At 40.2% G+C, this 144,179-nt stretch overlaps 1 protein-coding gene across 1 annotated transcript; it reads left to right on the forward strand.

Moving 5' to 3' along the window:
• The first annotated feature begins 2,571 nt into the window (after nucleotides 1-2,571).
• Nucleotides 2,572-86,316, forward strand: Spred1 (sprouty related EVH1 domain containing 1). Its single transcript, XM_004660766.2, has 7 exons — nucleotides 2,572-2,822; nucleotides 42,944-43,118; nucleotides 56,931-57,099; nucleotides 59,280-59,326; nucleotides 70,364-70,522; nucleotides 78,315-78,416; nucleotides 80,632-86,316. Exons 1-7 carry the CDS (start codon nucleotides 2,791-2,793, stop codon nucleotides 81,277-81,279), a joined length of 1,332 nt encoding a protein of 443 aa, XP_004660823.1. The 5' UTR covers nucleotides 2,572-2,790; the 3' UTR covers nucleotides 81,280-86,316.
• The last annotated feature ends 57,863 nt before the right edge of the window (nucleotides 86,317-144,179 follow it).

The following is a 144,179-nucleotide window of genomic DNA, read 5'->3' on the forward strand; positions in this document are numbered from 1 at the left end:
CACCGGCTGGTTAGCTCTTCCATTCCTTCTTCAAACACTGGTTAAGACCCTCTATGTGCTCCACGCTGTCAACAGGGTACAGCGTGCTATCCTGAGAACAGCACTTGTGAAGCTTGCTGGAAACCCTGGCCGAAGAAGAAAGTGTGGGTTTGTTTGGGAGCGTCTCTCACTTTCTCCTACCTCGGGGAATGCTCTCAAGGTGGTTAGGGGTAGCAGCCTTCACTCTCCGGTCACACCAGCCTGAGAACGAAGTGAAAAGCTTGCGCAGCACGCCCGAGGAGATGCGCGCGGCAGGACCTTGGGAGTGGAGCTCTGGGGATTCAGTCCCCCAGGCCATATGTATCAGGCTGACTTTGTAGATGGAGAAGAGATAATAGGATTCGCCAAAGCTAAGGAGTTCCTAGCCTCTGGTCAGAATGATCCCAGGCTCCAGCTCGCAATCCTGAAAACCTTTTGAAATTAATGCACGAGCAATCCTCTAACAAAGCAAACGTGACAGCTGCCTATCCTACAATTTGTTCGTGCCACACAGGCATCTCCTGCGCTATAGTTATGCAACCTCACTCGCAGCGGGAGTTATTTCCTGTGCTTCTGGATGCGCCAGATTCATGTAACACGCCTACTCTGGGCTTCAATGGAAGTCGTTCTCCATTAACAACCATTCCGTCTCTCAGACATGAATGCCTGCATAGCAAGCAGTGTGCGCAGTAAGAATCACGCAGCGAGGTATTAAAGACGAACTCTTCGGTCTCTGGCACACAAGCGCGCACACACACACACACAGACACACTCCCGTTGTGCAAGCAGCCGGACTGCAGCAATGCAAGGCGAGGGACGGCAGGAGGAGCTGTCTTTGCAATCGCTGCCTCTAACCCCCATTAAGTAACGATGAACTCATGCCAGTTCCATTCTTTGCAAGGAAAACACACACCAGACTGGCGCGCACACACACACACACACACACACACACACAGAGACACGGCGGAACGGAGCGGCCCCAGATCTCCCCTCCATATCCCCCGACCCCCTCCAAGTCCCCGGGCCGCCTGCTCGCTCGGGCGATGCGGACAATCCACGCCGAGGGGAGCGGGAGTTCGGCGTCCCAACAATGCAAGCCCGGGAGCAGAGGCGCCCCTCGCAGCGCCCACCCCCGCCCCTCTCCGGCGTGCCAAGAGTTTGGAGCGCGCGCACGCACGAGAGCGCGGTGCCGCGTATCCCTCCGCCGGCTTCACCCCCCCCCCCCCCCACACACACTCCCAGCTCCCGGGCCGACGATTTGGGAAATGAAGGGAGGAGGGGGGAACTACTTTCCTCAAACTTGCTATGCTGCACACGCTTTTCCACTGGCCGTGATTCGCCCGGGGCTGGGGAGCGCGCGCGCGCGCGTGTGTGTGTGTGTGTGTGTGTGTGTGTGTGTGTGTGTTGGGGGTGTTCCAGGGCACCTAGTCCTTCCTGCCCTCTCTGCACCCCATCCGCCGCCGGCCCCCGGGACACCTAGTCCCGCAGCGGCCCACCCCGCCGTGCACTCACTCCCCGTCGGAGGGCGGGGGTGGGGACGGGAAGGCCGGCGGCCCGGGGAAGTCGCGAGGGACTACTTTGCCTCCCTCTCCCGCGGGCGCCCCCGGTTGGGGCGGCGGAAGGAGCGGGCGGCGTGAGCGCTTCCGCCGCGCCCCCCCCTTTCCCTCTCTCGTCTCCCCTCTCGCGGGGCGTGAGGAGCTGGCCCGCCGAGCTGCTGCCGCTGCCGCTGGGCACGGCCGGCGAGAGAGAGGGAGAGAGAGAGAGAGACAGGGGGGCGGGCAGAGAACCTGCGGCCGCTGCTGCCCGGTGTCCGCCGCCGCCGCCGCCGCCGCTGCTCGGGACGCCGCTCTCCACCTCCCCTCCACCCCGCCCCGGGTGGCCGCCAGCTCTCTCCTCGGCTCGTGCAAGGCGCGCTCGCCGGTGCTCTCTCTCCCCGCCATCCTCTCCCCCCCCACCCCGGCCCCAACCCCCAACTCTCCACCCCGCCAAGCAGCCGGAGGCGTCCCGGCCGGAGCGGAGCGTGTCTGGAGGAATCCGCCGCCGCGGGGGGCTCCCCCACCCCCACCCCACCCCCCGTTCCCGAGGGCCGCGACGAGCGCGCGGAGCCCGGCGGCCGGGCGGGACATGGTGGCGTGCGCTTCGGCGGGACCGCGCCGCCGCCGCCCGCAGCCTGGGCTCGGTCCCCTCCCGCCGGCCCCCACCGAGCGCGGCGCCGCTTCCTCCTCCTCCTCCTCCTCCTCCTCCTCCTCCTCCTCCTCCCCGTCGTCGTCGTCGTCGTCGTCCTCGCCGCCGCATCCCTGAGCGGAGAAGCGTTGGCCGGTGCTCCCGGGCGCCTCCGCCTCGCCCGTGCCCGCGTCCCGGCCGGAGCCCGCCGCGCGCTTCCAAGCCCCGGCGGCCGCGGCAGGAGCAGCTTCCCCCGGCTAGCGTGGGCCGGGGCCGCCGTCCCCGCACCGAGCCTGCAGCGCCGCGTCGTCCTCTTCCTCTCCCCCTCCACCGCCGCCCAGCCCCCCTCCCCGGGCTCCCTCGGAGGACGCGGCCTGGGGGTCGTCGCCACGGCGGAGGCTGCTGCCGCCACCCCCCTGCGGGGGTGGCCGGGGGTCCCGGCTCGGGGGATACCGTTCCAGCTGAGGCGTCCACCATGGTGAGACCCCTGAGCCGCTGTGCCCGCGCCCCCACGGCCACCGCCGCCCGCCGCCCCTCGGAGCCGCTGCCGCTTCCCCGCCTGCTGCCGTCGCTCCTCCATCTCCAGGTCGGATCACCGTGAGGGAAAAGATGAGCGAGGAGACGGCGACTTCTGACAACGAGTAAGACTCCCTCCCTCCCCCAGGCCTCGGCGCCCCTGGCCCCGGAGCGCCCCCCACCCCCACCCGCCCTCCCCGGCTCCCTGGGCCCGGCTAGCTGGCCGCCCGCGAGCGGCCGGGTTGCTGGGCTGTTTTATTTAAATGGCAGCGCCCTTCTCCATCCTTACATTCGCTCCCCGGGTTGGAAGCGCAGAGGTGGGAGAGCAGTTGGAACGTCTCGGAGATGGACTGATGGGTCTGGAGGAGACACGACCCCTGGCCCTCCTAGACCCCTCCCTGGCTTGTCCTTCATTCACTCTACCATACATACCTACCACCACACCTTCATCATGCATGCATGCATGCATGCATCCATCCATCCATCCTGCTTCCTTTAGAGACATTTTACTCATGTGTGGGAGCACCTCCTGCAGACACCGCTCCTGAATCTTAATTCGGATGACTCAGTGACTCTTAAATACCGATTAAGCCTTCGTGCCCCCTCCTCCCTTTTTAAACTTATGACCTGCACGATTCGATTCTTGTTAAAAAAAAAAAAAGGGAGGGGGTTGTTAGGGGAACATTTTAAGAATTTTCGTAGGATTAAGGACACTTGGGAGTGCAGGGAATGGTGAGCTATTATGTTTACCTTTGCTAATATTGGTCGTGCCTTCGTCAGGAACTCAGTAGTTAAGAATTTCGAATGCTAAGTTTTAGCTTTGGGCTATATTAAAACACCATGCACATTGCTGAATGTGTTGGTGACTTCTTTGAGCTCAAGAGCATTCCGATTTTAAGTTCTTGCTTATTTGGGCTGTCCTAAGTTTTAAAAGGCAATACTGCGCCTTTAAATGTTTTTGCTTTAACGTAGAGAAATAATTTATGGTGTCGTCACGGTTTCTTATTGAGTAAATAGAGGTTTAATTCCATGCTCAATATTAGCTTCCGTTTCTCGTAATTAGCTTCAACTTTTTTGTTTGTAGTTGGAGGTGTGCAAAGAGTTAACTGAGTTAGGACCAGTCCTTAGTATGCATTCCTTTAAATAAAGTGCATTCTTCAAGTCAGACCTTTTCGTGAAAGCTGTAAAGTCGATTGGCAAGGCCTGCTGAACGGAAAATAGCTAGAAAAATACCAAGGAGCGCCCCCCCCCCTTGAAAAGCACCCTGAGGAGTGGGTGTGGAGGGAGGCAGGTTGCAGCGGGCAGCGCCGACTAAAAGCAGAAGCGGCCGCCATGTTCTCTCTTTTTGTGAATCGCCCTCATTTGCATAGCACACTCTTCATTCATAAAAAAATAATTAACATCCATCACCTTGGACATCTTGAAAGAGTTTCCCAAGAAAAAAAATGTGACAGTTCGTGTAGATTTTTTATTCTTTTAGTTCAAGGAGTAAGGAGAATTTGAAGTTTCAGATTAAATTTAAAAACATCCGGACCAACAACTACCCCAGTTCTCAGAATGTTGACACAGTTATGTGGGAAATATCAGTTCGGGGAGGTGCTGGAATCACGTGATCGCCTCCATTCATAAAATACCTGGCTGTCCATTCACAGTGCAGTACACTGTCACTGCCTTCCGCAGACTAGACCTACTTTGAGAGAGAGCAAGAAGTGTGTTTCAGAGAGCGCTGGCTTAGGAGAAAAACGGCTAAAATGCTGAAGGGAATGACGGGAACTTCTACTGGTACCGGTCAGGGGAACAGCTGAGATCAAAATCTAAAAATCTGTTTTATAGATGGAAAGATGAGTTATCAGTTTAACATATTTTAAAATTAATATGTGCTTGCTGCCGCTGGTAATTCACATTTCATTACTTGTTTTGTTAACATACAGATAAAATAGACTGTTTCTAAGTCATCCCTTTTTGTATATTCAACGTGAATAGAAAGTGCAAGTGTGTGTGGGGGGAGGTGATATCTGTGCATTGTACCGCTGTTACACAAAAGAGAAAATATTCCCAGTGGCTTAATTTTCGAGATATTGATGCTTTGAACCAGAACTTCATTGGGAGAATTGCCCCTCCCCCATCCTAAATGTACCTCTTAGGGAGCAACTTAAAATTACTTTATCCATCCAGAATTTTAAAATAATGTTTTCACAAATATAGCATTTCTTATTAATAAAGTATTCTTTAGACACTTTAGAATAATATTAGTTTAATTTGAGAAAGAATAATCTATTTTAGCATATGTTGTCTTATGAGAGTTTAATCCTTCATAGTGCTACAAACCCTGGTGTTTATTTTTTAAAAAAGTTAGAAAACTACCTAGTAATCAGTTTTGCTAGACCTGATATTGTTTACTTATGCGTTAGCTCAACCACAAAGTGAATTTTTGGGGATAGAGCTTTTTAAAAAAAATTTATTATTTATTTTAGAGAGAGACACAGGGAGAGACAGACAGAGAATGAGAATGGGCATGCCTGGGCCTTCAGCCACGGCAAAAGAACTCCAGACACATGTGCCACCTTGTGCATCTGGCTAACGTGGGTCCTGGGGAATCCAACCGAGGTCCTTAGGCTTTGTGGGTAAGCGCCTTAGCCGCTAAGCCATCACTCCAGCCTGGGGATAGAGCTTTTAATCTCATAGTTTCTCTTTAATATATGAAGCAGTGTATTGAACTGTAAATCCATTATTTCTAATCATATGCATTGTGCATTATGAAGAGGCACAAGCTATGATGGAAGCCCTTAAAACCTTAGGATCTTTTTTTTCCTTCAAGGTAGGGTCTCTTATTAGCCCAGGCTGACCTGGAATTCACTATGTAGTCTCTGGGTGGCCTCGAACTAACAGCTAGCCTCTGCCTCCCAGTGCTGGGATTAAAGGCAAGTGCCACCACGCCTGGCTTGTTTTTAAAAAGCCTTGTAGTGTGTGTTTTATTTGGGTTTTAACACATGTTTTTCCTTTTTCTCTTTTTATAAAGCCATAGTTCATAGAGATTTAATTACTACAGAGAGACTATTAACACTTTCCATTGTGTCTTGTTCCCAACTTTTTAAAAATGTGAAAATCAATTTTTTTGGGAGATGGTTGAATATATCTAGACAGCCACTGTGAGGCAATAGTTCTCATTCTGAAATCTGTTGAATTTGGAATGATTGGTAACTCAGCAGGATTGTGAATATGTATTTAACCAAGAATTAGTGAAGGATCAATTATGTGTAAGGGTTTGTCTTAAACAGTGACAAACCTAATGAGGAAGAAAGGAAGTAGAATAGGATATGACAGTAGACTGTTTTGAATTGGTGTTTAAAATCTGATTGTATAAAAGGCAGTCAATGAATTACTCAAGTGCAAAATGCTTTGTGTAATAGAGGAACTTGCACATGTAATGTTTTTGTAGGTAATTTTTCATTTTACAGAAATTGATCAATTTTTTATAAGATTTTCAATAGTTTATGCCATATTGTACATGCTGAATTTGTCAACTAAAATTTTGAGTACTTAAAGGCATATTATGCAATACTTACAGGCCTTTGTACTTTGCTATTGAGTGAACTATAGCATTGTGAGACCTGTGCCAGAGCACTTGGAGAAGTGAAACAGCTGGTATATTTAGCATTTTATTCATTATGCTGACATCAGCAGGAACATGTGCCATGGCAGACTCCCACTTTCCAGTAGCAGGTTGGGATTAGATTATATTTTAGAATTAGGTTAAATAGAGTTAAGTAAATTGGGGTTAAATTTAGTGTGGTGTAATCTGGGTTAGAATATTTTTTCCCAAGTCAAAAGAAAACTTTTGTGATGATGTCATTTAGTGCTACACCAAAAATATACCTCATGGAGGGTTATTCTAAGAGCGAGAGAGTTTTCTGTCATAAAAGTTACATCTTATGTAGGTGTGTATATATGCATACATTATTTGTATATGTTATTGAAAAGCTGTGTTACAGTAGTGGTGGTCATAATATGCTTATAAAGATACACATACACATAAGGTAAAAATTTACTTGGGATTCAGTTGATCATGTAAATTTTTGCTCATTGACTGCCCACTTGCTTAGCACCATTCCCCCTCTTTGATTTAAAGCTTTATTGGCTTTTGTTTGTTTGTTTGTTTTGTTTTTTTTGGTGTTTTGAGGTAGGATTTTGCTCTAGCCTGGAATTCTCAGTACTAGTAGTAGTAGTTTCAGGCTGGCCTTGAACTCAGAGTGATCCTCCTACTTCAGCCTCCTAAGTGTTGGGATTAAAGGTTTATGCCACCATGCCAGGCTTGAATTGTGTTATTTATGTATTTGCAAGGAGAGGGAGAGAGAGAGAGAAAATATCAGTGGGCTCGCCAGGGCCTATAGCCACTGCAAATGAACTCCAGATGCATGTGCTACCATACATGGATACTGGGGAATTGAACCCAGGCTTTGTAGTTACTTGCCTTAACTGCTGAGCCATCTCCCAAGCCCAAATTGTATTTTTGAACACTTATTTGCTAGCATGACTAAAACAATCTTCTTTCCCAACACACCTTTCTTTGAAATTGTCATCTTTTCTCCCCTGAAGACTTTCTTATGTTATATTCCTCCTCCAACATTTTTTCCTTTTGTGTCACTCTGTACTTGTTACATATTAATATTTGGGATGCTAAAAGTCACATAGTAATTATTTGCTTATTTCTATGTCCCTTTCCAAGTGTATCCTATTTCATTTGGCCAAGCACAATGCTTGATGATAGATCATTAATAAATGTGGTTGAATTTATTCTCTCATTACTTTATCTTTTTTGTGACTTTCTGTATTTGCTAGAAAATAGGTTGAAAGTTAAGTTGTTACGATGTCTTTTAAATGATTATGTTGTTTTAGAAGACCAAAAATGGTTTCATTTTAGCATTATGTATAGTTCCTCAAGTTTGGGAAATAATAACTTGGGTCAAACCTAAAACTATCCTAGGCCCTCTTGAGGTATTTGTATGAGCTATGTCAACAACAAACAAGTAGTCATTTGGTTGTTCACCACTTTTCAAGTTCTTTAAATCTTCCTCCCTTCTTGGGTCCTCCAATTGATAGAAACTAGCTTAGAATAAAGATAAGGAGATTGATCAGAAAAGGATGAAAGCTACTGGTTCCATAATTTGACGCTGCCGCTGTTGCTGACTGATGAGTGTCTAAGGGAAACAGCCTAGCTCTTCTCTGAAGTTAGTGTGAATTTAGTAAGCGTGGGGAAGTATTGGCAGAGAAGTCTGCTTTTCATCTCCAAAGTACATTAGGAGCTGAAATTGCATGAAAACTGCCAATTTAAAAAACAGTTTACCTCACATAAGAGTAGTAACTAGTTCAGATAATACACAAAATAATTTCTAAAGTGAGTGAATAATCTGTTGTGCTCATGTTTTGATATGCAGTTGTACTTTTTCCTTTGCTATTGATTGACTTACTGATTGGATTTTTTTCCACTTATGGGAAGTAGCGTGGTGAATGCTTTACTCAAGTACCACATGGTTTATGTGCATACATTGGTATTCCCATTGGAACAGAGTTGAACATATTGTGGATACTTTGCTGTGGATTAAATATAGGGTATGAAACTTCATGGCTACATTACATTCAGTGTATGACCTACTTAATTTTTTATCAGTCTACTATGTTTGGACAATACTTCATTTGATTTTGAGTTCTTTCTTCATCTAAATCTGTTGTTTTTCTTTCTTGACAGTGTAGGAATGAAATTAAAAGAAATGCGCATCTTAATATTTTTTTCTTGCTAAATTGTCCTCCACTAAAGAAAAATTTATTATATGAGAGAGTACTTAGGCTTTGAAAAATGTCTATTTGTGTTTGAAGTTATTTTGCCAATTTTGAATGTACAGAGTGAGATCTTAATCCTTTTAGGTAATTAAGATTTTTTAAATACTCTATTACAAAGTCATTTACATATCATCTACTTAGCTCTCTATAATGCACTGTGGTATACTGCAAAAACCATTAAGCTCAAACTAGGAGGCACACTTTTCTTCTGCTTCTAATTAATTCTGTGATCATGGGCAAATAATAGCATTTGTAGGCCTCATTTTGCTCGTATGTGAGTGAAGGAATTTGACTTAAGTGTCTTTATAGGCCTTTCCCATATTGGTGATATATGATCTGTTGTAATCAGTTGGTAGATACATGTATATATGTCACACAATTTTGTTAATTTTATTACATTGTTATTTTTGGCATTTTTAAGCAACTGAAAGTAGTGATCTGGTAGGATGATAAAGTAACATGAATTTTGAACAACCAATGTATAACGATAGAAACAATTGATATGTACATTTATAACCTGGTGAAGACTTTCTACATTGGGCTTAGTAGCCATTTTGTTGCTGCTGTTGTTTTGAGGTGGGGGTCTCACTATATTATCCAACCTTTTCTTAAATTCCTGAGCTTAAATAATCCCTCTGCCACCACTTCTCAAAGTCGTTTGTGCCTAAAGGGGAATACTACCCTACCTGGCTAGCATGTGTCTGTAATGACATACAGTATACATCAAAGATGGATAACTTTGCGCCAGGTGTGGTGGTGTACACCTTTAATCTCTGCACTGGAGAGGTAGCAGGATTGCTGTGAGATCAGGGCCACCCTGACACTACGTAGTGAATTTATTTGAAAGAGAGAAAGAGAACGGGTGTGTGCCAGGGCCTCTAGTCACTGCAAGTGAACTCTTCCAGCTGTACGAAACACCTTTTGCATCTGGTTTACGTGGGTTCTGGGAAATTGAATTTAAGTCCTTTGGCTTTGCAGACAAACGCCTGAACTGCTAAGCCGTCTCTCCAGCCTGCTTTTTTTTTTTTTTTTTTTAAGTACGGCGTCATCTGAATTAGATGCATAACTGAGCAAAAAGGTGTTCAATTTAAGTAATAACTTGAGTACTAATATGATAAGCATTCCAACAGTATAAGTCTCCATGCTTTATCTGACCAAGGAGCACCGCACTAAATCCTAGTTGATCGTTTATCTTAATATGACCTTTGTGCTAAGGAATCATTCTACATTTATTTAGTTTGAGAAGTTAACACAGATTGTTCTAGCATTTGGATTTAGTTCTCTATGACAAGTTTTGTATTGTGGCTACATCCCAATATCCAGAGCAAAAGTTATCACAAATCTGTAAAATTTGTGTAATACAACACCCTTAATTAATAAAGGATCTTAATGCTCATTGTGAAATGGCTGTAGACAAAGTTACCAAAGTTCACCATTTGTGGGCTTGAAATGGAATAAGTAACATCTTTACTAATCTCTTACTAAAATTTGTTTATAATAGAAGTGCTAATAGCCTTTATTTCAGGTGCTTATGACAACAAATTCTTAAGTTTGTTGTGGCTTCTGTAACAACGTAGCACAACCTATATATATATTCTTTAAAAATTAAAAAAAAAATTTTTGGTTTTTCAAGGTAGGGTCTCACTCTAGCTCAGACTGACCTGGAATCTACTATGTAGTCTCAGGGTGACCTTGAACTCACAGTAATCCTACTTCTGCCTCCCTCAGTGCATATTTTTGAGGGATAGCTTGTCACATGATACTGGGAAAAATTACGTATTTTTTTCTTCCAGGAGAAATGCTGCTCATTTATATAATTCTGAAATATTTAGTCATTACTCCCTTGAAATAAATATAGTAATTATAGTTAATAAACCCATTGCTATATCTTAAGTGTTAGTATGTAAAAGAACCTTATTATAACGGTGCATACATGTAATCCTAACACTTGGAAGGCTGAGGCAGGAGGATTTTGAGTTCAAAGTCAACCCGGGCTACTTAGCCTGTCTGTAAAGAAACAAAACAAACTAAAAACCCAGCCAAACAAAAGACTTTGGCAAGTTGCATAACCTGTCTTTGTGTTTGACTCTCCATTTGTAAAACTAGAATAATATGTCTCTACTTCAGAGCATGTTAAATTTAACCATCCTGTTCACTTAGCTTTTTTTGATTAGAGATAAGAGAATATTAAAAAGGACTTTCAGTTCTTTAGAAGAATGGCACTATGTTCATGAAATAATCAGTGCTTATTTTCATTCAGCTTGAAAGGAGATTTATTTTTTAAAGAGTATAACTGACCTGTTAGAAACATTGTATTTCAATTTAGATGCTAGAAAGCAGATCTTCAGAAAAATAAAAGCTAAAACTTACAACAAGCAGAATAGTAACATTGATCTGCATTGTGACTCTTTATGTTCTAGGTAAAACTATGAGAAGGTAGTAGGTGAAGAACTAGTGTTGGGTAGGCTTGAGAGGAAAAGGCTGAGGAAAATAATAGGTAGAGAGCTAGTGTTGAGGGGCTGGAGAGATGGTTTAGTGGTTAAGGTGTTTGCTTGCGAAGCCTAAGGACCCAGGTTCGAGTCCTCAGAGCCTATGCAAGCCAGATGCACAGGGTGGTGCATGCAAATGGAGTTATTTGCAGTGACTGGAGGTCCTGGCACGCCCATTATCATCAATCCATCCATCTGTCATCTATGTGTCTACCTCTTTCTTTCAAATGAATGAGTAAAAATATTAAAAGAGAGCTAGTGTTGGACAGGCACAAAGAACAAAGCTCTAGCTCTACTTCAATTTTATTTTATTATTTTATTTTTATTTTTATTTTTGGTTTTTCAAGGTAGGGTCTCACTTTAGCTGAGGGTGACCTGGAACTCACTATATAGTCTCAGGATGGCCTTGAACTCATAGCAATCCACCTACCTCTGCTTCCTGAGAGCTGGGATTAAAGGCGGTGTGCCACCACATCTGGCTCTTTTTCGTTTGTTTGTTCATTTTTATTTATTTGAGAATGACAGATAGATCGAGAAAGAGGGAGGGAGAGAGGGAGAGAGAGAGAGAGAGAGAGAATGGAATGGGCACGCGCCAGGGCCTCCAACCACTGCAAATGAAATCCAGACGCATGAACCCCCTTGTGCATCTGGCTAACGTGGGTCCTGGGGAATCGAGCCTCAAACCAGGGTCCTTAAGCTTTACAGGCAAGGTCTTAACCACTAAGCCATCTCTCTATCCCCAATTTTATTTTTTAATGCAGTTATTTACAAGTGTATTTTTCCATAGCTTGTTAAAATAATTTTAATTCTGCTTCTAGCCCACTGTAGAAGTTCAATTAGATTTGCTGTTTATACCTCAGTTTAGATAGAAAAAGGCATCTTACTATTTAAATGCAGTTTTCAAATATCATTTGGAGGCAAAATATCTGTTACAGGAGAGGAGGTTTTTTTTCAATTTAAATGAAGCATGAATTAGATATTAATTTTTGTGTCAGTCTCTTAACCAAATTAAGACCCTTATTAGATAGGCTAGGTCTTTTAGCTAGTTTTTTGTTCATGAGTTAATTTGTTAGAACTTCAGTTTGGGTAGTCAAGGGTATTATAGGTGCATGTTGTCAATTTTTTTTTCACGAACAAATGTAGACTTTTGATTTGTGCTGACGTCAGAAATAATTGCAGTAGACATATAAATGTGTACTTGGTTTAGGAATGAGTTTGAGGTTTATCTGTGAATTAGGATCTTGGATGAACATAAGTCCAGATTTAAAATTAGGATTAAAAAATGTACATACCAATGAGGGTGTTATTTTTCAAACTATGTAAAGGTTGAAAATAGGTAACAAATAACTTTCATAAATGTACCAAATTAGAGTTTTATACTTTTTTTTAATTGAAAGTGACAAGAAATGAACAGTGAAGTGGGCTAGCCACAGATAGCTTGAGTAAGAGGAAAAAAAAGGAATTTAACTGATGGTAAATACATAGGTAACACTGTTTCTGAGTTTGAACCTGTATGAGGTACATGCTGGGCTCTACACATATTGAATGGCAAGGATAATTTGATTCATAATTACTGGCTAACTTCAAATCACCCTGTTCTAATTACTCTGTTTCATAAAAATTCAGCCAGATAGTTCACAGAAACCACTGAAAGTAAGATGGATTCTTTCAGTGGATGTGTATTTTGAGGAGGACAAGGCCAGGAATTACTTTGAAGAAAGATGTTTTTAAAAATATTTTTTTTTTTATTTATTTGAGAGAGAGAATGAGAATGGGTATACCAGGGCCTCCAGCTACTGCAAACTCCAGCTTCATGTGCCACCTTGTACATTTTGCTTACATGGGTATTGGAGAACCAATTCTGGGTCTTTTGGCTTCATAGCAAGACCCTTAACTGCTAAGCCATCTATCTCTTCATTCCCTGAAGAAAGATTTTTTTTTTAAGCAGCTATAAAATATAATGGGGAAATTGGGGTTCTGGGGTGCTTCCAGACACCCCAAGCCCTGAGTTCATATCCACAAAGTAACCAAAGATTTGGCAATTCCAGATTCAAGAGAATGATTTTTAATTTTTTTGTTCATTTTTGTTTATTTATTTGAGAGGGACAGACAAAGAGGCAGATAGAGAAAGAGAGAATGGGCATGCCAGGGCCTCCAGCCACTGCAAACGAACTCCAGACATGTGCGCCCCCTTGTGCATCAGGCTAACGAGGATCCTGGGGAATCGAGCCTCGAACTGGGGTTCTTAGGCTTCACAGGCAAGTGCTTAACTGCTAAGCCACCTCTCCAGCCCAAGAGAATGATTTTTAAAATACCACATTTTATTCAGATTTTACAAAGGAGTGCGGAAAGGGGAAGGTTGAGAGGTAAGGGGAGATAAAATGGGAGAAGTACACCATGTGGAGCCCAAAACCCATGTGGGTCATGTAGCTCAGGAGTTCATGTGACCAGATAGGGATCTAGGGAAAAAAGAATGGAAAGAAAAGAGAGAAAAAGAAAAGTTCAAGGAGCTCCTGCCATGTGGGGAGCTGGAGGAGATTAAAAACAAACAACCCATGCAGAGAGTAAGGGCTAGGGACCCTCCCAGCTGGGCCTGGGCTAGGTCCTAGACCGAGCCCCCACTGGGGAAAACTAACACAGCTGGAAGTTTACTGATCAGAGAGCCTGACCTCCCCTTTAAAGGTATTTATAACCTTAGGGTGGTATCTTTTGGCCCAGGTGAGCCAGAGGGCCAGCTGATTGGTTAGGGCTAGGGGCTGTCTCAGAAGAGATTAACTCTGGTACAGAATTCCAGGGGTGAACTTGACCAACCACATTGTTTAAATCCTGTAAAAGACCTCCCTCCTAGCAGGGGTCCTGGCTGGAAAAACTTTCCTGACCTCTTTACACATTCAGGGGTCCAGAACCCTAACTCTGTTCCCCCCTTCATGACTTTCATATGCTTCTAATTCTCTCTACATATTTGCTTTAGTGCAAATAAGTGTACTTAATCTGACACAAAAGACCAAAAAAGCAATACAGGTATTTTTAAAATTAATTTTCATCTATTACACTTAATATAGTTGTAAACTTAAAAAAACTTTGTTTTTGTTCTTTAAATTATCACCACTAAAACATGTACATTTCATCAGGTTGTATTATAAGTTGACCCAGCTGTTTCCTCCTTGGAACACTTGAGGTTTTCAGCTCTTTATTGTTAGGAATACAGGAAGATTGCAAGAATCACAGGTTTGAGGCTAGCTTAGTCTAATAGCAAATTCCACGTCACAATGGGTGATAGGAGACCCTGTCTCAAAAACAAACAAAAAACATTGTAATGACTTCCTTTGTTCAATTAATATGTTTAGCATGTGGGGGAAGAAATAACTATCAAAGAATATAGGTTTTCTAATGTAAACATTTTTTTTCTGTTATGGATTATTTATAAATGGATTTCCTAGATTGTATATTTGATTTTTAGTGCCTGTGTTTTCATAGACAAATGAGTGATTACCAGCAGTAATTTAAAGTTACCTTACAGATTTAATCTTCATAGCAGATTAATCATCATAGCATCTTTAGCATTATAGCTGTTACTATCCCTGCTTAGAAAGATGAGGAAACTGGGCTGGAGAGATGGCTTAGCAGTTAAGTGCTTGCCTGTGAAGCCTAAGGACCCCAGTTGGAGGCTTGATTCCCCAGGACCCACATTAGCCAGATGCACAAGGGGGCGCATGCATCTGGAATTCATCTACAGTGGTTGGAAGCCCTGACATGCCCATTCATTAGGAACCTGAGACTTATATGTTAGCAAAGATTAAATCTTTGGTAAGGAAAGGTTGTTTGTTTTTTTTTTTCTTTTGAGGCAAGCTCAACAGACTGACCTTTTTCTTTATGTGAGAGCAAGCGAGAGAGAATTCGCGTGCCAGGACCTCTAGCTATTGTAATTGAATTCCAGATGCGTGTACTACCTTGTGCACATGTGCGACCTTGTGTGCCTGCATCACTTTGTGCATCTGGTTTATGTGGAATCTGAAGAGTTGAACATGGGTCCTTAGGCTTTGCAGGCAAGCGCCTTAATTGCTAAGCCATCTCTCCAGCCCCAGAAAAGGTCTTTTGACCCCAAGAGCCTGTGCCCTAAAACAAAAGCTGTGAGTGTTGGGATGTGGTTTGTGCTCCCAAGGTGCTAAGTTTTTAATTTTATATACTGTAGTAGCCACATGTGGCTGGTGACTCCCATATTGAACAGAACAAGTCTCTGGAGCATGTCCATTCTTTTATCTCAGCAGCAAACATTTGCAAACTATGTAATGTTCTCTTTGAAATATTGGCAATCTCAGTCTGGTAGACAATCCCAGTATGTTTGGCTTTTACTGTGTTAAATATTACCTGTTTAAAATTAAACACACACACACACACACACACACACACACACACACACACACACATAGGGAGCAGAGACCAGGGAATCATGGGCTTGTAAGAAAACAACAAGCTCTGGTATAAGAGACCCCAACTCAAAATAAGATGAATAGAAGAGTGATGGAGCTGGACACTCAGTGTTCTGCTCTGGCCACCAAGGCAAGCACCCCGCCCCACTGCCACAGGCAAGTGACTGGAGGCCTGCAAGGCCTCATGCAGGTGAGTACGCTGTACACGTACATATGCACATACACAGAAGCAAAAAAAAGGGGGGGAGAAAATCTGGTACAGTGGTACACTCACCTCCTGTTGTACATGTATATGCATAGTGTTTCATTGTTTTTGGACACTGTAAAAGCAATATATTTAATGCTTAATGTTTATACATTTTCAAAGTGAGCCCCCCCCCCCCCCCCGAGTTTGGGTCTCACTCTGGTCCAAGCTGACCTTGAATTAACAATGTAGTCTCAGGGTGGCCTTAAACTCATGGCAGTCCTCCTTCCTCTGCCTCCACAGTGCGGGGATTAAAGGCGTGTGCCACCTCACCCCACCACACATGGCTCAAAATGAGTTTTTACTCACTGTAGTACTTACATAATATTCCTTTTGTTACCCCCCACTCTTAAGTATTCTCATTCTGGAAGTTGACTTTTTTGTCGCCTGTCATGAGCTTTACTGCTTGACATTCTTTTTGTGTTTCTGGTACACATGTGCTAAATATTCTTTTGGTATCTATTTAAGAAAATTGGTTGTAAAAATAGGAGTGAATTTCAAACAATGCCAATTTGTGCATAGTTTCATTTATACCCCCGCTAGTTAATGTAAGAAAATGGTGGCAAAATTGAACATTATTGTTGTCTTGGTCAGTATCTTGAATATATATAATTTCACTAAACTGACCTTGCAGTGTTTACCTTGTACCAGGTACTGAAGTGATTTAGTAAATTACTAGGAAACTTCCTTAGCATAGTGGCCCTGTTTGGTGGTTAAAGTAGCATCTACTTTATGGGTGGAGGAAATTGAGACCTGTGAGGTGAAGCTAATAAATGACAGTTGGCTTGGTCAGGTCAGGTGTCCTTTCTAGGTGTTTAAGCATTCCCAGTCTCATTGCCTTTCCTCTTGCTTCCATCAGTCTCCTACCCTTACATGTGTGTGGCGAATGATGGTTGTTTTTTCTGTCCTTATAGTGTTGTGTTAAACATTGACTAATATGTAGTCTTCCTTTAAAAGACTAAATCTCAAATTTCCTAAATGATAGGATGAGTAAGATGGCTTAGGTGGTTTCTAGCGACCCTTGGTTCATTTTATAATTTGACTTAATCGTCTATATATATTCCATCATTAACTTCAAAGTATTCTTTTGTTTAATCCTTAGTGTTAAAATGTGAAACAATATAGTAGGTTTTATTCTGTTATAAATTCCTTTTGAAGTTAATTATTTATATAGGCTAATGTATAAATAATTTAGAAAATCTGAATTACGTTTGAGCCAGGCGTGGTGGTACATGCCTTTAATCCCAGCAGAGGTAGGAGGATTGCGTGAGTTTAAGGCCACCCTAAGACTACCAAATGAATTCCAGGTCAGCCTGGGCTAAAGCAAGACCCTCCCTTGAAAACCAGAAAAAAAAAAAAAAATCTATTCCATCTCACTCCTGTCAGATTGGCCACTATCATGAAAACAAATGATCATAAATGTTGGCAGGGATGTGGAAAAAGAGGAACCCTTCTACACTGCTGGTGGGAACGCAATCTGATCCAGCCATTGTGGAAATCAGTGTGGAGGTTCCTAAAACAGCTAAAGATTGATCTACCATATGACCCAGCTATAGCACTCCTAGGCATATATCCTAAGGACTCATCTCATTCCCTTAGAAGTACGTGCTCAACCATGTTTATTGCTGCTCAATTTATAATAGCTGGGAAATGGAACCAGCCTAGATGTCCCTCAACTGATGAGTGGATAATGAAGATGTGGCACATTTATACAATGGGGTACTACTCAGCGGTAAAGAAAAATGAAGTTATGAAATTTGGAGGAAAATGGATGATGGATCTGGAAAGGATTATACTAAGTGAGGTAACCCAGGCCCAGAAAGCCAAGCGCCACATGTTCTCTCATATGTGGATCCTAGCTACAAATGATTGGGCTTCTACGTGAGAAGGAAAATACTTAGTAGCAGAGGCCAGTAAGTTAAAAAGGAGATATAAAGGGAAGAGAAAGGAAGGGTGGAAGGTATTTAATAAGTTGATATTGTATATATGTAAGTGCAGTGATTGAGATGGGGGGGGTAATATGATGGAGAATGGAATTTCAAAGGGGAAAGTGTCGGGGGGGGGAGGAGGAGGGACTTACCTTGGGATATTTTTTTATAATCATGGAAAATGTTAATAAAAATTTAAAAAATAAAAAAATTCTGAAATATGCTGAGCAGATGGCTCTGAGGGTAAAGCACGTGTGTGTGTGTGTGTGTGTGTGTGTGTGTACCAACATTTATATTTCTAAAACCCACATAAAGACAAGGGCAGTTGTGTGCATCTGCATGATCCCAGTGCGTCCACAGAGAGAGAGGAGCTAGAGACAGGACAGTGCCTGGAAGCCAGTGAGGCAGCTCTGGAATCTGCAGTGGAGAATGACAGAGACCCTGTCTCAAACAAAGTGGAAGCAAAGACCAATACCCAGCATTGTCCTCTGACCTCTGCAGGTGTTTGCCTGCCCCCACACATTCATGTGTTCATGTGCGTGAGTGTGCACACACAGATTAAAAAAAACTGAAATAGTTCCACATATGTATTATTCTGTGAACATTCTTGGCAAGTATTTTTATATTAAGGTAGTCATCAGAGTGACCTGTTGGTAATTATTGTTGTTATTGGTTTGTTTTCTCTTTGTTTGATTTTACTTTTCATGCTGTTGTAAAAGTAATTATTTTGGTGGACTGGGGAAATGGCTAAGCGGTTCCAACACTGGCCTATGAAGCCTAAGGACCTGGGTTCGATTCCCTAGGACCCACATAAGCCAGATGCACAAGGGGCACATGTGTCTGGAGTTCATATGCAGTGGCTAGAGGGTCTGGCGTGCCTATTCTCTCTTTCTCATAAATAAATGAATTAAATATTTTAAAAAGTAATTATTTTAAGATGGTAATTCCAGTGGCCCAAGAATTTATTCAATTAATGAATGACAAAATGCCAAATCAAGTCATAAGTACTTATTCCTATATCATGTCAAGGTACAATAATCTAAAATCTCAAAGTATTCAGTTTCTTGTAATAAATAGTATTTAGGTCTTTTTAATTGAAAGCCATTACGTATGTGCTGTCCATTTTCAATGTCATTGAATGTTTCAATGCAAAAGGCTCAGTCACATATGAACATTGGAATGGTGGGCTGATGAGGATAGCCCAGCATTTCTTCTTAAGCAAATATAATTCATCTGCATTTCCCATGCCCACTAAAGTCGGCACACGCATAATGTTGTATAGTGTTGTAATAAGATAGCTATAGCAGACATTTCCTAAGCAGTCAGACTAGAGAAAGAGGAACTAAGATTTTGAGCTGTACTGTGGTAAGACTGTAAGTATTGGGGGTTGTGGTACTTTGACTGGATGTCCCCCAATAGATCCAGGAGTTGTATTTAAGCTTGTGATTTGAATTTCCAGCTACCTGTCTGGAAGAGTTGTCTCTGTGGGCATATCCTAGGGTGTAGCCTTAAGGTGTTTCTGGGGGTGGGTCTGGAATTCCAGTCTAAAGTATGCAGAGATCATTTTGAGTTCTGCCTGGGTTCCCTGTTGTTTGGCAGCTGGTTTTTGATCTTGCTTTTGGTGTTGGAGTTTCTCTTTTTTGCCACTATGGAACTTTTCCTGGATCTGTAAGCCTGAATAAATCCTGTTTCTCTCATAAACTTTCTGGTTTGGAGGTTCATCCCAGCCACGAGACGCTGACTGTGACAGGTATAGGTGAATGAAATTTGAGTTTTTCTCTCATGCACCCCTTAATATATTAGTACAAATAATTGTTCATAATGCAGGACTTGGAGGTAGTGATTTACTGTTAGAGGCAATATAACTTTCTCAAAGGATAAGCTGTTGGGCTGGAGAGAGAATTTAGTGGTTAAGGCACTTGCCTGCAATGCCAAAGGACTGAGGTGTGATTCCGCAGGACTCATGTAAGCCGGATGCACAAAGTGGCACATGTTTCTGAAATTAGTTTGCAGCAGCTGAAGATCCTGACATGCCCATTCTCTGTTCTTAGTTGCCTCCTTTTTTTTTAGGGAGGGTTGTTTGGTTTTTCGTGGTAGGCAGGCTGACCTGGAATTCACTCTGTAGTCTCAAGGTGGCCTCCAACTCACTGTGACCCTCCTACCTTTGCGTCCCTAGTGCTATGATTAAATAACGTGTGCCACCACACCCGGCTTTAGTGCCTCCTTTTATTTCAAATAAACTGTTGAAAGTGAAAAAACTACTTCATTTTGAAGAGAACTTTTAATGCTCTTGTATTGTTTGTAAAGCTTCAGAAAATTCTTACACTTAGTATATACTATGCATAGTGGCAGAGGGAACTCATTTTTAAATTAGACAACTTTTTTTTTTCCTTTTAAAAGTAGAAATCAGGATACCTTTTGATACCCTTGATTTAGGCCCAAGATTCTACTTGTAATACCAATTAATTATTTACTTTTGCATATCGGAAGGTCTCTGTGGGGTGACTATAACGAGCAAGAGAGTATCTTAGAGCGTCTGAGTCAGAACGGTGCTGCTCGCATTGCTCACCACTGTTGATGCGCTCTCTTCTGACTCCCAGAACAGTCCTGCGAGGTTGGTGGGAAATACAAATACATTCATTCTTTGAAGTACTGTCCCTGGGCCTGGTGAGATGGTTCAGCTGCTAAGGTGCTTGCTCTGCATGCTTGCCAACCTGATTTCAATTCCCAGCACTCATGTTAACTTGTGGGTAGTGAAATTGGGCATGTGTCTGTAATCCCATCTTGTCTACATCAATGGGAGGCACCAGTAGAATCCTGAAGCTTGTGGGCCAGCTAGACTGGCCTTCCCAGTGGCAAAAATCAATGAGGGACATCATCTCAGAGATGTGCCGAGGTTGTGCTCACACATTCACATACACAGAGCAGTCTTTTCCCCCGCCCCGAGTGTGTGTGTGTGTGTGTGTGTAATAAATGGAAGGAAGCAAAGAAGGATTGATGGGTTGATTCTTCTGAAGTATTTTAGAATTACAAAAATATACATGTACTACCTTTTAAGGCAATATTCCAAAAGGTTAATGTCTGGCATAGCAAATTAAGCAAGTAACACCTAAACAGTAGTTTTACAAACAGTTAATGTCAACTTCCACCAGTTGTCACAATTCATGTTATAGTCCATGATCATATATTTTATTAAACTGTTATGCTCATTTAGTTTGCCCTAATCTGAAGCAGCCCTTCAGTCTTTTATAATCATAAAATTTTGATTGAAAAGTACTGGCCAGATATTTTTATTTATTTATTTTCTATTTATTTTTTAAATTTTTTGTTTATTTTTATTTATTTGAAAGCGACATAGTCTAGTTCTAGCCCAGGCTGACTTAGAATTCAGTATGTGGTCTCAGGCTGGCTTCAAACTCATAGTTTCCTACCTCTTACCCCCTCCTGCCCAAGTTCTTTTTATTTAATCACTTACAGCATTCTTCACATTTGCATTTCCAGGAATTTTGCTGTTTGTCTTTCCTGGCAAGGGTAGTATATAATCTAAAATATATTCAAAAAAGTATTTCTAATAATAGGTATAGCTATTTCTCAAAGCAGAAAATAGTCATTGCAGTTCCAAAAATATTTACATGATTACCCTAAGTAAGGCTGTCTGCTAGACATTAGTGATGTTTGACTATGTGTGTATGTGATGGAGGTTGCTACTGAGAATAGTTGCTTTTTCATTGTCCCATTTCCCCCTAAGCACATACTTAGGCTAGGCAGAGATGCCTGGTATGGCAATTGTAGATTATTTCACCATCCTTACCTGCAGGGATGGTTCTCCTTTGCATTTGAGTTCATTGCTACAGTAATCAGCATTCTTCTTTCTAAGTACAGGGAGTAAATGGGGAAGACATTGTTAGATTTTCCTCTCTAAAGGAGTGTGACAGTATACTAGTGCTTTGAATCAGTGTCTTTACTAATTCCTGCCATAAGTCCATGACATGATAAACTTTTGTAAAGGCCCCATTCAGACCCTTACAGTGGCCAAGCCAGGTCTAGTTGGCAAGTAATAGTTAGGTAGCTTTTGGGTGAGAAGCTTTTATATTTTACAAAAAAACCACAATCTTTAAAGAAAAGTATAAATATAGTATGTCCTATATATCCTTATTTCCAGTTAATCACTGTTAGTATCTTTGTCTCAGCCGTTTTTTTTTAAGTGATTATTTTTGTAGGAGTGATTACAGTTGATTTAAGCTGTTAAATCTCTTTTAAAAAATATTTATTTGACAGAAAAATTGGCAGGCGGTGGGGAGAATGGGCTTATCAGAGTCTGTAGCCACTGCAAACAAATTCCAGATGCATGTGCCACTTTGTGCATCTGGCTTTACATGGGTACTGGGAAATTGAACCTGAGTCCTTAGGCTTTGAAGGCATATGCCTTAACCACTGCACCATCTTTCCAGCCCATAGCTGTCTTTCTGAAGGCATGGAAATGATGAAAAAATTATGTGATTTCAGCTTGAGGTTCCATAGTGTTTTTCAAAAAGCAAATGTACTTAAGTTATTGAGTGTATGTGTGGACCAACAAACTACATTTTCTTTCATAATAAAAAACAATTGTTTGTGAAACCAAATAATTTAGAATAAATCAGTACTAATTTAGTGTCCTACAAGTAAAACAGCTACTTTGGTTTTTGTTGTCTGTCTTTCTTTCTTTCTTTCTTTCTTTCTTTCTTTCTTTCTTTCTTTCTTTCTTTCTTTCTTTCTTTCTTTCTTTCTTTCTTTCTTTCTTTCTCAAAGTACTTTGTGAACTTTGTAACAGAAGCAAGTTTCCCCTCTTGATGAGTTTGAAGCCCATAGGTACAAGCAGAAGTTGAAGGAGGGGGAGGGAGCAAGTTGGAGGGACCTGGGGATCATTCCCAAAGCATTGCTTTCTCAGCATTGAAAGCAAGAGGCTAACATTGGACGAACTCATACTTGTTCAGACTTATCTTCCATGCAGAGAGAGAGGAACATTCTTGAGGATGCTTAATTTGAAACCTCTTTCAGACATTGCGTACTCAAAAATGGAGCATGGAAATAGCTAACGGCCAAGAATTTAGTATTACAATGAGCACAGTTCACTTCCAGGATGACTTGGCAAATGTGACTTTACTAACAATCATCTCTAGGTCACCTTGAAAATTTCTTTGCTAGGGTCTTGTCTAAAACAAAAAGTAATAAAGAATAAAAAAACAACCCAACAACTTTTGGGATAGTCTTTTTTTTTTTTAATTATTTATTTATTTATTTGAGAGCGACAGACACAGAGAGAAAGACAGATAGAGGGAGAGAGAGAGAATGGGCGCATCAGGGCTTCCAGCCTCTGCAAACGAACTCCAGATGCGTGCACCCCCTTGTGCATCTGGCTAACGTGGGACCTGGGGAACTGAGCCTCGAACCAGGGTCCTTAGGCTTCACAGGCAAGCGCTTAACCGCTAAGCCATCTCTCCAGCCCTGGGATAGTCTTAATGTAATTTAAAAGCTCTTTCTTGCAAGGTTGTGATTGTCCTGGAAAGAACTGGCCTAGGCTTCTAACAAAATGTGTAATAATCATAGAATGAATGGTGCCCAAAGAGAATGCTGTGAATTGCTTTGGTAGTGAATGAGCCTTGCCTATCACCTGGCATCTATACTACAAGTATTACTGTCTTTTCCTAACACATAGTGTAGTAAGATTTGTAGAACCCAGGTTGGTTAGGTGAGGACATTGTAGGAGCTGGTTGGAGGAGCTTTGAGTAGAGTTGATCAGTGAACTGGATCTCAGGGTTTTCTTCATCTGATGGGCATAAAATTTGACTCTTGTTCCTGAGAGCAAATGGGTCCTGTAGGTGAAAGTTAAGAGAGCAGATTTTTGTTGTGAGCAGAAGAGAACTAGCTTTGTAATATGGTTTGTCTGGTAGTGGGACACATGGTCTTGGAAAGTTTGAGTGGAGCTCATAATAAACACCATCTTCCCACCCGGACGGGATTCTTCAAGTGTGTGAGTCTCTGACTGAGGAAGTACCATGTGTTGTGTCATGTTATATTAGTCTAGATCGCTCAGGTTCATTATGATTGCTGCAAGGTCCATGATTTTTTTTTAATTTTTTTTGTTTACTTTTATTTACTTATTTGAGAGCAACAGACAGAGAGAGAAAGAGGCAGATAGAGCGAGAGAATGGGCGCGCCAGGGCCTCCAGCCACTGCAAACGAACTCCAGACGCGTGCGCCCCCTTGTGCATCTGGCTAATGTGGGTCCTGGGGAATTGAGCCTTGAACCGGGGTCCGTAGGCTTCACAGGCAAGCGCTTAACCGCTAGGCCATCTCTCCAGTCCCAGGTCCATGATTTTTAATTTTTATTCACTTAAATTAATGTACTGCTTTTTTAAAGTTTCCGTCCCTTGAAAATACATTTTTGTGTAAATATCAAACAAAATGTATAGCTTTAAATTCTTTTCTGTTTGAGATTTTTGGGAAGAAGAAAAAAGTGCTGACCTCCACTCTTCTGTAAGGAAGGCAGCATGCACATTCAGTCTGTGTTCACAGAAGTTCCTGATCATCCTAAATGTAAAGCTGACGTCCTTTGCAGTGAGCTCCTGTAGAGCAGGACTGACTAAATACTACAGAAAGTGCCCTTTGTGTGTGCCACTCGGCAATCTTCAGAGGCATAGATGCAGCCTGTGCCTGACACACACAGGGCCCTGGCTTCAACCTACTGCCAGAAAAGAGAAAGTTCTTTTTTAACGGGTATTTTTTATCTGCGGAATAAAAAGGCTTTCACTTCATATTTTCAGAAAACTTTACATTTTGTGGATTGTCGTAGTCCAGCAGGCCTCCCAGCATTACTGAGTTCTTAGTGCTCCACAATAGGCTGGAAGTGTTCCTTAAAGACATCTTTCACACTGAAGGAAGGCTTGTGCAGATGCAAAAGCCATGGGTACTGTCCTCCTCATTCCACTCCAGCTTTGTTCCATAGAAAGCTGCCGACCTAGATGTATATGTGATAATAGAATGGTTTGAGTTTGTGGGTCTTGGAAACATTTGAAATTTGTTATCTATGCTTATTTGCTGGTAGCAGTGGAAAATGTACTCTGTATGCCTTAGTGTAATCTCTAAACATTTCTAGTGATGGCTGTTTTTAATTTGCCTTTTTTTCTTCCAGTAAGGGACGTGGTCTGTAGGTATGTAAGTCCTTCCCTGTCTTGCTGTTTTGGTTTTCAACCACATTTCTCTTGCTACTTTGTATGGGAATCATGAGATTAATTTGGATGCAGATTTCCTTTGTTAAAAAGCTTCTTTGGGGGCTGGGAAGGTGGCTCAATAGTCAAAGACACTGGCTTGCAATGCCTGCCTTGGTTTAATTTCCAAGCCACCCATGTATGGAGGGTGCAAAAAGTTGCACAGGTACCTGTTGTTCATTTGCAGAGGCAAGAGGCCCTGATGTGCACATTAAAAACTTTTAGTTTATAGTGTATCCCCATGAGGTTCTGGGTAGTGGAACATTTTGGGGGATGTTGAAGGGCATAGAGACAATGTGAAGGTGAACGTACTTGTGAAGTAGAATCACAAATTCTGAGATTTGTTTCTTTGTGAAAGTTGGGGGTGATTATGGAAGTGTGTTAGTAGGTAAGTTTTTAAACCTGTAAAACTGCAAAGTGAAGTAGTGTGATGGATAGCAAGCCGTCGACACAGTGTGACCTTGCGACCTTGTGCCACTCTCGTTCTGCACTTCAGGTCTTCTCTCTGGTGGAGCTGCATCCCTCTGTAGTTTAGTATCGGTATTATGCATTATGTCGTTAAGCAGATAACCAAAACATTTAGGCTGTTGGGTTAGCATCATTTTTTATTTCTTCAAGGCAGGATCCCATTCTAGCACAGGCCTATCTGGAATTCACACTAGCCCCAGGCTGGCCTTGAACCCATGGATATCCTGCTGCCTCAACCTCCTTAGTGCTGGTACTAAAGGCATATGCCAGCATGCCCAGGTTATCACTATTAAATATTTATTATAACTTGTGTTTCATGTTAGATAATTTTACTGTTTTCTGTAGTTATAAAAGAGGAAAACAGAGGTTATCTTTACTTCTAAGAACCATAACATGTAAAATTTTCAGATTAGTTTAAGACCTTTGCTTTAAAAATTATTTCTTTAAAACTGACATCATACGATATTTTAAGGCCTGCTTTGTTTTGTGCCAACTGTGCAAAGTTTGCCTCATGATTCTTAATGGTTGAAGATTGAATTTTTAAAAAATTTATTATTAGTTTTTGAGGTAGGGTTTTATTTGAGCCCAGGCTGACCTGGAATTCACCCAGTAGTACTAGGCTGGTCTTGAACTCAGTTCACCTACCTCTGCCTCCCAACTGTTAGGAGTAAGGCATGCGCCACCACACCTGGCTCAAGATTTACGTTTAGTCTCTTACTAATGAGCACTTTCCTAGGTTTTCTTTTTACTATAATGAAGTGCTGTGATACATAGTTTAGGTATTCTGTCCTGATTGTCACTCATTTTCTTTGGAATTAATTTCTAGATGTAAAACTTCTGGCTCTCAGGTGTGTGTATGTGTGTGTAATTTTTTTTTTAATTTGTCAAGTTGCACTCCAGTCACACATAGTAGTTTGCATTCCCATAAGCTGTGTGGGAGACTGCCCTTTTCCAATACTGTCATTACCTTTATAAGTCATTTCTAGCTTTGTAGGTGAAAAATGCCATTTAATCATTATAATTTATACCTCAGTGATTACTAATGAGATTGAGTATCCTATCTTTCATTTTGTAAATTGTCTTTTTATGCTTTTCTGTTTATCTTAATTTTTCAAATTGAATATTTCAAATATTTTTCAAATATGAATTGTTTCATATTAGGATGCCAGTCTTTGCATACTTGTTTTCCCCATTTGTCACCTAATCTGTGTTTGTAGCTGCATACGCATTTCCATTTTTATGAATACATAGTATTTTTTAAGAAATAATCTTACTTTGGTAGAAATTAGAAAGGTACTGCCTACCCTTAAATCGTATTTATTTTAATAATTACATAGTTGTAATTATAATGTATAATCAAACTTTTTTTTCTCAGAAAGTATATCTTTCTTTCACTGCCATTTATTGAGTGACTATTCTGTTCTCACAGATATGTGACTTATTGTTATCACATACTGAATACTTGAGCACATGTGAATAATTTCTAGACTATTCCTGTGATTTTCAAACTATTCAGCACCACTTTGTTTGGGATTTTTTTTTGTGTGGTGGTACTTGCCTTTTTTTCATAAAATTCATATTTTTATTTTTTTCTCAATTTTTATTAACATTTTCTGTGATTATAAAAAGTATCCCATGGTAATATCCTCCCTCCCCCCTCACTTTCCCCTTTGAAATTCCATTCTCCATCATATCCTCTCCCCATCTCACTCAGTCTCTTTTTTATTTTGATGTCATGGTCTTTTCCTCCTCTTATGATGGTCTCGTGTAGGTAGTGTCAGGCCCTATGAGGTCATGGATATCCAGGCCATTTTATGTCTGGAGGGAGCATGTTGTAAGGAGTCCTACCCTTCCTTTGGCTCTTAAATTCTTCCCGCCACCACTTCCGCATTAGACCCTGAGCCTTGGAAGGTGTGATCAAGATGTTACTCAGTACTCCAGTCACTTCTTTCCAGCAGTATGAGTCATTCCAAAGTCACTGCCATCTGAAAAGAGAAGATTCTCTACCCAAAGTGAGAGTAGCGTTAATATAAGGGTATAAATGTTAAGAGAAGTGTTTACTGGGCAGTTTGATAAGCATAATATATACACTTTTGCAGACATCAGTAGATGTTACACCCCTAGGGCTCATGACTACCCCTGTTTTAAGTTTTCAGTATCAGGGATGTGTTTCCCCCCACTGTTTGGGATTTAAAAAAAAAACAAAACATGTTTATCTATATTTGAGAGAGAAAGAGGCTGAGAGAGAGAATGGGTGCCAGAGCCTTCAGCTGCTGCAAACGAATTCCAGAAGTATGTACTACCTTGTGCATCTGGCTTATGTAGGTCCTGGGGAATCGAACCTGGCTCCTTTAGATTTGCAGCCTAGTGCTTTAACCTCTAAGCCATCCCTCCAGCCCATGGGATTTTTGTTTAAAGCATATTCTTAGCTTGGTGTGGTATGGCCCATGCTTTTAATCCTGGCACTTGGGAGAGCTAAGTAGGGGATCGCTATGAGTTCAAGGCCAGCCTGAGACTACATAGTGAATTATAGATTAGCTGAGTTAGCGCAAGACCCTACCTTGGAAAACCAAAAAAAAAAAAAAAAAAAAAAAAAAGCAAAGAATGTAAAAATATATTCTTGGGTCTTGTCATTAGAAATATTGATTCAAATGTTTGAGTGAAAGTTAGGAATCAGTTATGTAATAAACATTATATTACTGTGATACATATGTTTCATGAACCATACATTAGGAAACCTTATGTTTTGTTCAGATCATACATACTGTATCTTCTTTCTCCTTCTGCTTACTGACTGACAGGATATGTTGCCCTTCTCCTCCCCTTAATTCTTTTTTTGAAATTAAAATCCTAATTCCTGAGGTTAGAATATTTTGAAAGCACAAGAGTGCAACTGAAAGATCAATTTTAGAAGCACATTGGGCAGCATAGTATATGCCTTTTTTCTACTTGATTTTTCGGATTCATTTTTCTAGTTGTCTTGTCATCTTAATTCTGTATTTCTCACCTAGATTGCATTTTCTGTTGACTTCCTCTCCCTTGTCATCTTTTCCTTCAGTTTGCAAGGTAGTGGAGATCTTAGTTCTTACATGTAGATCTTAAATATTTTCCTGCTCAGTACATATTTTTTTCTTTTTTTAAAAAAATAGTAGGCTGGAGAGATAGCTTAGTGGTTAAGGCATTTGCCTGCCAAAGCCAAAGAATCCCGGTTCCGTTCTCTAGGACCCACGTAGTAAGCCATATGCATAAGGGGGCACATGCATCTGGATGGAGTTTATTTGCAGTGACTGGAGGCCTTCTCTCTCTCTGTGCTTCTTTCTCTCTCTCTCAAATAAATAAATATAAAAAATAGTATATTAAGAAAAAGAACAGAGTCCTTATTTGTGAGCTAGTCTCTGTATCTTGAAACATGTGATTTTTTTTCAAATTCAAGTCTTGCCTTGTCTTCTATGAGGAAAATGCTTCCTGTCTCCTTTCTTAGTAACTTATTTCTGTTCTTCCTTTGGCTCATTTAGAATGCAGGTGCAACTTGTTCCTGGATAGACTTGACTCTCTGAAATCTGAGGTGGTCTGTTCTCTCTGATACATGCTGAGAAAGGTTCTTTATCATGTGGCTTCTGCCTGGATTATAAGAATAGACCTGCTTGTATCTCTGTCATTGGGGTTGTTACTGGAGTTTTATGTTTCTCCTATACTATATCAAATTAACTCTCAAATACAGGGCAAATGGTAGCTTTTAGAGGAGGGCATGGGAGAATAGGATTTGAGCTTATCAGTGTTGTGAAAAGCACACATCTGTGAGTAACTACAGTGCTTGTGTTGATGGAGGCTATGACTGTAAAGGGTTACTTAATACTCTTTCCAGCAGCTCCTTTGGAGGAATGGAAGATCAGCGTTATAAGAACACTTTCCTATTTAGAGTCTTGCAGTGTTTTATCATATTCATAGATGCCCATGGATGTGACATGTTAACTGAACTGAAGGCGGGGTATGTATGCTTTCCTTCATTTACTCAGTAATTACATATTACCTACTGTCCCAGGTGACACTCTGAGGTATAGTAGTGAGTGAAGCAGAGAAAGACCCTATTCATGTGGAGGGAAGGCCATATTAATAGGAGAGGACAACAGTATTGTATTGAGGGCTGGAGTGATGGCTTAGTGTTTAAGGCACTTGCCTGTGAAACCTAAGGACCCATGTTCAACTCTCCAGAGCCCATGTTAGCCAGATGCACAGAGGTGAGGCAAGCACAATGTTGCACATGCCCACTAGGTGGTGAAAGTACCTGGAGTTCAGTTGCTATGGCTGAGGACCTGGCATGCCAATTCTCTCTTTCTCTCTAAACTAAAATAATAATAGTAATAATAACAGTACTACTAGTAGTAATAAAACATACTTGCTGGGCATGGTGGTACACGCCTTTAATCCCAGCACTTGGGAGGCAGAGGTAGGAGGATCACCATGAGTTTGAGGCCACCCTGAGATTACAGAGTTAATTACAGGTCAGCCTGGGCCACAGTGATGAGACCTTACCTCAAAAAAACAACAAAACAAAACAAAATTATACTGAGCCTCCCCCCCCCCCTTCTTACAAGGCAACTTCTGGAATGGAATGTGAAGACCCTTTTTAGATGGTAACATCATTTGTCACCACAAGTAACAGCATTGCTGGAGGCGAGTATGACATCTCCCTTTAGATCGTCATAGTTCCCTCACTACAACTAGAGTCATGTAAAGCTGCTTTTTGCACATTTATGTTTTTGACTTCTGCTTTGAGACCTATGGTAGCTGTTAATTGATTTCTAAACAGCAGTTTGTCTACTTGAAATCACTGAGCTTAATGAAACGGTACCAGAATCTGAATGTAGAACTTTACTAATGATTCTATGCTACTTAAGAAATCAGTGTTGTACATTCATTGTGCCAATTTATTAGTAGTTTTACATTCAAATTATACTTACATTAGGATTCACTTCTGCATTGTCTGGCAATTATTAGAATTTTTATTTGAAAATTATTTTTATTTGAGACAGAGAAAGAAAGAGAGTGAATGGGCATACCAGGGCCTCTAGCCACTGCAAACGAACTCCAGATGCATGTGCCACCTTGTGCTTCTGGCTTACGAGGGACCTGGAGAATCAAACCTGGGTTCTTAGGCTTCGCAGGCAAGTCCCTTAATCGTTAAGCCATCTCCCCAGCCCTATTATAATTGTTAAAGTAACCACTCATTATCAAAAGTATCTTCACTCATGTCATTGGCTTCTCTATCACTTGAAAGAGTATTCCTCTCATAGTTTAGTCTGTCTTCTAGTTTCTTTTTTAATGCTGTATTTATTAATTTGCAAGCCAAGATATATAGAGAGACAATGAAAATGAGAATAGGCATACCAGGGCCTCTAGCCATTGCAAATGAACTCCAGACACATGTGCCATCTTGTGCATCTGGCTTTACGTGGGAACTGGGGAATTGGACCCCAGTCTCAGGCTTTTTAGGCAACCTCCTTAATCACTGAGCCATCTCTCCAGCCCTTCTATTCTAGGTTAACACATGCTTCTGACTTCCAGAGCTTCTGTTAAATGAAATGGAATAATTCCACTACAATAAAGCACTTGTTCCTCTGAACTTTGGTGGCAGCTTATAGACCTTTTTGCCCTTACTGCATTGTTCGAGGAGGTTGTGTTGTGACGACTTTGAGAAAGGAGCTCTTACTTTACTTTGGCTACTTCCTTGATGTATTGTAGTCTTGTGCATAGGTACTGACTGTTACTTGGGATCTTGATTTCTTTTAGTTACTTCCTGTGGGTATTCTTGATGTGTGTTACTCACCTTCACGTAGCTGTGACAGAATACCTAAGATTTTTTTAAAAATAAACTTATAATGATAAAGAAGTATTTATTTGGATCAATAGTTTCTGAGGTTTCAGTCTACAGTCACTTGGCCCTGTTGCTTTGGTGGGTGAAGAGTGAGCACATCGTGCCAGGAACATGCCACAGAACGACCCTGCTTGCTCACCTCCTGTAGGGGCAGGAAATGAGGGAGGTAGTTCCATTGGCCCAGTTACTCCCTTTGGGGACATGCCACAAGGAACCCCACCAGCTTCTTTCACTAGACCATCTCCCAATGACACCACAGGCTGATGACAGGTCCTTTAGCACATGGCTTTGGGAGACAGTTAAGATCTAAACCATAATACTATATTTAACAGTTCCTGAAAGCAGTTGTAATTCTAGGTTAACAAATTCATTTCTATAACATGCTGGATTTACTCCTTAACAAGCTTGTGGTCTTAGTGATTTTCTTTGACTGTTACTTTTTTTATTATTACTTTTTACTCTTACTCTGTTTGTTCTGCTTGACTTTTGTTCAAAGGAATGGATTTTTTATTCTACTCTCTTGCTCTGTGAAGACATATAAAACCTGCTGTATTCCCAGCCTCTATTATTAAAATAGTATTTGGATTCAGTTAGAATCTCCTTTGCTGTCTTTTTGTCCACTTCCTAGCTGTTCCAAGCTTTCTTGGTCCTATGTTTTAGTACAGTTATCTTTGGATACTATTTTAATCATAACTCCCCCCTCCCCACAGAAGCCAAGAATAATTCCCGTTCTTCAAATATGTAAAGCCTTCTATCAGTAGAATTTCCATCTAGTCAAACTTTTTTTGTCATTGGGGTCTTCCAAGTGGTCCATGGATAGACTACATGTATTTTGTTATATCACATCATCTTTCATGATGAGCTACTTACATTACATATTTTTTCTTTTCTGAAACCCATGCCACTGTTGTATCCTTCAGTCCCTCACTGGCCATCTGTAGTTTTAGTTTAAGCACAACTTGAATCTTTGTTAAACATTTTCTACTTCTCTCTAGGGAATTAATCACATTCTCACTTTCAGGCCTTTCCATTGTTAACCCTCCTAATGTGTTTGTTTCAGATTAGCAAATAAACCAAGTCAGACAAATCAAACAATGGGACTCAATACCGGAAAGATTTCATGAGCCTAGAGCTGATAGGGGTGGGGGGGATCAATCAGTAACCCTTAGCCAGAGTCAAATTTAAAATTAAGTTCATTTCAGTTAAAAAAATAAATAAATTTCTCTGGCTTGGAGCCTTTTTGGTATACTTCAGACAACCTGTTAGCAAGGATCATGTGAAGTTTCTCACTGGCATTTGTAGGCTGTGTCCACATGCAGGCAGGTGTGTGTCTGTGTACTTGTTTGTGCGTCAGTGAGTGCAAGGATCCTTTGCAACTTACACCAGATGACTCCCAATAGCTTGATACTAAAAGGATGAGATAAAAGAAATTGTTTCTAATTAGTGGAGTATATATAAATGTAAATAATACTTTTTATCATGACACTATATTACTTAAATGCTTGGGTGTTTTTTTTCTTGATTATTTCTGCAAAAGTTCAGAAAGGACAGACTTTTGCTTTGTTTTGATCTTTGCAGTGCTGGGGGATGAACCTCAAGGATTTTGGCATGGTAGGCAAGTGCCTTACCACTGAGCTACTCTGTCTTATACTTGAATCTTTCTCCTGCCACTTAAAGATAATCATTGTATCGTTGGGTATGGAAAAGTTGAGGACTTAAGGAAATGTAGAAAAACTCGCTCTAAGCCTTCCTTCATTACATTACCAGGAGGGCTTGCTTCTCCTTGTTTGGAGTCCGTTCTTTTGGTTCATAAGCAGTTGCCACTTTGTCCTTGGAAGGATTGATCTCAGGGAATTCTGTCCTGACTTGCCTTCTAAAACCAACCCTTGCTGACGCACAAAGGGCAGACCTTTATGATCCTTCACTTGCCCTCTGCTTTTTAATGTTTCTAAATTTTATTTTAGAGAGAAAATTGGCACCCCAGGGCCTCAGTCACTATAATTGAACTCCAAATGCATGTGCCACCTAGTGGGCATGTATGACTTTGCACTGGTGTCACTTTTGTGCATTGGGCTTATGTGGGATCTAGAGAGTTGAACATGGGCCCTTAGGCTTCATAGGCAAGCGCCTTAATCTTGAAACCATCTCTCCAGCCCACCCTCGGCTCTTTAACTCAAGCTACATATTTATTATTATTTCAAAAGATTCTATTCCAGCCCACCATCTTTTTATAATTTGGAGTGCGTGTGCGTGTGGCTGACAGTTATATTTTTTTATAATTATTTATTTATTTGAGAGCGACAGACACAGAGAGAAAGACAGATAGAGGGAGAGAGAGAGAATGGGCGCGCCAGGCCTTCCAGCCTCTGCAAACGAACTCCAGACGCGTGCGCCCCCTTGTGCATCTGGCTAACGTGGGACCTGGGGAACCGAGCCTCAAACCGGGGTCCTTAGGCTTCAAAGGCAAGCGCTTAACCGCTACGCCATCTCTCCAGCCCAGTTACATTTTTTTGATGGTGCATTTTTGGAAAATAACCTTTACTTGTTCAAAGTCACAAAGATTTTATAGATTTGTAACTTGTTATTTGAAATTTTCTGTATTTGAGAAAATACTATATTCATATGTAGGAAGAACGTTGTTAAAACAATACTAAATGTAATCGAGCAATGTCTATATTCTGGCCACTGATATCACAGTGAGTCACAGTGAACAAGCATATCTTTAAGGAATGTCTGTGAATCCCTATCTAGTAGTGGTATTCTGTCTCAATAATAAATGGTTAAGCAACATTCTTTGTGGAAACGACTTTGGATTGACTTTAATTCTGGTTGTCTGGAATAGTGACAAAGGTGGACTGTCTGCTGTGTTATTAGTCAATCTTGTGTCTGTTGACTGACAGTATGTGGATGGGAGGGGCCGAATGGACTATATGCCTGGTGGAAAGGCAGCGTTTCTGGACTCCTTTATCATGACTGGAAGAAGCTGTGTCCCTGGGACTGATGACAAGGAGATGCTGTGGTTCCTGTATGGAGCTTAGCTTCCACTTGCATGTCAGTAGGGACTCATTCCCTACCATCTGTGAAGTTAAATCAGTTTATGTTACATGTAGGGCAAGGGAATATCTAAAATTTTCAGAGGTCTCACAGTTACACAAAAAGCTTCTTATTTGCTATTACATCTTGTGTTTCTAGACTTGAGACCTCTTCAGAGGAGGTATGAATACCTTCTGTAGGATGAAATGTTTCGAACTTCATGAGACTATGTGTGTACATCACTGAAGAGTGCTAAATATTGATTGGGCACTCGTTGTTTAAGCCTCCTTGTACAGTGTACTTCTCATCAGAGCCGTTCTTGAAAGATATAAGAAGCTTAGTCATTTCTTTTGTTGTTTCTGGTTTCAGCTATTCCAGTATACATTGAATGCCCATTTTTGTGCAGGTATTTCTAAAATTTCCAAGAGTTGATCATATTCAGAACACTCAGATATTAATGATTTTTAGTGCCTTATGTGGACATACTTGCCTTTTCGCAGGAGGTTTATCTGTTGATAAGCTTGACCCTGGCTTATCTTTTTTAAAATTTATTTATTTGAGAGTGATAGAATGGGGGGGAGAGGGAAAGAGAGAAAGAATGGGTATACCAGGGCCTCCAGACACTGCAAATGAACTCCATATGCATGCACCACCTTGTACATCTGGCTTACGTGGGTCCTGGGGAATTGAGCCTCGAACCGGAGTCCTTAGGCTTCACAAGCAAGCACTTAACCATTAAGCCATCTATCTCTCCAGCCCCTCTTTTTTGTATCCCCTGTTTCATTGCATGATCCCTGAAGAATTGGCACCTTAGATGTTCAAGGATGGCAGTTAACCATTGTTTTCCCTCACTTGCCATTAAATAGCAAGATGCTAAGTGGACTCAGCATGCATGTGTATAGGTAAATCCTTGCCCCTGCGGGAATTTGTTAAAGTGAGTGCATTTCATTTCTACTAAATGAAGTAGAACTTTAGAGGAGTTAATAGTGTGTTCAAAAGTGTTGAGTGCTAAGTCTTAAGTAGGGGTTCGTGTTGGGTTCCTCAGTGAGCTCCATCTTCTAACGTTGATCATGAAGGATCAGTGTCCCAGTGCAGTGAGAGTATTCTTCATCCTGCCTATAACCCATAGTTGTTATGAAAATATAATTTTACTAGACACTGGACAAAATAATTATTAACTGCAGCTAGCCATCAGCTGTCAGTTCTCTTGAGTTTGTCTGTTTTTGGTTCGGATCTCTAGCCCAGGCTGACCTGGAACTTACACTATAGTCCCATGGCAGACAGCTTTATAAAACAATGCCCCTGTCTTGTCTATCCACCTTCTGCATTCCTCTCTCTTTTCTTAAACTGTGTCTACTTATTATACATCTGACATGAGAATGTCACCCTTCCTGTAGGCGCAAGACTCTGTACTCTTCTACCTTCTTCTGTAGAGCAGCTTCTTGAAGTCCGTGAACTCTTTTTTTGTTGTTGTTTTGTTTCATTTTTGGTTTGGGTTTTTCAAGATAGGGTCTTGCTGTAGCCCTGGCTGACCTGGAATTCACTATGTATTCTCAGGATGGTCTCCAACTCACAACAATCTCCAATCTCTGCCTCCCCAGTACTGGGATTAAAGGCATGTACCACCATGCCCAGCAAACCCAATATCTTTAGAGGAAATAAGTGCATGTGATGAGACGTGGGAGACATTCTATTAAGTATGGAAAAAACTGGAATGTCAGGCTTTATTGAAGCAAATCAATGAGACTGGAATATTAGAAATATAAGTAGGTAGGTACAGAGGTTATTTCAAGTTGGTGGAAGGCTTGTGCATTGTGTAGGGTACAGTACCTTTTGACAAAGGGTAGTAAGACAGTTAATTAATCTATATACCACTCTTGTTGTGCTAACTCATGTGACAAAGACAAGCTCTATTTTAAACTTACAGCCCTTCAGAGATTACACCCATGTGTATATGTGTTCATGGGATGGAGTTCAGTTAATAGATTTTTTTGAATGGGTAATAAATACTACAAAAATAAAAAATAAGCGGGATGAGCAGAAAATTACCTTTGTACTTCTGTTCCATTTCCTTTCAATAGAGACAGCAGTTTTCCTGTGTAACACCCCTGTACATATATATGTATATATGGGTTTCTCCCCCCAGGTGGTCTAATTAATGTCTCTTTTTAATATATATGTGTGTGTATATTTAGTTATTTATTGACAACTTCTATATTTACAGACAACAAACCATGGTATTTCTCTACCCTCCCCACTTTCCCCTTCATAACTATTCTCTCCATCATATCCTCATATCCCCTCCCTCTCTCCATTAGTCTGAATGTTTCTTTTGAGGAGGGGAAAAATGCACTACATAGAATATGGAGATAAAGTTTAGTTTCTGATCTTATGGCTACAGAATCCCATTGAGCAGACATTAAGTGTTTAGTTCCCTGTCGAATTTTAGGCCACTTTTATTCTTTAAAAAATTTTTAAAGTATTATTTTAAAACTGCCCATTAAGGTACAGTTTCATTCATATAACAGAAAATGAGTAAAAGTTAAATTTGATGAGAGAATGTGTACATCTTAAGTTTTGATGAATATTTCCAAATAACCTTTAAAATCTGTCATACTACTTGATGCTCCTATACTCTGACTTTAGTGTTAGTGAATGTTCTAGTCAGTCATCTCTAACTTGCTTTCTTTTTATTATGCATAAGATTATATATACATTATGGCTCATCAATGCTGTTCATGAATGGTGCCAATTTTTCCATTGGGTTGCCTGCCTTCTTCAGTGTTAACTAATTTTTGGAGTTGTTTTAAAGAAAATAACCACTTTTTCCAGATTATTTGTGGCAGAATAATATTCCCTCTTTTTCTCCCCTCCCCAAAGATGCTCTTCCCCTAGCCCCCAGAGCCTAAAAATGTGCTGTTTCCTCTGCAAATATGTTGTACCTTAGATTATTTGGATGTGCCCAGTCTAACCCCATGAGTCTTTAAGTGCCAAACCTTTCCTGCCTGTGGGATTTGAGCAGAAAAATTCAGAGAAGCAGTAGTCCTGGCTCCGCGAGGAGAGGGCACTGTAGCCAGCAGTGTCCATTCCTCTAGGAGCTGCCCTCTTCCGAGCCTCTTGCAGGAAGGAGTGTGGCAGTGCCAGGACCTTGGTGTTTGTTTGCACAGTGAACTGTTTTAAACTGGTAGTTCACAGAGGTATATAAGTTTTTGTTGTTTTAAGCTACTGAATTAGTAGCCATTTTTTTATAGCAGCGATGAGAAATGTGTGTGTTTACTTTTTGCCCCCATCAGTATGCTAGCTACTTTTTGTCTTTATCGTTTCTGGTGTTTTTGCTGTGTAGAAATGTATTTATTATAGTTGTTTATCTTACATTTTCATGGCCTGTAGACCTTTCATTTGTAAGGTTTTTAAAATTTTTATGTATTTTATTCTAATGCTTTTTTTTCAATCCTACTGTTAACATTGGCACTCAGATTTGCCCTCTCCCTCCCCCTCCTCTCTACTTTCCCATGCTCCTTTCTTTTCGCTCTACCTCTCCCTTCCCCCTCCCCTCTCTCTCTGTGCTGGGGACTTGAACCTAGGGTCTTGAAAGTGGTAGGCAAGTGCTATACACTGAATGCTGTCCTCATCCCTTTTTTCACTTTTGTTGTGATGTAGGGTCTCACTGTTTCCCAGTGTAGCACGTAGTCACTGTGTAGCCCAGGCTAGCCATGTAGTCTTCCTGTCTTGTTCTCCTTAATAGCGAGGATTGCAGGCCTGTGCTGCTAGACATGTCTTCTTATGTGTTCATATGTCTTGTTCACACTGGATGCTCTTCATAGTTCAGTTTTTCTGTCTTAGACAAAGAATTCTAACCAAGGGATAGTATTACTGCTGATGATGGGGCAGGAGTGGTGTAAGAAGGCATCCACACAGTTGTCACTGTTTATGTCATAGCCCAGACTGACCTCAAGCTTGTGATGCCCCAGCCTTGTCCTGAGCGTTAGGATTCCATCATGTGCACACCTTCATGCACGGCTGTCATTATTGTTATGCATCAGCTTCTCTAGCATGTTAATAATGTTGTCATTCAGAACCTTGAATGATTCATTCAAGAAAAATAAGTTGTTAACATCTCTATTCACCCTTCCTATCTGTTTTATTTTTCCTCTTAAAAGCCTGACAGATAATTTTGACTTGGCTAGGTGTAAGTACATCCATTATGGAAACAATTTGTGGAGTCTTAGCTGTGGCTAATAATTTTTACTCATAGTTCTGACAAAGGGAGCTGCTTCCCCAGCTTGTTAGACAAAACCACAGTTACAACATGAGACAATTTAAACTGTCTTCACAAGTAGATGCTTATTAACCTAACAGTGCTTCTTAATCAGCAAAAAAACGCTTACTGGGCATCTAGTAATATAATAATATAATAAACCTAGTAATAAGAAAAAGCAGGTATGGAGCTAAGCACTTCATAATGCATGTCCTCATTTCTCATAATACTGTGATACGTAGGTGTAATCCTGATTTGCAGACTTTCCAGGACAGTGCAGTAAAAGAACTTAAGTAATTTACTCACCATTATAATTTTTTAGTTGGTCATACTGTTTTTGGAAGTTAGGAAGACTTGTTTATTAAACAGAATCCCACGTGGTGTTGTGGATTGTTAGTTACTACATAGAAACAATTCTTCCGTGAGCACATGCGTGTGTGCGGGCGTGTGTATGGAAGCCAAAGGCTGATGTTGGGGATCTTCCCTTCCTTTTTGACATAACATCTCTATTGAACCTGAAGCTCATGGATTTGCCAAGACTCGTTGGTCAGCAAGCCCTGAGGTTCCCATCTCCACTTTCCAGTGTTGGTATAAGCATGTACTGCTGCGCCCAACTTTTTATGTGGATGCTGGGAATCCAAACTCAAATTCTCATGATTCCATGGCAAGCATTTTATCAATTGAGTTACCTGCTTAAGCCCAGTCTTCTACTTTTCAGAACAGTGCAAAACAATAATTTGGATTTTGGTCTTTCTAAACAAACTTAATCCTTAATTTCCTTATCTTTAAGATGGACAATAGGGTTTAGGTAACATGTAACGGAATGCAGGAGATCACAAATAAGTTTGCATATATATATGGTGTATACTAATGCCCACTGGTGAAGTGACTGTCTTCTGAATATCTGCCTTAATACTGGGTAGTAAATGTATATTTGAAATAGGTTGTAAAGAACAAAGGATATTTTGCTATTGTCAACACACCTCCATGGAAAAATAACAGATTGGTTTTGTTTGTTTGTTTGTTTTGTTTTGTTTTGTTTTTTTCGAGGTAGGGTTTCACTCTAGTCCAGGCTGACAGGGAATTTACTATGTAGTCTCAGGGTGGCCTCGAACTCTAGGTGATCCTCCTACCTCTGTCTCCTAACTGCTGGGATTAAAGGCTTGTGCCACCATGTCCCCCACTCAACAAATTCTTATTTATTTGAAAAAGTCAGAGGGGGAGGAGAGGGTAGAGAGACTATGAATGGGCATGCCTATGTTACAGTTTGTAGCACAAAATGGACCAGGACAGTAGTTTAACTCCTTCACTGTATGTAGAATGACATCTTTTTAAACAGTTGTTCAAACAAGATAGTGATTCTAAGCTCAGGGTACCATTTTGATTTTAAGATAAAACAAAAAACAAAGCACATACTTTTAAGAACCCTTCCTTTGTCTTAACATAGAAGCTAGCCCCCAAGAAGGTTGTCAGGTAGTGATGCCGCTATGTGTGGATACCTCTGCACACTTCTGTGTGTGAACCTTGATGATCTGATGAGAACTTCCCAAGAACTGAATACCAAAAAGCTAAGTTGTTGCCTGTAAAGTGAAAATCTACTCCATAGAAAGAATTATTTTGACTCCAGAGAATTATGTTTGACCATGTAATGTTTATTATTTCCCAAGTCCTTCTTGGCTTCAGATAAGCTGAATGGCAGCTTCAACTTTAAATGTCAAGATAATGTTTGAATGTCATATTAATAGCTAACAAAGTATTTATTAGACATCAGGCATTACTTATATAGAGAGGGATGCTATTATTTCACTGATGAGGCACAGAGGCTTGACATCTTCCTAAAGTCATACAGCTAGTATGTTGCTGAGCCAACATCCAACTGATGGAGGTTGGACTGTAGAATCTTTACTCTTTGTTGAAATATTTTTAATTACTTTTATTTATTTATTTATTTGAGAAATAGATAGGGAGAGGGGGAGAGAGAAAGAATAGGCATGCCAGTACCTTAAGCCACTGCAAACAAACTCGGATGTGTGTGTTCCCTTGTGCATCTGGCTTACGTGGGTCCTGGGGAATCAAACCTGGGTCCTTTGATTTTGCAAGCAAGCCCCTTAACCACTAAGCTATCTCTCCAGCCCTAGAATCTTTGCTCTTAACCACAGTGTGGTATATTTTTGACAGTATGCTCTTCTGTGACTAAAGGTGTGTACCTAGGATTTATGGAGTTTCTAAGATTCAGTTATAAAGACAATATAATAAAAAATGCCCAAGAGTTAGGAGATCAGCAAATAACAATAAATAAATAAAAATAAAAAAGAAGAAGAAAGAAAAAAAATATAAAAAGATGATGAGTCATTAGGGAAGTAAAAATTAGATCCAGAGTGGTTGACAGATGGCACTGTATACACAAGGCAGTGAGATTGCAAACACCATGCATTAGTATGGATGTGGAGGACATGAGCCATTTGTTATTAGGGCAATGTAGAATAGTACAACTACTTGGGGAAACAGTTTATTAATTTCTTATATGGTCAAACATATACCTATCCTGGGACCCATTCCATTTCTAGGTTGTTATCTAAGAGAAATGAAAATCTCTCTAGCAGGACTTGTACAGGTCATCTTCAACTACTCACTGTGAGTCCAAAAGCCAGCTTGGGTCATGTGACCCTGTACTTGCAAGTCAGACACGAAGAGTGTAGTGATGGTTCTGCTAATTGCATTTGTATGAAAGCCCTAATAGGCAAAACTCATCTGTCCGTTACAAAACAGTTGTTGCCTTCTTGACATACAGGAGGCATAAGGAATTTTCTAGTGTAATAAAAATATTGTATCTTGACTATCATGCTGGTTATACATATATTTTAAATAGACCTCTATAACAAGATGCCATAAAGCTTATAAATAACAAATCTATTTCTCATGGTGGAGGATGGGAAGTCTACCATTAAAAGTACAAGCAGATGTGGTTGTCTACTGTGGTTCCATTCCCTGGTTCATAGTTGGCCTCTTCTAGTGATGCTATCACATGGTAGAAAGAACACAATAGGTTCTTGAAGTATCTTTTTTAAGGGCACTAACATCAATCTTGAGAATTTTGCCTGCATGACATATCATCTTTCAAAGGCTTCTTCCTGATACCTTCACCTTGAGATTTAAGATTTAAAAATTTTTTGAAGGGATAAAAGCAGCTAAACCAAGCACACATTTGTTACATATACTTTTAAGTCTGTATATTAGAATTTAATGCATGTTACTGTGTGTAAAGTACATCTCAATAAAAGAAGTAATAAAACTTTTAAGAAGCAAAGAAGAATTTTCAGACAAATACAGTAAAGCAGAAATAACAAGCAACTTACTTAATCCTGAAGAGAAGCTCAAAACTGTTAAGTAGACCTCAGTTGATATTCATAATAACCATTGTAAGCTCCATTGCATTCAGCGTGATCTTCTAAGAGTATCAAGATTTCCTACTCTTAGAAAGGATTTTGCTAAAGGTTATCTGAAATTTCAAAACTAAAGGCTTCATTCATGTCTGTTGAGGATGTTTAGTTTATTACCCATATTTCCTAGATTTTTAAACAATATTTTTTATTTATTTGAGAGAGAGAATGGGCATGCCAGGGCCTCCAACCATTGTAAAGAACTACAGATGCATGTGCCACCACCTTGTGCATCTGGCTTATGTGGGTCCTGGGAAATCGAACCTGGGTCCTTTGGCTTTGCAGGCAAGTGGCTTAACTGCTAATTCATCCCTCCAGCTCACATTTCCTAGATTTATGCAAAGAATTATTGCTAATACTGGGAAATGATTCTGAAATAGAAGTAGAATATAATCTCTTTTTAAGAGTATTTTGCCAAATTGAAGGCATAAAAAGTTTCTCCAAACAAATTTGTTTGATGAATAAATTAAACTGAACGTTTGTCTCTATGACTTATAAATGATTTAAGTCCTTAGTTGGTAGAAAAAAATTAAAAATGTAGCATCTAAGCCTAAGGATGTTTGCTTTAACATTTTGTTTATAACATATTCCAGAACTGTTAGGAACCAAGAGACAGTTAGATGGACTGAGATAAAATACAGCAGAATTTTCCTTGTTTTTAATGTAGCTAGTTGTAGAATGTCAGAAGTTGATGTCACCTATGTAGCTTGACAGTGTTGCTCTTGAGTTCATCACTAAGATGTGCTTTTTACTATTGAAATGATAAATGAAATAAGAGTTCTGTAGTTTTTTATTATGATCTTAAAAGAAAAGACAACCTTTAAAAAAATTAGTGTTTGGTTTTTGACCTCTTCCAAATAGGACTATTATGGAGTTATAAACACATTAGTCACCACATATTAATTGATAATTGGTTGTTGGTTTTCAAGCAAGACAGGCAGGTTGGCTTTTGTTTGCTTTTGGAAAAGCTAATTCCTGATCTTTGCTCTGTTTTAGTAATAGTTATGCACGAGTGCGAGCCGTGGTGATGACCCGAGATGACTCAAGTGGTGGATGGTTACCACTCGGAGGGAGTGGACTGAGCAGTGTCACTGTCTTCAAAGTCCCTCAGCAGGAAGAGAATGGCTGCTCTGACTTCTTTATCCGTGGAGAGCGACTCAGGGACAAAATGGTAATGAATGATATGCCTGTTTCTCCAATTTTAGATACTTCATACAAAGTGAATTACCTGTTTAAGACTATGATTAATATAGTACTTAGGAGAGCAGGTTTTGCCTATGACTCATTGATTGGTTAGGGAGCTGTTTTTATGTTAAAGACAGTAAAATATGATATTACTGTACAGTTATCACATGGGGGTGCTGCTCTACTGATAGGGTTAATGCAGTAATGTATATGAATAGTCCTCTGCCCTGCCTCCTCCCTAGGCCAGAGATTAATAAACTATACTCTGTAGGTCAAGTTCAGGTTGCCATCTATTGGTTTGTTTTGTTTGAGTGTGAGCTTATTAAAAAATAAAGGGATGATAAAAGCCAAAAATGGGCTGGGCATGGTGGTGTGAGCCTTTAATCTCAGCATTTGGAAGGCAGAGGTAAGAGGATCACTGTGAGTTCCAGGCTAGCCTGGGACAACATAGTGAGTTCCAGCCTATGCTAGAGTGAGACCTTGCCTCAAAAATATCCCCCCCTCACTGGGTGTGGTGGTGCATGCCTTTAATCCCAGCACTTGGGAGGCAGAGGTAGGAGGATCACTGTGAGTTCAAGGCTACCCTGAGACTCCATAGTGAATTCCAGGTCAGCCTGGGCTAGAGTGAGACCCTACCTCGAAAAACCAAAAAAAAAAAAAAAAAAAAAAAAAAAATCCCCCTCTCCCCAGAAAAGCTAGAAATGTAAGCTCACTCCAGTCTCTTGGATTTTGGGAAGCTGAGGCAGGAGGACTGCCATGAATGTAAGGCCAATTTAGGATATATAGTTAGTTCCAGGGTAGCTTGAGCTACAGAGTAAGACTCTATCTCAAACAATCAGTGGAAGAATCATAACTTGGTGGCTGGAGAGAAAGGCTCAGTGGTACTTGCTTGCAAAGCCTGCTGGCCAGGGCTTGATTTCCATGGAGTTCATTTGCAATAGAAGGAAGTCCTGACACACTCATGTTCATTTTCATTCTCTCTGTTAAATTAAGAATTTTATTTTCTAAAAACAGATAATAAAACTCTTATCTTAGTATCTGTAAATAAAATGTAATTTGAACAAAGCTAGGGTCATTTGTTTATGTTTGAAAATACTGTAAGGGCAGTTGGATAGGTGATATAGACCGTAAGTATGGCCCCTTGCAGAAAAATTTGCCTAAATTTTGCCTTTAACTCTTCTTCTCAGACATGATCTCTCTACCCTTCCTCCTTTTCCCCTTCATTCTGCTTATTAATCTGTTTGTTTTGGCACATTATCTGTTGGTCAGCTTAATTCTTAACAGTGTTATCCTACCTACTTAAGTGTTTTCTTATATAAAAATATTTTTAAATTTTATTCTAGCCTTTGATAATGTTAACTTGCTCTCTTAGAATTAACATGTAAAGCCCATTCTCCTTCATTTGTATGCCAAAAAAATTTTAATTACATCTGAAAAGTGGAGCACATAAGTGCTGTTTGCATCAAGGAAACAGAGAATGGATACTTAGAAACAAAAGTGAAGTGTCCAACATTTCTAAGACTCTTGAAAAGAACTGGAATTCCATTTAAACACATATATTTGTGGACTGGTTTACAAACCCACTTCACTTCTGTGTTATTTCTGTTGGAAGTGTTTTAAAATCCGAGTAATTCTTTTACATATGAGCTTTTAAATATAACCTACTGTGAGTTTGGGGTTTTGGTTTCTTGGTACTTTCATTTTTTTCATTATTATTACTGAATCATTCAGTAGCTTAGAAAATTGTTAACTTGTCTATGCCGAGATTTCCTCCACAGTTAAAGAATTGCCCAAATAATTTGAAATCCTCCCAGCTCTGTCCTTTTTTTTTTTTTTGATGAAAGAGAGAAAATGAGAATTGCCTCTCCAGGGCCTCCAGCCACTGCAGACAAACTCCAGACTCATGTGCCATCTTGTGTGAATGTGTGACCTTGTACACTTGCATCAACTTGTGCATGTAGCTTATGTGGGATCTAGAGAGTCGAACATGGGTTCTTAGGCTTCACAGGCAAGCACCTTAACTGCTAAGCCATCTTTCCAGCCCCCAAGTCTAGTTTTGTGAGTTTATAATTTCTTTCTATAATACACACAGTTTGGTGTATCTCAAATAACAAGAATATGCTTTAGTATTATGGGAAACCCCTGTTGAAGTCAGAGGTGAATGTTGTAGATCTAGTGCCATCCTTAAAAAGTTGAAATGCTTAAAAGTGGCTTTGTACTTGCATAAAATAATGTCTGATATATGATAATGTTATTTTTTGTTTCTATTTTTATTTATTTATTTATTTGAGAGTGACAGAGAGAGGAGACAAATAGGTAGACAATGGGTGCACCAGGGCCTCCAGCCACTGCAGACAAACTCCACATGTATGTGCCACCTTGTGCATCTGGCTTACGAGGGTCCTGGGGAATCGAGCCTCTAACCACAGTCCTTAGGCTTCACAGGCAAGCACGTAACCACTAAGCCATCTCTCCAGCCCCTGCTAATGTTATTTTTAAGCTTGGAAATATCTAAGAAAGCACTTATGGTAGCCTGTATTAGAGTATAATGTTTCTAATTTGATAACTGAGAGTTTGTTGGGAAGATTGTACATCTTAGAAATTGGGTAAATATTGATGATCTAAGATGTTTTCTGAAAAATGTCTTCGATCGAATTTATTTTTTATTTCCAAGGGGAGAGAGAAAGAGTGGTTAAGATATTTGGTCTTTAGAGGGTTCCAAGTCAGCTTGTGACCAAGTGAGACCCTTCCCTGGCGAACGACAGAAGAGGAAACAAAGGCCCTAAGTAAATCAGGAAGCTATAAATGAATATAAATGACAAGCCCAAAATATAGCTTATTTAAGATTGGAAAATCTGACCATCCATCAGATTTAACATATAATTTATCCTGATATGGAAGGTGCAGTTACCACTTCCGATTTAAGCCTATATGCTAGGCTTATTTGGCAGGTATTGACTTGGTGTAACCCCAGTTACCTTTTGGGATGATTTTGGTCTCAATTATACTGCACTCCTGCTTAGTCGCTCTTTGCTGTGCTGTGGGCTCAGGTAGGCTGTCTGGGTCACTGTTGTGATTGCCTGTGCTGGATGCTGTGTCAGTGAGCTCCCTTCCCTTGGTCTCTGGCGCTTGTGCTGGCAGTGGGAGAGAGGAGGCTGTGGATGGTGGCTGAAGTTCTCCTGCTGGTTCTCGTGATCCTCTTCCTCACCAAGCACTCCGTTGGTCCCTCTTGTCCTCCCTTCACGTTTCTTGAGTTTGCAAGTAGGCCAGTGTGAGTGGAGAATCCCCTCACCTGGCTTTTCCTGAGGCTCAGGCCGAGCCTTATGGCTGTGACCATGCTGACTTGGTACCACTGCTGCTGGAGCTGCTTTTGCCTGCTTCTGTGCACACTAGATGCTCTGGGCCTCTCCTACTTCTCTGCTGCCCTTGACAATTTCTTATACACCTCACTTTTTAGTACAAGAGTGTATTTTGCTGGCTCCCCCCCCCCCCATTTTGGCTTTTTATCCTCTAGGCTGCTTTGGTGTGGTTCCTAGGCCACCATCTTAATCGGAAGTCCACTTTTACATTGCTTCATTGTGTGTAATGTATTTAAACTCTCATTCTGTTCTTGAATTCCTTTTTCATTTGTATATTTTCTCTGTCACGCGTATCCGTGTACCTTGTCTTCATCTCTGCCTTTTATACCAATAGTGATACATACCTTTCATAATGGATTTCATTTTTTGTATGGTCTGGCTGTCATTAAACTGTAAGGTGCTTCTGTTTCTCTTTTTTTGTGGTGCTTGGGATCGATCCCAGAGTCGCACATATATTAGACAAGTGCTCTGCCACTGAAATATACCCCTATCCCTGTCATTAACTGATGACCTCCCCAGTTTGCTAGAGTCCAAAGTCTTTTATTGGTATTACTAGCTTTCTCCTTTACTGCTTTTGTTAGAATCTAAATTGTAGTTGTATGCCCATGCTTTAAATTGGTCAGTTGATGCTACTTCTGTTATTGGACAGCTTTCTATGTAGTGCTTTCTGTGTCTGGTACTTGGCTGTGTGTTTATGCCCAAGCTGCCGTCCCAGTGAAGAGATGGCTTCAACCACAACAACCTTGCCTCAGCATAGTCCCCAGAGGCCCAGGCACAGAGCAAGAGCTGTTTAGCTCCATTCTGGTAAGGGCTCTTGCTGAACTGCAGACTGACTTCCTGTGGCCTGAGTAGAAGAGAACTGTCTTCTCTCTCATCACAATGGCACTGGAATTTGGGCTCTGCCTGTGAGATCCCATTGAACACTTGCTAACCCTTCACAGGCCCATCTCCAAAGTAAACACATTGATGTGAGATGTGGCTTTTCAGGGACCTAGTTCAATCCTTTGAGCTTCCTGCTTAGTTCTACTAGTTTGTTAATTTATTTTGTCTTTTCATTAATTATCATTAATTTTATAAGATATGTTTTTGCCCATTCTTTCGTAAGCAGTTTATTTTTTATTTCTTTTTAAATATTTTGTTCATTTGAGAGAGAGAGGTAATGTAAGTATGGGCACACCAGGGTCTCCTGCCACTGCAAACAAACTCCAGACACATGTGCCACTTTGTACATCAGGCTTTATGCCAGTACTGGGGAATGGAAACCAGGCCATCAGGGTTTGCAAGCAAATGTCTTTTAACTGCAGAGCCATCTCTCCAGCTCCAGTTTATTTTGTTAATCATAGAGTTATACTCTTGAGGTGTTTTCCTAGGTATATAAAAATTGGAAATCTGTTAGGATCTTTTACCATTTTTGATTTTTTAAAAAATAATTTTAAAATATGTCATTTCTGGGTGTGGTGGCGGATTCCTTTAATCCCAGCACTTTACAGTTTGGTCCAGTTTATCAGCTTCTCTTATATGGACTATGCATTTACAAGTTAAGCACATTTATATAGGTTCTCTTTAGTTACATTTATCTAGCAATCCTTCTGCCCTTGCCACATGCTATATTACTACTATTATCACTATCCAATAAGCCCTAATGCTGAGTACAGTAACTCCTCCCATTCTAATTTCTCAAAATTGTTGTAGCTCTTCTAGGGTCTTTCCCTTCCAGTGTGAATTGTAAATAATAATCTTATCTCTGCAAGAGTCTGTTCTGGGCCTCCAGTAGGAATTATACCTATGATGACTCTTCTAATCTCTGGGATTTTAGTGGCATTCTGTCATTTTTTTCCTTTTTGTGTGTAGAACTGAATATATTTCATTTATAAGTATACATATATATGTGCTGTAGAGCAATTGTAAATGCTATTGTGTTTTAAATTTGGGTCAGGGCATACACATTATATATAAAGGGAAATGTAATTGTGTAATACTGTTGTTCTATTACCTTGATGAACCGTGAGTTATGCTCTTAGGTCTTTTTACCTTCCTCCTTCCCATGAAATTAAAAAAAAAAAAACAAAAAACTACGTAGCATTAGGAATTGAATTTACAACCTCATATGTGCTACACAAATGCCTGTCACTTTATCCTCAGCCCCCGCCCCTTATTTTTTTGGTTTTTATTTTGAGATCATATCAAGTTGCCCTGTCTAGCCTTGGACTCATTTCATATCCCAATCAGACTCTAGGATATTGTAAATATAGACTGTTTACCATGTATAAATAGGAATAATTTTAAAAATCTGTTTCTCTATATTATTAATTATGCACTTTACTGTATGAACACATTGTGTGTTGGGTATCATTCTCCTTGTTTATTCTCTTATATTCCTTCTTCCCCACCCCCATTCCACTGAGGCCCTCCTCAGTTTAGTTTTTGGCATTTACCCTGGGATTGTGAATGCATCAATCAGTCTGGAGTGGAGGCCAGTGCCTCAGGATACTCCTTCCGACCCTGGGGCTCTTAATAATCATTTGGCCCCCTCATCCTTGGTAGGTGTGTTATAATGTTTGCTATGTCTTTGTCTTTCCTCAGTACACAGGCTAGAACTTCCAGATCTGAGTTGAATAGTAGGCGCCCTTGCCTTATTCAAGGTTCTAACAGGAATATTTGGTCTTTTATGTTTACTGAGATGTTAGCTAGAGGATTTTTTTTTTGTTGATATTCATTATCAAATTGAGATATGTTTCTTCTGTTCTTAATTTGCTCATGGATAGGGTTGGTTTTAATTTTCGGTGTTAATTGAAATGATTACATCTTCAGCTTGATGTATTGCATTGACTGATTTTTAAATGTTGGACCAGCTTTATGTACTAAAATAAGTCTTACTAGGTCATGGTATGTATCTTTTTGTAAGGTACAGGACGGTATTGTACTTGCTGTTAACTAGAGATAACTAGTTTTAGTATTCTTTTGTATTATTTTTGTCTAGTATATGTATCAGTCATTTTTGGTCTCATAGAATGAGTTGGGAAGTGTTCCTTCCTATTTTGTTGTATAGAACAGGTTTTTGAAACTGGTGCTAACTTTTCTTCAAATACAATTCTCTAGGGAAACAGTTACTGTGGACATTTCTGAAAAGTTTAAATTATAAATTCAAATGATTCATTAATGTATCATATCAGTTTTATATTGGTTGAGGGTCTTTCTTATATGTTTTTTAAGGCAGAGCCTCACTCTAGCCCAGGTAGACCAGGGATTCACTGTTTATCTCCATATTGGCCTTGAACTCATGCTGACCCTCCTTAGTGTTAGGATTGAAGGCATGCACTACTTCACCCACTTTGGCTTGAGTTTTGATAGTTTCTGGTTTTCAAAAAGCTGGAACATTTCTTCACAGTTATATAATTTATGATTATAAAGTTGGTCTTAGTAATCACTCCCTTAAAGTACATGGGAATTCAGCAGTATTATTTGTTTCATTCTAATAAGTACTGATTTGAATCTTTACTCTTACAGTTTGTCAATCTTGCTAGGTGTATCATTTTTACTGACTTATTAAAAATAATTTTTTTTATTTTTATTTATTTGAGAGCGACAGAGAGAGAAAGAGGCAGATAGAGAAATGTGTGTGCCAGGGCCTCTAGCCACTGCATAGGAACTCCAGACATGTGCTCCCGTTTGAGCATCTTGCTAACATAGGTCCTGGGGAATCTAGCCTCGAACCAGGGTCCTTAGGCTTCATAGGAAAGCGCTTAATCACTAAGCCATCTCTTTGGCCCTTATGGTTTATTTTTATTTTTATGTATTTATTTGAGAGGGAGAGAGAGAAAATGGGCACGCCAGGGGCTCTAGCCACTGCAAATGAACTCCAGATACTGTGCCACCTTGTGCATGTGGCTTACATGGTTCCTGGGGAATTGAACCTGGCTCCTTTGGCTTTGTAGGCAAGCACCATAGCTGCTAGGCCATTTCTCCAGCCCACTGCTTTTTAAAATTTTATTTAAATATTTAAATTTATTTGAGAAACAGAGAGAATGGATGAGCCACGGCCTCCAGCCACAGCAAATGAACTCCAGGCGCATGTGACACCCTGTGCATCTGAACTACATATCACCTGCCTTCCATGATGGGTACTTATTTAAACCACAATAATTAATAGAGTCTTCCAAGCAAACAAATGGAATGAAAGTTGTCCTAAAAGTTACACATCTGAAACATTACAAGTTTGGCACTGGTTCTTTTGCATTCAGATTTTCTGTTCTACTCTTAGGATTTTTATGTTATAAATTCAGTTATGCACCACATAGAGTTTCCTTTTCTTCCTCCTCCCTCTGCATGGGTCCTGGGGAATCAAACCAGGATCCTTTGGCTTTGCAGGCAAGCACCTTAACCACTAAGCAATACCTCCAGCCCACTGATTTTTTTTAAAAAAATGTGTTTTCTTGAATTTTTTCTCCTGGGGGCACAGTCTTCATTGTAGCCCAGGTTGACTAGAAATTCACTCTGTAGCTCCAGGCTGGTCTTGAGATGATTAGGGTGATCCTCTCTTATCTCAGCTTCTTGAATGCTCTAATTACATGGTGTGGTCCACCATATCCTGTCCCTAATATCTAGAGATAGGAACTTACTTTCTTCCTCTCTCGTATTCACAGTCTCTTACAAAGTTCTCAGTTTATTATAGTATAATTTTTTGACTTTATGAAATTTAATCTTATTTATTGTTGAAATATCATGTCTTTTATCAACTTCAGATCTCAAAATCATAATTTTGGATATTCTTGTGCTTGCAAATGTTTTATATGATGTGTGGATGTGTGTTGTATAGTCATGGCTGTCAAATTCTTAGATCATTGAGACAAGATTGTTTGGATGGTTCAACAATCAAGACAGAAGCCCAGTTAAGAAAATTCTTTAAGCTTATGTGCTTATTCTGACAGTTTATGGATAATCACAGCTGTGGGAGTCAAGAAAAAGGAAGTAGCACTTGTGTACAGGAATGCTGTGCTTAGTATGAACTCTAGAAGAGTCGTGCAGTGCTGCTGTTTGTTTCCTGAGGGAGGGTCTCACTCTAGCCCAGGCTGACCTGGAACTCACCGTGTCGTCTGGGGCTGGCCTCCCACTCAGTTATCCTCCTACCTCAGCTTCCTGAGTGTGGGGGTTAAAGGCGTGTGCCGCCATGACCGGCAGGAGAAGAGCGGGAGGGAGGGAGAGAAAATATGAACGGACATGCCAGAACCTCCAGCTGCAACAGACGAACTCCAGATGCATGTGGCACTTCGTGTCTCTGCCTTTACTTGGGTATTGGGGAATTAAAGTTGGGTCATCAGGCTTTGCAGGCAAATGCCTTAACCGCTGAGCCATCTGTCTAGCCCAGGAGTCGGGTTTGATAGCTTACTCCTTTGTTGTAGTGGTAATCCTTCACAGTCTCTATAGTGGTGCCTTTTTTGCTTTACAGCCTCTGGTCCTTGATGTGTTTTACAAAAGGCTTAGTAGAATCCTGTCATACTGCTTTCTAATTATTAATTTTCTTTAGTGGCTATCAGTCTCTAATGGTCTGTTTTTTATTTGGTTTTGATCCATTGCAGACTCAAAGGAAATTGAATGTTTCACTCAGGTCTTCAAATTCAGGTTTATAAATTTTTCATTATATTCTGAGTTATTAAAAAAAAATTACAATACTTTTAGTGTTGCTCCACATTTTACTCCTAACAACAGGTAGCTTCTTTCCTTTCTTTTTTGTTCACTTTACTTTGTGAGTTGGCAAGGATACTTAACAGCAAGACCACATATGCTGTCTCCACGGTCAACAGTGTTTCACATTTGCCACACCAACATCATCGCCTGTCACATGCACACTTTTTTTTCTGAAATACAAATTACCTGCCTTTCATGATGGGTACTTATTTAAACCACAATACTTAATACAGTATTTCTTCCAAGCAAACAAATGGAATGAAAGTTGTCCTAAGTGTTACACATCTGAAACATTACAAGTTTGGCAGTGGTTCTTTTGTATTCAGATTTTCTGTTCTACTCTTAAGATTTTTATGTTATAAATTCAGTTATGTACCACATAGAGTCTCCTTTTCTTCCTCTTCCCTTGCTTCACTCCTAGGGTCTCACACATGCTAAACATATACTCCACCTCTCCCTGTCCTGTGCCCCCAGTCTACATTAGTGTATGTAGTTGTCTCTTGATAGATCCTAAGAGTTTTCTGATTCTCTTGATTCATTAGGCATTTAGAAGTTGTGTATAAATGTTTTCTAAGAAGACGTCATTTTAAACTAACTTTATTCTTGTTGTTTGTATTTTTAGAGACCATAGTCTGATTCTTTTGTCAAGATAAATTCTCTGTAGTGAGCAAATTATTAATTTAGATATTCTACTTCTTTTGAAGGCTTTTTTTCCCATGCATCTGTTTCATGGAGAGTTTTATGTATGTGTGTCTGCCTCCTAAGCTGTAGGATGGCAGGTTTACATTGCCGCGCCCAAAGTTCATTGAGCTTCTCATTGGTGGACAAACATCTGACCAGAAACAGCTTATGGGAGGAAAGGGATTATTTCAAAATCCAGGGGAAACACCATCCGGGTGGAAGAAGCTGGCTCGCTTCTATAGAATGTACAGACAGCAAGCACCAGCCACTAGCGTCCCATCTGCTCTTCACACACCTTGGGGATAGACTCCCAAGACCTGCCCTCAGTGACACCTCTTCTAGCAGGGCTGCTGGAAACTTGAGTTACTCACTTAATCAAATATGCCTTAGGCTAAGGGGTCATACATTTATATTCATTTAAGTTGGTGCTCGGGATCCAAGCTTGTCTTCACACTGGCATAGCAAATGCTTTAGCTACTGATCCATTTTGTTAGCCCCACAACTTTTTATAGATAATTGGTTAAATAATTGTCATAGTAATGTGGTTCCTTATTTCATAAAGGCTAATCATTTCAAACTAAAGTCTGTAATATGAGGCAGTTATTTGAGATTCTAATTATCCTTTGTTATCAAGTAATTTGAGTCTTAAAAATTTGGAATTTTAATTTCAAAAGTGAAATAATTTGATTGGACTCAAAAGTATTTGAGAAAGTTGCCAGTAGAGTTTTTTGTTTGTTTAGTTACCAACTATACTCCTTCTTAAATAATACTATTTGTAAGCAATTAATTATGTGCTTGGATCAACTAATGAATTACATATTTTTTAAAAGTACATGTTTAATTTTTTTCTCCTTCCCAAATTGTTATATAACATTAGTGAAACAAAATGTACTTTTATAACCAGGCATGGTGGTACATGCCTTTAGTCATAGCACTTGGGAGGCAGAGATAGGAGGATCAGCTGAGACTACATGGTAAATTCTAGGTCAGCCTAGAATGACCTTACCTTGAAAAACCAGAAGGAAAAAAAAGGCACTTATACTTATTTCTGACTTGGTCTTTTTAAAATGCATGGCAAACAACAATAATTTTATAGTGATGTAGTGATGTTCTATATTTCTCAAAAAAAGTTAAACACAAACTTCAAAGATGAAGTTAGCTCATGACTGGACATTTTCCCTTCCCAAGTAAATTCTTATCATGTCATTTTTCTAAGATAAAGAAAAAATGACATATTTAGTATGTTTTTGTGCTTTTAGCATCTGTTAATTCTTTAGAATGTAGTCACATAAACTCTTTAAAGTCAAATACCTATATTTGTCATTCAGGCTCCTCACAGCACTGTACGAAAATGATCTTCTAAGTTAGGAACGCCTACCCTCTTATGGGCCACTATCATCACCCAGTGTCCAGGGTCACCACCACTACTGATGTTTTTTGAGGTTTAACTATTGAAGGAACTGTTTAGCTATTTCTTGTGTTATTTACCTCAGTTAATTCTGTACAAGAAATGGTGTTGATGGGATGGAACCCAACTGGTCTTGGGTACAAAACCCACAAACATACTTGTTATACAAAACTTCATGTTCAGTTTTTCTTCGTCTTTTGAAGTGTTAGGTTTCTGTTCACTCTTAATTTTCATAGCTTAACCCTTTTATTTTGGATACTTTACCCAAAAATATTCATTCTCAGGACTGGGATATGGCTCAGCAGTTAAAGATGCTTGCTTGTACAGTTTGTTGTCCTGGTTTCAGTTCCCCAGAACCCTCATAATGCCAGGTATGAACAATGACATATGCGTCTGGCATTCATTTGCAGTATCAAGAGGCCGTGGTGTGTATTCACACATGAACATACATGTGTGAGTAAATAAAAAAAATTTTTTTTAATCCTTCTCATTAATCACCTGTGATGGTTAATCTTTGTCAGCTTGACTAGATTTGGAATTATCTAGGAGACATATCTCTGGGATGTATCCATAAGGATGTTTACAGAAAGGTTAAACATTAAGTCTGAATTTGGGGATTACCATCCCATTGGACATATACTGTGTAAATGGGGAAAAGGGTACCCCAGAATTTCATCTTTCTTTGCTTCCTGTGTGAACACAGAATGGCCAGCTGCCTTGTGCTCTTGCCTCCTGCTTATCCCTCCACCCCAAACTGGACTTAACCATAAGCCAAAATAAATCCTTCCTTAAAATGTTTTTGGAACTGGAAATTAATATATTAACTAAGTTAACCCAGGTTCAGAAGGACAAACACTGCATGGTCTCTCTTATATGTGCATATATGAGTGAGTGTGTGTGTGTGTATGAGTGTGTGTGTGTGTGTCAGTCAGAGTCGGGGAAGGAGGGAGATGGTGGAAAACAAGAAAAAAGCCTATAAGATAGGAGAAATGAGGAATCATGGCAGAAAGGTAGGGAAAGTAGCCGATCTAAAGTGATATGGAAAGCAAAGTGGGAATATAAGAGCAGGAGGGTAAAAGTAGGTGGTAGGGGAGGCTTAACCAAAATGAAGTACATGTAATAATAAAGATTTAAAAACTTAAACGTCTCTGGGACTGGAGAGATTGCTTAGTGGTTAAGGCACTTGCCTATAAAACCTAACAACCTGAGTTTGAGTCCTCAGTACCTGCATAAAGCCAGATGCACAATGTGGCGTATGCATCTAGTTTTAGCAGCTAGAGGCCCATCTCATTTTCTCTCTCTCTCTCTCTCTCTCTCTCTCTCTCTCTCTCTCGCTCGCTCGCTGTCTTTGTAAATAAATAAAAATACTTTTATAAAAAGAAAAAAATTGGGCTGGAGAGATGGCATAGCGGTTAAGCGCTTGCCTGTGATGCCTAAGGACCCTGGTTCGAGGCTCGGTTCCCCAGGTCCCACGTTAGCCAGATGCACAAGGGGGCGCACGCGTCTGGAGTTAGTTTGCAGAGGCTGGAAGCCCTGGCGCGCCCATTCTCTCTCTCCCTCTATCTGTCTTTCTCTCTGTGTCTGTCGCTGTCAAATAAATAAATAAATAATTTTTTAAAAAAAGAAAAAAATTAAAAATACTGAAAACTAAATCATTCCAATATATTTCTTGCTGAAAAAAAGTATTTTGTGGTTTACATCATCTAAGCACTGCCTATATTTCTGTTCTCAAGGAGTTACTCTAAGACATCTCTCAATTGAGTAAAAATTTGCTATTATATATATTTTTTCCATACTACAACAGGCAAAGGGGGAAAGAATTTACACTTGTATATTTTAGTCTGTGTTGCAATGCACTGGTGTTTTCCCAGAACAGCTAGTTAGTGTATATCATGAGAAGGTAGTAGAGCAGATGTTTGATTTGCTGCTGTCATCCTTAAGTCCTCAAATGTGAATAAGTATTGTAAGAAATCTAGGAAAGGCATGGCTAAGCTGTACTTCAGTGGTAAAAACACATATTTCCCCAACATGCACAAAACCCTCACTGATCCTCAGAACTGTAAGGAAAACAAAAGGGGAAAGGGGAACGTGGTCTTAAAGAGTAAAATATCAGGGCTGGAGAGATGGCTTAGCGGTTAAGCTCTTGCCTATGAAGCCTAAGGACCCCGGTTCGAGGCTCGGTTCCCCAGGTCCCACGTTAGCCAGATGCACAAGGGGGCGCACGCGTCTGGAGTTCGTTTGCAGAGGCTGGAAGCCCTGGCGCGCCCATTCTCTCTCTCTCCCTCTATCTGTCTTTTCTCTCTGTGTCTGTCACTCTCAAATAAATAAAAATTAAAAAAAAAAAAGAGTAAAATATCAGTTACCAATCCTAGTACATCTATCCCTGGTCTTCCCAGAAATAATTGAAGATATATTCTTGTGGAAATCTTGTATTCAGTAGGTGTGTGCATTCTTTAAAGCGATAGTATAATAAATATTCTATTTATACCTTGTGTGGTCTATTTGATCTCCTCTTAATCACTTTCTTGAGTTGACTTCATGTTTACTTTCAAGACCTTAATTAAACATTTCTTTTTATATTTATAAGCCTCAGCTTGTATGTGAGATTTACATTTGGTGCATTTTTAATATATGTATATTAACTCTGACATTTGACTTTTGGCAGGTGGTTTTGGAGTGTGTGCTTAAAAAGGACCTCATTTATAATAAGGTCACTCCCACATTTCACCACTGGAAGATTGATGACAAGAAGTTTGGCCTCACCTTTCAGAGTCCTGCTGATGCTAGGGCTTTTGATCGAGGCATTCGAAGAGCAATAGAGGAGATTTCTCAAGGTAGATTTTGTTGATTATTTTCTTGATATGCTTATCCATTGTATATATAACAGGTTCCTTTCTTTCTTTTTTTTTTTTTTTTTTTTTTTTGGTTTTTCGAGTTAGGGTCTCACTCTGGCTCAGGCTGACCTGGAATTCACTATGTAGTCTCAGTGTGGCCTCAAACTCTCGGCGATCCTCCTGCCTCTGCCTCCCGAGTGCTGGGATTAAAGGCGTGCGCCACCACGCCCGGCTCCTTTCTTTCTTGAACAGTGGCTCGAAGTCGTTATTGCCCTGTAAACAAGTCAGCTTCCTTTTTTTGTTTGTTTTGTTTTTCAAGGTAGGGTTCACTCTAGTCCAGGCTGACCTGGAATTTACTATGTAACCTCAGGGTGGCCTCGAACTCATGGTGATCCTCCTACCTCTGCCTCCTGTGTGCTGGAAGTAAAGGAGTGTGCCACACGCCCAGCTTTTTTTTTTTTTTTTTTTTGTAGCAAGTAAACTTTTGTTATGTGACCAAATTTTGAAAGTCACAAAGATCAAGTGGTGGAGTACCTTTACTTATTTGTCCAGGTGCTACTGATTAACAGTTAGAAAAAGGAGTTAGTAATAGGTTAGCTGACCAAATCTCAGTGAGGCATTCCACTTGTCCATGTGTTAACTGCATTAGCCATACTCATTCCCCGATCATTCAAATACATAGACTCTAGACGTTCAGACAGAACTCCTTGTGATTTCATTGTTGAATCCTAACAGAGACCATCCATTCCTTTGTATATCTTGCCAGTCTTTTAAGAATATATAGATCTTGGGATGGAGAGATGGCTTAGCGGTTAAGCGCTTGCCTGTGAAGCCTAAGGACCCCGGTTCGAGGCTCGGTTCCCCAGGTCCCACGTTAGCCAGATGCACAAGGGGGCGCACGTGTCTGGAGTTCGTTTGCAGAGGCTGGAAGCCTTGGCATGCCCATTCTCTCTCTCTTCCTCTATCTGTCTTTCTCTCTGTGTCTGTCGCTCTCAAAATAAATAAATGAATAAACAAAATTAAAAAAAAAAGAATATACAGATCTTGAATAAAGGATTACTTTTCGTCAGGCGTGGTGGCACACACTTTTAATCCCAGCATTCAGGAGGCTGGGGTCTGAAAATCACAAAGAGTTCAAGGCCAGCCTGAAAGTACATAGACTACATAGTGAATTCCAGGTTAGTTTGGGTTAGAGTGAGACCCAATGAAAAGAGAAGAGAAGAGAAAGGGAAAAAAGCAAGCAAGCAGAAGGAAAGGAAAAAAAAAAGTATTTTCATGACTGGCTTGCAGTTACTATATATTTTTTTAAGATGGCACATTAAAACCCATTTCCATCCATAAAGGGAGAATAAGATTTTATTTTTTTCTAACTAAGAAGAAAATGTCTTTATTAGTGAGAATAACTTTCTGTGACATAACTGAATGACAACGTGATAGCCTAGCATGATGTCACATGGGAGGCTTTTCACCTCCTGCCTTCTCCATGCCAGCTGCGTCTCTGGAGTAGACCACTGTGTATTAATTAGCTAAAGGCAGTTTTTCACTGTCAGAATTTACTCCTGCATAGATGGCAGAGGTCCGTCAGGTGGTCATTGACTGTTCTTTCTAGAGGAAGACTCACTTGTTTTGTTCTTAACAAAAGCAAATAAAACCCTGGTTCTGGACATCACTTACTAACCAGAGGAATGTAGCATGTAGAATCTGCTTAGCACCCCCTGTAGAACAAGCATTAGCACCTGGTGTTTTGAGTCTGTTGGCAGGTACTTAGAGTCCCCAATTCGCTCAATCTTTTGAAGTATCATAATTGCATGTTCAAGAAATCATTAATGCTAAAGTCTAACATGACAGTTTGATGCCACATCAATTACTTTCTTGTTGTTGGGACAACATCCTGGACCAGAAGCAGCTTATGCAAGAAAGAGTTTAATTTGACTTATAGTTCTAGAGGGTAGAACGTATGATATAGAACACATGGGATGACCAGAAGCAGGGGGAGAGCAGCAGATGGGGCCAGGCTGAAATAACCAAGGCTCTGGCTCCAGTGACACATGTCCTCCCATAAGATACACACCTTCCAGAACAGCACCACCAACTGGGGATTAAGTATTCAAGACATTAGTTTATTGGGGCCACATTCAAATCACCACAGATGCCTAATTAACTGTGATTTGTTTTCTTAGGGTGCCCAGCATCCAAAAATGAAGCTGAAGGAGAAGATGATTTACAAGTAAGTGGGTTAGCTAGAAAGGAGTTTGAAAACATAAAGGGCATGAAGGAAATCATTAGATTGTATAATAAGTAACTTGTAAATTGATAAAATTTCAAAAATACCACATTTTCTCAGAGATTATAAATAATATGTAAGATGTTTGTTTTGTTTTGTGTTTTAAGGAATTGGCTCATAGGATTATGAGGATGGAAAGTCCAAAGTTTACAGGGTGGACAGGCAGGCATGCATACATGCTAAAAGTGTGAGCCCATGTTACAATGAATTGAATTTCCAAGAAGATCTTAGTATTCTCTCTTACAGCCACCAGCTGTTTGAATGATGTCACACAAAAGGAGGGTAATCTTTTACCCAGTGCCTAGTGATTCTAAAACATACCTTCATGATGTCTAGATCAGTGTTTGACCAAATAGCTAGGCACCACGTGAAACAGCCAAATTGACATGTAAAATTAAAAACATAAGAACCTATCTAACCTCTAGAAAATAAAAGGAGGCAAGAAAGAATTCATAGAACAAGAATTGCAAATTGTTGATGAGCATATGAACAGCTCTGATTTTTACTTACTGCAGGTAATATAGTTTTAGTTAGAACATGACCAGAGATATTTTTTAATGCTATTTTCTCATGCATTCTCTTAGGAGGTTGACATGTCAGTGCACACTGGAGAAAAATTTAAATTTGGTGCATTCAGCAAAGCAGTTTAAAAGCTTTAAAAACAGAAACATGCATCCTTGTTAATCTATTGATTCCATCTGCACTAGTGCATAGACCTACTCAAAAATACTCATACATGGGGGCTTGGCGGTTAAAACCTTTGCCTGCAAAGCCTAGGGACCCAGGTTTGACTCCCCAGAACCCATGGAAACAAGATGTACATGGTGGTGTATGCATTTGTTTGCAGTGGCTAGGCCCTGGTACACCCAATCTCTTTCTCACTTGTAAATAATAAATAAAATGCTGCCTCAACAGTCAGGCTAATAGGAATGGTTAGGAAAAAAATCTTAGGCAACCATTAAATATTTTTTAGCAAATATACTTGTGATATTTAATAATGAAAACAAAAAAAAGTGTGGCATTATCTTCATCACTCAACAAAAATGTTGTTATTGTTGCTGATTGCCTTTAGATTGTGGAGCTCTGACCTTTATGGCTTTCTTTTTAGTACTTATTGATTTATTTATTTTTGGTTTTTCAAAGTAGGGTCTCACTCTAGCTGAGGCTGACCTGGAATTCACTATGTAGTCTCAGGGTGGCCTTGAACTCATGACAATCCTCCTACCTCTGCCTCCCGAGTGCTGGCATGTGCCACCATGCCCAGTTCCTTAGTACTTTTTAAATGTTTGTTAGAATAACAGTGAAAGAACCCAAATTATTATAACTATATTTTAGTGTTTATACTATCATAAAATAGTTGTTACCTAAATACAGGGCAAAATATTTCATGTACATAATTGCTTGTTTAAGGTACTCTCAAAGTCAGTGGATGACATTTTTTTTTATTGAATTTGAGATATATAGCAATGTTTAACCAAAAAAAAAAAAGTGTGCTATCATCTGTGACAACTTGCACACATACTTTAAAATGTAATTTTTGGCCTGGAGAGATGGCTTAGCAGATAAGCGCTTGCCTGTGAAGCCTAAGGACCCCGGTTCGAGGCTGGGTTCCCCAGGTCCCATGTTAGCCAGATGCACAAGGGGGCGTACGCGTCTGGAGTTCGTTTGCAGAGGCTGGAAGCCCTGGCACGCCCATTCTCTCTCTCTCCCTCTGTCTTTCTCTCTGTCTGTCACTCTCAAATAAATAAATAAAATATTTAAAAAATAAAATAAAATGTAATTTTTGATATTTTTGGTATACATAAGTACAGAGATGTTTTATGATAGTGTTTTTATGCCGTAATCAGTTTTTTAAATACCTAGTGATATTTTCTGTGTCCTGGAATGGTTTTCAGTTTCTCATGCTTGAGTTGTATTTAAGAGGATATTCCCTAATCACCACCCTCTGTTGTGTATTTGTGAGCTCCTGTCAGTGTAAGAAGGCTTATTACAGTGTTCGGTAACTAGATATAACAATATGTAACTTAATGCAAAAGTGATACATTATTTTTTAAAAATATTTTCCATGTTTGCATTTTGTTTTGCTGTCAGTTAAAATACAGAACTAGAACTAGGGAAACATTTTCAGAAGTCTTTCCCTTACACTGAAAGTAAATTTGGTTCAAATTCAATTTTTATTTTTTATTTTTCAAATTAAACTTTTAAAGGCACAGTTTATATATTAAGACTATGCCTCTTGGGGCTAGAGTGATACCTCAGGAGTTAAAGGCACTTGCTTGCAAAGCCAGACATCTGGGTTGGTTCAGTACCCTAGTACCCCAATAAAGCCAGATGCACAAAGTGGCCCATGCATCTGGCATTCATTTGCAGTGGTAGAAGGCATGCTCATTCATCCTCCCTCCCCTTTCTCTCTCTCTCTCAAGTAAATAAATACAATTCTTTTTTTTTAAAAAGACTGTGCCTCTTAATATTCATTCTGATGATTGTTGGATTTGGTTTTACCCACTTCTGTATATAATTAAGGAAAATAATTGGCATAGGATTTTACATAAACGTTTGTAAGACATGTATGTAGTAATCCACACATTTTTTCATAGTCATGTTTACTACTAGAACCACACATTCAAGGCTGTGTGGTAGAGAGTTAAAAAAAAAAAGCAAAGGAATGTTTATCATGAGACACAGTGGTAGAACATTAGAATTAGGGAGGAAAAGGTTGCTAGGTGAAGATATATAGCAAAATCAGTAAGAATAGTAATTGTTCTGTTACTGGCTTCTTGGGCTCTAAGCTTCCTAGTAATTTTTCACACTGCCCTCAATCCAACAGTGTGCAACTCTCTTCCCTCCCCCTCAGGAGTTGTTTATGTTTCATTAGACACTAAAACATGTGCTTCACTTTCTTTAAATATTTTATTTATTATAGAAACAGGCAGATTATATATAGAAAGAGTGGGCATGCCAGGGTCTCTAGCCACCTGTAAATGAACTTCCGATGTATGTACCACCTTGTGCATCTGGCTTATCTGGGTACTGATGAATCTAACCTGGGTCCTTAGGCTTAGCCATCTCTCCAGTCCTTTGTATTTTGTTGACAGTATCTCCCTAGGTATCCCTGGGTGCCTTGAACTGTTTCAGATTCCCAAGTGCTAGGATTATAGGCATGTCCCACCATACCAGGTTAGGCTTTTATTCAAACGTAGTTTCACTAAGAATTTTAAAAAATATTTTATCTATTTATCAGAGAGAGGCAGAGAGGGAGAGAAGGAGAGGGAGAGAGGGAGAGAAGGAGAGGGAGAGAGGGAGAGGGAGAGAGAATGGGCGTGCCAGGACCTCTAGCCACCACAAATGAACTCCAGATATGCATCCCACCTTGTGCATTTAGCTTATGTGGATACTGGGAAATCGAACCTAGGTTCTTAGGCTTCACAGGCAAGTGTCTTAATCACCAGGTTATCTCTCCAGCCCTCAATAAGAGATTTTTTTAAATATTACGTATTTGCAAGCAGAGAGATATAGGAGAAAGAGGGGGATTGGTGCCCCAGAGTCTTGCCACTGCAGACACACTCTAGACACATGCAGCATTTTGTACACCTTTCTTCTTGTGGTGCTGGGGAGTTAACTTGGTTCACTGCCTTTAATTGCTGAGCTATCCCCCCAGCCCCAATAAATATGAGAAATTTTTGCATCAAGTTTATTGTCTTGATTTTTGTTGTTTTTTTCAATACTGTGGCATATTAGCATAAAGATTTTTTTGTTAACATTTTCCCCTTTCAGAATATGATTTTCTTTCACTGCATTGAGTGTGTGATATTAACTTTGAATTGTTATCTCCCCCCCCACACACACACCCAAATTGGATAGGTCACAAAAGACATTGCAGCTTTTGTCTGGGTCTCTTACAGATCACTAGTTGTGCAGGATGCTCCTATACCATATTATGGATGTTTAAGCCACCTTTTGTAAAGTCCATGTGTGAAAAGTTGTTAAAGTCTATACAAGAGCCATGCTAGTCAGCCATTTCAGAAGCAAGTCAGTCAGCTGCTAGTAAGCCTTCAAACGACTGTAGTGCAGTGTTGACTGCGACCTCATGAGGAATCCTGAGCCAGAACAACCTTATTAAGGTGTGCTTGAATTCCTACAGAATCCAGAGTTCCTCTCTTAAGCCTTCTCAGAGATCTAAGGTAGTGCTTCAGAGAACATTTTCTTTTTTCTTTCAACCTCAAGCCAACCTTCCTTCCCTCTCTTCCTTTCTTTCCTCTTTTTTTTTTTTTCTTTTCTTCCCTTGAACAGGGTCTTGCAGTGTAGCTCAGCCTGGCCTCACACTCTGAATCCTCTTAGCTCAGATTTCTAGATGCTGGAATTTCTGGGATTGCCACCTTACAGGGCTTGAAAACAATTCCATTAAAGTAGTACGACTTAAAAGAAACATGAGGGAGTGTGTACACTGTTCCTTAGTTGAAGTTTCAAGTAGAGTTCCTCTCAGATTTGGGGGCGTGTTTTGAGTGAACCCTAGTGAGCTGAGATTCACAAGAGACTCAACGTTTTCTGTTAGAATTCAAGGAATCCTGAGCCATCCAGCTATGTTGTTCCCAAAACTTTTTGACTCCCAGAATCTGTGAAATCTGAGTGTTGTTTTCTGCTGCTAGGTTCTGTGGTAATTTTTCATGTAGTAATAATGGATACTTGAGCAGAGATGTTAAACTTCACTTTATGATGAGTCGAGGATTAGCACAATTTTAGTCATTGTCCAGAATGAAAACCGGAAAAGAAAACTTTTGCCCTGATGTTGCATGGTTCATCCTGATGTGCCAAAGTTGTAGAGAATTATTCTTCTTTTGAAATATAATGAGATGTGCAGTATATTATTTACTTCCATAAGAATAAATTTCATAATTCATATATAGGCTTGATAGAAACATTTGGGATTGTATTGAACAAAGTAAGTGTTTTTTAACAAGTTATTTTGGGCCATTATTTATAAAGATAACTAAAATAATTTAAAAGCATAACACAACCCATTATTTGTTTCAACTAAGAAGAAGTAATTGTTAAATTTAGATTGAAAGCATTAAATGTCAGAGTAGAAATCACCATTTTGAATATTCATTAATTTATTCACCAAATATTTGAGTACCCATTCTTTGCCAATAACCATGCTAGACATTTGATTTGTTGGCTGGTGGAACTTCTGTTTCAACAGTTAAAGGTCGTCCTTGTCCTTAGTTATTGTCAATCAACAGAAAGAAATCTTGTTTTTTAAGCATGTCCTTGAAGGGCATTATAACAGGTCATCATTTGGATTTACAGTCCATTCATGGGCCAGTGAGATGGCTCAGTAGTTAAAGGCACTTGCTTTCAAAGCCTGATGAAATTGAGATGAACAAACGAAAAAACAGCTACCTAACCAGTATGCTCTTTTCATTTGGTTCCTTTTCTTTGACTATTCCAGTCAAGCAGTTAACAGTTTTATGGTCAGTTTCTTTCTTAATTCCAGCTTGTGCTTGCCAGAGCAGTCAGAACATTTATAGCTTTAGCTAAGATACTTAATTGATAATCAACCACACAACTCAGCCTCCCACCAAGCTTGTGACTTATCAGAAGAGATCTTATTAAGAGATGTTACACTTTGAGGGAAGATATGACCTGATTAAGCTACAGTGAAAATCTGTCATAGTTTCTCTTTGACTGTTGAGATGTACTTGATTAATTGTATAAACAGTTACGTAATGTCATTTCTTAACCAAAATTATTAAAAAGGCTTTGAGTTAGTTTTGTGTCTAGAGTAATTTTACTTAAGACCAGGAGATGAATTGTTCAAGTTCTGATTTTGGAAGGTTTTAATAAGGGTCTACATCTGAGAATTAAGTTAATTAAGGATGTCCCTTTATTTAGTTAGCAAAAAACATATTGTGAGAATGCAAACAACCTATCAGACACCACCCTTTATACTTACTGTCATTGCTTTAAAATTCCTCATTCATTTTAGATTGTGTTTTATTATCTAAAACTTACACATTTTGTTTACATTTGTCAGTGTAAGCTTGGGCTAGATTCTCAGAAACAGATTTACCAAAGAAAAAAATTGTATGAAGATTTTATATAGTTAGCAAGGACTGTATCAATATTTATTAATTGTTATCTCAAAAATAGATCTGCAGGGCTGGAGAGATGGCTTAGCGGTTAAGTGCTTGCCTGTGAAGCCTAAGGACCCTGGTTCGAGGTTCAGTTCCCCAGGTCCCACGTTAGCCAGATGCACTAGGGGGCGCACGCGTCTGGAGTTCGTTTGCAGAGGTTGGAAGCCCTGGAGCGCCCATTCTTTCTCTCTCCCTCTATCTGTCCTTCTGTGTCTGTTGCTCTCAAATAAATAAATAAATAAATAAATAAATAAAAATAGATCTGCAGGTAGTAAGCAGTGTCTGTGAACTTAATGGTACCGGTAGGCCCAACTAACTCTTCATTAGTTTAATTCCTGTTATATAAGGCCAACAGAAGACCTGTTTCCCTGTGTTATTATTGTCAGACATTATATCTTGGTATTTTCATATTCCTTCCTTATTGTTTCATCACAGATTCCTATGTTTCAGGTTAGCTAAGTAAAGTACTACATATTTTCAAATTTCCTAGACAAAGATATTTAAATTACAATATTAAACTTTAAAGGGTTAGCTTATTATATCCAAATTACTTGAAAAAAAAAATCTATTGAACAGAATAGAAATTGGTTGTGGCCAAATTTAAAATAAACTAGCACTGGAAACAACTCCCAACATGTTAATGGTTTTGTTGGGCTTGTAAAACTAACAGCATTTTGTTTCTTGTGCACTTGAAACTGGCATGTTTGAGCATATGATTTCTAAATACCAGTGATATGATTAAGACTTTTTCTTTGTTGGATATATTCTAGCCACACATTTTGATTTGTGTCGAGCAATTCTTATGGGTGAAATTCTTTTTTTAAATATTCTATTCTATTTATTTATTTGACAGAGAGAAAGAGGGGGGAGAGAGAAAGCAGGCATGCCAGGCCTTCCAACCACTGCAAACGAACTGCATATGCATGCCCCCTCCCCCGTGCACCTGGCTAATGTGGGTCCTGGGAATCGAACCTGGGTCCTTTGGCTTTGCAGGCAAATGTGTTAACTGCTAAGCCATCCCTCCAGCCCTATGGATGAAATTCTTGAACAATTGTAGACTGCAATATTATACCTTTTCCACACTTATTTGGAAATCATATGTTTAGAAAGGTCTGCATTGCACCACTAAATTTTCTCTGTCTCAGAACTGATACTGCAGAAGGGGTGAGAGGAGGAAAGAATAGTATGTTTTTATTTTCTCTGCAGCTGTTACCCTCCTCTTAAGTTCTGATCGGGAGCTCCAGGTAAAATTACTGCATTGCGCTACACTGAATCCTTTTGCCTCTACACACAAAATTGCTATTGTAGTCTGGGGAAAAGAGGAAAAAAATGAAACCATTTCTTAATAACCATAGGAGGATAATTTTACCAACACCGAAGTATAAAACAGATTTCCACTGTGCATTTCATGTTGGCCTGGGTTTCTTTATAGATAGCCTGTGCCAATATACGGTACTAACAGCATTAAATGTGGATGTACGTACTTGTTATAGGTGATTTTTGAAAACCTAGAAACTGTGGGAATGCATATGTAATTGTTGTGTATTAAACTTTCTACCCTTATGGAAGTTCTTTGTTTTGTTGGTTTTTTTTTTTTAACTTCCCACCTTCTTCTGTTATCCATTCTGTCAGTGTAGCGGAGGCTCAACCCAGGGCCTTGTGCATACTCGGCAAGCACTCTAGCACAGAGCCACAGTCTCAGCCTTGAAACTTCATTAAAACCATGCTTCCATAGTACTAGTAATTATCATAAATGATAATCTAGTAAAAGTTACAGAAGTTCCTTTAAAGTTAATCGTGTTTTACTCAGTCATATCCAAATTAAAAAGGTGTGTTGTCTATTGCTGATATAATGGAAATACTCAGAAAGTCTTTTTGGAAGCATTGAAGCTTGAATATCTATAGAAAAGTATGTTTGGGGCTAATGTTTGTGTGCTCTTAAAAGTCTTAAAAACTAAGGAAATGGAAAAAAATGAGTTCAAGCTTACCTGTTAGAGATCTAAGCAATATTGATGGAAACTATTAACATGGAGAAACACAATGTTATGAGTTGTATGGTTGGTGGGTGTGTACATTCGTTCTGTCATTGAGTTTATAATATATAGTATTACATATGTATTGTATGTAGTTATAGTATATAGTATTATAGTGTATAATGCATATGTATAATTCTTGCCTAAGTTACAAGCCCACAAGACTTTTTTTGTTGATGTTGTTGTTTTTTGTTGTTGTTTTGTTTTTTCGAGGTAGGGTTTCACTCTACCCCAGGCTGACCTGGAATTCACTATGTAGTCTCAGGGTGGTGTTGAATTCGTGGTGATCCCCCTACCTCTGCCTCCCAAGTAAGACTTTGGTTTTTAACCTCCATCTCAGTGGATTTAAAATTAGCCTTCCTGACAGTTTTGGAGGTTTTTTTCATATGCATATGTGTGTGCTGATGTGGGGTGTGTGCCATGCAAACTGCGATGAGAATATTCTCCTTAAACCAAATTTCAAATGATCATACATTTTTGTTGTTGCTGTTGTTTTCAAGGTAGGGTTTCAGTGTAGTCCAGACTGACCTATAATTCACTGTGTAGTCTCAAGGTGGCCTTGAACTCATGGATATCCTACTACCTCTGCCTCTTGAGTGCTGGAATTAAAGGCATGCACTATAATGCCCAGCTTTCATACTTTTTGGGGGGGCGGTGTCTAGGTTCAAGAAAGGGGTCAAAGTGTGTGTGTGTGTGTGTGTGTGTGTGTTTCTTTGTGATGTAGTCTTTTTATTTAGCCCAGAGTGACCTCAAACTCAAGATGCATCTGCCTCCACCTCCCAAGGGTTGGGTTTGTAGGCATGCATCACCATATACAGTTTATGCTTTAAGATAAACTCGAGCCGGGCGTGGTGGTGCATGTCATTAATCCCTGCACTCGGGGGGCAGAGGTAGGAGAATAGCTGTGAGTTCGAAGCCACCCTGAGACTACAGAATGAATTCCAGGTCAGCCTGAGCTAGAATGAATGAGACCCTACCTCGAAAAAAAGAAATGATATACTCTGATGTTTAAGGAAAATAATTTAGTTTTGGTGTTTGAAATTATTCAAAATTTCAAATAAAAAAGCTTGTTAGAAGGTTATGTACAGTAAAATAATATGTAGTCAGAAATATCTTTTAAGTGGCTAAAATAAAATGAATGTTTTAAAAGCTCTATCTATTTGCCTTTTTGAAATGATTGTTACAGAGAAGATTTAGAAAGACTGAGACTGCCCCTTTATAGTGCTTTTGTTTCTAGTTTGGGATTTGGTTCATACATTTCATTAATTGTACTGTATACTTTGTGATAGATTGTATGCTCTGCATTTGCAGCAGTGGTTTTCCTTGCCATGTCTAACATGTGAATGATGTTTTAATTACTACCTAAGACAATCTAAGTGTATACTTACAAATTCACACTGTGAAATTAACTACTTCTAATTTAGGTTAAGATACCAGGTATTTTGGCAAACATTTTAAAATCAAGTATTACATATTCCACATTATTAGTTTAATAATAAATAACACTATAGCTTTCTTACTAAATATATATTGAGTTTTAAAGTGAGATATGCTTTTTAATTACATAATATAAATAAAATAATCTGTATTTTCAGTATATACAAAGCTATGTAACCATTATATTTATTCAAATATAGATTTTTTTTTCTTCCGTTTTTACAATATTTATTTAAGAGAGAGAGAGAAAGAGGAAGATGAAGAGAAAGAATAGGCATATGCACCAGGGTCTCTAGCCAGTGCAAATGAACTTCAGACACATGCGCCACTGTGTGCATCTGGCTTACATGGGTACTAAGGAATAAAACCTGAGTCCGTAGGTTTTTTGGGAAGTACTTTAACTACTAAGCTGTCTCTCCAGCCCTGGATTTCTTTCTTAAGTCAAATCTCTGTGTCATACATTTCTTTTTTTTTATCACTTTCCAATTTTGATTACATATTTTGAAAGGATGTTTTCTGCATAACAGTGTTCAGCTAACTTCCTTTTAGTAATTTAGCATTAATTGTCACAACATTTTGTGACTACTTGGGGAAATTAGGAAGAAATCACAATAACTGGTTTTGGCATAGTTAACTTTAAGTGACAGTCTCAGATATATTTTCTTAAAGTTTAATTGCTTATTTCCTGATGTAATAGTAGCTTTCAGAGAGTTATCACTTGCATTGTTTCACTGGATCTTATATAATTATTTTGTAACTTGAAAAGTACATGCCAGAGAAATCAAGTGACAGAGGCTACTTGGTTCCAGAACAAGAACCAGAGCTTTTTATTTTAACTTGCAAATAAATTTATTGATTTGTATTTTACTTCTAATTTCTTTATTTCCGGTGTATTTACATCACTGTTGGTATAAGTAAAGGATTTGTTATGATTAAATCTCTTTTTATATAGTAACTTTGCATTTCTTTCTGAGTTTAAAAATATTCAGTTATTTATTTAATCAGTTACTTGCAGAGAGAGAGAGAGAGAGAGAGAGAGAATATAGGCATGCCAGGGCCTCTATAGCCACTGCAGATGAACTCCAGATGTATGTACCACTTTGTGCATCTGGCTTTACACTGATACTGAGGAATTGAACCTGAGTCATTAGGCTTTGAAAGCAAATGCCTTACTTACCTGCTGAGCCATCTCACCAGCCTTCTCTCTGATTAATATATATATACATACACATACATACACACATACTATTTTAACATGGCTTCCTAATCATGTACACTTGAGTTTAGGTGGCATATAGTAACTGACTAAATACTCTAGTAAGCATATCTTACTTTGTTGGGTTTTTAACTAATAAGTTGACTGTTGTTTCCTTAAGGTACCTGAAGAAGACACTTCGAGTTCTCTAGTGAAAGATCGCCTTTTCCAGCAAGAGACGGTTGTTACCAGTGATCCTTATAGAAGCTCACACATAAGACCATCTCCCTTTGAAGATCTGAATGCTAGGAGGGTCTACTTGCAAAGCCAAGTCAACCAAGTGAGAAAATGACTACTTAGCAGCATGTAGAGCATATATGTAAAGATGTGTTAGAGAAGGACACTAAGATCCTCTCCCTTTACCAGATAAACTAGCAGAAAGATGAAGCTTAAAAAAAAAAAAGCAACCAAGGGAATGATTGTCAGTGAATCATGTGCATGGTGTGTCATAAAGTCTATAGAGGATTACAGATGAAAACTTTTAAGTTTTTATAATAAAGGTAAAACAGAGAAATAATGTTGAGTGCAATTTTCATGTTCTAGAAGGTAAAAGCCTCTTGGAAAGCAAGTTTTCTAGCTTTCCTCTTCAAAAGCATCTTACGAGCACAGGTACTATTGAAAAAAATTCTCAGAAAACACCTGTGGCTAATGTATTTTGATAATTGTCTTAAGATTGCTTCTCAAAGCTTATCTCAGAAGCTACTGAGAGTGTATTCCTAAGTCAATGAGCACATCTTCATTCGCATTAGTTATACATCCTATTTTAGGCTCTGGTGTTACAGATATGACAGCATACCAAAAACAAATCTTTTTGTCATTGGTATGGAATCATTCAAAACTTTATAAGTACTCACATGCAACTTAAAACATACCACTATCTGCCTACAGAATCAAAAGACAAAATGTGTTTTAAGTTTAAAAAAAATATTTTTGTTAGTATTTATTTGAGAGAGTGTGCACCAGGGCCCTCAGCCACTGCAGACAAACTCCAGACATGTGCTCCCCATTGTGCACATGCGCAGCATTGCATGCCTGCATTGCCATGCCTCTGCTTTATGTGGGAGCTAGAGATTTGAACACGAGTTCTTCGGCTTCACAGGCAAGCATCTTAACTGGTAAACCCTCTCCAACCCTAATATCTCTTATTTTTGATGGATGGTATTTATAAGATGAACACTTGACCATTGACCAACACTGAAGTTGGGGTACCGTCTATCACACCATCACAAATCCATGACAAACTTTTTTTTAATCTCCCTTTTTTCTTTGTTGTTTTTGAGCCAGGGTCTGGATTTGTTGTTCAGTCTAATCTCAAAATCCTGGATTGAAGTGATCTTCTGCCTCAGTCTCCCCAACTCTCCAATAGTTCAGGCTACAAGCCTAACTCTATGTGCCTGATTTTTTATTTTATTTATTTTTTTTTTGTTTTATATTCTTTTTTTTTTGGTTTTATTTTTATTTTTTAAAATTTTTATTAGCATTTTCCATGATTATAAAAAAAATCCCATGGTAATTCTGCCCCCCCCACACACTTTCCCCTTTGAAATTCCATTCTCCATCATATTTCCTCCCCATCACAATCATTGTACTTACAATGTTTTATATTCTTTTTATTTGTTTACATATTTGAGGTGTGTGTGTGTGTGTGTGTGTGTGTGTGTGTGTGTGTGTAATATAAAGTAATGGGCACAGCAGGATCTGTAGCCATTGCAAATGAACTCTGGTCATATGTGCCATCTTGTGAAGCTGTGTGCCTGACTTTTTAGAATAAATCACTTTGTATGAGTGTTTGTCTGCTTGGGTGGATGTGTATGGGGGTGTGTGTGTGTGTGTGTAGGTCAGTCTGAGGACAGCCTTGAGGTGTTTATCTTCTTCCTTGGTTGAGACAGGATATCTGTTTCTGCCACTGTGTGGTTGTGTGTATCCAGTCTATCTGGTTAGATCATTGCCAGCTTCTGGCTGTCCTGGCTACTTTTCATTGCTGTAGACAAGGGACCTATATAGTACGTGTGCACTTTGTCCATCTTCATGTGGGTACTGGGAAATCAAAACTCAGGCTGACATGCAAGCACTGAGCTGTCTCTCCAGCCCCAAGTTGTAATCTTTCATTTATTTATTTACTTATTTTATTGACAACTTTCATGATTGTAAACAATATCCCATGGTAATTCCCTCCTTCCCCCACTTTCGTCTTTGAAACTTCACTCTCCATTATATCCCCTCCAAGTTGTCAAGTTGTAACCTTTTATTACAGATTAAATATGAAGTTCTTGAAAATCTTAATTTGACCAAATCTAAAACAATTTTTAAAAAATCATTAAGAGTCTTCGTGAAAGCTCAGGGTCTGTTTAATAACAACAGAAGTGTGTTTGCTATTACTCAGAAGAGTCATGCTTAGGCAAAAATAATGAAACTTTATGCTTATATAGCCTCTGCAACAGTTTGGATCAGGGTTTATTAAACTTCTATCACTTACTACTTTTATTTGAAGAATGTTTACATGACCCTGGGTAAGTAGGATTATAACTAGATATGCAGTTGATAATAGCTCATAAATTCACTTTTGCTTATGTATGTGTATGGTGAGAGGTGCATGTCTGTGCACTTGTGCCACCTCATCTTGTCTCTGGTGCCCCTCACTGTGGTGGCCTGAGCAGAACTTTGGGTATCCCACTTCATTGCTCTTCTCTGCATTCTGTTTTTAGCAGGAGTCTCTTACTAATCCCTGAGCAAGCTCCAATTCCCAGGTTTCTGATCCCCTATGGGACTGGGGTTACAGGTGTGCATGGCAACACCCAGATAATGTGGGTTCTGGAAACTCCGTCTCAGGCCCACATTCTCACATAGTAAGTGCAAGTAACAGTTAAGGCATCTCTCCAGCCCAAGAAACTTATTTTAGAACAGTTCTTTGCCTTAAGTAAAATTTTACAATTTTTATTACATACAAAAGTAAATTTGTACACTAATGATATTGATGTGCTTGTTTATTTTTACATAAGGAATTAAATCTTGGTTGAATATTTGATAATACAGATAAAACATCTTCATTGTTTTTCAGAGTTGGTTATTGCTATGGTTTTTATAATTGTCAGTGCTATGTAGTTCTTCACTTTTCTTACAAAAATGTATTCTTTTCTTGGAAAGATACTATAATCTTTCATTTGAGTTATGTCTTTGCACAGTTTTATTTCCATTATAAGCAGCATCCTTTTAATTTTTCATCAACTTTGAAAAAGCTTCAATGGTAGCCTTTTCTGCTGATCACTTCTTAAAATGATTGCATTGGCACCTTTTGCAGTCAGGTTCGCATTGCTGGTAGAAATCACCTAACCAAGAGCAGCTTATGGGGAAAAAGGAGATTTATTTTGGTCTACAGGCTCGAGGGGGAAGCTCCATGATGGCAGGAAAAATGATGGCTTGAGCAGAGGTTGGACGTCACCCCTTGGCCACTATAAGGTGGACAATAGATCAGGAGAGTGTGCCAAACACTGGCTTCGAGAGACTGGTTACAACACCCATAAGCCCGCCCCCAACAATACACTCCCTCCAGGAGGCGTTAATTCCCAAATCTCCATCAGCTGGGACATAGCATTCGGAACACCCACATTTATGGGAGACAACTGAATCAAACCACCACATTCTGCCCCTGACCCCCATAAACTGATAGCCATACGTGATGTAAATACAATGCATTCAGTCTAACTGTAAAAGACCCTATAGTTTTTAATCAATCCTAATGATTTTCAAACATCCCCATAGTCCAAGATCTTTTAACTGAGACATAATACTGAAAAATCCTCAAAAACCACATAATGGCACAGAATAACATTTACACTGCAAAAGATGGCATTGGGCACAGCAGAGAAATATTCAGCCAATACAAAATTTAAAACAACCAGGGCAAACATTAAACTCTGTAGCTTTAAGTCCAACAACTCTAGTCAGTGACAAATCTCCAAGTCTGATAATTCTAACCAGCAATAAGTCTCTGGTATTCCAAGACTGGGCTCCCCCCCCCCCCAGCTAGGCTACTCACAGTCTTGGAAAACTTCATTGGGGGCTGGCAGCTTTCCTTGGCAGCCATCTTGTGGTCCTGGCATCTGCACTGGGTCTCTGTTACAATCAATCCACAATTTATCCTCATGGTCCCATGGGGTCTCCTTGCAGGCATCCTGCAAACCTCCTTCACACTGCCCTTGGCCATTTCCAAAACACAAGACTGTTGCAAACCCAATGACCCTCTGTTGCCTGCATTTCTTATACTCCATAATACCAGGTAGGGTGCCAGTTTGTTAATTCAGGGGTGAATAAACAGACTTTGAAGAACAGACACTCCTTGAGCACTCAGGTCCCTTCAAAAGAGTCTACCTTCTTCCCGTTGCCCCAGTGCAGGTCAGCTAGCCCAATCTCAAAGGTTGTAATCTCTCAATTGCAGCTGAATGGGCAGCAGTTCACCCAAAGATTTTTCTTTCCGTGCCATATGCCTCTGCTCACACCAGTTCATTTCTACACAAAGCAACCCTGTACAACTTCTCAGTACACAGTCATAACAGCAAGCTTTTCACACAAACTGCCTCTAGCCCAGTCCAAGCAAAGCTCTTTCTCACCCTCATCAGCCAAACCTCACAGTCCATAGTTCTTACTACATTCAGGTCTTTCAACTCTGACCAGAATAGTCCATCAAGCTGTACTCACAACACCACAAGGCATCTCTTAGGCCAGGGTTTCAAATCCTCCCACATTCTTCTTTAAAATCAGCTCCGAAAGGCCGAAGCTACACAGTCCATGTGTCTAGCAGCAATCCCACTCCTCAGTACCACTTTGCTGTTGCAGTCAGGTTCGCATTGCTGGTAGAAGTCACCCAACCAAGAGCAGCTTGTTGCGGCGGGGGGTTGGGGGGTGTTATTTTAGCTTACAGGCTTAAGGGGAAGCTCCATGATGGCAGGGAAAACTATAACATGAGCAGAGGGTGGACATCATCACCTGGCCACCACAAGGTGGACCATAGCAACAAGAGAGTATGCCAAACACTGGAAGGGGAAACTGGCTCTAATGCCCATAAGTCCACCCCCAACAATACACTGCCTCCAGGAGGCATTAATTCCCAAATCTCCATCAGCTGGGGACCTAGCATTCAGAACACCTAAGTTTATGGGGGACACTGAGTCAAACCACCACAACACCTAATTCTCAGTGCTTTAAAAAGTATTTCATTGTGATGAAGCTTCCTTGTTGCATGAAGATAAAACAACATTGCCCAGTTGTTTTTTTAAGTTAAAGATTGTGTGAGAGAACTAATATTCATATACTTTAAAGCATGTATGTGTTTTAGTGGTATGTATGGATTTTCTGAGATGGTGAAATTGAGGCAGACAGTGAAAAGGACAGGAATATATATTCTTAGAAGAAGATGTGGGGTTGTGTTGTCCTGTGCTGCTGGAGGAACACTAAGGGTCTTGCACATGTGAGTGCTTTACTAGCCATATTTCCAGCCCTTCAGAACACATAACATTGAACTTGTGCTTGCTGTGTTGTGTCAGAATCAAAGGCTTCCCTCTTACTTCATTTTCTGTGATGTTCTTACACTAATTGATTCTGTTTTAGAACTTTGAATACTTAACTCATTTTATGTTTCCCTTAAGCCCAATTTCCTTATAAAGCTTTGCCCAGAGTATTGAGTCCATAGTGGTTTCTTTTTCTGTTGCTGAATTGCACACGTTCTACCTGCAGACCTCATGCATGCTTCATATAAAAAGGTACCCATGATGTTGAAACAGTGTGTATGCAGCACAGGGTAGTACAGAGGTCACATTTGCATTTAAAACTTTCAGGATACAGGGCTGGAGAGATGGCTTAGCAGTTAAGCGCTTGCCTGTGAAGCCTAAGGACCCCGGTTCGAGGCTCGGTTCCCCAGGTCCCACGTTAGCCAAATGCACAAGGGGGCACATGCGTCTGGAGTTCGTTTGCAGTGGCTGGAAGCCCTGGAGTGCCCATTCTCTCTCTCTCCCTCTATCTGTCTTTCTCTCTGTGTCTGTTGTTCTCAAATAAATAAATAAATAATTAAAAAAAAACTTTTTAGGATACACATGTGCTCTGTGTCTGTGTGCACACAGAAAATGTTTTTATGATGATCAACTTCTGCGATGGGGACTGATGGGCTAACATGGTAGGAAGGTTTTACTGTAGGCAAATTTGATTGTTTGGTATTTTTACCATGTACATGTATTATTTTCCAGTTATATTTCTATTTCACAGAATCAGAATATTTCAAAAAAGTAATGAAGAAGAAAAGATTACCACAATACTGCTAATTATTGACGCTAGATAATAGATGTGGAAATCTGTTACTATATTCTGTACTTTTTTGTATATTAACCCCCTTTTTTCATTATGAAGTTCTATGAAAAACTGAAAGTTAGCACTGAGATGCTCTTTCCAGTTCATAAAGCTAAAATCTATCAGGTTATAAAATGCCTTAAGATATTTTTTAGGAACAATTCATCTATAGGATGAGCTTTTTAAAGTATGTTAGTTAGTGGGTTTTAGTATTCACAAGACTGTACAGCCATCACCTCTGTTCAGGTCCACAATGTCTATATCAACGCATAGCCGGGTGTCATGGCTCTCACTCGCTTGTTCTCAGCTCCTGGCACCCACTATAGAGACATTCCAGTATTTTATTCCTTATTTTGGCTGAGGCATTGTCCTTACATGGGAAGTTTTCTTTCTGATCTACCATATGGTGTGTTTACATATATCTGTTGATATTTATTTCATTTCTATGTTGGTGTATGGTGTGGTGTGGTGTGGGATGGTGGGACATGCTGTGTGTATGTAGAGTACACACACAAGTGTGTGTGCGTGTACAGGCCAGAGGAGATCTTAGGTGTCCTCACATCATGCTTCTGCTTTATTTTCTTGAGACAAAGTCTCACTGAACCCAAAGGTGCTACTTTGGTCAGACTGTGTGCTAGTGAACCTCAGAATTCTCTTCTTCCCCCCACACATACACACAGGACTAGGGTCACATTTGTAGTTATGCCTAGCTGCTTACGTGAGTGCTGGAGATTGAAATCAGGCCTTCATGCGTGAGCAGCAAGCTCTCTTGTGAGCCATCTTCACAGCCCCTGTTTTTTTCTTTTTCTTTTTTTTTAAGATAGAGTTTCATGCTGTAACCCAAGCTAGCCTGGAAGTTACTATGTAGCTCAGACTGGCCTTCATTCAGCAGATCACAGGCATTCATGCCTATTTTCTATTGTTTTTTGCTTCATATTAATTTGTAAATGAAAGTTTGAATATATAATTTTATTTTATTTTTTTTATTTTTATTTTTTTTGGTTTTTCGAGGTAGGGTCTCACCCTGGTCCAGGCTGACCTGGAATTAACTATGTAGTCTCAGGGTGGCCTCGAACTCATGGTGATCCTCCTACCTCTGCCTCCCAAGTGCTGGGATTAAAGACGTGCGCCACCACGCCCGGCTGAATATATAATTTTAAAACCTACATGTTTCTTCCCAAAATTAAGGGGGAGAGAGAATGATTGTGCTTTCACAAAAAAACATTTAGGGGGCCAGTCTGTTGTGCTTGCCTCACATAATGAATAAGGACAAGGCTGGAGAGATTGCTCAGTGGTTAAAGACACTTGCTGGCCAAACCTGTCAGCCCAGGTTCAGTTTCCCAATACCCATGTAAAGCCAGATGCACAAAGAGACACATGTGGGCTAGAGAGGTGGCTTAGTGGCTAAGGTGCTTCCCTGCAAAGCTAAAGGACCTGTGTTTGATTCCCTAGAACCCAGAACATAAGCCAAATGCGCAAGGGGTGCATGCGTCTGGAGTTTGTTTGCAGTGGCTGGAAGCCTTGGCGTGCCCATTCTCTTCCTCCCTCCCTTCTCCCCCCCTCTCTGCCTCTTTCCCTCTCTCAAAAAAATAAATAAAAATTAAAATTAAAAAAATATTTTGGAAAATATTTGCAGCCACTAGGTTATACAGGTTTGAATGTACACTGTATATGTATATAGCTTCTTTAGAAGAAATTCTTCTTGTCCTTTAACATAGAAATTATTTGATTTATAGCTAACATTCAGTCAGCCAGGCCTAGACATTCAGAGCCGAAGTATGGAATATGTACAGCGGCAGATATCCAAGGAATGTGGAAGCCTAAAGTCCCAAAATAGGGTAAGTAATGTCAGTTTATCTTCTGATGTGATAGGTTAACAAATCAGTAGCTAGGTGTCATTTCCCAGCTCCTCTGGTTTTCCATATTGTTGTGTAATTGGAAAATTTTTAGTACCTACTTGTTACCTCTGTACATGGAAACCCTTTTGCTTAATTTCATCCATACTCCCATGGATCTGTACATAGTACTAGGTAACACAAATAGATACTGTATACTGTTAGTTTAATAGGCTCTGTCTGTCACTGTGTCTTTAATTCAAACCTGGTATTTAACTCCAAATTCAAATATATGGGAAGTAAGAAAGTGCCTCAACCCGAGTTAGGAGCTTACTTGTAAAATTCCTAAGTCCAGGAATTAGGGCTAGGAAATAGGGAGTTGACTAAAGAATCCCTACTTTTACACTTACGGAAAGGGTAAAAAGACACATTAGCCTTCAAGAGCCATTCAATCCATAAGGGTTAGAAAGTAGGGGTTTGGGCATGAGATGTCATTCCTCAGACTTTGAGTAAAGACAAGCTGGTAAACATACATGTCCTTGTATTGGTTTGCTAGGGCTGCCATGACAAAATACATGGCTGAGTGGCTAAAACAGTAGAAATATATTTGCTCATTGTCCTAGGGCTCGACATCCCATGTCCAGGGTTATATTTGGTTTCCTTTCAGCTTATTGATAGCCACCCTTACCCGTGTCCTCATGTGATCTGTGCCACATACAGTTTTAGTATAGCTCAGTATGTTCAGATTTCCTCTTAAAAGAACACTGCTGAGGTTTGTTAAAGCATGTAGCTACCTCTTCAAAAAGTTTGCCTCCAAATACTGTCCTATTTTGAAGATCTGAATGTTAGTTAGATCTTCAATCTGTGAATCTAGAATGCAGTTCAACCCACAGTATTCTACCCTGTGCACCTAAGTTCATGCCCTTCTCACGTACAAAGTACATGCACTTTCATCCATGAGCCCTGAAGCCTTAACTCATGCCAACATCTACTCCAGATCTGTAGTCTCTTCTAAGTGGGCAGAATGTAGGCAACACTGGGGTATAATTCTTCTTGAAACAAAATGCCCAGCTGTGAAACCATACAGATAACTGCTTCTACAGTGTACTCAGGAAAGGCATAGAGGGAATGGGCATTCCCATTCCAGAGGTGAGAAACGGAAGCAAAGAAAGGTGGCATGGCCCAAGTGAGGAAGGTTTTGTTCAGTTTTAGGACTGGAGACTACTTCTCTTTGGCTTACACCTCAGGCCCCCTGGAATGGCAATCCTTCAAATGACTCTTCAGCATTGTGTCACACTGCCACTGAGGCCTTGGAGTGGAGCGTGATATGCTGAGACAGGGTGCCCTGTTCCTCTGAGATCCTGCTTCTCTTTCCTTGAAGGGTAGCACGTGTTTGCACCCACAGAACATTCAGCACATTCAATAGAATCCTTGAAGTCGAGCAAACTTGTCATTTCATTCTGTCAACTTTGCTTGATCATGTGATCATCCAGCCACACTGCTGCTTTTACACCAATAATTTTCTAAATCTTTGAGTTCTAGTTTCTTTTACTTTGCATTCCTTTTGCCATTACCTTGCTTCTGTCATCTTACTGTAGGCAGCATGAAGAAATGAAGCCACACTTTACTACTCATCCAGTTCCACAGCCATTTCCATATAGTTGAGGTACTTGTTACAGTGTCACTTCTTGACACTGAATTTGTGTTTGTGAACATTCTCCAGAGAGACATCCAGTGATGTGTAGCTAGAGCCCCTCTTGTGTAAGCAACTGACTCATGTGATAGTGGAAATAAAATCCAAAAAAAATCCTCTAATCTTTGCTGTGCCGGAGGCTTAGTCAGGAGACTCACATGTTCAAGGCCACAGTGGGTAATTTAGTGAGTCTAAGATGGCCAAGATTAGCTTAGTGGTAGGGTATTTGCTTAGCATGCACAGGGCTTATGCAGTCACAAGTGCTGCATGGAGAAAAGAGTGCAGATTCTAAAAGGTAGGCCACTAGGCTGGAGATGTAGTAAAAAGCTGGAGCCCGAGTCCAAAGCGAGCCTGCGGGCAGGTCGCCATCTCCTGTGGCGGACAGCAGCCCTGTCTCCTTACTGCCTTCAGTTACCAGATGACACCCTTGACCGCATGGCATACACACAGGGTGCCTCTACCACATCAACACACAAAATTAACAGTCATTCCTTAACCAAGGTTTTCATCTTTTTATACTTTCAGGTCCCCTTGAAGTCAACCAGACATGTCAGTTTTCAAGATGAAGATGAGATTGTCCGAATAAACCCTCGAGATATCTTAATACGTCGGTATGCAGACTACAGACATCCTGACATGTGGAAAAATGACCTGGAGAGAGATGAAACTGACTCTAATATTCCTTTTTCTAAACCAGACAGTAAAAAATCAGACTATCTCTACTCTTGTGGGGATGAGACTAAGTTAAGTTCACTCAAAGACTCTGTGGTATTTAAGACACAGCCTCCCTCATTAAAATTTAAGTCCAAGCGAAGAAAAGAGGATGGTGAACGCTCTCGCTGCGTATACTGCCAGGAAAGGTTTAATCATGAAGAAAATGGCAGGGGAAAATGTCAGGATGCTCCAGACCCCATTAAAAGATGCATATATCAAGTTAGTTGCATGCTCTGTGCAGAGAGCATGCTGTATCACTGTATGTCGGACTCAGAGGGAGATTTTTCTGACCCTTGTTCATGTGACACTAGTGATGACAAGTTCTGCTTGAGATGGTTAGCTCTGGTAGCTTTGTCTTTCATAGTCCCATGTATGTGCTGCTACGTCCCTTTGAGAATGTGCCATCGCTGTGGTGAGGCATGTGGGTGCTGTGGTGGCAAACACAAAGCTGCTGGGTGAGAGAATCCAGTGCCAACATGAGCTGAAAATCTTCCTTTCCAGGAATTAGCTAACTTGGATTTGTGGAAGCTTTTGGCAAGCTATATGGAATCTTGCCTGGTATCACCGGGGCCACACACGCAGGAAGCAGAACTCGTCAGTTCCTGTCATCTTATAAGTGCTAGCCATGCCTAACTTGTTCCCGTGAGCACGGCATGCTGCCTGACAGGTTGTAGAATATCGGCAGAAGAAAATCATTTCTGGTTATTGACTATTAAAAGGTCAGCATAAAATAAGATTCAACTAAAAGGGATTAATTTTTGGCATTTTTATATTTATGTATTAGGTAATGGGACTTTTAAAGGTTTGAATTTAGTAGGACATGAACTAAAATGTGCACTAAGGGATGATTTCAATATAAGAAAGGTTAACACGAGGATTAAAAGAAGTAAAACAAGTGCAACTAAATCATTTATTAGTTGTTTTTTTGAAAGCAATTTTATGTATAAATAACAAATGTTTATATTTAACTAAATGTAAGGTACGAATTATTACATATTAAACTTTTCTTGCCCTTCCTAGTTCTGAGGTAGATATACAAATATCTACCATCACATTCCATATAGTCTGAATATTTAACTCATCTAGATAATACATTTGTATTCCATATGAATGATTTGATATTTCATCCTCATTTCTCTGGCTACAGTTTATATTGAGTTATATCTGTACATTCTGGTAATCTAAAATCTTTTAAACTATTCTAATAGCCTTGCGTGACCAACTTTTTTTTTAAAGCACAGATGTAATGTCTAATGTTCTGATTGGAACTTAACACTTATTTTTATATAAAGAGACTGAGTAAATGTAGAAACAAAGAGATCTTTTTTGTTTTGTTGTGGTTTTTTTTTTAATGTGGTATTCAACCAGCAAGTTGTTTTTTTCAGAGTTTCCTCCTTCAAAAGTTTTTCTTGCATTTAAGAATGTTTTACAAGGCGAAAAGTGGAACTGGATAGTCAGTGTGAAGCAGTTTTCTCGATCTTGACGTCTCATTCTGCTAAGCCAGAAAATGTTCAGCTATTTCACTAATTTTTTCAGCTTAATCCTCAGTACTTTTTACTCATGTAACAATGATAACTTGTCTAAGTTAGTTTATTTTTATTTAAACAGGCAAATTATTTTTGTTTAAAAGGTATGCAGAACTATCCCAAGAAAGTATTTAATCTACCATTGTGAATGGAAAATCTTGTACATATGAATTTCTTTTGCAGAGCAATTTGTATTATTGGATATTTAATTTACAAAGTAATAGGCTACATAATACATGTTCCAACAAACTGGTTAAAAAGTACCTTGGGGTCAAATTATCTTTTTAAATTTTTTTATTTTTAGAAATGTTAAAACTGACCACATAAGGGATTCTTTAAGAATATTCCCTTTGAAGATAAAGGTGAGAAGTGTGCCTTTTTCTAATGGCTTAAAGTTTCAGAGATGATAGAAGTTAAAACCACACTACCATTTGAAGCTCATTTTTCTATGCAGGTTTTTAAATGTCATGTATGTATTATTCATATTACATATCACACTTGTTAGCTTTCTTATTTTGCCCCAGGTCAAACTGAACAATGTATATAACACTATCTGTCTGTAAAATACTTTTTTTAAGAAAGCATTTATATTTATATGACAGCTTGAACTGACAACATTGTGTATATAGATCATCTTGAAGTATTATTTCACATTGAAAAGAAGAAAAATATATTGATAACTATAGATGTTATGAAGAAGAGGCTATTTCTAGTTTTGTACTAAAAATCAATTGGATGAAGTAAATCCAGAGCAGGACACTGTAGCAGCAGTCTCGAGTCTTACTGTTACTGTTTATATAAACAGGACACTATAGCAGCAGTCTTTCTTAAGTCTTATTTTCACTGTTTATATTTGAACGCTGCTACACCAGATGATCTTCACCCTGAAGTTTTCTGCTAAACTTGGTTTCCTAGAATAGACTGTTAACTTTCAAAATCCCTTTTTATGGCTGAAATGGAAATACTTGTTTTCCAGTTTATAATTCAGGTTTGAGCAAGGTGTGAATAACTGAAGAGAATAACTTGCTGGCTCTGTAGGAAAATGCTGTGGAAATGAACTGTATATATCCTTCTGGGAAGAACACAATTAATCATTTCTTCTGTCAAGCACTAATCAGGATAGTGCGACTCCTGGTCCTGTACTGTATTTTATATGCAACATATATGCTTTAATACTGTAATGTCTGTGCATTAATATTTTCAGTTTAACCACTGTGCTGCTAAGGTTTTGCCATCCCATCCCTATTTTTTTTTTCTTTACAATTTTAAACAAGTTTCTTCATTAAAACTATGGTGATGAAATGGTTTTTATTTCACCTTGGGTCTTCATGTTTAACAGACAGACACAACTTGCAGGTCAGTCAGAAAACTGATAGTGTACTGTTACCTGAATCCCTCTGTGGAAATTTTTCTTGAATAAATAAAACTTCCTATGTGCAGACAAGTGGGTAGTTGAAGGTCTCTGACTCTCAAGCACGTGTAGGCACATTCAGAAGTGTTTTCTTGTTATTCACACATTTGGCACTGCCATTTGTCATTTCCTCTAAAACCTTTTCTCGTGTAAGAACATGGCTCAATGAAACTGTTAAAGCCCATGTTGCAAATTAAACCATCTAAATGGCATGACAACAAAGATGAGCATGTTTGTTCTGGCCCAAAGGGAATCATCTCTGAAGAAACATCATGTGGAGCTTCAGCGCCACCTACTGGATAATTTGTAGACTGGACGTGAGGTGGAGAATGGGTCCAGCTAGCTCATCACTCCCACTGGTAAAGGGCTATTCAGTGGTGGCCACCTCCCACTGAGGACACCAGGAGTGAGAAAAGTCTTAAAGGAAATGTGCGATAATTCTATTCTCTAATACATTCTTTTGGTTACTCAGAGATTTTAAGCACTTTTTTCTTATCCTGTTTTAAAATACTAAGTGATACTTGGAACTGTCAAATTCTGCATATACTAAAGGCATTAATAAAAACCAGTTCCTTTCACTCACAAAAGCCATTGCCAAAATGGTGTTCTTATTTTTCTTCCCATTGCCAGTCAGGGAGAAATTTTAAAAAATAAACAAAATTGTATTTTATCATGACAACTTTAGAGAGTTTATATATGTTTCTGAGATGAAAATGGGGCAGGGGTTAAAATTTAAAGGAGAAAACTTGAAACTACCTATTTTTCATTGGTTCTTCAGCAGTGCCTAAAATGAGCTTTTGAAATAATACAATTGCACTTTCAGTTTATGTGCAGCGCCATCTGCTCCCTTGGGTCAGCCTTTTCCTTTCCCTCCTCTCGCTCCTTGCGGGTGTGGCACACAGATTATTCCTGAGATCCACAGACGTTTCCAAGCTGCAGGATATGTGCTTTCCTCTCATAGGCAAAGTAGACCTAAGGATGTTTCTTTGTCACAGTTTAGGTTTCTGGATCACACTTGGGAGTGTATAACTCAGAAATAAAGTGTTTAAGAGTAGTTTTCATTGTAGTCCAATGGTGCATTAAACAAGAGTAACATTTTTCTAAAAAAGAACATTGAGAACTTTAGTTAACTGGTAAAAGCAGACTGTTGACTAGATATTGTTCTCTATTTTTATTGGGCCTTCATAATATTTCTAAGTATAAGGAAAAGTACTAGATACTTGCTTTATTGTTCTGGGGTGTCTTGTGGGCAAGTTAAACTTGAAAAAAAAAATTTAAGGAAAAGCCAGGTGTGATTTTATGTAAACCAAAAGTGTGTGTGAGAAGAAAATTTGCAAAGGGCTTTAAGGTATGTTTGCCTAGCAGCCAGGTACTTTTATCAAGTGTCCTGCACTTTGGTATCCTGGCTAATGTTCACCATTGTTCCTGAAAGCTTCTAAAATTGCATAAGTTGTTAATTTTGAAAATTTTAAGAATAATCTAGTCAAAAGCCTTTGTATTAAAGATACACATAAAATTTTGTGAATCTTTCCAGTGAGCAGTATCATGTGCTTTGTTTTCTTGACCTCAAAAGTGCCTCACTTGTATATTATTTCCATTAAAAGCTTGACTGTGTTCTTTCTAATGAGCAGTGAGAGCCTGTTTAACTCATGTCATAATGTGTCTCCTCAGATGGTTGACTGGCTTGAGAGTTCTGAGAACATAATGTAAATATGCAGATAGAAGTTTGTAGCTGTTTTTGTTATATTGAACCCATGTAATTGGACATAACAGATGATAGAAGGATTTGTTTTCATGATTTCCCCTCCCTTGGAATTACCTGATTAAACCTATCATGAAATTTAAAAGGACGTGTTCTTACTCCTGCAGAGCATATCAAGTCATGTAAGAGGTCACCGCTCAAGGAGAAGGCATGACACAAAGCTTTCTGTCTGCGTCGTTGAAAGCTTCATGCTTTAGTGGTATGTTCACATGTATTTTATGAGTGGACTTACCCTTGACCGTTTCCAGATTTGTGTTAGTCTTGTTATTTAATATGTTTATTGTTTGGAAACATACTGCAGCTGCCTGGATTTACCACCTTAAAGACATGTGGCACGTGTTCAACCCAGGTTACTACTGTGTATACATACATGTGTGCATGTGCGCGTGTGCACACGCTAGCTGCTTGCACTTGTACTATGAGCAGAAACAATTGTTGGAGCAGTTGTCTAATCAAAAGTGATAGTGTTTCTCAACACCAGAACAACTTTTTTAAGCTTATACTCTGTTAGAGCTGTATTCGTTTGAGCAATCAAGAATGAGCTATAATAAATACTCAGCACCAAGTTAATATGCACAAGAAGCAGAGCAGTTCTTCCATCAGGGAAGTTGAGTTCCTGCTATGCCATCAGTATGGTGTCTCACACAGTGCTCCCTGAAAGAAACGAGTGAGTGAGTACTAACAGGATGCTAGCTGGAGGCAATTCCTTTAAAGTTAATTGCTTGAGACCTCCAGTTTTAGATCCTTGACATGATGGCTCAGAAAAGTATGTTCATAATAAAAGTCTTAAAATCATAGTTGAGATGGTGTTTTGTCTATTTTTATGAAATGGATTTTATGGTTGGTCCCCTTTAATGCTCAGATGACGTACACTGTATTGACCCGAATTTTCCTAAAGAGATTTAGACTGAGGTGCTAAGTGTTCCTGAGATCCTGCCAGAGACCACGTTGGTCTGGACCACACATTCCGTGTGGCTGGCACCCACGCCTGTCCTGACACGCTTCTGCCCTTCCATGCTGAGCTCAGATGGACTTTATGGAGTAACTACATTGTCACGGGCAGTTCCAGTAGTTACTTCACGCTGGGATCCTCCCTCCTTTCAATTCCAGTCCGGGCCCTTGTTCGTCTGCCTCACGAGGTAGTGGTGTGCACTGCAGCATGGCACAGGGAGGCCAGTAGGAGGACAGTGGTTGCTTCAAGAAAGAAGTTGGGGGCCGGGCGTGGTAGTGCACACCTTTAATCCCAGCTCTTGGGAGTCAAAGGTAGGAAGATCACCATTAGTTAGAGGTCACCCTAAGACCAGATAGTGAATCCCAGGTCAGCCTAGGCTACAGTGAGACCTTACCTTGAAAAAGAAAAAAAAAAAGTGAAACTGGTTGTGGGCTGGCCCTCTGAAAAGCACTAAAAATAGTGCTTGTGTGGTATTCATTTGTAATTGGTGACATTTCCCTAGAAGGACTTTTTTTTTTTGTTATTCACCAAAGCAGCGGCACCTCCCTTTCAGGCAGTAGCAGACAAGGCCCTGCAGAGAATCTCGTGTACACTGCCCTCCAGATAATGAACTATTCCTGCCATTTCTCCCACAAAGCCCGTCCTTGAAACCGGTGGAGTTCATTATCAGAAGCACACCAGTGCCCCTCCTCTCGTATGACTGGGGAAGAGGCTGTGCAACTGGAAAGGAGAACAAGATGAATTGTAAGTCACCCAATCTTGAAATGATTCACACAATTTTTGCTTGTGTGGTCAAATTGTAAGTTACCAACTTGAATTATTTTTCTTTCTAAAATTTATGGTAGCACAGAAGATTTTGCCAAACAACCTCCTTTTTTGTGCTCCCCATATTTCCCTTTTTCCTGTTAGCCAATGTTTCTTCACCTCATACAGATCTGTGAGGGAATGGATTTATGAAAAAGATTTTTTTTTTTTTTTTTTTTTTTTTTTTTGAGATAGGGTCTCACCCGAGTCCAGGCTGACCGGGAATTCACTATGTAGCCTCAGGATGGCCTTGAACTCTTGGTGATCCTCCTACCTCTGCTTCTGAGTGCTGGGATTAAAGGCGTGTGCCACAACGCCTGGCTTTGAAAAAGAATTTTTTTTTTTTTTTTTTTTTAGGTTTTTCGAGATAGGGTCTCACTCTAGCCCAGGCTGACCTGGAACTCACTATGGAGTCTCAGGGTGGCCTTGAACTCATGGCAGTTCACCTACCTCTACCTCCCGAGTGCTGGGATTAAAGGCGTGCACTACCATGCCCGGCTCGAAAAAGAATTTTTCAACATACTATATATACATGTTTCCTCCCTGATTCTTGTATTGTTCCATTAAAGGTCACGCTCCTAAGAGAGAAAGCTTATTCTGGGCCAAATATGGATGATCATAGCCCAGGAACGCAGATTAAAGTTACCGAATGGCTTGCTCTCCTGCAGAAGTGGTCACAAACCTTTGAAATCACAGAACAAAAGGCAGTCAAGTCATAAATGCCCTTACGGACATCAAGTGAGTGGGTTTCCACAGCACAGGACCAGTGCTGCTGGGGGTTTCTGGTGCTGTGATGACCCTGGCTGGAGGGTGCTGGGTAGAGTAGCCTGCTGTGTCAGTGTATGCCAAAGGCTTTATCTGCTGTCAGGAGGGTGTTCGGTCAGATGCTGAAGATAAGCAGCGTTCCAACTCCACAATCACAAAGTCTGTAGAATGCTCAACACAAACGCAGCCTTTTCTTGGAACCTCAGTTCATAAGCCCGAAAGTTCTTTTGTGTGTGTGTGAAAGAGAGAGACTGATCAGTAAGGGAAGCCAAGTGTTTGACTATCCCTTGAACTTTGAAAGGACAGTGTTTTATAGTTCATAAGCTCTCTGCTAGTTGACAGATCTTGGTAAAGTGTCATAGTAAGTAAAATAAATTCCAATAGCATGATACTTCCCTTCCCTAAACCCAGATATTTCATAAGATGACTGATAACAGATGAACAATACATACATATATATATATATATATATATACACATAAAGTTTCTCAAGTATAAAAAGGTTTAACTTATTAACTGAAGGCCATTAAGTTACATTGTAACAAGCAGCATTAAGCTAACTTCCTGGAACATCTCTTGCAGAGATTTCATATTCAGTATGTCCCAAATTGATTTCCTTCAGTCCTCAGACCGTTCCCCCTCCCTTGATGGATTAGGTAACACCATTACATCATCACACTGAATGGCTCTTCACCACTGAGTCTCAGCTTCCTACAGATCTGCTTCTGAGTGTCTCTTATACGCTGTTATGTATTTCTGTCCTCTGTGTTGCTATCCCAGAAGTCAGTCAAATCATTTGACTGGCATTGGAAGCTAGGCATTCAGTGAGTCACTTGGATGTCTTTACTAACAGGAAATGATCATTTTTCAATTTTTCATTATTACTTTTTTTTTTTTTTTTTTTTGGTTTTTCAAGGTAGTGCTACACTCTAACCCAGGCTGACCCAGGCAGGAATTCACTGTGTAGTGGCCTCAAACTCACAGTGATCCTCCTACTTCTGTGACTCAAGTACTGATTAAAGGTATGTGCTGCCACACCTGGCCAATTTCAAATTTTATTGAAAGGTGCAAGCACTTTATAGTGCAACAAAATATTTTTTCAAATAGTGAAATTAAGAAGCCGGGCTCTTGAGATTGAGAGTTCCTGAAATGAAACAAATTTCAAAAGTAGCTTGAAGTGGAATTATGGCATTTAGAGGTGGTAACTTGAAAGAACAAGCCAGCACCTTGAACCAGATAAGAATCCAAAGGAAGTTGAACCACAGAATACAAACAGAAATAGAAACTCTGAATGTTCATTATTATTCCTAAGTAATTTAAGCGTGCTCTTTAGTTCCACTATTGTGGTCGCTCCCTGAGAGCCTTGGAGGACGAAGAGACTTTACTGGAAACCTTTAGAATCTTATTTCTGTTATATTTTCTATTATAAGCAAGCCAATAATAGTTTCATAATCAAGTGACCCTATTATAAAAAGTTCCTCACTTTTATAAGTTACTCTTTGCTAAAGCAGGTTTTGCTGCTCCCTGTTAGTCACTTCTCCAGGAAGGATGCACTAAAGGATGTCAAGAAGGTATGGTTGTTTAACATGAAGCAGTCAGGGAAAGCCATATATGTCCTAGGGTGTATTAGTGTTTCTTGTTGTTGTGACAAAAGGACTGACAAAGGAAATATAAAGAGGAAGGGTTTATAGTTCAACTTACAGTTGAAGCAGATACTGGCCATCATGATGAGGAAGTTGAAGCTTGAAGCAGCTGGCCACATCACATCCACAGTTGGGAATCAGAGCTATGAGTGCTGATAACCATCTAGCTTCCTCCCTTTCATTCAGTCTCAGACCCCAGCTCATGAAAGGTACAGGTAAGTTTTCCCATCTCAACCTAGTCTAGAAAACTGCTCGTGTCCAGAAATATATTTCCTTGGTAATTTCAGGTCCTGCATGTAGACAACGGAGGTTCACTGTCACTGTGGGCAAAGAACCTTGTAGGCTAAAGAGAAACAAATGTGAAGGCTATGAGTGGAATGGTGCCTAGCTTGTTGAAGAAATCTCATTGTGGCTCAAGAGGAAAAGATGGCAGCTTAGAGGAAATTAGAGACAAGTAAGGCCTGGAGAGATGGCTTAGCAGTTAAGGTGCTTGCCTGCAAAGCCAAAGGGCCCAAGTTCCATTCCCCAGGATCCACATATGCCAGATGCACAAGGTGGTGCATGCATCTGGAGTGAGTTTGCAGTGGCTCGAAGCCCTGGCATGCCCATTGTCTCTCAAATATTTTTAAAAGATATAAAACCAGGGGTGCCAGATCTCTTGGGAATGTGTAGGCTATGGTAAGAGTTTGGGTTTTATATATGTACTTTATGTACTGTAGGATAGAACCCACTGAGAGGCTTTTTGGTTGGTTTCTGTGGTGCTGAGGATTGATCCTAGGGTCTCATACATGTGAGACAAGGACTCTGCCACTAAGTATGTTAAAATGTTCTCACTAATTTCCACAGACTAGAAGGTCAGAGGGATGGAGGTGATAGGGGGCACAGGCTAAGGAACGCTGGAAGTCACCAGAAGCTAGGATAGTCCAAGAACAGATTCTCCCCAACCTAGAGCTTCCAGATACTCTTCTTTTGGCCCGGTGATTTTACTAAGTCAATGACCTCTAGAACTGTGATCATTTAGAATTATAATCTGTTACAATAGCTGCAGAAACTTAATGCACTCCCTCAAAAAAAAAAATAGGCAAAATATTGGACCCCAGAGAACAATGTACAAGGAAATTTTTCTCAGCAGTCAGAAAATAAGAACTGAGGATGTCTTTCCCACTTTCAAGGGAAGAGGCTACCCTGATCATCTCCTGGGGGACATTTTTAGAACTGCTGTAGAGCATTGATTGCTTTCTGTCTGCTGCTGCGCCTCTTCAGTTGAATGATTTCAGTACTTTGCTTCATTATATATTGGAGGAATGGGCAAGCAGTTTCACTTGTGGCTCAAACCTTGTCTCAAAGAGAGAAATGCACAGATCACTGGGAGACAAGACATCAAGCTGGATGCATCAACAAGATGGCACTTTGCATTGTCTACATTGGTAATGGATTGAGTGTTTTCTCTGTCGAGTCAGAAACTTGTACAGTGGTGTCATGGCTTGGATATAAAGTACAAACACCTTATGTATTACAAGTTGGTCCCAGCTGGTGATGCTATTTGGGAAGATTGTGGAGACTTTAGCCAGGTGGAACCACTGGCACTATGCCCTTGGAATCTCTTACTTGCCCAGCGACTATTTGTCCTTCCCTGCTTCATGGCTGCTGTGAACTGACCAACATTGCTCCCCCACACCCTCCCTGCCATGGCCCTCTGCTTCACCATGGGGCACCAGTGGAACCAGGGACTCAGAACTGAAGTTCTTGAAACTATCAGCCAAAATAATTTTCCCCTTTATGTTGGAATAGCTGTATTGCAGTTACCCTTGTGTTGCTGGGTTAAACACCCAGCCAGAAACAGCTTAAGGGAGGAGAGGGTTTATTTCAGGCTTCCACATTCCAAGGGAAGCTCTACCATGGTAGAAAAAGATGGCTTGCTTCCATACATCTGTTGCTGAGAGACAAAAACAAACACCAGCAAGCACAAACAGCCAGAGCTCAAAACTGGCTCCTAGTACACCCAGTAGGGCTCTGCCCGCTGAAGACTGTAAGTAGTAAACTCGATCTTAATTTGAAATACCTCAGAAGCCAGATGTGGTGGTGCACGCCTTTAATCCCAGCACTCAGGAGGCAGAAGTAGGAGGATTGCCTTGAATTCAAAGCCACCCTGAGACTACATAGTGAATTCCAGGTCATCCTGGGCTAGAGTGAGACCCTACCTTGACAAAGGGGGAAAAAAAAAATCAAAACTAAATTACCTCAGGCTATGGTGGGCATATATTTACATTCAAACTGACACAGCCTCCCTCGGTCCCTTTGTGGACAAAGCTACAGAAAGTTAACTAACCCAAATGGCAAGGGTAACGTTTTATTCAGGACTGTGATAGATGTAGGTACTACCTCAGTAAGGGTTTGTAGGAGGGAAAAGATTGGGCTCAGCTCCCAATACAGGACAAGTAGGTTTTATAGTCAAGGAGTAGTTGGGTGACTAGCAAGTGTAGAGAAAACATCAGAGCTAAAGAGGATTGTGCCTAATGAAGCTGGCAGGAATAATGCTGAAGAGGCATTGGATCAGGTCCCAAGGACAGGGTATTTTCACTGAAACCTAAAGTGGGCCAAGCACAGCCCAAGTTTGGACATGGTCCAGAAGAAAGCTCACAGGAGACTATGCAGTCGGTCTGGGAATCCTCATCAGGGGATAGAAAGCATCAGAGGAAGAAGTGATTACATGATTCAGACAGCCTTTTCATGGTTTTCCATTATCCATGTATTCTCTACTGTACCAAGTTTACCCTAGGGATAGATTGAAGCCGAATAAGTGCTTCTAGCTAACATAATTTAAGGAGCAGTGACTTGTGGCACATTCAGGGCAAGGCAGCTAAGAAACACTGTTGGGGCTAAGTAAATGGCACAGTGGGTGAAGCATATTCCAGGCAAGCATGAGACCGGAGTTTGGATCCCCAACAGCCACATAAAAATTATGACAATGCATGCCTGTCACCCCACTGCGGAGGGGTGCAGAGACAGGAGGATTGCTGGGGCTTGCTGGTCAGTTTGTCTGATCTATCAGGGCAATTCCAGGTCCAGTGAGAAACTCAAACTCAAAGAAACACAACAGAAAGGTGGGAAAGGACACCCAGTGTTCTCTGGCTTCCACGGGTGCATAGGCTGTGTGCATCTGCAAATGCATGTATACACACAATAATAATAATTATTATTATAAGAAGAAAAGAAAACTATTTCAAAGACCTAAGTGTTAGGCCTGAAACTTTGAAGCTGCCATAAGAAACAAGTAAAACGCCTTAAAAAACCAGCGTAGGCAAAGATAGTTTGAAAAGGAATCCAAAGGTATCAGCAATAATTACAAGAATTTAAGAAATGAGATTACATGATATTAAAAGGCTTCTGCACCACGAAGGAAATGACCAGCAGAGTAAAGAGATGGCCTATAGAACAGGAACATGTATTTGTCAATCACCTGTGACTGAAAATTGAAACAGCAAGAAAAGAACCCAAACCATCCAAGCAATCAATGGGCAAATGAACTGAGTAGACCATTCAGAAGAGAAGAAATACAGGTCTGGATAGACGGCTTAGCAGTTAAGGCACATGCCTGCAAAGCCTAGGGACCCAGGTTGATTCTCCAGATCCCATGTAAGCCAGATGCACATGGTAGTACATGCATCTAAAGTTCATTTGCAGTGACTGGGGGCCCTGGTGTGCCCATTCTCTCTCTCCTCTCTGTCTCTTTAATAACAAATAAATAAAAGTAAATCTTTTTTTTTAAAAAGAGAAGAAATACAAATGGCCAATCAATACTTGAAAAAGGGAAATGCAAATTATAGCTGCTGCATCTCACCCAGTCACAATGGCTACTTTTTTTGGGGGGGGGGGTATTTTTATTTATTTATTTGAAAGTGACAGAGAGAGAGAGAGAGAGAGAGAGAGAGAGAGAGAGAGAGAGAATGGGCACGCCGGGCTTCCAGCCACTGCAAATGAACTCCAGATGTGTGTGCCCCCTTGTGCATCTGGCTAACGTGGGTCCTGGGGAATGGAGCCTTGAACCGGGGTCCTTAGGCTTCACAGGCAAGCACTTAACCGCTAAGCCATCTCTCCAGCCCACAATGGCTACTTTAAAGAAAATAAATGCAAGCAGCAATGTGAGGAAAGAGGAACATATATTTACTGTTGGTGAGAATAGTAACTTGTGGAGCCACTATGCAAAACCATATACAGGTTCCTCTAAAAATAGGAATGAGATATGTATGGCCCAGCTATAGCACTCGTGGGTTCATACCCAAAGGACTCTTAAGTTGTCACACTCACAGATACGTGCGGCGGTAGTCAGTAGCTAAGAAATGGAATCATCCTGGATGTCCACCAACAGAAGAACAAACAAAGGAAAGGTGGTACGCACACAACAGAAGTTTATGAAGCCATGGGGAGAAATTAAATGGCGCTCCCGAGAACATGGATGCAACTGGAAATCATTGTGTTAAGCAAAATAAGCCAGACTCAGAAACACATACCACATACTTATAAAGTGTGGATGTATGTTGGAGGTGAGGGGGGTCATAAAACTAGAAGGTTCATGAGAGGAGAGGAAGAAATATTAAAGGAGATGAGAAATAGAGGGGATAAAGGAATACATGATATTAAAGAAAAATAGAGCTCAGTCAGAAAAGCAATTGCATTGCAAGCACAAGGACCTCAGTGAGATATCTAGAACCCATGTTAAAAAAAAAAAATGCCAGATACTACAGCACAGTGGTAATCCCAGCACTAGGAAGGCAGAAACAAGAGGGTCTCTGGAATTCTCTAACTAGTCAGACTAGCATAATTGGGGGACTCCAGGCTAATGAGAGGCCCCATCTCAAAAGAAGATTGGATGGATTGTATTCCTGAGGAGCAACATCTTACAGTAGTCTGATAGATGTTTTTTTTTGGTCCAGTGTAATGGGAGCTAAAACATTAAGAAGTGGACAGACACAGAGGTTTCCAGCAGGCATCAACATCTAATGGGTTAAGTGAGAAGGGAGGAAAGACTAACCTTTGATGTTAAATCTGGAGACATATTGATATGGACAAGCCTGGGGAAGGGACCTCTTGGGGAGATCCAGGGGGAAGCCATGTCACATTTGAGTCACTACGGTGAAATGTTCAATGGAGATTTGAATACATGACAGCAGCAGTTTAAAGAGCAACCAGGGTTGAAAGGCAGAGAATTAGTAAATGAATGAGTTTACCTTGATCCAAAGAAGTGTTTGTTTGTTTGAGGTGGGGCCTCACTCTAGCCCAGGAGGACCTAGAATTCACTATGCAGTCTCTGGGCAGCCTCCAACTCACAGCGATCCTCCTACCTCTTTCTGAGTGCTAGAGTTAAAGGTGTGTGCCACAGCACCCAGCTTGACCTCCAGTTTTTAATGCTGTGGGTCTCATTGGATTAATTAATTAATAAGCATGATCTGATGAACATGTTGTGTTCCAAAATTTAAAACATGCTTTATTTTTAGACATTCCTAGAAGACTTATAAAACTTGTCTATATGTTGGTCTACAAACAAACTTCAAAAGGCTGGTGAGACACACATTTCTGCTCACAGTGAAGTAATGAAGAAAAAGAACTGGAAAAAATACATAAGAAACACATTGTAAACTAACATACCATTTAAAGGGGACCTACTATAAGAATTAAAGATTATTATTTTAAGATATATTTTTATTTATTTATTAGAGGGAGAGAATGAGAGGGAGAATGGACATAGCAGGACCTCTAACCACTGCAAATGAACTCCAGATATATGCACCACCATGTGCATCTGGCTTACGTGGGACCTGGAGAATCAAGCCTGGGTCCTTAGGCTTCACAGGCAAGCATATTAACTGCTAAGCCATCTCTCCAACCCAAATTAAGAATTATTTAAACTAGAAAAACACAACAGATATCCAATATCAAAACATGTAAGATGCAGCCAATGCCATGCTTAAGAATTATGCCTTTAAATTTTAATATCAAAGAGTCAAAATGAGCTACTAAACAGCCAACAAAACAAATCAAAAGAAGAAATGAAATATACACTTGAAATTAGAACTTAGTAAACTAGAAAATACACATCATGTGTGGAAGATCAACAGAGCTAAAGGGAGGCTCCTTTTTTGCTTTTCTTTATCTTTTTTTGATTAAAAATTTGTCTTTTATCTTTTTGTTTTTTAATTTAATTTTATTAGATATGGACATATTTAGTATGTAAACAACACATATTGGTAACAATCCTTTCCCTCCTTCCTGCTCCTTTTCTGTCATCCCAGTGACCACCACCATCTGAAAACAGAAGCTTCTCTAATCAAAAGTGAGAGTTGTATGAATATATGGATATGAACATAAAATGAAGTGTTTACAGGGCAGTTTGGTGAGTGTAATATATGTGTTCATCCAGACAAAAGCAGGCATTATACTTCTAAGACTCCCCCACCACAGGCTTTTGATTAGGTTTTTAGTACCAGGCATGTATTCCTTCACATAGAGCAGGCCTCCAGTCCAATTAGAGAGCAGTTGGTTTCCCCCAGAACAGACATGCCACTATTGTACCCATTTGGTCACTTGGTCTGGCTGGCCAAATTTGAGACTTCCAATGTCCATTGTTGACACCACTGCATGCAGCATAGGGCTGCATGCAGTGCAGCTTTTTTCAGCTTTCAGTCAGCTGATCTACAGGGAGGAGGTTTTCAGCTCAGTCCCAGCTTGATTTCTAAGAGAAGGGTTTTGAAAATGCTGATTATAATATATCTCTGACAAGACTCAGTAAGTAATCAAGGGAAAAATAAACAAGATCAGGGTTTTATGATGAAGAGTCACTCAAATATCTAAGACTGAAAGGATCTATTTCCACAGACCCATGTTGCTGCAAATGTAAAATTCAGCCAGGATGAAGTAACACCAGACAGAAATATGAATCTACACAAAGAAGTGAGAATGTTTTGGGGGTAGTGACTGTGTGACCAAATAAACTGCTCATATTTAATTCTTTTAAGAAGAAAATTAACTGCTTGATCAAAAATGAAAGTAGGGCTAGAGAGATGGTTTAGCGGTTAAGACATTTGCATACAAAGCCAAAGGACCTTGGTTAGATTACCCAGAACCCATGTAAAGCCAGATGCAGAAGGTGGCGCATGCATCTGGAGTTCATTTGCAGTGGCTGGGGGTCCTGGCATGCCCATTCTCTGTCTCTCTCTCTCTCTCTCTCTCTCTCTCTCTCAAATAAATAAATTTTAAAAATAAAATTTTAAAAATGAAAGTAGCTATGGAGCTAAATAGAGCATTCTCAAAGGAAGAAATACTAATGGCATATAAGCATCTAAAAAAATGTTCTACGTCACTAGTCATCAGGGAAATGCAGATTAAAACTACATTGAGATTCCATCTCACTCCTGTCAGATTGGCCACCATCATGAAAACAAATGATCATAAATGTTGGCGGGGATGTGGAAAAAGAGGAACCCTTCTACACTGCTGGTGGGAATGCAATCTGGTCCAGCCATTGTGGAAATCAGTGTGGAGGTTCCTAAAACAGCTAAAGATTGATCTACCATATGACCCAGCTATAGCACTCCTAGGCATATATCTGAAGGACTCATCTCATTCCCTTAGAAGTACATGCTCAACCATGTTTATTGCTGCTCAATTTATAATAGCTGGGAAATGGAACCAGCCTAGATGTCCCTCAACCGATGAGTGGATAATGAAGATGTGGCACATTTATACAATGGAGTTCTACTCAGCGGTAAAGAAAAATGAAGTTATGAAATTTGCAGAAAAATGGATGGGCCTGGAAAGGATTATACTAAGTGAGGTAACCCAGGCCCAGAAAGCCAAGTGCCACATGTTCTCTCTCATATGTGGATCCTAGCTACAGATGACTGGGCTTCTGCGTGAGAATGAAAATACTTAGTAGCAGAGGCCAGTGAGTTAAAAAGGAGACATAAAGGGAAGAGAAAGGAAGGGAGGAGGGTACTTAATAGGTTGATATTGTATATATGTAAGTACAATGATTGTTATGGGGAGGTAATATGATGGAGAATGGAATTTCAAAGGAGAAAGTGTTGGGGGGAAGGAGGGAATTAACACGGGATTTTTTTTATAATCATGGAAAATGCTAATAAAAATTTTTAAAAAAATGAAAGTTATGTAGGAGTGTTTGTACTAGGTAGCCGACGCATGACAAGAACAGCTGGAAGGCTGGGAGGGAAGACAACGTCTTCAGGTTCTTAGACTAAATGGAAACGGTCACATCACTTGAAGGTTGACTAACACCAAAGCTCTAAATTCCATAGTAGGCAGAGTGGTAAACAGAGTCTGCAATGCCCTTGCCTGTCTAGCAAGGAGGGAGCTGCTTACATTAGTTGACTGGTGAGTTCGAGTTTTTCTCCCCACACTTCAGGATCCAACTTTACCTTTAAACAGAATTAAACTCTCACTATGTTATTTTCTGAAACAAAGATGCCCACCTCCTGTTTTGTGACCACAGGCAAATCAGTTTTAAATTATAGTTTTCTTAGGCAATTCATCTATTCCCAACTAGTCAAATGAAGGAGGGTAAAAGAATTTGATGCTTCCCATGGGGGTGGGGTGGGGGCTGTCATGCACACAGCAAATCGCTGAAGAATATGATTTCCACTCAGGCAGGGGCCACATCTTATTTCAGTGTTTGCCTTTCAGCCTCACAGGCTTCTCTTCACGTTGATGTGGCTCTCCACTCAGAGGTTCGCTAAATATTTACTGAACAAATATGAACGATTGGCTGCGTGTTGCTTAAGGCCTCACGGAAGCAAGTGTAAGGAAATCACGAAGATGCGAGCATCTCTCCGCCCCACCAGAGCCCCCGCTCGGCCGCAGATGGAAAGCAATCCCCCTGCTCCGAGCGCATCGCGAGGTGCGGCCGCTTTCGCCACGCTTCTGTTCAGCGGCAACCCGTCGCTCGGTTCCTTCTGTTCTGGCCGCGAGCCCCCACGCCCCCCGCGGGCGCATCCAGCTGGCTTGCGCACCGCACCTTGCTGCCTACCCGCACAGCGCTTTCCTGGCCAGGAGAACTCTCACTCCGTCCCCAACACTGCGCCCAAAGGCATCCGTTACTGAATTTTTTTTAACGGGTTAGGGTCCTAGCTCCAAAGAGGCTATGGACAAAGTTTTAAAGGGCTAGAGAGGTGCAAGGAAACACAAACAATTTCCAGTCTCTTTCTGGAAATGTATTTTCTCCTCCCTGCAGGCCGGAGCACTGCACCTGGGATAGTAACTGCCTCAGGCTCCTGGGTGGCTGTGTCACTTTATCTCACTTTGCCTCCCATCGTGTGTGTTTTGGCTTGTCCCCAGGACACTCCACCACTAGGCACTGGTTTCCTTGCCTGTGTCCTTGATTCTGACTTGTCAACCTCGTTTGGTGGGTATCTGTTTCCCATCTGATCCTGATTTATGCCTCCAGGACTCATGAAATTCCACACAGCCAAAATGAGAGACTTCCTACTCCTAGTCCTTCATATATGCTATCCAACACCAGTGTGTACCATCTCGTTGAAGCCAAGAGCTTAGACCCAATTTCATTATAAAATATCATGGGGGGGGGGGCTGTTGGGAGATGGCTCGGTCAGCATGAGGACCTGAATTTGATCCTCAGAAACCCACATGAAAAGAAAAATGGTTATGGTGTCACACAATTCTGATCCCAATATTGAGGAGGTAGAAACAGGTTGATCCCTGGGGCTTGCTGGTCAGACTATTTGGTGAAGTCCAGGCTAGTGAGGGACACTCTCTCAAAAAACAAACAAACAAAAAAATGCTGCTGGGTGTGGTGGAACATGCCTTTAATCACAGCCCTTGGGAGGCCGAGGTAGGAGGATCACTGTGAGTTCCAGGCCACCCTAAGACTACATAGTGAATTCCAGGTCACCCTGAGCTAGAGTCAGACCCTACCTCAAAAAAAAAAGAAAGAAAGAAAAAGAAAAAACTAAAGTGGGGCTGGGGAATGTCTCAGCAGTTAAAGGCATGTGCTTGCAAAGCCTGTCATCTTGGGTTCAATTTCCAAGTGCCCACATCAAGCCAGATATACAAAATAATGCATGCATCTGGAGTTCTCTCACACACAGAGAAAGGAAGAAAAAAAGAAAGAAAAAAGAAGGAAAGAAAGGTGGATGGCACATGTACATGCATATATGAATATATATGTATTATATATACATCATATACATATTATGTATGTAATTTTTCTGAGCACTCAAGGTTTTTACTCAGAAGTGGTTCATCCATGGTTCTCCATCTGTAGTAATGATATTGATAATTATAAGACTGGGACTTGTTTGAAATGCTGTTTAGTCCATTTGATATGAGAATTTCCTAGCATTTCTCTGACTGTCTCTTTTATTTATTTATTTATTTGCAGGGAAATAGAGAGAGAATGGGCATGCCAGGGCCTCTAGCTGCTGTAAACACATTCCAGATACATGCACCAGTTTGTGCATCTGGCTTTATGTGGGTACTGGGGACTAAAACCTGGGTCCTTAGGTTTTGCAGGCAAGTGCCCTAACCACTGAGAAATCTCTCCACAGCCCCATTTCTCTCTCTCTTTTGAATACCTTAACAGCACAAACTTACCTATCTTTGCATCATTTGAAATATAATAGGTGTCTCCAAAATGTATGTTGTATTTATGAGTTAATTAAAATTTGCTAGATATTGCTATAGTTAATGGAAACCCCTGTCCCTTAATTTTTGAAAGACCCTTGCTATGTAGCCCAAGCTAACTTTGAATATTTTATTTATTTATTTGAGATAGAGAGAGAGAGCCAGGACTTCTAGCCTTGCAAAGGAACTCCAGAGGTATGCACCATTTTGTGCATCTGGCTTTATGTGGGTACTGGGAAATCGAACCTGAGTCCTTTGGCTTTGCCAGCAAGTACCTTAACTGCTAAGCCATCTTTCCAGCCCCCAGGCTAACTTTGACCATGTGATTCTCTTGCCTCAGCCTCTTGAGTACTGGGACTGCAGGTGGAGACTGTTTAACAATGAAACCTTTGTGTCCTCAGGTATTTAAACTTTCACTAAGATAAATCTTTTATCTGATAGTGTTATCCCAGTACAGTCTCATTTTTCCTAGAGGTAATTCTCATTTTTAGTATTTGACAACTCTTAACTTTAATTTCTTCTAATGGACCAGAGATGAAGCTTGATTAAGAATGTTTTTGGCTTCTGAGTTGTTTTTGAGCTGGAATTTGAAAAAGTACTGAGGGACTTTCATGAACAGCTGTTATGTGACCCTGTAGAAGGAAATGTGCGTTTAAAAAAAGACAAAGTACAAAGAATAAACATGCTAGTAGGTCAAAATGAGAAGCGGAAGAGAAAGGCTGGGAAAACGAGGTTTGAGGCAAGGGACTATTTCACACCAGCTCTAAAGGAGCTAAGCAGTTTTCCTGATGGCTTTCAAAGAAGTTTTACCATTTTTGGAGAAGAGCTGACTGTGGCTATTTGTGAATGTCATGTTGCTAGGTGACAGCATGGGATGAGCTAACGTATCACTCCCTGAACTAGCAGCAAGGGGAGGCTCGAGGGTGGGGGCAGCATGCAGGAGGACATGCATCTGGAGGAGAAGTGCCCTGCATGAATGAATCAGCTTTGAAAAGCCCTTCACTTTTTTTTCTCTCCATTCCAGTGAAACAATCTATTCAGGATCTTAGGTCCAACCTTTCCCCTGCTCTCTCATTAGGGACCCCGAGTTGCTAGCGGTCTTTTTCTCTGTTGTGACATTTGACCTCCTCTGGGAGAAAAGCAGATCTGCGCCCTACAGAAGCCACCAGGGAGGGAAACGGCAAGTCAAGCTCCCTGCGCAGGCAGCCGGAGAGCAGGCATCTTCTAAGTCTGCCCACATGCAGCGTGCGAGTATGGATGGGCCCAAGTGTGAACTTCAAGCCCGGTGCCACGGTGGCAAGGCTGCCTTCCTGTCAGCTGACCATCTGCCACTTGCATCTTAACAGAGACCTCGAGGCATTCTGATATTATAATCATTGGAGGAAGCTTTGATTAAGGGGATATGCAAGCTGAGCATGGTGGCACATGCTTTTAATCTCAGCACTGGGGAGGCAGAGGTAGGAGGATCGCTGAGAGCTCAAGGCCACCCTGAGTCTACAGAGTGAGTTCCCCCTAGGCTAAAGTGAAACCCTACCTCAAAAACAAAAACAAACAAAAAAAAAAAATGGGGGCTAGCTGGAGTGAAGGCTTCGCTAACAAGCCTGAAAAGCCTAAGGACCCATGTTCTCCAGATCCCATGTAAGCCAGATGCAGAAGATGATACAAACACGTAAGGTCACACATGCACACAAGATGGTTCACATGTCTATAGTTCTATTGCAGTGGCTGGAGACCCTGGCATGCCAATTCTCTCTCTGTCTCATAAAAATAAAGAAAGAAAAATAAAAGGTGGATATGCATATAATTTTGAGAGACATTTTGATGAGGATACCCACTCAACTTGTCCAGTGGTGGCTTCTCTCTGGTGGTTGTGAGATTCCTGTCTATGGGTGATGACCTGGTTCCCAGTAGCAGTTGTGAGTTGTCTCCCAGTAAGTGAATGGGCCTATGTTCAATAGGACAGTTGGTTAATTCCAGGACTGTGAGCCACTACTGCACAAGTGTATAGTTCTTGTCTGGGTGGTGAGTCCTTGCAGGATCTCCTGCTTATTCACGCTATTGGTGACCACTGTCACACAGGAGCTCCCATAGCACTTTCCAGGTAGGGGTTTTCCAGGAAAGGATTGGCTTTCCTCTGTGGTGTCTTCAGCAATAGGGTCCTACATTTTAGCTCTGTTGGGTAACAAAATGCTTGGCAATGGCCTACATTGTTTGGGGGATTTCATGGGTCTCCCTGGCCAACTGCTCACAGTGGGGTAATCCTATTCTAGACCTGGATTTTAGGATTAAGCTTTCTCCAACTTCTGGGCATATCAGTCTGATCTGCCCACCTCCCTTAATTAGGGTTATATCTTATATAATGTTATCCAAGAGGAAGATACCTAGTGTAATAATTGCTTTAGTCTTTGGTCTTGTATAGTTTCCTTCTCCACCCTCCCTTGCCCATTTTAAGAGTCATATATGAGAGGAAACATGTGGCATTTGTCTTTTTTAGACTGTGTAACTTTGCTTAGGATGGTATCTTCCAAGTCCACCCGTTTTCCTGTAAATTTCAGTATTTCATATTGTGTATAGTACCTCAACTTCATTATTCATCCATCCTCTTTATTTTTTAAATATTTTATTTATTTATGAGGGAGAGAGAGGATAGGCATGATTCCAGGGCTTCCTATGGCGAACAAACTCCAGATGCATTGCTACTTTATGCACCAGACTTTGCACGGGTACCAGGGATGGAACCTGGGCCATCAGGTTTTGCAAGCAAGCACTTTGAACTCCTGAACCATCTCTCCAGTCCACTCTTCTCTCACTCTAATGAAGTCTCTCTAAGCTTTATTCTCTAGTATGTGGATTTTCATTTATTTGAATTCATAGGACAAGAAATCTGAGAACATCCCACATTTTTTCTATCATTGTCAGCACATTGGCATATATTGGTGTGTTGATGAGGAGCCCCAAAACTTTGGTTGCACACTGGCGCATTGGCCAGGGATAGAGGGCAAATTCTTCTGCTTCCTGCCTTCTGCATAGCAGATGGCATATTCTGCTCCTCCTCAATTCTCCTTTTGCTTCTGTTCAACTTTCTTCCACTTGGGAACTGAGCACATTTACAACTTGGTGCATGATAAATGTATTAAAGCTTTCTTTAAAGCTGTGACCCACACTAGGTGATAAGCACTATGGGATAGTGTCAGAGGGAAGCCATAGCCAGGCTCCATGGGCAGGGACAAAGCAGCTATGACTTACTGGGAAGACCTTAGTTGGGTGGAAAGCTTAAACAGGATCATCTGCTTGATCCTAAAGACCACCACCTAAAGTCTGAAGGCAAGCCATCTAGGGGCCCAACTGACTGCTCAATGGTTAGAGATGCTTGCTAATGACTGTCTGATATTTTCTGGTTTGCTTTTGGTTTTAGAGGAAATAACATGTTTGACCTGTAGACACCTTTTGGTTTCTGTATTCCATGTGCTAAATTACAGAATGACTTTCTTAATGCAGGCCGATTTAAGTGGGAAACTCACCTTAAGTATTATCATGCTTGCATTCTATTTACTCCAGGGGGTTTATTTATTTATTTATTTTTGTCTGTTTGTCAAACCTGCTACAGCATACTAATAGGCTAGATGTGTGAATGGGTGGCTGTGATGTACCATAAGCTCAGATCCAAAAGAGATCAGTCATAAAGCCTATGCAGATAGATTTGTTCCTTTGCTGTGGGTTCTACTGAAAAGACTCTAAATCTGTAGACCTTAAACTTACTTAGGGTCCCATAGGTAAGGAATTAGATCCTCAGACTACAGGCTTCCAAGTACAACCTTGAAAGTGCCTTATGTGTAGGTTCTCTTTGCTCTAAAATGCTGTCACCTCAGCACTTCCAGGGATTTCATTTTCTAATTAAATAAAAGTGCCACAAAAAGCTACTGAGACTTTCAGTTATTGTTAATATATTGAGATTTTTTAAATTTTTGTTTATTTGATAGTGACAAACAGACAGAAAGAGGCAGAAAGAAAGAGAATGAGTGCACCAGGGCCTCCAGCCACTGTAAATGAACTCCAGACACATGTGCCACCTTGTGCGTCTGGCTCACGTGGGTCCTGGGGAATTGAGCCTCAAACCAAGGTCCTTAGGCTTCACAGGCAAACACTTAACTGCTAAGCCATCTCTCCAGCCCCCATATTGAGATTTTTTAAAAATATTTTTTGGTTCATTTTTATTTATTTATTTGAGAGTGACAGAGAGAGAGAGAGAGAGAGAGAGAGGCAGATAGATAGAGAGAGAATGGGTACCCCAGGGCTTCCAGCCACTGCAAACGAACTCCAGACGGGTGCACCCCCTTGTGTATCTGGCTAATATGGGTCCTGGGGAAATGAGCCTCAAACCAGAGTCCTTAGCCTTCATAGGCAAGCACTTAACCGCCAAGCCATCTCTCCAGCCCCCACATTGAGATTTTTTGACTCTCCATTTATCTCACTTTTTCTACCTTACTGTAATGTAAACTATACTAATAAATTGTCATATGGTGTTTAAAACCATGGTAAACTGGTACCCCAAGAAGATTGAAATTATGTGTTCTCCATACCTTGTCTTGAGGCAAAATGGCCACTAGCCTCTGAGACAAGGGAAAAAAAAATGGCAAACAGCTATAGTTTTTGGCTTTCTCTCTTTTCTTTTATCCAAGATTACTAAATCCTTTGTTAGAATGCAGATCTCAGACTTTTATGAAATGGGGACAGAGAGGGTGGGAAAGAAGGCATTAATATTTTCCACTCATGTTTGAAAATAAAATAAATAAAATACTCTCTGGGACATAAGGAAATTTGGTTCTTTGACATGACTTTAAATATGCTGAGGTGCCCCATGTCCAACTCACTCCCTAAGACGTCAAAGTAGCATAGGGGATTATTTGGCATGACAGGATGTTGATTTGCCAGGTGTGGTGGCTCACACCTTTAATTCCAGCACTTGAGAGGTGGAGGCAGCAGGATCAGAGGTTTGTAGCTAGCCTGCCTCCAGGCAAAGACAGTAGACGTTCTCTTAATCCCTAAGGCTCCCAAATTAACTCTGGGGACAGTTCTCATGATGTCTCAAGACACAGATGTCACGACTCTATTCTGTTTTAGTTGCTTTTTAAAGAAACGATTTAAGATGTTTTAAATTTGTTGATAAAAATTGTTTCCAGGGCTGTTACATCTTCTGCCTGTACTTACAGCTGTTAGATATTTAAAGAAACAAGACAATGCCTGCTTCCCATGCTCTAAACGGGGCTTATAATGTCACCAGGCAACTGGACCTCAATATTAGGCAGAATGACTTTGAGCTTTTGTGCCACCCTTTAACTGGATCTGTTTTTCTCAACACATTGATCAGGTCTGCTCTGTACCTACACTCTTCTTCAAGACATATGTAACTGTTCTTTTGAATGCGCAGTAAGCATATATAAAAGCCAAAGGCAATTAGAGACACTGGAGTTAAAAGGACAGCCAATATTTTGCTTCCTGCTCCTGGGTAAGAAAGGCTGTCACAGAAGATGATGGGACATTCCTAGCAGATCCCACAGCCCTAATATACCATCTTTCTTCTTGGTCAGGGTGGACACAGAGCCAGAGATTGGACTCCATGTCAATGTACTATTTGTAAGAAAAGAGTCAAAACAGAGGAAAGCTTCCAAGGGAAGGCACCTCGTCAGCATAGCCTTGATTTATCACAGAAGATGACACAAATGCTGAGCCACATAGTTCCTCCTAGGCCTAAAGTCTATCCAAAAGGGTCACAGCTTACCTTACAAGTACAATATATGGAGAGTTAAATCTTGGCTACCTACTTGGTCTTAAGCACTCAGCATGAAAAGTATAGCCAGGAAGCAAAGTACTTACTCTGAGTGATATCTGCACCATTATCAAGGTTATCTAGTTAAGACAGTTCTAATAATGTCTCTTCTGCTTTACAAGATCTGTAAGAACAGATATAGACAATGCCAGACACCACTATGCCATTTGATGAACAGTTTCAGAAATGGATTTCCTGAACTTCATGGTGAAAGAGGACCATGCATATAATTTCTGGTAATAGTAACTCTACTAATTTTTTAATTTAATTTAATTTATTTTTTATTTTTAAAATATTTTATTTATTTATTTATTTGAGAGAGAGAGAGAGAGAGAGAGAGATCGGGGGGGCGGGGAGTGGGTGCACCAGAGCTTCCAGTCATTGCAAATGAACTCCAGATGCTTGCGCCCCCTTGTGCATCTAGCTTACGTGGGTCCTGGAGAATTGAACCAGGATCCTTATGCCTTAACCACTAAGCCATCTCTCCAGACCCTCTACTAATTTTTGGGCCTTGTGTACTCACCTTTTACTTTATCTTCTATTGCTTCCAGTCAGCTCACTTTCAGATGGTCTGGAGACACTCAAACTCTATCTACTTGGGTCCCCTCAACCGCTGTCCATGGCCTGAAAGTCTCCAAGGATGGGAGCTCTGAAGAGTTCCAATTTACTCCATGTCTACATCCCCAAAATGCCTTGCTTTTGTTCTTTTTCCCCAACATTTTCTTCCAGGACTGTCTTCCTGCACTCTACTAATTTGCATTTTGGTTCCCTTAGTTAAACCCAGAGTAGTTTCCCAACTGCCACACCTGATGACCACACTCAGCTTGAAGAAACTGACTTGATCACCCCAGTTCCTTAACAGCACTTAGAGTTACTTCTGGGAGTGGGGGGGGGATGAGGCCAGTAATGCCTGTGAGCTCACCCTCGCAGTCTCCACTGTGCTGCACGTCAAAGAAGGATCTGGTTTCTCCTGGTCTTGCCTAAAGGAATTCCCTAGATTGATTTTTTTCCCACAAACAACATGAGTCCCTCCCTGCAGGAGTTCCTTTTCATAGCGCTAAGATTCCTGGAAGTATTAAACATGAACCTTGGTTAGCTCAGCTCCCAAATCCTGGTGTTAGGGCTGGTTAGCTCAACTCTCATTCAGAACCTATAAATGACCTGATTTGGGTCTCTAGGTGAGCTTTACGTCCTCCTGCTTTCTCATTGGCTCTTCGTACTCTAATCTCATCTTTAAGTCTCTCTTTTTTTTGTCTTTTCTTCTTCTCTTAAGCTAATCAAGTTTCTCTACACTTAAAAAAAAAAAAATAAAGACAGAAGCTCATTCTGCTAATTGCACTTCTAGTCCAGCACAGGATTCGTTGTAGCTTCCTCTTTCCTGTGTTTGGATCGTACTGTTCAGCAGTGAGAAAGTTCTGTCCGCCGTCATTTGCTTGGTCTTCCTCCATCCTCTCGTGGCCTTCTGCTCACCACTGCGGTGCCGCCGCTCCCACTGCCTTGCATGGGATCCTGGCTGCCCCAGGGATCCAGGCACATGTGATTTTCTTAGTTTCCATCCTTCAAAACCCTTTGTGGATGGAAGCAGGAAGGAAGAAAGGTTAGAAAAGAAGGTGGAAGGGAAGGGGGAAGAAAGAGAAAGAGGTATGGAAGAAAGTAATGGAGGGAGAAAGAACAACAGGAAAAAAGAGAGGAAGGAAGGAAAAAGGAAGGAAGGGCTAGAAACTTACATTTTTTTATAAGAAAGATTCTATAGAATTCATGCATGGAAAAGGCTAAGATTTATTACTCATGTACCTTGTAAGAATATATACAAGTGTTTGGGAGTTCTCAGATGTGCAAACTATGAATGCTCTTCAGTGTATAATTGGATTACATCTTGACACATCCATAATTAATTAAAATATACTAAGTTGAAGATGCACTGAATGCACCTAACTTACAAACACCAGTGTTCCACCCAGTATACCTTAAATGTACTCAGAAAACTTATTAGCCTACAGTTGGACAAACTCATATATAACATAAAACATAATTCAGAATAAAGTGTTGAATATTTCATCTGTGTGTGCATTAATGCCTCATGGTCTCTTGCTGCTAAAAAAAAAAAAATGTCAGAGCCGGGCATGGTGGTGCACACCTTTAATCCCAGCACTTGGGAGGCAGGGGTAGGAGAATCACCATGAGTTCAAGGCCACCCTGACACTACATAGTGAATTCCAGGTCTGCCTGGACCAGAGTGAGACCCTACTTTGAAAAACCAAAACTAAATAAATAAATAATAAATAAATAAATAAATAAATATACCACTTTGAACCCAGTATTACATGGGTGCTAGGGAATTGAACCCATGCTGGCAGAATTTGCAAGCAAGTTCCTATAACCACTGAACAATATCCTCAGCCCAACAAAAGATCTTAAAAAATCACCAGAAAACTGATATATTAAAATCTGAAACGAGTCAGAAATTAACATGATAATGACCTACATTACATTCTACTGTTAGATACTACTGTTGGAAGATGTGGAAACATCAGTGCTGACAATATGAAGGTATCAAGATAAAAACTCACATAGTGAAAAATGCTATTCAGTTAAATCAGGAATGGAAGAACTACGGCCCTTTGCCAGTTTTTGAAATAAAGTGTACTTGGGACACAAGCTTGCTTGTTTGCTTCAAGTACTGTCTGTGGCTACTCCTGGGCAGGAGTTGAGTAGCTGTGACAGAGATCACAAGTGTCCTGTGAAACTCAAATATTTATGATCAAGTTTTTTTTTATAGATTTATATAAGTATGCCACCACTCTGAAAATGGGTAAGGCAAGAGTTTACAGAGGGTTGCCAGATGTCATCAGTTTAGGCAAAATTTGTTCAGACACGAGTTTTTAAAGACCATTTGTACCTACAGAACTTTAAAGGTTACCTGTGCCATAGCGCTTGTGTGCATAGCGGTGCGTTTATCTTCAGACGTAGAAAAACCCTCTCATCTTCCAATATACCTTCCGCCACCATTTCTCTCTGCTCTCCTACTGTTACTGTACGCTTCTTTTCTGTTTTTCCAAACTCTTCAGGTCTCCTTTGTAGTTCTTTATCCTTCAGGGCAAATGCTTTCTTCTGACCTCCATCTAGATTACACATTGTTAAAGCTGTGTCTAAGTTGCTGTGTAATCCATTTGTTAAAGTTTTATTTATGTTTTCCTTCTACTTTACTTGATTATTTTTGTTTGCTTGCTTGTTTGTTTGAGGCAGTATCTAATTCTAGCCCAGGCTAACCTGAAATACACTCTGTAGTCCTGAACTGACCTCAGACTCATAGTGATTCTCCTATATTCTGCCAAATGCTGAGATGAAAGGCATGCATGTACCACTATACCGGGCTTATTGTTTGATTATTTTTGTGCTTCCCAATTCCCTACTCACATTCTCAGACTTGCCTTTTAATTACTTGGACATGTTAGTCATGTATTTTTGAAGGTCATAGCTAATATCTGCATGTTCTGGATCCCTTGTGTCTTTGTATCTATCGTGTGTGTGTTTTTGTTTTTCCACTATATTCAACTGTGCCTTGTGTTCTTATATTCCTAACAAATTTTACTAAAATTCTGACAGTGACGAAATAGTCTCAAAGTTCTGGGTTATGTTATCCTCCTCCAGGAATATACGCTCTTGCTAAAACAGGGGTCTAAGCAAAGAGTGCTAGCAGTTGCAGATCAAGTTAACTCAGATTGGGATTGAGGTACCCAGACGCTGGCCTTGAATCCTTGAGACAGTGAATTCAGTAGGCTGCCCCCTTTCAGATGTTCCCTTTCAGGCAGACGGTTGTCTTGAAGCGGAAGGTAGTTCTGGCTGCTGTGCCCAGTCCCTTATCCAGGCCCTGCATGGCCACTACCAATCCCCTGCAAGTGATTTGCTGTCTAACACTTTAAAATAGATTTCATCATGGTACTTTTTCTTTTTGGTTGATTCTTTTAAAGTTTTAAATAGGAAAATACTTCTTAATCTAGTCTACCAAAACGGGGTGAAAATCCCATGGAAAGGGAAGGCTAAAGTTTACGTGCCTTTGTTTTATGACGGATCAAGTGTACAATGTACTGTTTTCTCTGATGTTGACTGTTGATTACAAATACCTTCATCTGTTCTCTTAAGGAAAAGGTGAAACTTAAACAGGAAGACAGTCAGTAAACTGCTTGTCTCCAAGCATGGCTGTAAGGAAAATTGAAGAGAAAGACAACTGACTCAAACTGTGACAGAAGGAAACCGTTTCTTGCAAACACGATAACCAGAGAGGGACAGAGACCCTCTAGACACTCTAGGCTGGAGGCTCTCTGCATCTCGCCAGAGCTGAAGTGAAGCTCGTAAACATACAGATCAAAGCAGTGTGTGCTGGGGGGGAGAGGAGTCCAGTTGCTTCTGGGGGCATTTTCCACAAAGTGATTTCGGGAGTATTGTTTCAGAGGTTGTAATGCTTCAGAAGTTTCAATGTGGTTAGGGGTTGTTTGTGGGCTAGGATATGGGTTGATTTTTTTTTTTTCTCTGTGGGCTAGGATATGGATTGATTTTTTTTTTTTTCTTCTATGTATGGGTTAGGTCAATGTTTGTTCATGGGTCATGAATTCAAGGAGGCCTTGTTTTCTTTTTGGGCCAGAGGAGAGTCCTTCAAGGACCAGAGTTCAGATCTTCAGACTCCACATAAAATGCCAGGTAGGTGCCCATAACTATATTTCTGGTGAGAAGAGACAGGTGACTTACTGGCCAGCCAGTCTAGCCTACATAGTGAGCTCTATGGTGAGTTCCAGTCCAGTGTCTCAAAAAGAAGAGATGGAGCCAGGCATGGTGGTGTACGCCTTTCACCCCATCACTTGGGAAGCAGAACTAGGAGGATTGCTATGAGTTTGAGGCCAGCCTAGGACTACAGAGTGAATTCCAGGTCTGCGTAGGGTAAAGTGAGACACTACCTGGTAAAAACCAAAGAGAGAGTGAGAGAGAAAGACAGCAAAGTAGAATGTAGAACATTCCTGAGAATAACATTTAAGGTTGTCCTCTGGCTTCCACATTAACATTCTCTCTCTCTTTCACACATACAGACACAAATAATATTTTTAAAAAATAACATGGGAGCTAGTCAAAGGATAAAGCACTTGCTTTATAAGTATGATGTTATTGTCAGTTCTTTGGTGCTGGGATGAACATCCAACCAGACACAGTTTATGGGTTTATCTCAGCTTACAATTCCAGGGGAAACTCTGTCCATGGTAGAGTAAGATTCTTACTTCCATAGATCCAAGAAGACAGAAACAACTGCAGAAAGCAACCACCAGTAAACAGCAAGCACAGACTGCCAGAACTCAAACTGCTCTCTCTTTTTTAAAATTATTTTTTTTAGATTTTTATTTATTTATTTGAGAGTGACAGAGAGAGAAAGAGGCAGATAGAGAGACATACACACAGAGAGAATGGGCACGCCTGGGCTTCTAGCCACTGCAAACAAACTCCACACATATGTGCCCTCTTGTGCATCTAGCTAATGTGGGTCCTGGGGAATTGAGCCTCGAACTGGGGTCCTTAGGCTTCACAGGCAAGCACTTAACCTCTACACCATCTCTCCAGCCCTCAAATTGCTCTCTTGAATGCTCTATTGCCTACTGATACCTCCCCCACCATATCAGGAATCTGCCAAATAGAGGATGAAGTTGCAAACTCCATTTTAATAAAGCACCTGAATCTATGGGGCCATACATTTACACCATTACATTCAAACTACCCTACTCCACCTCTGGCCTCCATAGACTCATGATCTTATTACAGTGCAAATTTGATTCACTCCAACTTTAGAAATCACATAAGACTGTTCCAAAGTCCCAAGTCTAAGCTGAGATTTAAGACTGTCTCTTAACTGAGAGTCCTGTAAAATTAAAGGAAGTTACATACTTTCAATGAATAATGGCGTGGAGTAAACATTTACATTTCAATAAGACATTAACAAGGAGAGACTGGGCCAGTATAAAATCAACAAGCATCAGGTAAACATCAACCATCCGTAGCTCAAGTCCAACATCTATAACCGGTAATGACAGTCTCTGGGTTTACAATTTCCATCCCTTCATCTGGGCTGAGTAGCCAGGGGAAAACTTCCATTCCAAGCCAACAATACTCCATGGTAGCCTTTGAACAGTCCTGATATATTCAAAACATCATCAGGTCTACACTGCAAACCACAGTCCATCCTCTTACAATGGTAACACAGTCAATTTATTAATCCAGGGAGGAAATAAATCTTGACCTTGAGCCTTCAGAATTCTTCCTTCCAGTCATCTTTCAAAAGAGATTTCATTCCCACTTATTTAGCTTTTCCAAGGTAGGCTTCACCTTCAAGCATCTTTTCCATTATTTCAATGGAAAGCAGTTTTCCCACCCTTAATGGTGGTATTCTGTTTAACTACAGCAGCTTTAGAAACCCCAAACCAGGTTCTATGCCAGTAACTTGTTCCAAGTATAAAGCCTACATCTTTCAGTTCTATACCTTCTATCAAGCACACCAGTCTATTGCTTTTAAATTCAACCTTGATCAAACTCTCTGGGCATGGGCAGAAGAACACAGGCAGCCCTTATGTCAGTAGTCCAGTTTCAACAAAGTTCTCTGCTGTCTTTCCTTCCTCTTTGAAATTTCATGATCTAACACAATTCTCCTTGCATTTAGCATTTTCAAACTGTTACCAGAATATCTCATAAAATTGTAAACTCAATTTCAATAAACCACCTGGGTCTATGGGGCCATACATTTACACTATCATATTTAAACTACTACACATGAGAACCAGAGTTTGGATCTTTAGCACCCATATAAATGCTGGGTGGACATGGTCACTCACCTGTAATCCCAGCATGAGGGAGGAGAAGGGACCTTTGGAACAAGCTGGTCAACTAGATTAGCCAAATCAGCAAGCTTTGGTTTCAAGTGAGAGACCCTGCTTCAGTAAATAAGGTGGAGAGAATTCAAGGGAAAGATACCCAGCATTAATCTCTGGTTGCCACACACTCACACACATGAGCCCACATGAATGTGAATAGTACATGCCCCCCCCATACCCACACAGTAAGAAAGAACTACTTGTTAAAAGAAATTGAGAGAGAAGTTCAAAGGCAGATCTGTAAAACTTTTCCACCAATTCAAGATTGATATCAGGTCAGCTCTTATAAATTCTATCTGCACAACATAAAAAGTAGGAATCTATCCAGGTGTGGTAGCACATGCCTTTAATCCCAGCACTTGGGAGGCAAAGGGAGGAGGATCACCATGAGTTCAAGGCCACCTTGAGACTACATAGTGAATTCCAGGTCAGCCTGAGCTAAAGTGAGACCCTACCTCGAAAAACCAAAAATAAATAAGTAAATAAATTAATTAAAAAAAATAAAAATTTAAAAAGTAGGAATCTTAGTTTTTCTAATCTATTTCAATTATTTGAGCTGAAAAGAAACTCAGTGAGTCTTGAAGCTATTTGTGAAAAAATGCAAAAATGTAACATCTTCTAAATGTTTGCCTAACAGTAGTAGAAATGGAAACTTATTAACTAAATTCTCCCTTGCACTCCCACTCCAGAAAGGAACCTTTGGCATAATTCAAGGCTGGGATTAAAAAATAAAAATAGAAAAACAAGCTCTGCAGTTTAATAAACACAGCCAGTGATGGAATTTGTTCATTTGGGCTTACATAAGTTTTTGAATTTTTTCCTCATAATAGCAGCCATTCACATCAAGTATAAAAATAAATTGATCAAACACAAAAATAAAATAAATTGAGTTTAAACCCAGACTTTTGAATCATTTAGTAATTTACTCATATTAACAGTTTATTAATGAAATAAGCTGTGATTTTGTACTGTATTAATACGTTATTTTTAAATAATTTATTTTGAAATAGTTAAAATGCACAAAATGTGTAAGTATTGTAGTATATGTATGTTACAAGTGAACTTACAGACTCTAGAAGCTGATGGATATGTAATCAAAAAAATTTTGAGAACTACTTCTCTAGGAGATGCGTTAAAGGCAGGGTGTACAAAAACTTTGTTTATATTTCAAAGACAAAATAAAGCCAAACCTAAAAACAAAACAAACAACAACAACCAAAAAAAAAAAAAAAAAACCCAGCTGGATTAAAATTCCTTTGAATCAAGAATCAGATCAAGACGGAAGTGGGAGCTTTTGCTTCAAGTTGCTTCTCTTTGTTTGAAGATAGGCTCCGTGGTTTCCACGAAGTCCTTCCAAGCATCCTGTGGTCATTGGGAAAACAAATTATAAACATTTTACACACCCCAGTTTTCTCATCTGTAGGAGAGGATATGGCAGTGCTTTGTTTATTTTTGCCAGCCGACAGCTCAGCACCCTTCCGGTTTGTCCTTGTTCCCTGGGTCTCCTGGGAGTCTCCATGCAAGCCTAATGCTTCCTGCCTTATTGTGTAGAGCGTGAACAGTCGCCTTAGAACCAAAGGCCAGGTGTTGACAGAGCCAGTGAGGCGGTCCTTCTCGGGGCATTTCTGTAGTTAGCACTTTCCAGATTCAACTTCATTCTCTTTTTGTCCACTCTGTGAACAAACAATAATCGTCAAATGAAGCCTTTTTCTGCCTAAGTGACCAGGAGACATTGCTGAGGTTTGTGCCCAGGGATCTTGAGAAATGTGAAGCTCATTGAGGTTTAGTCACTGTTTATAAATTTTTTAAAAGTGTTATACATAAACTGGTCAAATATTTTTGGGGAATACATTTTTATAAATTTTAACATCTGTGTGGATACATGAACCAATGTGTCCAGAGACTGGATCCCTCCTGAGATCTCCAGAGTCATGTCTTGCCCACTCCACCTTGTGGTCAGTCTGCAGCCTGGGTTTCCAGCTCTCATTCATTCAGCTCTTAAGGTCTTTGGTAGGCCTTGGAAGATGAGTTCCCTAATGCCCAACTAGGCAGTTAGCCCAGTAGCTCACAAATAACATCATGGGGTCATTTTCATGAACTGATTCTTCTTGGATTCTCTTATGGGATCCTCTGTTAGAGTGTTGCAGCTTTAATTACCCAACTCTGCTCTCCATGCTCCAAGTGTGGGAGTCTGGACAGACAGATAGAGAGAAAGGTAGAAGAAGGAGGGAGAGAGAAGTAGAAAGGGGAGGGGAGAAGGAAAGAGAGAAAAAGGGAAGGAGGAAGGGAGTAAAACAGGGAGGAAAGGAGAGGGAGAGGAAGGAAAACATGAATAAAGGGAAGGAAGGAGGGAGGGAAGAAAGCGAGAAGGGAGAGGGAGGGATTTGGGGGTTCAGGAGAGGTCCCCAAGTTTATGAACCCCAATTTTGCTTCCTGTTCTATTGTTAACAAAGAATTGATAATAATGAACTCAAGAAGGATAAATTGTGTATTCTTAAGTTTATTTAGGGAGCTATTACAATTTGTGAGGTTTATTTAAGGGAAACTGGGATCTAGAAAGAAGGCAAGAGCAGAGTCATAAGCACATGGGAAGCAGGAAATACACTCAGGTGGAAAACACAGCATAGTCTGTGAGATCCATTTAAGAGAAATTGAGGTTTTTAGGGAACAAATACATGGAAGAGAGAATTTAGGTGCTTATTTAGGGAGATGTAGAAGGAAAGCCCATAATATCCACCCGGAGTTTCCTCGTGGAAGTAAAAGGACAAATGGTGGTGATTTAAGGAAGAAGAGAGAAACTATTCAGATGAGGAATGAGTAGTTAAAGAGTGTAATGCCCATGGTTACCCCAAGTTTATAGTAATTAGACAGGTAACAGGCCTAAAGTTAGAGAAAGCACCCCCATGGTAGATCTACAGTGTAAGGAAAACACACACATGGTAGATTTAGAGACTAGAGAAATAGCATACATGTAATTAAAGTGAGGTGTCATTCAAAACTATAAAGCATAGGCAAACAGAACAGCCATCAAGCCAGGAAACAGTATTCTGCTTCCCACTCCCCTCCTAGCCAGGCTGAATGTGAAGGGAAGAAACTCATACATACTCAAGCAGACATGAGAGGGAGTTCACAGGAAGAAGTCTTCAGACTTTATAAATTAAAAAAAAAAATTAAATTTAAATTCCTGTGCCAAGACAAGGTGGCATGTGAGGTAATATCTCCTGGTTCTCTCTGGGCCTGAATTTCTAACTGAAACTGTCTAAAAGAAGCTAGGTTTCTCCTATTCTACTTCAATAGAAATAGAAGGAGAGAGGAAAACAGGAAAGGAGAATGGAAAGAGGAGGGGAGGGAAGAAAACTGGAATTAATAGAGAGAGGAAGGGAAAGAGGGAAGAGGCAGGGAGAGAGAGGAAAACAGGAAGGGAAGGAGAAAACAAGAAAGGATGGAAGGATGGAGGAAGGGAGAGAGGAAAACAAGAAGGGAGGGAGGGGGGTTGCCTATCTTCTTGGGATCCCCGGATTAAGGAATAGCTCCTCCAACTACTGAAGAATATCATATTTCTAGTGTTCTTAGCCTATATTAACCTGGATGGAGTATAACCAACACACATATATAAGAATATTTATATATATAATAAATATACTATAATATATATTATATATAATAATATATATTCTACATATAGAATATATAAGAATATACATATATATTACATATATATACATATATTATATACATATGTATATAATCACTTCAGTGAAGTGATACCTATTGCAATTCTTTCTTCTGAAGCTGTATCAGGGCAGATTCAAACAATTTATGGTAGCTAACAAGAATTCTGTGACAATACAGCTAAAAGAAACTGACTTTGAGCCTGACCCCTTTCAAACAATATATAACTAACTTTTCTCAGGAGACAGCAACCTGTAGTTGATCTTATTTGACAAAAAGAAAGGTCTTAACCCTATACTCACAGACCACAAATCTCTCCCCTGTACAAGCATGGGAAAATTCAAATAAAGGATTCTGAAAGATATAAAACTATAACACAATCAGTGTTTGGGACCTCTGTCTTTTCTGGCACTAGCTAGCACAGGTTCAGACATAAAGCTGGTACACTGCCTGGGAAACCAAGTCAGGAGACTTTTGCATACAACTTTTGGCCCCTTGAGCCACTGGCATGGCAGCTGAGCAGCTGTGAGTGGACAGAGTCTCTAAAGGATTTGGAAAGCATGCTCCTTGACAGCTTCTGGGGTCCAAACTCAGATCAGAGCTCTGCCCTCCCACAGTGCTGACCAGACTTGGAAGGGAAGATGGACAGAGCCACCAGATGACATCAGCTGAGGGAGGTAGGCCGTTGGGACCCAAAGCAGGCTGAGATAGCTGCTTGGATTAGGAACAGAGACTGATCACTTCTTGGGGGATGCACTGAGTAGGCTTCGTGTGTGTGGAGCTGAAAAAGCTGGCTTACAGGGCCACTCCATGTATGTTAGGAGCAGAAGGCAGGGCCACAATACATGTATATTTGGAGATGAAGGTTGTGGCTTCACAGGGGTGGGGAGGGGCATTTACATAGCCAATAGCCAGGTAATTCCCCAAAGGGGGGAGGGAACTGTAATTTAACCTCAGTGTGGAGGTGTGAGTGAATGGGGAGATTCAGTTGCACTCTGAGTTTGAGTTTGTCATCCTGAAGGCACTTAGACCCAGGAGTATGCAATGCCAAGTTTTTCAAAAATTTCTAATGATGTGGTAACATGCTTACATACTTCAAAAGATGTGTTTCATAGAACTTATAAGAAAAGAGGTTCCAAAAAATCAAAAGATAATAAAATCTATATGTGTATACTGGGTAAATGTTATAAATCAAGTCTGGTCTATTATTTTATAAAGTTATAAGAGCTTCTTAATGACAACTTAATTAGTTATATTAAAAGTATTATGTTAAACTGTCAATGGGTATTATGAGACATTGTTTCCCTCTCCCCCCCCCCCCCCCCCCCCCCCACAGAAACTGGCTGATACATTCTTAACTCCACTAAGAAGGGCCCTTAGTCAGATGGGGATAAAAATAAAACATAAGGGAATGAGACCAGCATGTGATTAGCTTATATAGTAAAAAAATTTTAGGTAGAAGTTTTTGTTTATGTTTATAATGAAATAAAATGGTTAAAAGGATAAACTAAAAGAAACCTTTATTTATTTTTGTTTTTCTATCTCCAGATGCATGCACCTTCTTGTGCATCTGGCTTACATAGATCCTGGGGAATTGAACCTGGGTCCTTTAGCTTTGCAGGCAAGTGCCTTAACCACTAAGTCATCCCTCCAGCCCTAAAAGAAAACTTTAAATGTTGAATGATAAATGTTTGATAAAAAGAGATTGTTACAGAATGGTCACAGAGATTGTAAGGTAAAGAAAAAGAGTAAATAAAGGGAGAAAGACCAGAAAAGATAAGTAAACAGAGGTGGATCTTTAGAAGAAAGAATTTAACAAATTCCACCCAGACCTAACTGCTGCTTGGAAGGAAAACTGGGAAACCAGATTGTCCGGGAAGGCTGATAAAATGCAACATGAAGACTTGAGAAGGAAAATAAAAATGCCTCACTAGGGCTGATTAGAAAGGAGAAACAGCTACAAAAGATAGAACAAAGAAATAAGACTCTCCTTCCTTTTAGTGTGTTTTTCCTTTGCGATGGAACCTAAAACTGTTTTAATTACACAGATACATGAACAAAAGGTCATCTAGTATCTGCCAAAGATGGTACCTTTCTTTGTTTATTTGCTATTAAGCTGTTTAAAAGGGACCAAAAGATCCTAACTGGTTTTGTGAGGTTCAATATATATATTTTTAAAACACTATAAGAATTATAATCCAGAGCAATGGATTTCTCAGCTAGTGACAGAGATGCCAAGTACACACAGAAAGTCAGTAAACTGACTATTCCGTGGGGTGGATACAGCCCAAGATCATCTGGCTCTCACAACCACTGTAGATGAAGTTCTAACATCACAGGTGTAACTCTTAAAAACTTCTGTTTCAACTCCACTTTGTATGCTGAACAGGCATAGAGTCAACTCTTCAGGAAAACGATGCTCACTAGAGCCACCAAGGAAATAATTCCCTGAATTATATTAAGTCTATTAGTCATCATGACCTGGTTTTTACCTTTATAAAACTTTCCTGCATGGGACATGAGATTTACAGGTCACACAGACAAATATTATATCCAAGGTTAAAAATCTTAAGAGTGGGCTGGAGAGATGGTTTAGCGGTTAAGTGCTTGTCTGTGAAGCATAAGGAACCTGGTTTGAGGCTGGATTTCCCAGGACCCACGTCAGCCAGATGCACAAGGGGGCACATACATCTGGAGTTTATTTTCAGGGTGGCTGGAAGCCCTGGCGTGCCCATTCACTCTCTCTCTCTCTCTTTCTCTCTCTCTCCCTCCTTCTCTGTCTGTCGCTCTCAAATAAATTAATAAAAAATAAAAAATAATTTTTTTAAATCTTAAGAGTAAGATTAGATTAAATAAGACTTGAATTTTTGGCATGGGAGTTTAATATTCCCTAATAACGATGCCCTCTGATAATGTAATTCTAACAATCCCATATTCTTTTTTTTTTTTTTTTTTTTTGAGGTAGGGTCTCATTCTAGCCCAGGCTGATCTGCAGTTTACTATGTAGTCTCAGAGTGCCTCAAGCTCACAGTGATCCTCCGACCTCTGCCTCCTGAGTGCTGGGATTAAAGACGTGTGCCACCAGGCCCGACCCAATATTCTTTAATAATAATACACTCCACTTTTGATTTAGAAGTACACTTATCTATAATAAATCCTGTGGTTAGAAGAAAATGGTTCTTTTAATATTAGTAAAGTTGGGTCAGTCTTTTTGACCTTTCAGCCTAATTGGTATCTCTCTATCATTCCCTTTTTAAGAGTTGGGACCCAAATGATTTAGAAAATGGATATTAACTCAATCTAGCTTCTTTACACTGGAAGTGGATGGAAAGGGGTTATAAAGTCTTTACACTTACCGGATAAGCCTTGGAAACAATAAAAGAAAACCTAAAAATTCAGCCATAATTAAATAAAAACTTGATAGGAGGCACACATACTTCAATGTAGCCTATTCACATTTAGAGACATTGTGATCAATCCAATTTAATAGAGGGATAAAAAATACTTAACATTTGTTAGTTAAGACAGTTAAAATGATAATTTCTTGCTGTTTCTGTCTAAAATATAGTTATTTACTAGTTATGTTATGGTATTCAGGTTATAAATTATGTCACCATGCCACAAGGTGAAGACTTCTGCTCACTGATGTTAATCTGTTCATGGAAACATTATAAAAAGGTGACTTTAGCTCACTCAGCCAAGTTATCTATACTCCTACACCTGTCAGTCTTTTCACTACTGAAAAAACTGAGCCTTAATATGAAGGCTTACTCATTCGTATTTATTTATTTATTTTTGGCTTTTCAAGGTAGGCTCTCACTCTAGCCCAGGCTGACCTGGAATTCACTATGTGGTCTCAGGGTGGCCTCGAACTCACAGCGATCCTCCTACCTCTGCCTCCCAAGTGCTGGGATTAAAGGAGTGCACCACCACGCCTGGCTAGTATTTAATTTTTTTAATTAGAAGATTATTATATGTAAAGATACTGTAACTGTGAGATTGGCCCTGCCTTGTTCATGCTGGTTCTCCTAGGTGGTCCTCACTGAGGTCATCTTATAAGTCTTATAAAAAAGTGATTTAGTCATTGTGACAATTATAAATTAAGTTACAAAAATTTCCCAATGGTTAGAGGTGCTTACTTACAAACTTCTTCATGTCTGTCAAAATGTCTGTAATATGTGTTAAAATAAGACTGATTTAGTTCAACAAAGACCAGGCTTTGCTTTATTCTTAAGCTGTGTCTAATCAAAGTCTCAGTCAAGATTTTACTTAGGTAGTTGTCTCATGACTGGCATCTCAAGTTCATTGCTTGTTGCTAAAACATTGTTTTCAGGGCTGACATGTTCTGCATGTGCATATAAGTGACAGATACTTAAAAAATGACTGCTTTCTATGTTCTAGATATGGCTCACACTGTCACCTGACAACTAAACTTAAATGTTAATCAGAATGACTTTAAACTTTTGTGTCATTCTCTAACCAGATCTGCTTTATTAACCAGATATGTTCTGCACTCCTTTAAGCAGATCTGCTTTGCTAATTAGATGTGGGTCGACTTTCTGAGTGATTAATAACCATATGTAGAAGCCAAAGTCAACTGGAACATCAGAGTTAAACGGATGGCCTTTTGGTTCCTACACCCATGTCAAAAGGCCACAGGAGATGATGGGACACTTCTAGCTTCCAGCCTCTGGTGAATTACCTGTCTTCTTGGTCAGAAAGGGCATGGAGACTCAGAGACTGGGAAATGGACTCCAAGCCAGTGTATCTACAGAGAGTCACTACAGATGCTTCCAAAGGAAGCCATATGGTCAGCATGACCTTGCTTAGTCTAGCAAATGACACAATGCTGGGAGTCAGAGCTCTTCATAGGTCCCTAAGAGTCTGTCCTACAGAGCCACAAATGACCTCTGAAAATACAATATATTGTTAATCATAGCTTCCTACATGGTTTTAAACACACAGCAAAAGAATATAACCACAAAATATTTCAATATAAATGAAAACTCAGACTAATAGGCTCCCTTTTCTGACACTGGCTTACATTACTAAGCTCTTATGTGAACTTACGCCTTCTTCTGCCTATGTCTGGTCCTGATTAGTCAGCCACCATTTGCTTTTACATAAAAAGATCCAGTAATAATTTAAAAGAAGGAAAGAAAATGCCTGAGGGTGAAATCCACCCAGGAAAGGCACAATGAGTAAGTATACAAGTTCTTTAAATGGAGATGATTTTTAAAAAAATTCTGAAGAATAACCTATTGTTCAAAGTCAAGTTTTTATTTCATCCCTGGAATGTGGATACCATGGAGAACTGATGGCTCAGGAAGGGATGTTTGACCAGGCTGTGGGGGAAAGTAGAAAATCCAAAGGTTGTCACCACTGATTATGTTTACCTGATGGTTATCAGTTTGTATTGGTTCAGTATCTCCTTGTTATGCCTTATTACAATGCAAATGCTTACTTTGCCATCATATGTTAAAAAGATGTAACTTGTTTTGATTTTACAGGACTTACAGTTATCAAACAGTCATAAATCTCAGATGAGACTTGAGGCTTTAGAACTATCTTAAAGTTGGTAAAGGTTATGGGGCCATATAAAGCTAATCTAAATACAGTTTACATGATGAGAAGGTCATAAGTCTATGGGGAGGGGGCAAAAAAACTTAATGGTTTAAATGTGTGGGTCCATAAAATAAGATTTAAATCTTGTCTCCAGTGGATAGAGTCCAACCCAAGGGAAAAGTGTGTCATGAGACAAATCTCGGAGTCTGGGCCTAAGGTGTGTTTGGGACAAATCTGGAGCCCAGCCCTAAGATGTGAACTCTTATTTAAAATACTAGTGATGCTGGTTGTTTGATGCTGTTCCCTTGGAATTTGTAACACAAGGGGACCTGTATACCCCTAGGAAACAGGACACACATCCCCACCAGCCTGGGGATATGGTCTAAACAAAAGATTGGAAAAAGTAGCCACTCCAGCCAGTTTGTACCAGCCCCATACTGTAATACGTCACTCTGATTGATGTTAATTTATAGGTGTCAGCCTGTGGATCCATCACACTCGGGTAAATGAGACCCATATAGCCAAGAGGAACACATCTTGGATGGTACAACAGTGTTCAAACCAGCCACTCTGCAGAGGCTCCAGGCACTCTCCAAATGTGTGCAGCTCTGCTATAACCACACCCAGAAACTGTCAGGCTATGCACAGCTGAAGCTTGAGGATCTACAGGCCTGAACCAATTACACAACTGGGAGCTGATTGGTCCATGTGTGCTAGAAGCTGAGGAAGTCTGTGGGAGACACCTCTGGACCATGATCATGATGCTACTCCATCCAGATGTGTCTGACAATGTATTGTTGCTAGTATTCTCAGTGGTGTTAGGGTTAGTGGTCCTACAGGGTTAGAACATGGGAGAAAGAATAGTTATAACCCTATTCTACATAGTGACAGAAAACATGATTGTAGGAGTTATATGTTTGTTTGTTTTTTTTTGTAACAGTCTACACCATATCAAGTCATACAGTACTGAGAAGCACCCATAAATGAGGATTGAAATTGGAGGAATAGGAGTCTCTACACAATTTTATATTACCTTTTCTGCTAAATTCTTGGATGATGTACACCAAACAGCCAAGTCACTAGCAAAGCTACAAAAACAGCTGAAGTCTCTGGCCAGTGTGGCTATATAAAAACTGGAGAGTCCTAAACCTGCTGAGAGCTGACAAAGGAAGGCTATGCTTATTTTTGTTAGTGAGGAGTGTTGCTTTATACAAACAAATCTGGAGTTGTTGTGGATAGAGTCCAAAAGTTAAAAGAAAGCATGGCTAAAAAGAAAATGAGATTAACAAACTCCTGGATGTTGTGGAAGAGATATTGGAGTATGCCTGCTAGGGGCAGGAGCTGCAAACTTGATGTTAAGAATACCTAGTCTACTAGGGTACATAAATTCAAACTACCACACCCACAACAACCTAAACCATAAACTATGTGACACTCCAAAGAAGATGTTTCTGCAGATATTCCCTAGGCATCAATCATAGCAGAACCCAACCATGTAATTAGTAAGCGACTGTAGCAATGTTGGAAGACACTGCAGTAATGTATAAGATGTGATTACTTTCCTATATTCTAACAATGAACAAGAGGAACTTAAAATTAAGGCAAAATACCATTTACGTTAGCACTTCTCAAAACAAAATACTCAGGTATAGATCTTGAAAAAAAAATTGCACAATATCTATACAAGGAAAGCTACAAAACTCTAATGGAAGAAATCAAAGAACTAAAGAAATGATGAGGTATGCCCTATTCATGGGAGACTCAATGTTGTTAAGATTGCCAGACCTTTCTAACTTGACTTTCACAAAGAAATCCCAAAGTCCTAGGAAGTTATTGTGGGAATATCAACAAAATGAGTCTAAACTTCATGTAGAGAATCAAATGGCAGACCAGACAACACAGTTGTGAAGGAGAAGGATAATATGCTTTTTCTTTTGTTTGTTTTTTGTTTTTCAAGGTAGGGTCTCACTCTGGCCCAGGCTGACCTGGAATTAACTATGTAGTCTCAGGGTGGCCTCAAGCTCATGGTCATCCTCCTACCTCTGTTTTCTGAGTGCTGGGATTAAAGGTGTGCACCAGCTAGAATAACACACTTGTGAAGGAGGGCCAACGTTACTCAGCCTCGACACGTATGGCGGCTCCAGTAAGCAGAGAGGTGTAAAGAACAGGCACTGCCGAGTAGAAAAGACAGCTCAGAAACAGACACGCAAAAGAAAGAGGCCAATGGGGTTTTGGCTAAATGAGGAAAGCAACACAATAAAACAACTGGATATGCAAACACAAAAAAAAAGCCGAACCTAGACACAGACCAATCCACACGATTAGCTAAAAACAGACTGCAAACATAAGTATAAAATGCAAAAGATGCCTAGCAGGTATCACAGGAGGAAACCTGGATGACCGTGAGTTTGCTGATGGCTGTTTGATGCGATAATAAAGTTGAGAACCATGAAGACAAAGTTGATGAGTGAACTTTGTGAACTTTTTTTTTTTTTAAATCTTCTCTGGGAAAAAACACTGTAAATAGAACGAGAAGACAAGCCACAGGGAGAATACGTTTGCAAAGGGTAGATGTAAGGCGGTGATGGGTTATCCTGAGTGCTGTGGTGGTTTGAATGGGAAGTGTTTCCCATAGACCCATGAGTTTTGGATACTTGGTCCTCAGCTGGTAGCAGATTAGAGATTGTGGGGCCTTGCTGAAGGAGTATGTCACTGGGCGCATGCCTTGAGGTTTATTATTAGTCCAGCCTCCCCAGCATTCAGAGTGCCCTCACTCTTTTTTTTAAAAAATATTTTATTTATTTATTTATTTATTTGAGAGCGACAGACACAGAGAGAAAGACAGATAGAGGGAGAGAGAGAGAATGGGCGCACCAGGGCTTCCAGCCTCTGTAAACGAACTCCAGATGCATGCGCTCCCTTGTGCATCTGGCTAACGTGGGACCTGGGGAACCGAGCCTCGAACCGGGGTCCTTAGGCTTCACGGGCAAGCGCTTAACCGCTAAGCCATCTCTCCAGCCCAGAGTGCCCTCACTCTTGCTGCTACCTCCCAGCTGAATGACAAGATGTGATGCCCAGCCTCTCTGCTCTGCCATGCTTCCCCTGCCACCATGGGACTTCGCAGGAGACGGAAAGCTACAGTTCACCCTTTCCTCCCATCAGCTGCTTTCCGTCCTGTGATCTGTCCCAGCAACAAGAATGTAACTGCAACAACTGTTACCTGTGAGATGATTATCTAGACCAGGTTAGCCTCTGGGCATGTCTGTGAGCAGCACCATTTCATGACCTTGGTCCTGGAATGTAGAAAGAGGAGAAAGCTATCTGAGCATCAGAATTCATGACTCTCTGCTTCTGGGAGCTCTGTTCATTATTACCAAAACTTGGAAGCAACCCATTTCAAGTAGATGAAATGTACAAATTAATTGTGGTACGTTCACGCAATGAAATATTATTCAGAGCTAAAAATAAACCATCTATTAAGTTGTGAAAAGACCTACAAGAAATTTAAATGAAGGTCACTAAATGAAAGAAATCTGGCTGAGAGAATACCCAAATTGTATGGTTCCCTACCATATGACACTCTGGAAAGGCAAAAATTATGAAGAAAGTAAAAAAAAAAAAAAAAAAATCAAAGACAGAAGTAAAGTTGAGGAAGAGATAAAAAGGCAGAGCACAGAGGATATTTGTAAAGGAACAATTTTTAGAGTAGTTTGAATTCAAATAAGATTGGGAAGAGGCATTTTCATGTAACCCTTAATTTCGCACATGCATAATTTCTACAGCACAGAGCAGTGCCAAGGCTCGGCGTGGTGCTGGGAGGGCACATTATACATGAGTCCAAATACATAGAAGATACACGCCAGCCAATGCTCTCCATGGTGCCAGGCGTAGGTTTATGCCCTTACCCCAAACACAGAGGGTACAACCCCAACAATGAGCCCAAATATTCTGCATGAGGCTGGGAGTATGTGTCATTATACACGTATCCAAACGTGCAGCATGTACAACCCAACAAGGCACGCAGGTGCCGACTTGCCCTGCTCTCGTAGGGCATACTGATAACGGGGGAAGCTGTGTGTAAAGGGGAAATGGATCTGTGGGATAGCTCTGCCTGTCACTTTTGCTCTCAAGCTAAAACTGCTGAAGAAGTTCAGTAAATGTCACCCCAAAATATGCCACTTTGGTGCAACAATTACTTCAAGCTGAAGGTGCTCTGAGAACAGTGGCTATGGGCTGGGTCTCCTCTAAGCTCCCACTGTCTTCTTCAGAATGGCTACTCCAGAAAGAGAGCTGACACTGAGCACTACATCCCCAAGAAGTGTGTCAAACAGAGAGGAGGCTGGAGGCGACAGCCCACCTAGACAACCCCTGCTCTGCTGAAGGCTGTTTCAAGACAACTTTTATTACTTACGACACCTACCCGCATAACAAGTGATTCTTTATGCTACATATATTTCCTCTCTTCTCCCTTGACTTGTACTGTCACCACACCCAGGAATGCCCAAATCCCTCTTCCTTTCTGCATTTCAGGATTCTAAATAAAATTCAACTTTCTTTCTTTCTTTCTTTCTTTTTTTTTTTCTCGAGGTAGGGTCTCACTCTAGCCCAGGCTGACCTGGAATTCACTAAGGAGTCTCAGGGTGGCCTAGAACTCATAGCAATCCTCCTACCTCTGCCTCCCAAGTGCTGGGATTAAAGGCATGTGTCACTATGCCCAGTGATAAAATTCAGCTTTCTAGTTGTATATTTTGTGGGACTTTCACACTTAATTAAATGGTTTTCTCCCCTATTTATCTGATGTCAACTTAGTTCCTAGGTCAGCTAAAGAAGAGTGGAGGGGGCCAGGTGTGGTGGCGCACGCCTTTAATCCCAGCACTTGGGAGGCAGAGGTAGGAGGATCGTCATGAGTTCTAGGCCAGCCTGAGACTCCATAGTGAATTCCAGGTCAGCCTGGGCTAGAGTAAGGCCCTACCTCGGGGAAAAAAAAAAAAAAAGAGTGGAGGGGAGCCATCTTTGTTCCCCTACAGTGTTCAAAAAACATTTCTTAACTTGCATATCCCTGTTTTAGATGTAACTCAATTTCTTCTATCTAGGATGTCATTTTTCATAGCTATATAAACATAGGTAACCCAATTCAATGATCTATAAGGTCCTGTCTGTCTAACAGACTCTTGCCATTATTATGATAGGTTTGCTCATCTGTGTCCTGACAACAACCAACTTGTTGACTATAAAATTTACTTCTAGAAAATTCCCAACATATATGAAAGCAGAGAGAATAGTCCAATAGGCCTCAGGAGCTTTCCACCCAGCTACAGCAAACGTGAGCTCACGGCCAACCTCGTTTCATCCATGCCATCCCAGCTCCTAAGGTCAGATGCCACCCACCACCACCTGACCCAGCTTTTACAAACAATCCCTGGGCCTCATCGCCATGCCACTCACAAACATACTGTATATCTCGGGAGATAAGGTGTCTTCCCAAGCTATAACTATTCAATTCAACAATTGTTATTATAATAGAATCCACGTAATATACGCTCACCATTTTTAAAGCATGCAAGTCAATGTGTTTCTTCTAAAACATTCACAATATCGTCCTTCTCTGCTAGTGATGGTGCCCTTCCCACAGTGAGCATAGAAAATTGGAAATTCCAGTGCGTTTTCATCACCACCCCCCAGTTACTCCCTCACCCATGGGCAATGATTTCCCAAACTCTTCTCCTCAGATCTAGTCTTTATTGTCTACCTTTTGCTTCTGTTTGACTTTAGCTAGTTCATATAGGTGGAGATTGTTTTCTCTGGCTTCTTCCACCTAGCATAATGTTTTTGAAATCTATGAACATTGTAACACACCTTATAAAGGCTGAATACAACTCTGGTATGAATGTGACCCATGTTTTAATGTATTCATCAGTCCATTGTCATTTGGGTTGTTTCTTCCACATTTTGGCCATTTTTGTCTATTGTTGCTGTGAAGATTGGTGTGTGACATTTTATCAGGCCATGCGCTTTAATTTCTCTTGGGTATAAATGTTGACTAATAGTGGAATGGTGGATGAATTTGCACCTAATTTGTCGGGGATTGCCAAATTGTTTTCTAAGGCCATTTACCACTTTATGACCATTCCAGCTATGTGTGTTGTTTGACTCCACCTAACATGTCATTTATCTGTGTTTTTGATGACAGCCATTTCTAGTGGGTGCAAAATGATGTGTTATTTATTGACTAATGATCTTGAGCAACTTTTATGTGCTTATTGGCCATTCATATCAATATTTTTGAAGAAATTTCTATTCAAGTCATTGCCCATTTTGATTGCCAATTTAATTTTTTTTTTAATTTTGAGAGAGAGAGAGAGAGAGAGAGAGAGAGAGGAACATGGAAAGAAAGCGAATGGGAGCACCAGGCTTTTCAGCCACTGTGAACGAACTTCAGGTATGCGTGCCCCTTTTGTGCTTGTGCGACATGGCATGCTTGTGTCACTGTGCATCTGGCTACGTGAGACCTGGAGATTCAAACGTGTATTCTTAGGCTTTGCAGGCAAGGGCCTTAACCACTAAGCCATCTCTCCAGCCCTCTATTGTCAATTTTTTAAAGTGTTATTTCATGGGGCTTATTTTATTTTATTTTATTTATTTTTATTTATTTGTTTGAGAGTGACAGAGAGAGCAAAAGGCAGATAGATAGAGAATGGGCATGCCAGGGCTTCCAGCCACTGCAAACAAACTCCAGATGCATGTGTCCCCTTGTACATATGGTTTACGTGGAACTTGGGGAGTTGAGCCTCGAATCAGAGTCCTTAGGCTTCACAGGCAAGCACTTAACCACTAAACCATCTCTCCAGCCCTATTGTAAATTTTTTAATGGAGTTATTTCTCTTTTATTGCTGGATGAAATGAGATTGGCCACGAGTTCATATTTGTTGTAGTTGGGTGGTAAGCTCCTGAGATTTATCATGCCTCCATTTCTTATATTTTTTGGAAGCACAATCCTATCAACTATATAACTTGAAAATATCTTATGGCTTTTTCACTTTCACGATGGTGAATTTTAATGCATCAAAAGTTTCAAATGTTGATGAACTTTAATTTATGTTTTCATTGCTTGTGTTTTAGTATCATGTTTAAGAAATAATTGCTTAATCCAAAATCACAAAACAATTATTGCAATTAAAGATAGCATAGCTTCCTAATATCATCTGATTTGTAGTCAATGTTTAAGTTTCCTTTATGGGCTCTTAAATGCCTGTATAGAGTTAGCTTTTATTTATAGATTTGATTTGATTGATTAAGAAATGCATATAAGGATCACAAATGGTGTATGTTGAAGTTCAAACTCTTCTTCCTTAGGGAAATAAGACTAACATGTGATTTGTTTGTACCATAGAGTTTATAATTAACACAAATAAAATTTACTTCTTCCTTTCTCCTTCCTCTTCTTTTATCTGTAGAGACACATTAAATTCTGATTTTTCTGACTAATCCCAAGGCAGCATAAGCCTCTCTTTCCTGGGTTTCCCAATTAGTGGCCAGTGAGAGCTGAAGGGGGTCACAATCACAGTCTGCTCTTCAGCCACACCATTCTTTGGTAGTGCAATAATGTGATACCCCTGCATCTTGTCAGGAGGCATCCTCTGTCCACTTGTCAAGATTGATCAGTGAGCTCACATGCCATTAGTTTGACCCATCATTATCTAGTCCTTCACCCTCAGTTAGTTAATGGTTTTATAGGTTACTGGTCATTATTGCCTACATCCTTTATTTCACTGAGGACTGCAAGCTGCCGTGGATTAATTTGACCGACGACTTCCTAGCTGAGGGGGTGAAATGAAGCCAGAGGAACTGTTGCCTTGTGCTTTGTGCTAACTCTTCCACTGACTCTGAGGTTAGGCCCTTGACATTTAGTCTGCAGTTCAGATCAACGGGCTCACATCCATGGAATTGCCTCACTATTTACTTACAGTCTCATGTTCATTACCTTAGCATAATTAATACAAGTGAGTACCGTGCTGGACATGACTTATATCAACAAATTTTGGCAGACTTTTGATGGATTTCTCCCCAACTCCATCATTTTCATACTTTCCCTTCCTGTCTCCCAACATACGTATATTTTATGTTTGGCAAAATTTTCTAGAGCCAAGATAATTAGAAGAAGCTTTACATTGAAGTGTAGAGGAGTTTGTGTGTGTGTGTGTGTGTGTGTGTGTGTGTGTGTGTGTGTGTGTGTGTGTTACTACATGTCCTTTACCTAAGGAAGTAAATCCCTGGTGACAGAGTGTCATATTATATTGCTAGGGATTTTTAAATGCTGTGATTTTTTCCTAGAGAAGATCACTAATCACAGATCCTTCTGACCTGGAAAAAACACACTTTGGCCTGCACCTGTGCCTGCTCTTGGGCAGGAAGCTCACTGCTCTCAGATGTGCCTTCACAACAGCTCCCCACCCCACCTGAGGCTGATTTCATGCCACAGTGTCAAATGGCCAAGTGATAGACGCAGATAGGATGAAATATTGTGACCATGTCATTTCCCTCCTTTGTTTTTTTTTAAATGATGCATTTTTTTTAAAATGTTAAAGCTTACCAAGAAAAAATTTTAACATAGAACTAGGATAGCACACATTAAAGATGTGAGCATAGGGTTCTCAGGAGAGAGTGAGCTTATGTCATTTTCATTAATTAAATTTATTTTCAACTGACATATAAAACACAATAATGTATATCCTGATGGAGTGACATATATATGTGTGTTTGTCATCTTCACATCCAGGTTTAAGTAACAGACATTATAGAACAGAGACTTCTTTGTCTTTCCTTCAATAAAACATCACTTTCAAAATAGCTTATTAGGGCTGCAGAGATGGCTTAGCAGTTAAGGCATTTGTCTGCAAAGCCAAAGGACCCAGGTTCGATTCCCCAAGATGCATGTCAGCCAAATGCACAAGGTGGCGCATGTGTCTGGAGTTTATTTGCAGTGGCTGGAGGCCCTGGTGTGCCCATTCTCTGCACCACCCTGCCTCTTTTTTTTTTTTCCTCTCTCTCTTGTAAATGAAAAATATTTTTAAAGAAATAGCTTATTACTTAATGATAGCTTTGGCTAAAAACAACAACAAAAAACCTCAATATAATAGTGGTTCCCACAGTATGGAAGCCCATCCTCTCACACTCCAGACATGTTGTGTTTATTAGTGCACACAATCTGAACACAGTGCAAGCCCAAGGCCCAGGCTCCTATCTACTTGTTGCTCTGCCCTGCATGGTTTTCATTCCCACAGCCCCCATGGCTCTGACACACTGTGAGAACATTATCCTAACCTCCATTCCAACCAATAGAAAGGAGGAGGACAAAGAAGAGCAGGCCCTACGTTTTTGAGAATCCATCCTCAGTTGCACAATTTTTTCTGGATTAGCCAGAATACTCACATGTCATACTTAGCTGCAAGGCCGATGAAAATATCTCTACTTCATGCAGCCATGAGGTGAGTTACAAGTCATAGTCTTATTATTATGGAAAGAGAAGGGCACACATATCAGAAGGCAAATGATGTGATAATAGTCCAACTACAAATAAACATTACCATAACAAAAAAGAAATGATGGGTAGCTGGGGATGGGGAGACAGCTTAGCGATTAAGGTACTTGCCTGCAAAGCCTAAGGACCCGTGTTGTACTTTACAGATCCCATGTAAGCCAGATGCACAAAGGTGAGGCAAGCGCAAGGTCACACATGCCCACTAATGGCGAGGCCCTAGCACACCAATTCTCTTATCTCTCTCTTGCATTCTCTAACACACACACATGCACACACACACACATGCACACATAGTAGTTGGGTTGAGGATGAATCTCAAGAGCAGAATGGTAACACTTGCCTAGCATCCAAGGACCTGGGCTCAATCTCCAGCATTGCAAACCTACAAAAATACAAGGTATCTTTAGATAATTTATTCATGTCTGCTATACTATTAGTGATTATTTTGGATAATAAATAAAATCAGTTGCCTTCTGATATCTATGGCTTTCTTTTTCCATTGTAATTATTTTGGATAGGGATAACCTTACTTTCCAGCATTACATCAAACCAATGTATCCTCCTCTTCCTATGGAAAAAGATATTGTTTCTGGTACCTTTTTGATGTAATTTGAAAACCCCCACTTGATGAAAACTAAGTCACTGTGGCCAGATTGTCTCTATTTCAGTGAGTTCTCTTTTTGGGAGGAAAAAGTTCTAAAATAGTTTCATGTGTATTATATTTTTAACAGTGGAGTAAATGAATGCTCATTGAATCCATTTGGACTTTGAGCTTGGTGGCTTTGGTTTTGGAGTTGGTCATGTGGGAGAGGAATTCCTTGAAATCATTTATTTATTCTCTGGTTTATATAAAGCACACAATGTTCTCAAGCTCAGACATTGTAAAAGAAATCCTCACTTCCAGAACAACACACTGTCCAAAGTGGTCAACCCAACTCTCCTCTGGGTAATGGCGGCTGACTCACTGTGTGCTGGCAAGATTTCCACCATCCACAAACGGTTTAAATTCTGTAGACATTAGAACAAGCTTCCTGTTTGGTCAGGCTGTGGCTAAGAACCAAAAGAGAGCTGTGGTTTGCTTCTCTGGATATGGTATTCAGCAGGGAACTTACTGTGGGAGTGTCCTGGATGACAGGGAAGGGCTCGGGAATCTAACCCGCACCGTTGGTCCTCTCCCATGGCAAACATCCAAATCCTCTCATTTCCAAGCCTCCCTCTGTTGTGCCTTCCAGAAACCTGTAGTTTGCGCCTTAATGTTCCAAACCAGGTGAGGACAACACTGTCTGCTTGTCCTCTAGGCTTTAATTTGTGATCAAACCCTTCTTCCCACATTGTCTTTCTGCTCCCTCCTTCAGCTAGATCCCTTCACATACTCTCACAGTTCCCCCTGTGTTCTCCTTTCTACTTTCAATCTCCACCCTTTTTGTTGTTATCATTTTAAATTTTTTAAAGTTTTATTTATTTATTTGAGAGAGAGAGAGAAGAGGAAAGAGAAAATGGCCATGCCAGGGGATACATCGCCTGCAGACGAACTCCAGGTGCTTGCGCCACCTTGTGCATCTAGCTTATGTGGGTCCTGGGGAATCGAACCTGGGTGGGTCCTTTGGCTTTGCAGGCAAGTGACTTAACTGCTAAGCCATCTCTCCAGCCTTTGTTATCATGTTTTAAATCTGATTCTCTCTCCCCTAGATGCTTTGAAGAGTGGCTCTTCTCTCTGTTCTGGAATGACCTGGTACTCAAATAGCTTCTTAGTGATAAGCCTGTCCCACCTCTACAAGGCTGTCCACATCCTTGTCTCATTCAAAAAGCTCTGAATAATGGTTAAAAAAAAATCCAAGTCCAGGGCATCATGGGTTACTACCATGACTCTATGGGTTAAAACATGGTGCACATAAAATAAAAAATGTCTCCAGCCTCCAGTTCTTTGATTGGAGGGAATTTTTCCACTCCCTTTTTTTTTTTCCCTCCTCTGCTAATTTGGAAGGTCTTGCTGGAGAAGTCAGGTGGGAGTTTCAGGTTACCTTCCAAAATTGTTCTGAGTTTGTGCCACTGTTTCTCATTTGATTTTAGTCATTTGGAGAAGGTTTTTCTTAGGTTTAGAGGGGGAATATGCAATATCTTCTTTCATTCTGCCATTTTTATTCTGTAACATTTTCCTCCCTTGCGGTTTTTGGAGGTGGGGGAGAACTACTTAACTGATTATTTCTTGGAGTCAGGTTTTCAAACACACCTTACCACCTCTGCATTAATATTAAAGATAAGGAATTGTGATGATAACACTGCAGTTTTTAAATGGTGTACAATATGTTAGAGTTTTTATCCACTCAAAAAAAAAGTCTAATCTAAGATAAAACAAGATTAAAAATCCAGTTGCTGGGCATGGTGATGCACACCTTTAATCCTAGCACTTGGGAGGCAGAGGTAGGAGGACTGCTGTGAATTTGAGGCCAACCTGGAACTACAAAGTGAGTTTCAGATCAGCCTGAGCAAGTGAAAGCCTACCTTAAAAAAAAAAAGATTAAAAATCCCAAGGTGAATATTAATTTTGTAAAGTAACTTTAAAAACATATTTTTTAATTTATTAATTTATTTAACAGAGAAATAGGAAGGGAGAGATAGAGAGAGAAAGAGAGAGAGAGAGAGAGAGAAAAGGAGGGAGAGAAAGGGTGTGCCAGGGCTTCTAGCCACTGCAAACAAACTCCAGATGCTTGCGCCCCCTTGTGCATCTGGCTAACGTGGGTCCTGGGGAATTGAACCTGGGTCCTTTGGCTTTTGCAGGCAAGTGCCTTAACTGTTAAGCCATCCCCCCAGCCCATTGTAAAGTAACTTTTACCTCACCTGCTCTTCACTTATTTGAGCTCAATGTGTTCCTTTTCTTTCTTCTTCTTTTTTCTTTAAATCATGGCAAAATAGAGTTGCATAAAATTTATCATCTTAAACTGGGCATAGTGCTTGCCTTTCATCCTAGCACTTGGGAGTCAGAGGTAGGAGGCTTGGTGTTAGTTTGAGGCCAACCTGGAACTGCAAAGTGAGTTCTAGGTCAGCCTGGGCTAGAGTGAGACTACCTCAAGAAAAATTAAAAAAAAACAAACAACAACCTGTAATCATTTGTTTTTTTTTTTGAACACTAGCCACCAGAAAACAAGGCTTCTTTCCCAGTTACAGCCTGATTTTTTTGGGGGGGGGGGTTTCCTCTTTTTATTTATTTATTTTTTTCACAATTTTTATTAACATTTTCCATAATTATAAAAAATATCCCATGGTAATACCTCCCCCCTGTAATCATTTTTAATCTTAATTATTTTCAAGAATACATTTCCATAGCACTAACTACATTCATATTGTTGTGCAAACCTCACCACCCCTTTTATCATGCAAAATAAAACTATGCCCATTCTATAATAATTCACAATACTTTCCCCTTTCTCCATACCCTAGCAACGATCAGTATACTTTGTGTCTTAATGAAGTTGACCTCCATGTGTATATCATGTAAATGGGATCATGCAGGGACTGGCTTATTCACTTAGCATTATGCTTTCCAGGTTCATCCATGTTACATAGCACAGGTCAGAATTTCCCACAAGGTTGAAGAAGGTTCTACTCTCAGCCATTAACTGCACTTGCTTGCCAAGATTGCTGGGCCAAGTTCAATTTGAATTCCCCAGTTCCCACGTAAAGCCAGATGCACAAAGTTGTGCATGTGTCTGGAGTTGGTTTGCAAAAATAAGAAGAGACCCTGGTGCACCTATTCTCCATATTCTCTCTCTCTAATAATTTCAATAATTTAAAATGCTTTAAAAAATAGCCATGTGGGCCACTATCACCTTCTGGCTATTGTGAGTAAAGCCACTTTGGATAATGCTGTACAATTAGCCCATCGAGACCCTCACTTTCCATTCTTAAGGGGATGCATCCAGAAGTGAATGACTGAAGCATATGATAATTCTAATTTTAATTTCTTGAGGGACTGTCACACTAGTTTTTATCAAATTACTCCTTTCAATTTAAAGTGTTATTTCATGGTGAAAACAATTTATCCTGGCTTTGAGTTTGCTTTCATAAGATTGTTTATAGAACAGAGTCATTTAATGACAGTCCCAAGTTGAAAGAAATGTGCGGCAATTGAAACCAGTCTAATACATAAGGGAGGAATAAAGCGGGTAGAATAAATAATGAACAATGGACTGAATATAAGTTCTCTTCTCCTACTTGCGATTGTGCTGTGGGCATTTGTTCCAAGGCCCTGTTGCTTCAATGTCCCTGAAGAGGCTCTGGGTGAGTGGCACTTGGCAGAGCTTGGATGCTCTCTCCAGGGAAGTGGGTCCACAGGGCTGAGGCAGGCACAGTCTGGAGTCTGTTCATTATTGCTTGATGCCTTGTGTATTTCTCTGGAGGGAGTCACTAGTTTGGGCTTCAAGAACGCTGCCCTGAGAAAAGTGGGCAGAGCTCTCTTTGAATTACAAAAGAAAATACAAAGGTCTGGGATACATCTTGTGTTCCTCTGCTGGGCAGAGGGTGTCTGAGGCGAGGTGGGCTGGTTTTCCATAGCTAGGAGCCCACTCTTCTGGGAAATGCGAGAACTTATTTGTCAGGACTTGAAACTTGTCGCTTTCCATCGGCGTGTAAACTACGTCCGTGGTTGCCTGTCTTCTGATTCTAGGCTTAGTTCTTAAGGACAAACTAAACCTTCAAGCTTCAGAAATTGGGCAAGAGATGGGAGAACATGTATTTGTGGAGGCTTATGCTGTTTTAAAACTGTTCATCAGGCTTCTTAGACATCAAATGACTCTCTTAAAATTGCAGTGTGATGGGTTAAGTGTAAATGATCTTACAACATGTGGATTCAGTTTTCCAAGCAACACACATATGGATTTAAACATGAGGAGAAAGGAGATCTCAGTAATGTGAGTCTGAGGCTTTCCCAGACTCCAGTGCTTTGGTGTTCTGAGTGCCTGGTGGGTTTCCAAAGTCACACTCAGTGGTTTTTTTTTTTTTTTTTTTTGAAAGATGGCACAAAGCAGGATTGACTGATGATCTGTCTGAGAAACAAGGCTTTGCCAGTTACAAAGTTAAGCATCTCAGGCTTGCAAACTGCATTTCTCTCTCCATATCACCAGGATTACCAATGACTCAGCCATCTTTATCCTCCATATAACCTAGAATAGCAGAATCACAGGCTCCAGTCATTCCATCCACATTGCCATCCTCCCCCGGGGCAGCACAGGATGGAGAACACCTCATAGCTCCTGCCTAGCTGGAGTGGAGTGTTGGAGAGAAGGTTCTGGATTGAGAATACCCTCACAGCTTCTGCCTCGCTTGGGTGGAGTGCTGGAGAGAACATCATACAGGAAAGAACAGGGGCTTTGAAGTCAGACATGGGTTCAACGCTCAGTACCATCACTTGCTAGATTCTCTTCTGTCAATCTGGTTGCTTCATTTTTTAAATTTTTAATTATTTTTATTTATTTATTTGAGAAAGAGAGTTACAGCAATAAGGGGAGGGGAAGACAGAGAGAGAGAGAGAATGGGCACACCAGGGCCTCTAGCCACTGCAAATGAACTCCAGATGTGTGCACCCCTTTGTGCATCTAGCTTATATGAATCCTGGGGAGTTGAACCTAGGTCCTTTGGCTTTGCAGAAAAGTGCCTTAACTGCTAAGCCATCTCTCCAGCCCCTCATTCTTTTTCATATAGAAAGCCTCTTTATTCAAAAATAAGTTTGATCATTTTCTGTATCAAAGTAATACTTTATTTATTTATTTATTTATTTATTTATTTATTTATTTATGAGAGAGAGAAAGATGCACAAAGGGAAAGAGTGAGTGAGAATGGGCACGCCAGGGCCTCGAGCCACTGCAAACAAACTCCAGAAGCATGCGCCACCTTGTGCATCTGGCTAACATGGGTCCTGAGGAATCAAATTGAGGTCCCTTGGCTCTGCAGGCAAGTACCTTAACTGCTAAGCCATCTCTTCAGTTCAATAAGTACTTTTAAACTATTTGAGAAGTATTGTTCATTTTGGCATCCCTACCTCCTTAGGTCCGTTCAGAGCTTAGTTCTGACATGTTTGTTTATAAGATGCCAATAATTTTCCTCCAAAATCCACATATCAACTTCCAATCTTTAATTTACTAATACTGGATATTCTTATTTATAAGATCCTAGCTTATTTAGATGTATTTCATTATTAGCATTGATATTGTAAATTAATGGAATGGAACATTTTTTACATATTACATATACATTTATGTTTTATTAAATTTTATGAATGTAAACTTTGAGGATTTTAAAAACTATTATTATGTACTTAAGAGAAAGACAAAGACAGATAAACACAAAGACATAAAGAGAGTGTGTATGGGTGCGCCAGGGCCTCCTGCCCCTTCAAACCAACTGTAGATTCATGCACTACGGTGTGTACCTGGCTTTATGTGGGTACATGAGGAATTGAACCCAGGCCATTAGGCTTTGCAATCAAGTGCCTTTTACCACTGAGCCATAGCTCCAGCCCAACTTTGTCAATTTTGCCAGTGTTTCTATTGAGCAGTCTGTGTCTTTTATTCAAGAATTTTTTTTTTATACAATAAGACCATTAGGCCTTATTTGTGCTCTGCTTTCCAATTTATATTCTTACTTTTAATGTTTTATAGGTGAGTACATTTTATATGGTCAATGATACTTGTTTAGTAGTATTCTTAAGAAACAGTATCTGCAAACATAGATTTATCTTCATTATTTTAAATGAGTATAACTGTTAAATCCAAGAGTCATTGGTAACATTGCCTCATAGTGATAATAGTCTTCTCTTAAATGCACCTAGCTTGAATGTTAAATGCAAAAGTTTCTTTTTCAAGTTGTAATACTAATGCAACTTTTATCCATGGTCTTGCTTATAGATAACAAATTCCTCAAATTTTACTGGCAGCATAGGGAGCAAGATATCCACTAGGATTTTATTTAATTTCAAGAGGCCAATTTGTCAAACAAAATCTAAATCTCAGCAGAAATGATTCAGATCCCTCGTTTTTTTAAAAAAAAATCATTATATTGTGAAAATAAAGGGGGGAAAGATAAATAAAGTACCCTAAAGAGCACTGGGTACCTCAGAGGTGCCTAGGACACAATAATTGGTAATGGTAGACAAACTGTCATTTCTGTTTCATTTTGTGTGGTTTTGGAGGCTTCCATAATAATCAATGATAATAAAGAATTAGCATTTATTATAATTATGATTGTCATCTCCACCCTTCTGGTCTTTCAGTCCTGCTTTATTCCTCCAGGCTACAATCATAAAAAGAAAGGTGTGCAATGATTAACTTGGGTAACATTTTAGAAGGCAGGTCCCCAGGCTCCACATCCAAGAGCTCCATTAGCTTTCTCAGTGTGCTGGAGGGGACGAGTACTTCAAATGAGTGTGTCCACTGATGCTGATGCAGGTGGCTGGCCTGCTCTTCTTGCCTTGTGCTGGAGATCAAACCTAGGGCTTTGCTGCTCTCTTGCTAAGCTTCATTCCCCCACTTCAGAGGCCCGAACTTCTCAGAAAATGGCTGGCCATACCTTTCCCTTCCAATTGTAGGAACTTTTGAGTCCCGTGAGCCATGGGCACATGGTCACAGATGATAATGTCTTAAGTTCATGTCTCTCCACAACATGAACACCTGATGATATGCCAGGGTTGTATAACAGACAAGTTATGAGTCACACTCTGCTTAGAAGGCAGTTTTGAACATGGCATCTTGTGCTGGGAGGGGGCTGGCCACAGTCTGAATGGTTTCACCTCAGCTGTCCTCCTCGATTGAATAAGCCATGAGAGGCTTTAAAACAATATTAGGGCCTGTGGCACCCATCAGCAGGCTCACTAAAGCAAGGGGCCTTTTACAGATACAAGTTCTCAACCTCATGAACTAAATTAGGTAATCTGGGGCTGCAGTGAAGGGGGGCCACCATCTGTGCTTTAGTGAACCTCACAGGTAATTCTCAGACAGATTCAAGTTTGAGAACCTCTAACTTAGAAGAACAAAAACACTCCTTGCAATCAATTGTTCAATTGAGAAAAGATGAATACAGGTATAAGGTATAAAACTGTGTACTCTATATTCTAAGTAGCGCACATATACACACACGTACATATATTAACCCATGCAATGGTACATTCTGGAAGTGTAGAGAGACCTCATCCTGAGCATGCTGACAAGTGAAACTGGGGGCTCTGGTGAAGACAGGGAATTTTACTTTTGCCATTATACTTTTCTGAATGGTTTGGTATATTGTGTGTGCATTATTCTTATTTGGAAATTTTAATTTATTAACAACTTCAAAACAAATAACATACATCTAAGAGAAAATGCAGGTAAATATTTTTGTCTGGTTTGAGAAGAGAAAGCATGAAAAGAATCAACTAGGAAAAAGGGGATAGAGTCATAAAAATGAACATACTGCCCATATAAATGAACACATTTTATAAAATATAAGCTAAGTCACTAAAATCTTGACAATTTCTTGACAAAATGAATCATAAAAAAAGAAAGATGTCACTAGTAACAGGTATGAAAAGGGGCTCATCACTACATAAGCATGAAGAAGAAAAAGAAAGGATATTATACGTGCTGCTCTTCCAAAACAATAACAAACCCACAAATCCCTCCAAAAACCAATGAATTTAAACAAGAACTAGAAAAATTTGAAATGTTATATAACTACATAGAAATTGAGTCTTTAACTTAAAGGAAAATTATAGGTCAATATAGCATAACTTGTGAGTTCTACCATTTAACAAAGAGAAGAAATCTCAAACTTAAAAAATTAGCAACCTTAGGAAGACATGAAAAGAAAATGCTTCTCAGTTTGCTTTATGAGGCCAGCATAATTCAATCCTAAAATTGTACAGAAGAGATGGTGATGGATCATTTGAGTCAAAGTACAAAAGAGTCATACATAAAATATTAGTAATGCAATGGTTACAACATTACTGCAAAATTGAGTTTCAAGAAGTTTTAAAGAATGCAAACTTTGCAAACATTCGAAAAATCAGCAAATGTAACTCACCACATTAACAGATTCAAAGGAGAAAAGTCACATGATCATCTCTATAGATAATGCAGAAGGTATCAATATATAAATCAACATCCCTTCATGATAAAGTGGGTACATTTGGATGGAAGGGTCCTTCCTTGGTCTGGTAAATGGAGGTTGTGTTGTGTAAAGTATTGCTAAACATTGGGGAACTGCTAGTTTAATCCAGTGCGAGTGTCTGGAAGAATTTTACAATTATAACCCCCCTAAAATACTACCTGATTTTGAAAACAAAATTGCTCATCTGTTCTGTGTGGAGACAGCTAGAACAAAGATGGGATTGCATACTTCTTTCTGCCTGTGATTCAGAAGTGGAAGGAAGGCCTGCCTCACATCCCCCCACCCCGCCCCCGCCCTGTGAACACCCTGGCAGCCTTCCCTACTGTGTTGGCCTCTGTCTTCCAGCAGCCAGTACTGTTCCTGTTTCCCATCTGCACCTTTTTCCTGTGTTCAGCAGAATCCAGCACTTTCAAGAAACAACTGGGCAGGAAGTAAGGGAGGCCTGGATTTCATCCTGGGAGGTTTGATTCCCACAAGGAAAGAGGTGCGGAGGGAGCAGCCGGGAAGCACTGGTGGCACTGGGGACTTTCGGGCTCTGTGAACTCCATCTGTCTGAGCAACACGGAAGGATGCATCTGGGCCAAGCAAGATGCTCTTTCATTCCTCACTAGATGAAATCCTGCTGCAAACTGCAAGCCAGCTACAAAAAAACATGTGCAGCCAGTCATTGCACAGCAGCCACGCATAGACTTGAGAAGGGGACTGTCCACAAGTCACCACACACAGACATCACACATAGATTTGAGGAGGTTACTTGTCCACCCAGATGCAGCTGTCGTGGCTCACTCCACCCTACCAGGAGGCAGGCCAAGTGCAAAACATGCGTCTCGTGTTAACTAACACAAGCTCTAAATGGAGTCCACTCGGACCTAAGGTGACCCAACAGGTGAGAGCTCATGCCAAAGACAAAGAAGAAATTGTTTTCAAGACTCAGAGTTAGAGCATACCTTGGAAAAATGTTTTAAGAACCAGGGGAAAATTGGTGTACTCCTAGGATGTGAGAGGGGAGGTAATTAACTCTCCAAAACAGGCTTTTAAAAATGGTAATTGAGCCGGGGCGTGGTGGCACACGCCTTTAATCCCAGCACTTGGAAGACAAAGGTAGGAGGACCTCAGTGAGTTCGAGGCCACCCTGAGACTAATTACAGGTCAGCCTGGGCTAGAGCAAGACCCTACCTCAAATATGCTAAATAAAATAAAATGAATAAAAAAGGTAGTTATGGTGGTGGAGATGAAAAATAATAGCATTATTTGAAAGGAAGGCATAGAAAGTGTGGTGTATGCTCTAATTCCAGCTACTGGGGAGGCAGGGGCATAAAGATCACAAATTCAAGGTCACCTTGGGAAACTTAGTGACACCCTGGCTAAAACTTATAAAAAAAGGGCTGGGGAGATGGCTCAGCGGATAAAGTGCTTCCTATTCAAGCCTGAGCACCCGAGATTGGATTCTCCACACCCACGAAAAGTTAGATGTTTAGCCAGCATTTGTAATCCCCGAAAGCTCACAGAGCCAAGGCAGGTCGTGACAGGAGAACCCACCAGCAGCTCGAAAACCAGCTAGCTTGGTGAGTGCAATGATGACTGATGACGAAAAAGAGATCCTGCCTCAAACACCGTGGAACAGAAGGACTGACGCCTGAAAATTGTCCTCTGACCTCCACAGGTGTGCTATGGCATGTTCACGTCCACAGTCACACACATGAACATGTAAACACACATACCCCAAATATTTTAAAAAATAATTAAAATTTTTAAAAAGTAGGGCAGGGGACAGAACTCAGATGGTGCACTACTTGCCTAGCATGATTGAGGCATAGGTTCCATCACCAACACTGCAAGAATTAGACATGGTGGTACCTGATTTATTCAGCACTCAAAAAGTGGAGGCAGGAAGATCAGGAGTTTCTGGTTATTCTAAGCTACATACGGACTTCGAGGCCAGCGTGGGATATATGAGATCGTTTTCCATAAACAAATAGGTAAATAATAAATTTGGAAAAAATAGGAAAAATTTAAAAGAGGGCTAGGAAAAATGGCTCTGCTGTTAAGATGCTTGCTTGCAAATCTGACAACCTGGGTTTGATTCCGCAGTTCCCACATAAAGCCAGATGCACAAAGTGACATATGCATCAGGAGTTCCTTTGCAGCAGCTAGAGGTCTCGTTGTCCCTCCCCCCACCCCTGCCTCTCTTCTCTCTCTCTCTCTCTGCTAGCAAATAAATTAAAAGTAAATAAATAAAAACAGACGCTAAGGATGTAGCTCAGTAGTAGAGTGCTTGCTTAGCAAGTGCAAGGCCCTAGGTCCAATCACCATGCACTGTAAAAAAGAAAAAGAACAAAAAGAAAAGAAAAAAGGAGATAATAAGAAAAAAGAAAACCGAAAAGCCCCGAGTATCCTGAAGTAATTATTTCTTTGTTACTTATTCAGGAAATATATTAGATACCTTGTATATGCCAAGCACATTAGAAGCAGTTAGGAGATGTGAGTCACAGACTTGCGATCTCTAGAAACATTCAGGGAGGAGAACTTTAAGAACCAGGGGATGGTGATGGGCTCCCAGGGCAGGAATTAGATAATCATGCAGCAGTAGTGCAAACCATGAGGCTTTACAACTTTAGCAATTATTTTTAAAATGATTTTTAAAATGTTCAGGCAGGGGAAACGCCCCTGGGGAAACAGCCATCAGGCTGGCCCCATACTGTTCACCCGTAAAACAAAATGCTACATACAAAGGTAGCAAAATTAGCAACATTTGTGTGGCTATAAATTAGTAAGTGTATCCATAGAACCGGTATAGTCTAAAACATGCAAAGACAGTTTTAAATATTCTACAGTTTAGCGCGGCCTGGTGGCACATCCCTTCAATCCCGGCACTCAGTTGGTTGAGGTAGGAGTATTGCCATGAGTTTGAGGCCAACCTGGGCTACAAGAGTGAGTTCCAGGTCAGCCTGCGCTAGAGTGAGCCCTGCCTCAAAAATATGTTACAGTTTGGGAAATAGCATGAAATGCAATACTAAATGCTCCAACTTGTGAAAGTTTGGGAGACAGTAAATAGCATCCACCTTCTTTGCCTAAGTTCTGAAAACAAAATTTCTCTGAGAAATAGTCAGGAGTTAAACAGATGGGTTAAATATTCCCCCTATATTGTGTATAACACAGCCATTGGAGAGTGTGTCTTATATGGATGTGGCGCTGGATTTC

This window comes from Jaculus jaculus, chromosome 8, assembly GCF_020740685.1.
Source record: "Jaculus jaculus isolate mJacJac1 chromosome 8, mJacJac1.mat.Y.cur, whole genome shotgun sequence".
Taxonomy (NCBI): Eukaryota; Metazoa; Chordata; class Mammalia; order Rodentia; family Dipodidae; genus Jaculus; species Jaculus jaculus.

Excerpts from the sequence above, each read along its gene's own strand:
- Spred1 (XM_004660766.2), top strand. The coding sequence starts at position 2,791 with ATGAGCGAGGAGACGGCGACTTCTGACAACGA. Across the intron at positions 43,119-56,930 it reads AGCGACTCAGGGACAAAATG|GTGGTTTTGGAGTGTGTGCT; the intron begins GTAATGAATGAT and ends GACTTTTGGCAG. Across the intron at positions 78,417-80,631 it reads GCCTAAAGTCCCAAAATAGG|GTCCCCTTGAAGTCAACCAG; the intron begins GTAAGTAATGTC and ends TTATACTTTCAG.